Source organism: Thamnophis elegans, chromosome Z, assembly GCF_009769535.1.
Source record: "Thamnophis elegans isolate rThaEle1 chromosome Z, rThaEle1.pri, whole genome shotgun sequence".
Classification (NCBI taxonomy): Eukaryota; Metazoa; Chordata; class Lepidosauria; order Squamata; family Colubridae; genus Thamnophis; species Thamnophis elegans.
Genome location: NC_045558.1, coordinates 7,567,035 through 7,711,213, shown reverse-complemented (window position 1 = coordinate 7,711,213; position 144,179 = coordinate 7,567,035). Strand labels below are relative to the sequence as shown.

The 144,179-nt window shown below is 42.1% G+C and overlaps 2 protein-coding genes across 2 annotated transcripts in view; both read right to left on the bottom strand.

Moving 5' to 3' along the window:
- The window catches only part of LOC116520661 (sodium channel protein type 5 subunit alpha-like), a 75,992-nt gene extending 31,511 nt beyond the window's left edge, over positions 1-44,481 (bottom strand). The window contains exons 1-16 of the mRNA XM_032234943.1: positions 44,248-44,481; positions 42,743-42,873; positions 42,348-42,449; positions 37,741-37,869; positions 29,136-29,227; positions 27,495-27,704; positions 26,520-26,583; positions 24,772-24,913; positions 19,708-19,905; positions 17,211-17,360; positions 14,186-14,569; positions 10,359-10,485; positions 7,648-7,886; positions 4,077-4,289; positions 2,802-3,155; positions 1,427-1,846 (exon numbers count right to left, since the gene is read on the bottom strand). Coding sequence (XP_032090834.1) covers positions 1,427-1,846; positions 2,802-3,155; positions 4,077-4,289; positions 7,648-7,886; positions 10,359-10,485; positions 14,186-14,569; positions 17,211-17,360; positions 19,708-19,905; positions 24,772-24,913; positions 26,520-26,583; positions 27,495-27,704; positions 29,136-29,227; positions 37,741-37,869; positions 42,348-42,449; positions 42,743-42,873; positions 44,248-44,481 — 3,189 coding nt within the window. The remainder of the gene's footprint in view (positions 1-1,426; positions 1,847-2,801; positions 3,156-4,076; positions 4,290-7,647; positions 7,887-10,358; positions 10,486-14,185; positions 14,570-17,210; positions 17,361-19,707; positions 19,906-24,771; positions 24,914-26,519; positions 26,584-27,494; positions 27,705-29,135; positions 29,228-37,740; positions 37,870-42,347; positions 42,450-42,742; positions 42,874-44,247) is intronic.
- A 37,008-nt stretch (positions 44,482-81,489) lies between these two features.
- On the bottom strand, positions 81,490-143,831 carry LOC116520660 (sodium channel protein type 5 subunit alpha-like). The gene is made up of 22 exons (XM_032234942.1): positions 143,799-143,831; positions 142,746-143,027; positions 140,731-140,849; positions 139,274-139,363; positions 137,260-137,388; positions 131,285-131,376; positions 129,372-129,569; positions 113,478-113,689; positions 112,700-112,888; positions 111,473-111,874; positions 106,627-107,040; positions 103,141-103,245; positions 102,002-102,110; positions 100,288-100,442; positions 97,568-97,777; positions 96,405-96,491; positions 94,710-94,919; positions 91,101-91,157; positions 89,896-90,037; positions 88,227-88,327; positions 85,044-85,314; positions 81,490-82,646 (listed from the first exon to the last, which is right to left on the bottom strand). Exons 1-22 carry the CDS (start codon positions 143,829-143,831, stop codon positions 81,490-81,492), a joined length of 4,764 nt encoding a protein of 1,587 aa, XP_032090833.1.
- Between the last annotated feature and the right edge of the window lie 348 nt (positions 143,832-144,179).

Below are 144,179 nucleotides of genomic sequence, written 5' to 3'. Positions count from 1 at the left end.
TTAAAAATTAAAAAAATTATTAAAAAAACTACCTGTACCATTTTCCAACCAATATCCTCACACCTGAATCTTCTGTCAAAGGATGTTGCCAGAAAGGGAACCAAAAACAAACCCACAAAAAGACTTTAATTCAGAGGTGAAATCCGGCAGGTTCTGACAGATTCTGGAGAACAGGTAGTGGAAATTTTAAGTAGTTCGGAGAACCAGCAAATGCCACCTCTGGCTGGCCCCAGAGTGGGGTGGGAATGGAGATTTTGCAGTCACCTTCCTCTACCACGCCCACCAAGCCACACCATGCCCACCAAGCTACTCATACAGAACCAGTAGTTAAAAAAAGATTGAATTTCACCACTGCTTTAATCCCATAGTTGTGGCTGCATTTTTATTTTTCTAGACACTCCAGATATGTTGCAACAGCTGCTTATCCAAGAAATAAGTTTTATTTATTAAGTGTATGGGCCATCCATCTCACTATTATAGTCACCCTGGGAGGCCTGCAAAATGATTAGAGGATGGTACAGTATGTTATACGCATCTTCCTAGAATTTATTTAACAGCCTTTCTGCCGACAGACCTGAGCGGATATTGTGAAATTAAAAAAAGAGAAGGTGCAGGGAAGTAGTTATACACTTTAACACTTTTGTCAGATGCCAGATTTGCAATTTCTGACAATAATTTTGTCTTCAGGTAAGCAGCAAAGCCAGTTCGTAATGAATCAGTCCTGCCCCTCTAGTGTTTTTCAACCTTTGCAATATTAAAACATTTGGGCTTCAACTGCTGGGAATTCCCCTGGCTGGGGAATTCTGTGAGTTGAAGTCTGTACACTTCAGAGCAAAGATGGCTAATCTTTTTTGGGTCGGAGTGCCCAAAATGCAATGCGTACATGCACACGTGAGCCCCCTATAAGCGCCCTCCCCCCATGCATCTGCACACGACACCCCCACACACATGCACCCCTCCCCCCACATGCGCACATGACCCACACAGGTGCATTACCCCACACATGCGCACATGACCAGCACACGCCCTGCCCCCCCCACGCATGCGTGGCAGAGACCCAAAGATTAGCTGTCAGCGGAGGGCGGCGTGCATGTGTAGCAGAGCTGAACTGAGCCAACGGCTCGTGTGTCATCAGAGAGGGCGCTGCGTGCCACCTCTGGCACATGTGTCATATGTTAGTCATCACAGCCTTAGAGCTGCCAAGGTTGAGAAGCATTGCTCTAAGGGAAATAACTAATAAAAAATAACTTCTTCTAATCAAGCTCAGTTCTGATGATTTCATGGACCCATCACAGCTACCCTTACATGGTGAGCCACTGTCTTCTTCAGAGATGTAGTTTCAGTTTCTCCACTTAGGAATCTCCTGCAGATCTCCTAAACCTGACTTTGCAACCTGCTGAGATGACCTGAACTTCCAACTTCTAACCTGCTTTGTGCACTCTGTCTCCACAACTGGGCCCAGGTCTTCAGAGACATCACTATCACTTTCCACACGAGCCATCGGAACACAGATAAACACACTGGGATTGGAGATGAAGTCATCTTGATTGTTCTTCTCGCTCACTCGGGAGCTGCTGTGACTTTCTTTGGAATTATGGCCATCGCTTCTCAGTTCCACCTCACTTTTCTCCAAGTCACATTTTACTTTCTTGGTGGCTGCTTTCCTTTTCCACCCCAGAGCTCGGAGGAAAATGGTCAGGGTGGCCTGTTTTGCAACATGGAGCCCTCTGTGGATCCTAGCAAAGGCAATCTTCAAGTTGTTGGTCTCCCTGTCCTCTTCTGGGAGCGATTTGAGGTTATCGGTACTGAAGGAATTCAGCAGAAGGGCGATGAACAAATTGAGAACCTCAGAGGAAGGAGAAAGCAAAAAGTTAATAGATGCAACTTATTATTAGATGAAGAGGGGGGGATGGATGGATGACAGATTAGATAGATAAATAGATTAGATAGATAGATAGATAGATAGATAGATAGATAGATAGATAGATAGATAGATAGATAGATAATTATTGATAGACAATAGATGATAGATATAGACAGATGATTGATAGATTAGATAGATGGATGGATGGATGGATGGATGGATGGATGGATGGATGAGATAGATAGATAGATAGATAGATAGATGATAGATAGATAGATAGATAGATAGATAGATAGATAGATAGATAGATAGATAGATAGATAGATATGGATGGATGAATAGATAGATAGATATAGAAAAGGGATGGATGAATAGATAGATATAGAAAGGGATGGATGAATGGAGGGATGGAGGGATGGAAGAATGGATGATAGATCAGATAGACAGATAGATGATTGATTGATTGATAGATAGATAGATAGATAGATAGATAGATTTAATAGATGATAGATAGATAGGTAGGTAGGTAGGTAGGTAGGTAGGTAGGTAGATAGATAGATAGATAGATAGATAGATAGATAGATAGATAGATAGATAGATAGATAGATAGTGTTTAATAGACAATAGATGATCGATATAGACAGATGACTGATAGATAGGATAGATAGCCAGATAGTAGATAGATGATGGATGGATGGTTGGATGGATGGCTAGCTGGCTGGCTGGCTGGCTGACAGATGATAGATTAAATAGATATATATTGTTGATAGATAATAAATGATATACAAAGATGATAGATAGATAGATAGATAGATAGATAGATAGATAGATAGATAGATAGATGGATGGATGGATGGATGGATGGATGGATGGATGGATGGATGGATGGATGGACGGACAGACAGTAAAGAGAAGAAGGAAGCTCAGGGAGACTCACCACTAAATTCCCAATCACCATCACCATCACGAAGACCAGCAGGCACAGGGACCGGTCAGCCACCACCATGCAGTGCCACATGGTCTCAATCCATTCCCCACACAGGATTCGGAAGATAATGAGGAAAGAATGAAAAAAATCCTCCATGTGCCAGCGAACTTTGCAAGTGGGATCTAACTTCTTGCAGGAGAGTTTATAACTGCTCCCAAACAGTTGCATCCCAAATACAGCAAAAATAAAGACGATAATGGCCAGGACCAGAGTGAGGTTTCCCAGAGCATCCACTGAATTTAAGATGATTTTTATCAGGGTATTTAAGGTGGGCCAAGACTTTGCCAGCTTGAAGACTCTCATCTGTTGAAGACGAAAAGATCAAATCAGTTTAAAATCAGTTTTAACAATAAACAGAATAACTTGTCGGGTTCTGGGTTCAAAGGTAGCTAAGGGGAGTAAGAGGTCAAAAAAGTTGAGATAAAGAGCCCAATCATGACCCTTTCATTAAACATTCACCCCATCCCTGTCAGTGGTCCATAAACTAAAAATATTGTCCATTTACTTGTGGTAGTCCTCAACTTACAACAGTCCATTGAATGACCGTTCAGAATCACAATGGTACTGAAAAATGTGACTTATGACTGTTTTTCATAGTTATAACTGTTGCAACACCCCCACCAGAGGTGGGTTGCTGTGGGTACAGCAGTACCGGTCGTAGCCGGGAGCAGCTGAGGGCGCACCGGTACAGTGGCTTATTTGCTCGCGCCCGTGCTCTATAGCTGTTTTTATGGCAAACTGCAAAGTGCACATGCGCGCATAACATGCAGTGCCTGCATGAGCCCCAACAAGCAGCTGGTTGTCACAGGGGCGGTAGATTGCACATGCGTGCAAAGCGCACGTCCGGCGCATGGACAAACAGACCGCAATCAACATACCAGTAGTGACGGTAAGAGCAACCCACCACTGACCCCCATGGCCATGTTATCAAAATTCAGGCACTTGGCAATTGACTCATCTATATGACCGTTCCAGCGTCACCCGGTCAGGTTTTACGACCTTCTGACAAGCAAAGTCAACGGGGAAGCCAGATTCAGTTAGCGACTGGGCTACTAACTTATCAACTGCCGTGATTCACTTAAGCCGCTGAGCCAAGGAAGATCGTCAAATGGAGGAAAAACCCACTTAAGCAAATGTCTCACTTAACAACATAAATTTTGGGCATGGTTGTGGTTGTAAGTCGAGGACTACCTCCAGCTCCGAAGCCACAGAACAAACAGTTACCAGCCTCAAGGTTCTCAGGACAGAGAAGCTGCCCTTCTTCCCTCCCTTCTTTCCTTTCCGGTTCTCCTCTGTCTCGGTGGACGTGCTCAGCTCAACGATGCTGATGAGGACAATCACGCTGTCGAAGACATTGGAGCGCTGCTGGAAATAATGGTAAGGGTCCATGGCCACGATCTTCAGGATCATCTCTGCTGTGAAAATGGCGGTGAAAATCTGCCAGGTTTAGGGAAAGAAGAAATAGAAGAGCCAGTCCTGAGGAAAATGAGGGTGGCTGCTTCAGGCTTAGTAGATTTTATTCTGTCTTCATTACTTTTATAAGTAACTGAACATACCTAAAACTCCTTCTTCCTCTTCTTTTTCCCGCCACAACAACCCTGCGAGATGGTTGGGCTGAGGGAGAGAAGGTCTGGCCTACCCAATTTGCTTTCGTGCTTAAGGCAGGACTAGAACTCTCTGTCTCCTGGTGATTGACCAAAGTGATCCAGCTGGCTTTCATACTTAAGGCAGGACTAGAACTCTCAGTCTCCTGGTGATTGACCAAAAGTCACCCAGCTGGCTTTCATGCTTAAGGCAGGACTAGAACTCTCAGTCTCCTGGTGATTGGCCCAAAGTCACCCAGCTGGCTTTCATGCTTAAGGCAGGACTAGAATTCTCTATCTCCTGGTGATTGGCCCAAAGTCACCCAGCTGGCTTTCATGCTTAAGGCAGGACTAGAACTCTCTATCTCCTGGTGATTGGCCCAAAGTCACCCAGCTGGCTTTCATGCTTAAGGCAGGACTAGAACTCTCTATCTCCTGGTGATTGGCCCAAAGTCACCCAGCTGGCTTTCATGCTTAAGCAATAGCAATAGCAATAGCAGTAGACTTATATACCGCTTCATAGGCCTTTCAGGCCTCTCTAAGCGGTTTACAGAGAGTCAGCATATTGCCCCCAACAATCTGGGTCCTCATTTTACCCACCTCGGAAGGATGGAAGGCTGAGTCAACCCTGAGCCGGTGAGATTTGAACCGCTGACCTGCTGATCTAGCAGTAGCCTGCAGTGCTGCATTTAACCACTGCGCCACCTTGGCCTTGGCTCTCAGTCTCCTGGTGATTGACCAAAAGTCACCCAGCTGGCTTTCATGCTTAAGGCAGGACTAGAACTCTCAGTCTCCTGGTGATTGGCCCAAAGTCACCCAGCTGGCTTTCATGCTTAAGGCAGGACTAGAACTCTCTGTCTCCTGGTGATTGGCCCAAAGTCACCCAGCTGGCTTTCATGCTTAAGGCAGGACTAGAACTCTCTGTCTCCTGGTGATTGGCCCAAAGTCACCCAGCTGGCTTTTATGCTTAAGGCAGGACTAGAACTCTCTGTCTCCTAGTGATTGGCCCAAAGTCACCAGCTGGCTTTCATGCTTAAGGCAGGACTAGAACTCTCTTTCTCCTGGTGATTGGCCCAAAGTCACCCAGCTGGCTTTCATGCTTAAGGCAGGACTAGAACTCTCTATCTCCTGGTGATTGGCCCAAAGTCACCCAGCTGGCTTTCATGGCTAAGGCAGGACTAGAACTCTCTGTCTCCTGGTGATTGGCCCAAAGTCACCCAGCTGGCTTTCATGCTTAAGGCAGGACTAGAACTCTCTATCTCCTGGTGATTGACCAAAGTCACCTAGCTGGCTTTCATGCTTAAGGCAGGACTAGAACTCTCTGTCTCCTGGTGATTGGCCCAAAGTCACCCAGCTGGCTTTCATGCTTAAGGCAGGACTAGAACTCTCTATCTCCTGGTGATTCACCTAAAGTCCCCTATCTGGCTTTCATGCTTAAGGCAGGACTAGAACTCACCTCCACCCGGTGATTCACCTAAAGTCACCCAGCTGGCTTTCATGCTTAAGGCAGGACTAGAACTCTCTATCTCCTGGTGATTGACCAAAGTCACCCAGCTGGCTTTCATGCTTAAGGCAGGACTAGAACTCTCTGTCTCCTGGTGATTGGCCCAAAGTCACCCAGCTGGCTTTTATGCTTAAGGCAGGACTAGAACTCTCTGTCTCCTAGTGATTGGCCCAAAGTCACCAGCTGGCTTTCATGCTTAAGGCAGGACTAGAACTCTCTTTCTCCTGGTGATTGGCCCAAAGTCACCCAGCTGGCTTTCATGCTTAAGGCAGGACTAGAACTCTCTATCTCCTGGTGATTGGCCCAAAGTCACCCAGCTGGCTTTCATGGCTAAGGCAGGACTAGAACTCTCTGTCTCCTGGTGATTGGCCCAAAGTCACCCAGCTGGCTTTCATGCTTAAGGCAGGACTAGAACTCTCTATCTCCTGGTGATTGGCCCAAAGTCACCCAGCTGGCTTTCATGCTTAAGGCAGGACTAGAACTCTCTATCTCCTGGTGATTGGCCCAAAGTCACCCAGCTGGCTTTCATGGCTAAGGCAGGACTAGAACTCCCTGTCTCCTGGTGATTGGCCCAAAGTCACCCAGCTGGCTTTCATGCTTAAGGCAGGACTAGAACTCTCTATCTCCTGGTGATTGACCAAAGTCACCTAGCTGGCTTTCATGCTTAAGGCAGGACTAGAACTCTCTATCTCCTGGTGATTGGCCCAAAGTCACCCAGCTGGCTTTCATGGCTAAGGCAGGACTAGAACTCTCTGTCTCCTGGTGATTGGCCCAAAGTCACCCAGCTGGCTTTCATGCTTAAGGCAGGACTAGAACTCTCTATCTCCTGGTGATTGACCAAAGTCACCTAGCTGGCTTTCATGCTTAAGGCAGGACTAGAACTCTCTGTCTCCTGGTGATTGGCCCAAAGTCACCCAGCTGGCTTTCATGGCTAAGGCAGGACTAGAACTCCCAGTCTCCTGGGCTTCACCAGTAGAACAAACTGACTCACTCTGTCTTCCATATATTCAGCCTTCGTTTGTCACAGTCTGTTTGTGATCCATGATTGGTTGTTTTATTACTATCCATTCAAACAAAGAGAAGAGTCAACAGGAAGATTAAAAAGGTAAAGATGGCAGGTGTGACCACACAATCAAGGACTTGCCCCCCTTTTATCAATACAGGTAGTCTTCAACTTACAACAGTTTGTTTAATGACTATTCAAAGTCACAATGGCACTGAAAAAATGACTATGACCATTTTTCACAACCTTTGTAGCATCCTTGTGATCATGTGATCAAAATCCAGATGTTTGTCTGTGTCCCAAGATCATTTGATCCCCTTTTGTGACCTTCTGACAAGCGAAGTCAATGGGGCAGAGCCAGATTCACTTAACAACTTTGGCAAGAAAGGTCACAAAATGGGGCAAAACTCACCTAACACAAACGTCTCACTTAACAACAGAAATGTTGGGCTCCGTTGTGGTCGTAAGTTGAGGACTATCTGTATAGCAACATGTTTAATATTTTTAAACAAGTCCTCCCACCCTGCAACTACAACGTTGGTCAGCCGACAGTAAATTAAAATTCTCATAAATAATCAGCAAAGAATTTGCAACAAGGAAAGGAAAAATCCATAGAGATCTCCTAACACTCCAGCCAAAGGGAACAACCAAATCTTATGGATGTAAAATAGGGGTAGATTCTTTTCTGCTTCAGGATTTGCTTACCATGTTACCACATGAAAGAGCCTGTTCAAACTGAGGGGTCATTTTGTAGTGGTCCAAGGCCATGAAGAGAGTGTTCATCACAATGCAGAGGGTGATGATGAGGTCGGTAAAGGGGTCCATCACAACCACACCCACTTTCTTCTTTATTTTCTGCCACAGAGGGCAACAGTTCCAGATAAGATACTTGCGGGCCAACTTGCTCAAGAAGCGAGGCCATTTTCGATTTGATTCTTCAAGCTCTAAAGAAGGAGGAAGAGGAGGAGGAGGAGGAGGAGGAGGGAGAAGAAGAAGGAGAAGAAGAAGAAGAAGAGGAGGAAGAGAAAGAAGATAGAAAGGAGGAGGAGGAAGAAAATAGAAAGAGGGAGGAGGAGGAGAAAGAGGATGAAGAAGAAGAAGAAGAAGAGGAGGAGGAGGAGGAGGAGGAGGGAGAGGAGGAGGAGGAAGAGGAGGAAGAAGAAAATAGAAAGGAGGAGGAGGAGGAAGAAGAAGAGGAAGGAGAAGGAACAGAGGAGGAGGAGGAAGAGGAGGAAGAAGAAAATAGAAAGGAGGAAGAGGAGGAGAGGAGGAAGAAGATAGAAAGAGGGAGGAGGAAGGAAGGAGGAGGAAGAAGAAGAGGAGGAGGAGGAGGAAGAGGAAGAAGATAGAAAGAAGGAGAAGGAGGAGAAGAAGAGGAAAAGGTGGAAGAAGAAGATAGAAGGGAGGAGGAGGAGAAGGAGAAGGACATAGAAAGAGGGAGGAGAAGGGAAGGAAGAGGAGAAGGAGGAGGAAGAAGAAGAAGAGGAGGAGGAGGAGGAGGAGAGGAGGAGGAAGAGGAGGAAGAGGAGGAAGAGGAAAATAGAAAGGAGGAGGAGGAGGAAGAAGAGGAAGAAGAAGATAGAAAGAGGGAGGAGGAAGGAAGGAGGAAGAAGAAAATAGAAAGGAGGAGGAAGAGGAAGAAGAGGAGGAAGAAGAAGATAGAAAGAAGGAGGAGGAAGAGAAGAAGAGGAAAAGGTGGAAGAAGAAGATAGAAGGGAGGAGGAGGAGAAGAAGGAGGACATAGAAAGAGGGGGAAGAGAAGGAGGAGGAGGAAGAAGAGGAGGAAGAAGAAGATAGAAAGGAGGAGGAGGAGAGGAAGAAGAAGAAGATAGAAGGGAGGAGGAGAAGGGGAGGAGGAGAAGGGGAGGAGGAGAAGGAGGAAGAAATTTTTACTGACCTAGGCATTTTACTTTTTCGTACGGAACAACCTTTTAACTTTGGTTGAGAATGTACCAATTGTATTCCTTTTTTTTTACTTCTCTGCAGCTCATTCCCTGAAAAGATCCAATGATCTCTGATGAAATTCTGACATTAGATAAAACATGTTTTACTTCAATAATTGAAGGAGTTTTGGATGGTTAGGAATCAAGCTGTTTTATTTTTCAGCTGCTGTTTTTTATGTTTAAAAAAACACTTTTGATTGCAAATCCCACACAATAGAAAATTTCACAATTTTCAAATAACGGACCATGAATAATACAGCTGCCCAGAATCACCTCACGGGAGAGATGGGTGGCATAAAAGTATAATAAATAAAACAAACAAATAAACAAAAATAACAGATTCCCCAAATCTACAATTCTTACTGGAAAGGAATTGCTACAGTAATAATCTTACTTTCTATAAATTATGGTAGCCCAGTGGTGAGAGTGCAATACTGCAGGCTACTTCTGCTGCCTGCCGGCTGCCTGGAATTTGGCAGTTCAAGTCTCACCAGGCTCAAGGTTGACTCAGCCTTCCATCCTTTTGAGGTGGCTAAAATGAGGACCCAGATTGTTGGGGGCAATAGGCTGACTCTGTATAAACCGCTTAGAGAGGGCTATAAATCAGTGTTTAAGTCTAAGTGCTACTGCTAAGTGCTATTGCTACTTATGCAGCCACTCCTTGACAGCCATTCATTGAGTCACAAAGATTCAACAGCCATGAAAAAAGCGACTTAGGACTGATCCTTGCATTTATGACCATTGTAACACATCCATGGTCTCATGATCAAAATTTGGGTGCTTGTCAAACTGGCATGTATTTTCCCAGAGTCATGTGATCACCATTTATTATCTTCCCAGCTGGATTCTGACCAGCTAAGTCCTTGGGGGAAACTGGATTCACTTAAAGACTGCATGATTCACTTAACAATGATGGCAAAAAGGTCGTGTATTGGGCAGGACTCACTTAACCTTAGGGGACCTGAGGTTAAAATGTATGAAAAACAGTTGCTGGAACTGGTTAGTTTAATGAAAAGAAGGACTAGGGGAGACATGATAGCAGTCTTCCAATATCTCAGGGGTTGCCACAAAGAAGAGGGAGTCAAACTATTCTCCAAGGCACCTGAGGGCAGGACAAGAAGCAACGGATGGAAACTAATCAAGGAGAAAAGCAACATGGAACTGAGGAGAAATTTCCTGACAGTGAGAACAATTAATCAGTGGAACAACTTGCCACCAGAAGTTGTGGTTGCTCCATCACTGGAAGTTTTGAAAAAGATGTTGGATAACCATTTGTCTGGAACGGTATAAGGTTTCCTGCCTAAGCAGGGGGTTGGACTAGAAGACCTCCAAGGTCTCTTCCAACTCTGATATGATATGATATGTATATACAGTATATCGATATATGATATATGGCATACGACGTATGATATATGACATATGATATCCATCTCCTTGCTTAGCAACAAAAGTTCTACAAAAGAAAGCTTCTACCTTCAAGGACGCTGGTGATAATGCTGACCGCACTCGCTGTCCGTTGCCTCTGAAGTGGCTGGTTGTAATAATCAACGGACAGTCGATGAACTTGAACCATCTTGTTAGCTTCATCATACAAAGACATCTGCAGAAAGATACATACAATTGATTTAGTTATAAATATTCCTCCTCTTTGGACAAATACGACAACTTATATAGCAGACGTCAAAGGACTCTTAAAACTGAAATATGAGTTCTATACACGTAGTCTTCAACTTACAACTGGTCACTTAGTCACTGTTTGAAGTTACAATGAAGATACTTACAACCTGGTTCCAGACTTCTGATGATGCCATGTTTGCATGCATGCATGCGCACACACACACAAACACACAGTCACATAACGGCATTTCTGGTGCATACCGTGTTTCCCTGAAAATAAGACAGGGTCTTATTTTCTTTTGACCCCCGAAATAAGCGCATAGCCTTATTTTCAGGGAGGGCTTATTATTTTGGAGGTGCAGGAGGGGGTAAGCATAGTCACCTCATGGCTATTGCTGTGTTGCAATATTTTCAGGGGAGGGCTTATTTTAGCGCATGCACTCAAAAGCCCGATTAGGCTTATCATCTGGGGAGGCTTATTTTCAGGGAAACAGGGTAGCAAATGGGTCAACTTTTCATCTGTTTCTGGCTAAAAAAGAAGATTTTAGAATATAATGACTCGCTTAACATTGTGTTCCTTTTCAAATTGTTCTGAAGAAGTGGGCGATTAAAGCAACTTTAATTTAACCCCAATTCTGTATGTATGTATGTATGTGTGTGTGTGTGTGTACATACACACACACACACATACACACACATATATGTGTGTGTTCTGACCACCCCTTCTCTGTCCAGGAATGAAAGCCAACACAGACGTACAAAAGAATGTTTTAATTAGTCCAAGCTCTTGTTGGCTGCAAGCCCAAATAAACAAAGGTAATAGCTCTGGCAGAAAGTCCTATAACTCACAAAACACTGCAAACCCGGCTTCTCTTATCAAGCCACTTATCCAAGTTAGCTTCTCTCGGTTTGTGAATACGAACAAGACCCAGAATGACAACGTTGACTTCTGCCACCAGGGCGTGGCATCATCAGTCTCTTTTATCTGCAGGAGGGGATCTTGATCAGCATCAGCTGTTCGTAATCACCTCCTGTAGTTACTCCTTTGTTCTTTACGCTGAGTAGCCCTCCGTCTGCATGCATCCTGATACAACTCCCAAATGTTTTCATGAACATTCCTTTTGATCCAGTGCTCTGCCGCCACCTGGTGGCCAACCAGTCTCTCCTGCTCGGAGTCGATACCCGGTCCAGGGTCCTCGACCTCCTCCAAGGCCAACTCATAAGCCCCCTCGCTATCGGAGTCTGGCGACAGCTCTAACAGTTCCTGCCGGGCCACAACATGTGTGTGTGTGTGTGTGTGTGTGTGTGTGTGTGTGTGTGTATTTTGTGTCACAACCCCGGGTATGCCCAAATATGGCAGGAAGCCTACTGCTTCCTTTCTCTGTCTATCGGCTCATCACAAGAGACCCTCCAGACAGAAAGCCATTATTTTTACTGTTGCCTTTGTTACATTTGTGTTGCATTTGTGCTGATAAGCATTTGTGCTGCCCTTTATTTATTTATCAGCATAAATGACACACACACACACACACACACACACACACTACTCTGTTGCATGCCACAGAGCATGAGGTATTATAAGAACTGTGATATTAATAAATAGATAAAGAAATAAGGGTGTTAAGACATTTCAGTATTATCATGCTGTACTATGCAGTATTATATTTCATAATATTATATTTAGCATTTCTTTTTTTTCCCTTTCAGACCATATTTCAAAATTCTTATTGCTATCTTTTTTTAGAGGGTGGTATTCTGTCTGGGAATCGCGCAGCAGGTGTCCAATTGGAGTCAGAGAACGGACACAAACTTGTAGTTTTATATAAATATTTACAGTAAATAAGAGAGTCAGGCAAACAGAAGCAGAATAACAGAATAAATGAGAGTTGGAAGGGGACCTTGGAGGTCTTCTAGTCTAACCCCCTGCTCAGGCAGGAAGCCCTATATCAGTGTTTCTCAACCTTGGCAATTTGAAGATGTCCAGATTTCAACTCCCAGAATTCCCCAGCCAGCATTCGCTGGCTGGGGAATTCTGGGAGTTGAAGTCCAGACATCTTCAAGTTGCTAAGGTTGAGAAACACTGCCTTATATCATTTCAGACTAGTGGCTGTCTAATTGATAGATTTTTGTAAACTGTGTCATATTTAATCTATACCTCCACAACCAGCTTTGCTTCTTTCTTCCCCCCAATTCCCCCAACCTAAATCCTATATTAATCAAATTGCTCTGTGCATATAATGAAAGCAGTCCTCTGACATTCAGATTAAAATAATTACATGAAACACCATTGAAACTAACAATAGTTATGCCATTTCAATGAAGTTCACACTATGACTAGCTTTTTTCAAATATGTCTTATGAATTGCATAAACTTAAAGAGGTAGCCTATAAATAAATTCATTAAATAAATATAATTCATTATAATCATATAACCCATCAATGTGGTTATTAGGAGTTAAAAATAACTCCACGTTACTCACTTACCTACTCACTCAATCAATCAAATGATTATAATATGCATGTAATCCTTGTTTTACAAGAGTTCATTTAATGATCATTCAAAGTTACAACGGCACTGGAAAAAGTGGCTGACAACCAGTTTTCACACTGTCATGCCATCAAAATTCAGATGCTTAACAACTGGTTCATATTTATGACGGTTGCAGTTTCTCCCAGGAGTCATGTGATGCCTTTTTGCAACCTTCTGACAAGCAAAATCAATGCCAAAGTCAGATTCACTTAACAACCATGTTATTAGCTTAACAGCTGTGGTGATTCGCTTAATAACTGTGGCAAGTAAAGTTGTAAAATAGGGCAAACTGTCACTTAACAACCGTCTTGGTTAGCAACAGAATTTTGGACTCAACTATCATAAGTTGTGGACTCACTTGTATAGTATGAAGTACAGTTGATATAATCTCAAAGATATGACCCCCTTTTAAGAAAAGACTAGCCGATAACTCGTCGTTGTCTGAGTATATATTTATACTGGGGAAACGTCCAGACCAAATATAATTTCTAATGTTGGAATTTCCCCCTTATCAGAGGGAGCCCCCTTGTGGAGTACTGTGAAGACATTACCATGGCAACTCCACTGTGCTGTGCAGTATAAGCCATTTTAAGGCACAACACGCTGTATCTTAACAGAACACACATCCTGAGGGATGTTAGGTTGGTTACTCCCACAGTTTTTTTTCAGAGAATAAGTCAAATGTGCACCAAGTTTGGTTGAAATTGCTCGAGGGGTTCCATAATTATTCTAGAACGCTCACAAACACACACACACTGCCAATATATATATATATATATATATATATATATATATATATATATATATATATATATATATATATATATATATATATACACACACACACACACACACATACATACATACATACATACATACACATACACACACACACACACACACACACACACACACACACACACACACACACACACATATATATATATATATATATATATATATATATATATATATATAGCCTATGTTGTCTCAAAAGACAATTGGCCTGTGTTCCCTATTTGGGATCCTTCAAAAGACATCAATGTCAAATATACAACACTGTACAGCAGTGTATGCGTAGCTACATCTGCATCATGAAGAGCCTATGAAGCATAACCTCATGTATGAATAATTGCTAATATTTTCAACTCACTTGGTTGCTCATTCTGGGGCTTTCCATAACAGGAGGGAGCAATATGCCTTCTCCTGAAAGAGGTTCCATGTTCAAAGACCTCATTCCACCAGGTCCCACCAAGGAGATCATCCCGTTGCAATCATCTCCGGCGTTCCATCTATTGGATTGCATGTAGTTAGGAGTAGCTGGATGGGATACATAGCTGGCTAGACTCTGAGTGCTTACTCTGCGTGTAGGAAAAACATAGCCACGCTCCATCTCCCCAACACTGTTGGATTCGTCATCCCCACATTCAGTCTTGGCTCCAGTCTCTTTTCCTGATAGGTGGAAATTGAAGACACTCTCATGACTTGGCCTCCGTTTTGCTGGGTTTGAAGAAGGCCCATAACCATAGCTGGAGATCTGCAGGGAACAAGGATGGGAGAAACAAAATGCAATGCAATATTGGCATACATTGGTTTCCATCAGTTATGGAAGTTCTCCAAATAAATAAATTACTGGTAAAGGAGAATATGTATAGCTCAGGGTTGAACTGAGGGCTCCTTGATGCTGTCTGAGTTTGGTTGTTTTCTTGCAGACAGCCCATTAGCACCTATGAAGTTACTTAGTAGTAAAATGCTTGCAAGAAAACAACCAAGCTCAGAGAGTAGGTACCAAGGATCCCTCAAATAAAATGATGGACTGTTAATCTACTGCCCAATGCAGCAAAAATATGAAAGTCTTGGACTTCCCTTCAATAAAGAATGTTTTTTTATGATTTATTTCTGCAACTTATTTTGGGGGCATATGTATAGAGATTCTCAATCATTCAAGTCATGGTTGCGTTGTGGTCCACCGGCAGCCTGTGGAGCTGTCAGCTGAGTCGGACAGTGAGGAGGTTGGGGAGGAAGATGGGCCAGTCCTGGAGTCTGGGGAAGGCTCTGATGAGGGCTCTGCATTGGAGGCAGAGAGGGGAACAAGGCCATCTGATAGTGATGTGCTGCCTCTGGAGTCTGGCATCAGCAAGGCAGAAGGACAGTGTGAGCCTGCTCCCGGTGTGCGCATGCACAGACTGCCAGAAGGCAAGAACAGTTAAGACAAAAGGGGTGACTCGGGAATAAGGCTTGGAGATGATTGGCTCTTCCCATAAGACGTAAAAGAGGAGAAAATTAACATGAGCCTTTGCAGAAAACAATTTGTTCATTCTGGTTGGTTCAAACTCTGAGAAACTCAGTTTGACTCTATGCTCCATTTGGCCTTGCAAAACTAATTGGCAATTCCATCTCTGGCAGAGTTTCAAAGGAGATAAAGGTGGATGCTTATCAGCCTTACCCTGAAAGACTGTGGCAGACTTCTGTCGGACTCTTCACAGGCTATTTGTGAATCATTACGGGCTGTGAATGACCATAATTCACAGCCGTTTAATAAAAGAGGGTTTTTGGGACTAAGCGTGTGATTTATGCTTTATCATGAGGTCAGAGTTGTCCCAAAGTTGCTTTTCCAATAATCAATGGACTTTCTTAGGTTTTTTTTTTTTCTTTGAAAGCATTTCACTTCTTATCCAAATGAGCCTTCCGATCTTCAGTTGAACTGAAGAAGCTTTTTGGGTGAGAAGCAAAAACGTTTTCAAGGAAAAAAAAACTGAGAAAGTTCCGTTGCTTTTTAAAAAGCACTTTTGGGACAACCGTGGTCTGGATGATTAAGAATCTCCATAGATGGAAGGAAGGAGAGAAGAAAGAGAAGAAAGGGGGGTAGGAAGGAGGGAGGGAAGGAGGGAGGGAAGGAAGGAGGGAAGGAAGGAGGGAAGGAAGGAGAGAAGAAAGGAGGGAAGGAAGGAGGGAATGTAGGAGAGAAGGAAGGGGGGAAGGAAGGAGGAAAGGAAGGGGGAAAGGAAGGAGAGAAGGAGAAAAGAAAGGAGGGAAGGAAGGAAGGAGGGAAGGAAGGAGGGAAGGAGGGAAGGAGAAGGAGGGAGGGAAGGAAGGGGAGTAGGAGAGAAGAAGCGAGGGAAGGAAAGAGGGAGGGAGGGAAGAAGAAGTAGGACCGTTGTAAGATGAGATGGATCTATGGGATGTTAAAAAAGCAATCTTCAAGTATATTGTCAACAGTAGGGAAAAATTGTTATAAATACATATTATTAATAACAGTTATGAGATCATATAATTGTCAATGTATATATGAAATTGATAAAATTAAAATAATAATAATAAAAAAAAGAATCTCCATAGATGTTTTCAAAGAAAAAAACCCCAAAGAAATCCTGTTGCCATTTAGGATTACTTTGCGGACCCAGGGTTGGGGAATATATATATATATATATATATATATATATATATATATATATATATATATATATATATATATATATATATATATATATATATATATATATATATATATATATTACAAAAAAGAAATATTAAATTGCACAGTATGGACTGCTTTTCTATGTCACTTCTTGAAGGTAAATTTACTTAAAAAACGTCAGTACAAGTGTTTTTAATCAGCAACTGGTGATTTGCATATTGGAGTCAAGTTTTCTCAATTGGTACATTTTATTTTCACAGCTTAAGCTTCCAGTTTTGCAAGAGCCTTTTTTCAAAAGTTAAAAGGAAGGAGAGTATTACAGGTAGTCCTCAAATTACAACCATAATTGAGCTGAAAATTTCTGTTGAAACAGTTGTTAAGGGAGTTTTGCCCTGTTTTACAACCTTCTTTGCCACTATTTAGTGAATCACTGCAGTTGTTAAGTTAGTAAAATGGTTGTTAAGTGAATCAGACTTCCCCACTGATTTTGCTCGTCAGAATGTCACAAAAGGGGTGTGATACACAAACACAAACCTACACACAAGCCCATGACGCTGCAACCATCATGAATATGAACCAGTTGCCACACATCTCAATTTTGATCATGTGACCATGGGGATGCTGCGATGGTCGTAAGTGTGAATTATAGTCATAAGTCACTTTTTTCAGTGGCGTTTTAACTACGAACATTCACTAAATGAACTGTTGTAAGTCGAGGACTATCTGTACTGTATATAAGCAAAACATAACACTAATGTACTGTTTTCCGATGACTATCATTTGAGGCTGGCCCCGAATCTTCCATGCTTAGTTTCTTCTTTCGGTTGCTTCGTTCTTTGTCTTCCTTAGATGTTGGAGACACTTCGAAGGAGCTAACAGACATGCTATCATTTTCTCTGGCATTTAATACCTGGATTGTAGAAAGAGTGAAAGAGAACTATAAAACTCTATTTTCACATACATGTTTTTAAAAATATCACTATTTAAAAGGACAGCTTCCCAGATGCTAGTTTACCTTGTTTGCCAAAAACAGGTGTCTCCAACCTTGGTAACTTTAGGAGTTGCGGGCTTCAAGTCTTAAAGTTCAAGTCCACAAGTCTTAAAGCTGCCAAGGTTGGAGACTCCTAGTCTAAAAGACTCCCAAAGTAATTGCGATCTTTTCTCAACTGTAATATTTTTTAATATTCTCCTGTTAAAAATATCTCTGGTATATCATTGCAAATCCAAACAAGATAGCCTTCAAAAGCATAACAGAACAATAGTTCTCCATCACCTCCCCTAGCATTGACTCCAAAAATATTTATTTGAAATTTCTCTCCAATCTTTCATGCAGGACATTCAAAGTCACACACATAATGTTCCCTCCTTCCTTGCTAATATGAGCCATTTCCTTCTTCCTTTTCTCCTGGCACACATAGATATGGTATATGTTCTTGGTCTCACTTCCTTGTGAGGTGAGGTAGTTAGGTAGGCTCTAGGCTTTGCTATCTCTCTATATACATATATGGCTCTGTGTGTGTGTGTGTGTGTGTGTGTGTGTGTGTGTGTGTGTGTATGTTCCAGCATAACTCTGGAGCGCCTCAAGCAATTTCAACCAAACCTGATACACAGATGACTTTCTCTCTGGAAAAAATCCTGTGGGGGTAACTAACCTAACACCCATCGGCTGTGTGGTCTGTTAAGATACAGCCTGTTGTGCCTTAAAATGGCTTCTACTGTACTGCTGTAAAATGAATTCTACTGTACAGCGCAGTGGAGTTGCCATGGTAACAGCTTCACAGTACTCCACAAGGGGGCTCCCTCTGGTAAAGGGGAAATTCCAACATTAGAAATTATGTTTGATCCGGACATTTCCCCCCTATAAATAAATACCCAGGCAACGCCAGATTATCGGCTAGTTTCTTATAAACAAATATCTTTTCTGTTGTAGTCACCAAACTTGCTTTAAGTAGTCAAGCCAGATGGTCTGATAAAAGTGTAATCATAGGAATCATGGCAGTTCAGTGGGCAGAATGCAGTATTGCAGGCTAACTTTGCATTCCCACAGCCTGGAGTTCGATCCTGACCAGCTCAAGGTTGACTCAGCCTCCCATCCTTCCGAGGTCGGTAAAATGAGGAGCCAGATTGTTGGGAGCAATAGGCTGACTCTGTAAAGTGCTTGGAGAGAGCTGAAAAGCACTGTGAAGCAGAGTACAAATCTAAGAGCTATTGCTATCATTGCTATACAAGCCCAGGGGGGCAGTGGTGGGATTCAGCCAGTTTGCACCTGTTCAGGAGAACCAGTTGTTAACTTTCTAAGCAGCTCAGAGAACCGGTTGTTGGAAGAAATCTCCTTTTGTTTTTTTCCCCACTTTACAGGACTAATCCTGTAAGGAAGGTAGGAAGGAAACATTCTGGTGTTGTTTCTAGCCTCATCTTTATTGCCCAGCTTACAAAAACTGCCTCTCCGGTTAACCCTTATTACACTGTAACAGCTAAGGCCCATTGACATGAGAGACATTGAGTTGGCCATGCCCACACAGTCACATGACCACTGAGCAACGCCTACCCAGCTGGTCATTAGGGCAGAGATACGTAAAGATAAAGGTAAAAGTTCCCTTTGCACATATGTGCTAGTGGTTCCTGATTCTAAGGGGGCAGTGCTCATCTCCGTTTCAAAGCCGAAGGCCAGCATAAAGACGTCTCTGTGGTCATGTGGCTGGCATGGCTAAACGCCGAAGGCACATGGAATGCTGTTACTTTCCCACCAAAGGTGATTCCTATTTTTCTACTTGCATTTTTAATGTGCTTTCAAACTGCCACGTTGGCAGAAGCTGGGACAAGTAATGGGAACTCACTCCATTACACAGCACTAGGCATTCGAACTGCTGAACTGCCTACATTTCTGATCAACAAGACCAGCATCTTAGCCAGTGAGCCACTGAGTCCCTTTAGGGCAGAGAACCAATTGTTAAATTATTTGAATCCCACCAATTGGTTGGTGAGCCTGCAAGGAGCGGGGTGGGGTAAGATCATTGGAAAAAAATGTCAACATGGCAGCCATGAACATACAGTTGAAGCCCCTCCCTATTTCCTGAAATGTATTTATATATGATGAAATATGTAAAAATGGGAGGGGCTTCAATTACACACTTGTAACTGACATCTTAGCTTTTTTTTGGACTTCCTCTGCCCAGGTTTATCCTTTCTGCAACAAGCGGAGGTTTGCACAATGTTCTTTTAGTCGTTTTAATGAAAGCAGCCAGACTTATAGACACCTTTTGTTCTTCTTTTAGCATTTCCATGGCTTCCTGTAATTTTTCCGCTTTGGCCTTTGTTTCAGCAATGGTGGCCTTGCTCTGTTCTTCATAAGCCATGGTGACCACAGCTAAGATTAGATTGACCAGATAAAACGAGCCCAGAAAAATGACCAGCACGAAAAACAGCATGTAGATCTTCCCAGATGCTCTCAGTGTCTGAAATTAGAAGAGTAGATTAACCAATTGTGAGAAGCTTTATATCACAATATATTATTCTTTACACTGTTTCCATCGTCCCTTAATACATTAACAGAATCCACAATGGTTGAGCATCAGCATTTCCACTAGATTACTGACAGTCAAGCTGAAAGAAGCAGGATGAGAAAATGGGGGGTGGGGAATCCTTTACCCAAACTTCCTCAAACACCTAAATACGTTATCCACACCTAATCCACATATCAAAGGATAAGGTCTTCAAGCACAATAGAGTTAATTAAATTAGTTCTTGAAGAAGAACTCCATGTTTACAAGAATAAACATCACACACACACACGGACATGACCTTCAAGTGTCACCCTAGAATTAGCATGTAGGGACTTCCATACCATGATAAACTCCCCCATAAATGTCTGTTGCCGTACCCCATTTCTCTACAGCTGCCCCTAAAGGCAAACTGTTTGCTTTTAGGAATAAATATTTCTTCTTTCCTTATAGCTCTGGATCTCATTTTTATTTATTTTTGTGCAACCCCAGCTCGAGTTGGAACCCCAAATAATTCTTCTGACACAATCTTTGATTAGCATTTACAGAATTACTGAATTACAGAGTTGGAGCAGTGGGGGGGGGGTTCAAAAATTGTTCAAACCTACTCTGTGGGTGTGGCCTTCTTTGTGGGAGTGGCTTGCCACCCATGTGACCAGATGGGAGTGGCTTGCCGCCATGTGACCGGATATGAAGATGCCGACGACACTTGTCAGAACCACCTTAAATTACCTGACACACAGCACTGGCATGCATAGGAATATGATGTAAACTTGTTTTTTAAAAGGAATCTTTGGTTTGCGTTAAAACAACTTCAACACACGCAATGTTCTGATTGCACCACAAACGCAGTAGTCATCCTTACCTTTCACAGAGGCACTGAGTTTTATAAATATGAGCATGATAGTGTAGAATAATCATATCCAAGGACCAGTGGTGGGTTTCAAAAAATTTTGGAACCTCTTCTGTAAGTGTGGCCTGTTTTCTGGGTCCACTGGTGGAACCTCTTCTAACCAGTTCGGTAGATTTGACGAACCGGTTCTACCGAATAGGTGCGAAGTGGTAGGAACCCACCTCTGAGTTGGAGATAACCTTGGAGGTCTTCTAGTCCAATCACCTGCTCAAGCAGGAGACTCTTATACCATTGCAGACAAATGGGCACCAAATATTTTCTTTAAAACCTCCCAAGAAGGAGCAGAGCACCCACAATTTCTGGAGGCAAGCAGTTCCATTGATTAGTTGTTCTCACTGACAGGAACTTTCTCCTTAATTCTAGGTTGTTTTTTTTCTCTTTCCAGCTCTTACTTCTTTCCCTGCCCTCGGATGTTTCAACTTCAACCATTCCCTCCCAGCTGCTCCTATTCTAGAGCTGTGTGGTACCCATCAGTGGAAACTTACACTCTGCTAAGGGGTGTAATCATTTTGATAAATGTGCAATCAAGATTTACAGTGGATTGAGAAATCAGCAGTATGGGAATCTTTTTTAAAAAAATATTGGTGATTAAATGTTATAATTAATATCTTGAAGTAACAAGGGCTGGAGACATTAATAAAGTTTTAGCTCCTTTATTAAATCAGAATAGGATGCCCCAAAGATTAGCTCCATAGGCCTTGCTGTGTTGCCCCACCATTGTGGTGTTGTGGGCTTACTGAGCACCAAGGAATACAGTGTTACAGGAATACAGAAATTCCAGGAATACAGATAATATTCTCTGTAGGATCCTTATCAGAAGTGGGTTGCTAATCTTTTTACTACCAGTTCAGGTGGGTTCCCACTCACACTCCTTATCCTATAGGCGCAAAGGTCATCCTGGGTACTCAGCTAAAGCAAGCAAGCAAGCAATTATATTTGTACATCTCTCTCTCTGAGGGAGATAGGCAAGTATTATATTTTGATCAACAAATACTGGGTAGCAGAGATATTGGAAGATGCTAAAGGCAGAGGTTGATTCTACTCAATCAGAACTGAGCTGGAAGGGACCGTGGAGGTCTTTTAGTCCAACTGAAGCAGTAGGCTCTATACCATTTCAGACAACTGGTTCTCCGGCCTTTAATAACCTCCAGTGATGGAACACCTACAACTTCTGGAGGCAAGCTGCCTAGATAACTTTCAACCAATCACAGGAGATGGTGAGTTCTAATCCTGCCTTAGGCATAAAAGTCAGCTGGGTGACTTTGGTCCAATCACTCTGTCTCAACCCAACCCAACCCATTTCACAGGGTTGGGAAAATAGAAGGGAGAAGGAGATATCTTCACCTCCTGGACTTGTTTATAAAAAAATAATAAAGCTGATATATAAATAAAATGGCTATTTGTTACAGCTTTGTACCCCTGTCTAGTGAAGGACATCCAGCAGGTGAGAAATGGCTGGGCCTATTTATTAATGTCCTGTTCCTTAAATGGAAAGTTAAGTCCACCCATCTCTTTCATGACACTCCAAATCTTAGGCAGAGTCTAACAGTAGGATTGACCCAAGCTGTCCCACATCTTGACCAACTTGAGGTGCTCCAAATGAGGGGTACCAAAACTGTGCAATGAACATCAGAATATGAACAGCTTGCCTCCAGAAGTTGTGAATGACCCAACACTGGAAGTCTTTAAGAAGATGTTGGATAGCCATTTGTCTGGAACGGTATAAGGTTTCCTGCCTAGGCAGGGGGGTTGGACTAGAAGGTTCCACCACAAAACCGTGCTCGACTAAACCGCGCCCGAATAAACTGCGTCGCTGACGTCATCAACAGGGCGACAACAGCGCGGAGACAGAAGCACGCTGTAAACCCTAAACCTAAAATTAACCCCTAAACCTAAACCTAACCCCCCTAAACCTAATCCTAAACCTAACCCTAACCCTAAACCTAACCCTTAACCTAACCCTAACCCTAACCCTTAACCTAACCCTAAACCTAATCCTAACCCTAACCCTAACCCTAACCCTAACCCTAACCCTAACCCTAACCCTAACCCTAACCCTAACCCTAACCCTAACCCTAACCCTAACCCTAACCCTTAACCTAACCCTAAAGCTAACCCTAAAGCTAACCCTAAACCTAACCCTTACCTTAAGTTGAATCGGCTTGCTTTCAAAGCGCTATTTAAAGCGCCCTTCTTTCTCCGCGCTGGCTGTTGTCGCCCTGTTGATGATGTCAGCGACGCGGTTTAATCGGGTGCGGCTTAGTCGAGCGCGGTTTTGATGGGTCACAGGACTAGAAGACCTCCAAGGTCCCTTCCAACTCACTATTGTATTGCATTGTATATATGTAGAATCAGAGTTGATATTCAGCTGGTTCGGACTGCTCTATGCCATCATATTTAGGCATGTTTTTGAGGCTGGGCACATGCGCGGAAGGTTCATGCACGAACAAAGCACATGCGTGGAAGGTGTGTGCACAGGGAACCAGTGGTAATAAAATGTGTAGAATCTTTGCTCAACATTCTTTCTAAAACTCCAAAATAAGAGGAACTGGGCAAAAATGCAAGTTGTGGAAACCAAGCATTCTTTCCATTAAATTTTTCATGGTATTTCCCACAATTACACATTGCCTACATGCCTAGCTACTTATCAAGCTGCAGGGATCCCCCTAATCTTTGAGAGATTCCCAAGCATTGATCCAGTGACCCCATGTAGTCTAATCTATTTATCATTCTCAGGGTGAGCTCAGACGAGGGGAAAAGAGTTTTCCGCTCATGGAGTGAACCTACCAGCACTTCAGGCTGCGGGAGGCCATCATAATTAAAAATACTCCCCTGTGCTAACAATATTCATGCTGCCTTCCTTTACTTTAGGATGCTTGGGCGACCAGAGATGGGGTGTAAACATTTTATTAAATCAGTAAATAAACTCTGCAATCAGGTCAAAAGAGAACATACACCAGCAGCCAAGTAGGGAACTAAGCAATAGATTTCATCCAATAGAATAGATTTGTGCACGGAGAGAGCTTTCTTTGAGTAAATGCCTGTGCAGATTCTCAATCATCCAAGTCATGGTTGTCCCAAAGGTGTTTTTTCCAACAGGCAACTTAACTTTCCTGTATTCCCCTACCCCTCTGAAAACAGGTATTTCAAACACTCCCAAAAAAAGTTTTACACCCATTTGCACTCTGATTCAGGTGACTCTGAGGATACAGATACCGTATTTTTGCAGGGTATAAGACACACTGGAGTATAAGACACACCGGAGTATAAGACACACCAAAGTTTTGAAGAGGCAAATGTAAAAAAAAAGGTTTTTTAATGTCCTGGTTGTTTTTTTTTCAAAAAAGGGGCATGGATAGCCTTTAGGAGGCTTATAGAGTGGTCTTGGGGGCTGCGGGAGGCAAAATTGAGCAAAAAAAAAGGCAATTTTTTTCGCTCATTTCTGCCCTCCCCAGCCCCCAGGAGCACTCTGAAAGCCTCCTAAAGGCTATGCATGGCCATTTTGGTGAAGGGGGTGGGGTTTCGGGAGGCAAAAATTGCTGTATTCAGTGTATAAGACACACCCAGATTTTCAGCCTCTTTTTGGCAGGAAAAAGGTGCGTCTTATATTAAAAAATATACGGTAATCCCTCAAGTGGCCTTAACGACTCTCAGCGGGGCAAACGGACCAGAGGACTGCAAAGAAAATGAATCCTTCTATTTTCTACCAGAACTAAAGAAGCTTCTTGAATGAGGGGAAGTGAAACCTTTCCAAGGGGAAAAACAAAAAAGAAATTCCAATTTGGAAAAGCCCATTTGCGACTTTGCATGAGTAAAAGCAACTTTAGCAAGCTGCAGAGAAATTTTAAAAAGAGCTATATACACACACACACACGCGCACACACACACACACAGACACACACAGAGACCTGTTGGTAGAGGCGTTCCCAGTAGTCTTGCGTCATGAGGCGGAACAAGGACAAGAAAGCCCAGCCAAAAGTATCAAAGCTGGTGAAGCCAAAATCAGGATTATCTCCGACTTTCAGGCATGCGTATTGTGGTGGGCAGGTCCTAAAAAAGACAATGTTCTCATTTAAAGTAGAGTCCGGGTAGTCCTCGATTCATGACCATAATTGGGACCAGCCACTGTATCTCTAAGACAGGGTTGTCAAACTAAAGGCCCGCGGGCCAGATCCAGCCCTTGGGATGCTTAAATCTGCACCGCGGGGCTGGCCTGGAAATATCACTGTCCCATGGTGCTTCTGCCGACCAAAACGGGGCACAGGGGGGGGGGCACCTGCAGCCTCCACGCAGACCGTTTTTGGCTGGCAGAGTACTGCTGGAGGCCGTCCTCATGCCCTGCTTTGTGTCTGTTCCATCTCTCCCCCTCCCTGCCCCCCCGCTGGCCCCCAAAGAAATCCGGTTTGACATCCCTGATCTAAGTGATGTGGCGATTAAGAGATTCCTCTACTTGTAACAATGGCAATTCTGACAACCCCAATTGCTGTTGTTGAGTGAATCCCATATGGTCGTTAGGTGAGGACCTACATCAGGGGTGTCAAAATGGTGGCCTGCAGGCCAGATGCGTCACGCGCAGGGCATGCCTCACCCCCAGGCTCCGCGAAGGAGGAAAATGTCATGAAACGTCACATAACGGCAAGTTTGGCACCTGTGACATACAGGGATCCAAACTATTGATGGAATATGCCTGCAGTTCAATCCCCACGCACCCCATTGAAGTTAGGGGGCTGGCCTAAGTGTAAAGTGACATCCGTTAAGGGGGAGGAAAACCCTGCTAGCTGAACTTCTTAAGTGAAAATAATGTATTTTGCTCTAAATGTTTTTTTATATTCTTGTTTATGTGTTTGTAGGCCATAGGATACTGTGAAACTCTCCATCTGTTCAAGTTTTGATTTGCTAGATTTGACTTTTGTCTTTAAGTAAGAGTTTCGGCTTTGGGGCCTATGGGGGAAGATGTTTCTCTTACAACATTTAGAATTAGAGACTCCTATGTAGGAGTGGAATGTAGTTTGTTTGGAAAATTAAAACTTGTCTCATGTAGGTTTTTAAGGTTTATTTTTTTCCTGGTGCTCCTGTCTACTGAAAAGGACATTTTTATTTGTCCTTTCTTGGTATTTTATTTTTTCATTGTTAACTACTCTCAGTTCATGGTTCAACTGCAGAATCCAAATTTGATGAGTACAGGTAGTCCTCGATTTACAACCATTCATTTAGTGACAAATCGAACTTACGACAGCACCGAAAATTTTTCATTCTTGTAACCATTGTAGCATCCCCATGGTCATGTGATCAAAATTCAGCCGCTTTGCAACTGGCATGTATTTATGACGGTTGTCGTGTCCCGGAATCACGTGATCCCCTTTTGCAAACTTTTGACAAGCAAAGTCAACAGGGCACTTACAACGGGGTGACTCACTTAACAAAGGTTGCAAGAAAGGGTCATAAAATGGGGCATAACTCACTTAACAGCTGTCTTGCTCATCAATGAAAATTTTGCACTCTATTGCGGTCGTAAGTCGGGGACTGCCTGTGGTCACAGCAGGAACAATAGGGGGAAAAATATCCAGATTCTTATCCTGTTGAAATGCAGCCATCCTGAGCTTTCAAATCAAGGGAGAAATTTTCAAATATGCAAATAATAGCTAGACCCACTTACCCTCCATCTGAGCCATTGCGACACAACAAATAGTCTTCAGTGCCCTTTTTCAGTTGGTAGTTTTCTGCAAAATCAGAAAGACCAGCTCTATAAATAATGGAACAGCTCCTCAGGCCCATGGTTTTCGATCATCAAAATATTAGGATGTCCTGCAAACAAATCATCCCTGTTTCCCCAAATTTTCTTCCATTCCATCTCTCCAGATTCTTCTGAAACATCTTTCTCTTAATATTCAGTCAAAAATACATCTTTATCCCCCCCCCTGCCTTTCTGGATATGTTGTTTTTAAATACAAAATTGCTAATATGCATTTATGCAGGAAAGTAGTTTTCAGCAGCATATCCTGAATGAAGCCACATTTTGTGTGTGTGTGTGTGTGTGTGTGTGTGTGTGTGTATGTATATATATGTATGTATGTATGTATGTATGTGTGTGTGTGTGTGTGTGTTCGTTCTGGAACATCTGGAGCAATTTTAACCAAACATGATACACAGATGACTTACTCTCTAGAAAAAAATACTGTGGGAGTAAGAGACCCCTAAAGCCCCTCGGGACGTGTGTTCTGTTAAGATGCAGCCTGTTGTGCCTTAAAATGGCTGCTACTGTACTGCCGTAAAATGGCTTCTACTGTACAGTGTTGTGGAGTTGCCATGGTAACGGCTTCACAGTACTCCACAAGGGGACTCCCTCTCGTAAGGGGGAAAATCCTACATTAGAAATTATGTTTGGTCTGGACATTTTTTCCCCTATAAATAAATACCTGAGCAACTACGGATTATCAGCTAGTTTTAAATAAAAAAGATCAAGACAATCTCCCTACATCCTGAGGTTTTTTTAAGTCCCAAATATGAGATTGAATTCTTACTGCCTCATTCTGGGATATATATCTTTTCCCCCATTTTCCATACATAGCGCATAGAGGAGGCCCAAATATACGATGTCTTAATCGTCCTGGCAGGAGCTTAGGTATCTTACCTTTATTGTTGATGAAAGTATCATAGGAAATATTACTTATGCTCTGATTGATAAATTCCGTATAGTTCCTGACACATTTCTGTTTCAGGTGCCCCTTGAAGAGTTGGAGGCCAATGAGGGCAAAGACACTCAAACAGAAAACAGTCAAGATCATCACGTCTGTGAGTTTCTTCACCGACTGGATCAAAGCTCCAACAATAACCTTCAGACCTGCAGGGAGGTACAAGAATGAAAGAAATGTCAAGATCATAAGAACTGGGGGAACATCAGCGCTAGTGATATTACCTAGTTTGGGTAATGGAAACAAGAAAGCAACAAGGATCCCTGGAAAACCTTTAATCTCAACACAAAAAAGATGCGGAGACTCTAGAAAAAGCGCAGTGAAGAGAAACAAACAGAGGGCTAGAGGCTAAAGATACGAATGGTTGCAGCAATTGGGTATGTCTAGTTTCCATGATGGCAAACCTATGGCACGCGTGCCAGAGGTGGCATGCAAAGCCCTCTCTGCTGGCATGCACGCCATCGCCACAGGTCAGATCTCTGTGGCATTTCTTTCATGAGCTGATGTTTCCCTGCAAATGACAAAAACAGAAGCTCACAAAAAAAATATATCTTACCTCTTGCCACACTGACAGTGTTGGGATGCCCTGCCAGCTGGCCTTCGGGTCTCTGCTGTGCATGTGTACATGTCCATGACCTTTCCATTTGGGCATGTGCATGCACGCAGTTTGGGCACTCGGTATCTAAAAGGTTTGCCATCACTGGTCTAGTTTAATGAAAAGAAGGACTAGGCATGATGTGATAGCAATCTTCCAATAGCTCTGGAGCTGCCACAAAGAAGAGGAGGTCAACCTTTTCTCCAAAGCACCTGAGGGCAGGACAAGAAGCAATGGGGGGGGAAACTAATCAAAGGTAGACCCCCCCCCCACCTAGAATTAAGAAGAAATTTCCTGATAGTGAGAGCAATTAATTATCTTCAGACCTTATGGGCCCTCCAACACTGGAGGTTTTTAAGAAGAGATTAGGTAACCGTTTGTCTGAAATGGTATAGCTTATAATGCTTGAGCAAAGGGTTCGACTAGAAGACCTCCAAGTGTTGCAGAAAATGACAGGCTTTAGACTTCTCAGGATACAGGAAAGGTTTATTTGGCAGCCAGGTTCAGAAAGCTAGCCCGTGGCTAGCATTGCAAGTTCTGAACAGCCTTCATTATTGAAGCACGCGTCCTTATACATTCTCAAAAGGCAGAATAACACGGAGACACTTAACTCATTTCTTAGTGGTTACCTTGAGGAGAAAGCCTTATAAGGAGATGAGGGTCTTCTCCTTTTGTTACAGGTATGGCTTACGTGTTATTAACGAACTTTATCTGAACCTTGTGGTTTGGACTTTTGACATAGGGACTTTGGCCGGAACATCTTGTGGTTAGGCACTTGCTTCCCGTTCTATTGCAAGCTGCAACTCTGCCTATGTGGCTTTTTAATATAGAAGTAAAGGGCCCCCGAGAGGCTGTCCAGCCTGACCCAGTAGGTTTCACACTTAATGTCCAAATCTCACTTTACGTCCTTCTTTACAAGGTCCCTCCCAACTCTGTTGTTTTGTTATTCTTATCACCATGAGAAATTATTCCAAAAAATTCATACCTGGGACAATGGAAATTGTTTTCAATGCTCTCAACACTCGAAACATCCGAAGGACAGAGACATTTCCCAGTTCAATAAACTCTCCTATATACCTGTAACATCAACATACAGCAAATGTCAGTGTTAGGCCCTGCTCCAGATCCGGGAGAGAGGGTTGATTCTGTTTAAACTCCCATTAAGCATCACCAATCAGTGGGAAGAAACAGCTATCAGGAATTGATCAGAGTACCAACCTCTGTCTAGTCCAGCAACAATATTATTATTATTATGGTCTTCTCAAACATAGAAGTGGTGTGGTGGCCTAGAGGCGGAGCTCTCGCCTCACAATCAGGAGGCTGTGAGTTCGATCCTAGGTAGAGGCAACTATTTCTCTGAGAATATATCTGCTGAACAAAAATCCACATTGGTGACAGGAAGGGCATCTGGCCATGAAAACACTTTGCTAGCTCCATTCAGTTTCCCAGACTTCAGCCCGCAAGGCATTATGGGGTCCTTAAATGAAGATGATGGTATTACACACATAACGCCAGAGAGAGAGCCGAGGTGGCACAGTGGTTAAATGCAGCACTGCAGGCTACTTCAGCTGACTGCAGTTCTGCAGTTCAGCGGCTCAAATCCCACCGGCTCAGGACTGACTCAGCTTTCCATCCTTCCGAGGTGGGTAAAATGAGGACCCGGATTGTTGTTGGGGGCGATATGCTGACTCTGTAAACCGCTTAGAGAGGGCTGAAAGCCCTATGAAGCGGTATATAAGTCTAACTGCTATTGCTATTGCTATGTTCAGACTGGATTTGGCGTTTTTGTCACCTTGTTAAGTTCTTCACAAAGATCTGGGATAAACAGATGCTGTAATTTAATAATATTAAAGGTATCATTGTAGAATGTAAACTGTTTCATTTAAAGCTGCCTATTGCAATTATTATGATTTAAGGTTTTAAGGTTTTATTTGGTTTGTATGCCGCCCTATTCCCGGACGACTCAGGGCAGCTAATCGGAAGGGGAGGGGGGTACAAAATAAAAATAAAAAGACAAACAATTTAAAATACACCAACAGTCATAACCTCAGATGGGGCTGGAAAATTCAACAGCCCCAGGCCTGCCGGAACAGCCAGGTCTTAGTTGCTTTGCAGAAGGCTGGAAGGGTGGTAAGGGTCCGAATCTCAATGGGGAGATCGTTCCAGAGGGCCAGAGCAACCACAGAGAAGACCCTCCCCTGGGGAGTTGCCAGCTGACATTGGCCGGCAGATGGAATTTGGAGGAGGCCTAGTCTGTGGGATCTAATAGGTCTTTGGGAGGTAATTGGCAGGAGGCGGTCTCTCGAGTAACCAGGTCCGATACCATGTAGGGCTTTAAAAATAACGACTAGCACCTTGAAGCGTGTCCAGAGACCAATGGGCAGCCAGTGCAGCTCACGGAGGATAGGTGTAACGTGAGTGTGCCGAGGTGCACACACAATCACTTGCGCGGCTGCATTCTGGACAAGCTGAAGTCTTCGAACACTCTTCATGGGCAGCCCCATGTAGAGCGCATTACAGTAGTCCAGTCTTGAGGTGACGAGGGCGTGAGTGATTATCCGAAGGGCCTCCCGGTCCAGGTAGGGTCACAATTGGTGCACCAGCGAACCTGGGCAAAGGCCCCCCTGGTCACAGCCGAAAGATGATGTTCTAGAGTCAGCTGTGGATCCAGGAGGACTCCCAAATTGCGAACCCTCTCTGAGGGGTGTATAATTTCACCCCCCAGGCTGAGAGATGGAATAGCTGGACCATCTTTGGGAGGGAGCATCAATAGCCACTCGGTCTTGTCGGGATTGAGTGCAAGCTTGTTCGTTCCCATCCAGACCCTAACAACCTCCAGGCACTGGCACATCACTTCTACCACTTCACTGAGTTGGCATGGGGCGGACAGATACAACTGTGCATCATCCGCATATTGATGATATTTAATCCCGTGCCAACGTATGATCTCATCCAGCGGCTTCATGTAGATGTTAAATAGGAGGGGGGACAGGACTGAACCCTGTGGCACCCCATAATTGAGGGGCCTAGGGGTCGACCTCTGGCCTCCGACCTGTCAGAGAGGTAGGAGGAGAACCACCGAAGAACGGTGCCTCCCACTCCCACCTCCTGCAACCGTCGCAGAAGGATACCCTGGTCGATGGTATCGAAGGCCACTGAGAGGCCAAGAAGCATAAGGATAGAGGAGTGACCCCTATCCCTGGCTCCCCAGAGATCATCGATCAGCGCGACCAAAGCAGTTTCCATGCTGTAACCAGGCCTGAAACCGGACTGAAAGGAATCCAGATAATCGGTTTCATCCAAGGACCGTCAGAGTTGAAAGGCCACCACTTTCTTGACAACCTTTCCAACAAAGGGGAGGTTGGAGACTGGACGATAGTTACTCAAAATGGCTGGATCCAGAGAAGGTTTCTTCAGGAGGGGTCTCCCCACCGTATCCTTTAAGAGATGCGGGAAGGACCCCTCCCGGAGAGAGGTGTTAACTATTGTCTGGATCCAGCCACGTGTCACTTCCCTGCTGGTCGAGACCAGCCAGGAGGGACACGGGTCCAGTATACAGATGGAGGCACTCACCACTCCCATGGCCTTGTCCACTTCCTCAGGAGTGACAAGTTGAAACTCGCTCCATAAAATTCACTCAAGACCTTCCCCCAGTACCTCGGCTGGTACCGTGCAATTGGAGTCCAGACTGTCCGAATCCGAGCGACTTTATCCATTAGAAACTGGACAAATTCCTCAGCTCTACCTTGTAAAGGGTCGTCTGCATCCCTCCCTTTCAAGAGGGAGCGGGCTATTCTAAACAAGGCAGCTGGGCGCAATTCAGCGGATGCAATAAAAGCGGCAAAATGCGCACATTTCGCCACCCGTATTGCCACGAGATAGGTCCTGATAAAGGCTCTCATCAGTGCTCGGTCTGACTCGGAATTACTGGCCCTCCAGCGGCACTCTAGGCGTCTCTTTTGGCGTTTCATCTCCCGGAGTTCCTCGGTGAACCAAGGAGCTCTCCTGGATCCACTACCTCGGAGAGGCCGTAAAGGCACAATCCGGTTAAGGGCCCCTGCCGCCGCTGTATTCCAGGCCGCGACTAAGGACTCTACCGGATTGTGGACGAGAATGTCAGGTATTTCTCCAAGCCCCATCTGAAATCCCATAGGGTCCATCAGGGGCCTGGGGCGGAACCACTTAATCGGTTCCTCCTCCCTACAGTGGGGGATTGGTCTCCGAAAGTCAAGCCTCAGTAGGAAGTGATCAGACCATGACAAGGGCAAGATCTTAATGCCCCTCAAATCTAGATCACGCCTCCACTGCTCCGAGAAGAATACGAGGTCAAGTGTGTGCCCCGCTGAGTGAGTTGGACCCTGGATTACTTGGTCAAGTCCATGGCTGTCATGGAAGCCATGAACTCCTGCACCCCATCAGAGTGTCCACGAGCGAAGGCAAGTTGAAATTCCCCAGCACCATAAGCCTGGGGAACTCTACCGCCAGCTCGGCTACTGACTTGAGGAGCGAGGGGAGGGCTGTTGCAACGCTGTTGGGAGGAAGGTACGTTAGCAACAGGCCCACTTGACCCTGAAGGTCCAACTTCACCAACAAGGACTCACAGCCGACAAGCTCCGGAGCAGGGATCCTACGAGGAACTAATGATCCTCGGATGATGACAGCCACTCCCCCACCCCTTTTCTGCGATCGCAGCTGATGAAGCACCTGAAACCCTTCTGGGCACATTTCAGAGAGGGGGGACTCCTCCCTCCAGGCCCAGCCAGGTTTCAGTAATACATGCCAGGTCTGCCCCCTCGTCTAATATTAGGTCCCGGATGAGGGGAGCTTTGTGAACCACAGACCTGGCATTTAGCAACAACAGCCTGAGACCAGGGCCCTGACAATTATCAAATGCACTTGCAGCCTGTCTTGCCACGAGGCTACTTTAGTAGCAAAAAATGGTTATTGAAGCATTCTGGGCTGGCGTTTTTGCAAAATAAATAAGTGCAAAATAAATTCAAATTCAAAACAAATATGCAAATCAATGCAAAAATTAGATACAAGTGGAAAATCTGACAACTGGGGATTAATTGCTCATGGAGAAATTTAAGCCTCTTTCTCAGAGGTGCCCACAGGAGAAGGTTGAAGAACATCAAAATGACAGTCCCGACCATGCAAAAAAAAAAAAAACGCCCCTTTTTCTATGTATCATGAAAATGTTCACCTGATTGTAGTCACTTTCTGGACTTTTTTTAACCCCTCTCTGTAGAAACACGCTCATACACACATACACGTAACGGCAGTTTAGAGGGTTAATTAATATTCCCCAGCAATTCCCTTCACTAAAAACCCAGAACTGTCCCAATTAAGTCCAGCCAAAAGCAGGTCAATGCTAGTCCAGAGAGCAATAGCCAAGGAGTCCACAGGGCACTTGAAAGTTTCCCAAACAGGATAAATTCACCAGGCGAAATTAAACCCACAACATAAGAGGCAAGAAAAGTCTATTCACAAACCATGATACAAAGTCAAGACAGAGGGTTAATCAAGGCAGGGATCCCAACAAACAAGAAAAATGTAGCTAGGAAATCAACGCATTGTCTCCATCTGACTGCTGTGCTAAACAGCCAATTTCTGGTGCAGCCTATTAAAGAGGCTGCCTCCTCGTGAGTGACCGGGATGACCTTCGCTGCTCCTGCCTTTTCTCTGCCCTACTTGGTGGCGCAGTGGTTAAAAAAGCAGTATTGCAGGCTAATTCTGCCAATTGCTAGCAGCTCGATCCTGACTGGCTCAAGGTTGACTCAGTCTTCCATCCTCCTGAGGTCAGCAAAATGAGGATCTAGATTGTTGGGGGCAATAGGCTGACTCTGTAAACCACTTAGAGAGGCATGTAAAGGCACTTATGAAGTGGTATATAAGTCTAAGTGTTAACTGATGGTGCTGTGTGTTCTCAGGCCAGGTGCAGAAGGCAGTTCGTCCTTCTCGTCACTAACCAGCCACAGGTGTCTGCTTTCCCCACCTGAAGCCTCAGCTGTGCTGCTGCAGTTGTGGTTCAGCCAAATTCCTCTCAGCCAGCTGGTTGACCAACTCCCCTCCAAAATTGTCTGGGAGTGGTTCATCCTCCTCCAAATTGACACCTGGAGAGGTATCAGGGGAAGCTTCCGCGGGAGTCATCTCACACACACTCAGGGTCTCCCTACTTTTGAATCAGAGGTGGGATTCAGCAGGTTCTGGAGAACCGGTAGCGGAAATTTTGAGTAGTTCGGAGAACCGGTAAATACCACCTCTGGCTGGCCCCGCCCCTATTTATTTTCTGTCCCCTAGTCCCAGCTGATTGGGAGGAAATGGGGATTTTACAGTAGCCTTCCCCTGCCACGCCCACCAAGCCACGCCCACCAAGCCACACTCACAGAACCAGTAGTAAAAACATTTGAATCCCACCACTGTTCTGAATCTTGGCAGAGTTCCTCCCCGTCTTTCAAACAGGATTATTCTCTGTACAACAAGACATAGGCACGGCCTCATGAGGCCTGTAATTGCCTCTTTGGTTTCCTTTCAGAAGGGTTTATGGGCTTAAAATGTGACGCTTCTTATCAGAGAATTCAAAATATTGATCCTTTTTTCTCCCTTGACATAAAAATTCAGGCTTGGGAACATTTCCATAGTGTGTGGGTGGTGGTGATGGTGGGGTATCTTAGTAGCCAGGCTCTTGAAAACTTGGAAAGTTGCCAGAATGGATGACAATTTCATTGTCATATTTTAGTGGCTTGTAGATCTTGGCCCCTTAAAGATGAGTGGACGTCAACTCCCAGAATTTCCCAGCCAGAAGTAGAGAATAAATGGAACCATATTTACAGATTGGTCATCTTGGATTACAAGGACACGATAAATCCTATGGCACATGTGCCAGAAGTGGCATGCAGAGCCATCTCTCTGGCACGCCAGCCATCGCCCGTTGTTCTTCTGGGTTCATGTGTGCCAACCAACTGGTCTTCACATGCATGAGGGTGGAAAAGCCACCTCCTGGTGCGTATGTGTGCATTGGGAAGCTGAGCTTCCAGTTTCTGGTGCATACATGCATGCCAGCCAGCTGGTTGTCGTGCTTGTGGGAGCACCAGTCCCCTGGTGTGCATGCATGCTCCAGGAAGCTGAGCTTCCGGTTTACAGCATGCGCATGCATGCTGGCCAGCTGGTCCTCATGGATGCATGCATGCCAGAAACCATTAAGACCAAGTGACCAGCATGCATATGCATACCGTAAACTGGAAGCTCAGCTTCCCAGCATGCACATGTGCGCTGGGAAACTGTTCTTCCAGTTTCCAGCGCTCTCATGCATGTGCACTCTGGAGCTGCTCTTCCGGTTTCTGGTGTTCCCCTGCGCATGCGCTCCTGTTTTGGCCCTCAACACTAACACTGCTAGAGACAGTCCTCACAACTATTTGTTTAGTGAGTCTTTGAAGTTACAACAGCACTAAATTGATTCACTTACCTATTGCAGCGATTTGCTTAATAACTATGGGAAGAAAAGACCATAAACTTGGGGGCAATTCACTTAACAATTGTGTTGCTTAGCAATTGAAATTATAGTGCCAACTGTGGTCATAAATCAAGAATGGCCTCCTAATGGATAAACCCACTCATGCATTATGAAAACTTCCACCTAATTCCGCAAAACAAGTGTGTGTGTGTGTGTGTGTGTGTGTATGTGTGTGTGTGTGTGTTCACATATACACACAGACACATACATACATACATACATACATACATAAAAACATTTATTTACCTATTTATCTATTAACTTAAATTACAATATTTTTCCAATAGCAGTAGAAAGATTGATACTACAAGTCATTCATCTTTGTTTTTTTGTTTTTCAGCCAAGAAGATGTATATGTTTGACGAAGTTTCAGAACACAAAAACTCATTAATTTTTCAAGTCAGTCTCTTTGAATCTGCTTTTCGACAACCATGCTAGGACTACAAGCCCCATCTTCCCATACTAACCTTCATGCAAAGCATTTAATGGCACTATGTTATTATAACTGCACCGAGCAATAGCTCCTGTGATTGGGGAAAAATTGATAGATTTAACTCAATACTTTTTTACACAGAATTACAATCATGCAGCATTAAGAATTTTCCTGGCTAATTGTTTGACCAACCAAATTGTTAATTTTGTGGTTATAATATTTTTTTCAGTAGCGCTGTTATTATACTGATAATGGTACCTCATTACCCATCATTAATTGGTTCTGGGAGGTGTAATGGGTACCAAAAAACAGTGAGTACCAAATGAATTTTTCCCACAAGGAAAAATGTAAAGAGTCAGCAAGCAACCACCCCTGACAAGTTTTAGCTTGTGCATTGAGTACCAAACAAACAATGAATACTGGGACAAAATGTTCATGTCAAAATGCGTGGAGTACCAAATTGGTACTGTAATGGCAAAAACAGGGTCTGCCTTTCTACTTACGTAAGAATAGGAGACAATGCCTTTTTCCAGAATAGAAAGGTTTATTATTGAATGCATTCAAGAGACCAGTAGATTTGCACCTAACTGATCTGACTTAGGTACATTTTGACAGAGGTTTTATACCTTTGAAATGGTTATTACAAATCATATAGACGTCATATAGGCGTGCACTAATACAGGTCATAACTTCTCACCTAAGTCAGCACAAAGTTATTTCGGGTAGAATTACAAATATTTAAGGAAAATTACAATACCGGATTCCCAAACCACAATAGGGAAGTAAAGTGAAACTAAAAGAGAAGTGAATCTTGGTTACTCATGCAGAAAAAGGAAAATGTCAGAATGCCACCCAGATATATTGCTAAAAATATGGTTAACCTATAGCTTGTTTACAAGGTGAACTTTGCCTTTCCATGAGCTGTGCCTCTTATGACTAAGATACTGTGGTTAAGTTTCCCCTACTTGCGAAAAGCTGGCTTCCTGTGTTTCAAGCAGAAAGAAGTATGTTCCTTGTTCTTGTTCTTTAGGTGAAAGAGCATAAGCAGAGTTTTTGATTTTTGGGTTTTAGAATTAAACAAGTAGCCTGATTAAGTATTTTAGGGGTTCAATGGTGGACCCCATGCTGTTTCAGTACTCAAAGTTGTTGAGTACCAAGGTCATCATTACTTTGTTTTGTATTTTTTTCTCTGTTTTATTCTACCATCTTTATAACGTACTGTGTTTCCCCCAAAATAAGACAGGGTCTTATTTTCTTTTGACCCCCCCTGAAATAAGCGCTTGGCCTTATTCTCAGGGAGGTCTTATTATTTGTTAGGTGCAGGAGGCGGCGAGCGTGATCATCTCATGGCTGTTGCTGTGTTGCAATATTTTCTGGCAGGGCTTATTTTCAGGGAGGGCTTATTTTTAGTGCATACACTCAAAAGCCCGATTGGGCTTGTTATCCAGGGAGGTGTTATTTTCAGGGAAACAGGATAGGAAGGGAATATAAGCTGCTCAGATACTAGTATCTGGACTGGAAGAATAAGGAAGAGCCATGGAACAAACGAACAATAAATAAATAAATACTGCCAACTCTTGGGAAAAAACTAAGGAGACCCGCTCCTTAATTATAGATTGTTCAAAGGAGAAGGGTGACACTTACGCCATCACGATGACGCTGAAGTCCAGCCAGTTCCATGGGTCCCGGAGGAAGGTGAATTCATTCAAGCAGAACCCTCTTGCCAGAATCTTGATCAGACATTCAAAAGTATAAATTCCAGTGAAGGTATACCTGATTAGAGGAAAAACAGGTCAACACAAGGCAGGGTCAGCACTTTTTCAGATCTTGGATGCCAGTGTATTAGTCTGCCCCTTCCTCTAAGAAAACTTTGGGTGAGAATGCCAGATCCCGTGTAGAGATATTGGAGGAATTCGCCTGAGAACCTCACATTTACGGCTATAGGTAGTCCTCACCAATGTTCCCTCTAATTTTTTTTCCGTGTGAGCGAAAAAGTATAGTGTTTGAGCGGCATATTTTCATGCCTGAGCACCTGAATTTTTTTCACAGATGTCACCTAAGACAACAACAAAATCAGTATTATTTGAAACTCAAAGTTATGTTTATTCAAGGTACCCTTAAGATCCCCCCCACCTTAAGATTCCCCTTCTATTAAATCTATTTTGCATCATTTGTACTAACACCACATTTGTTTCTAACTTCCAAGTCCAGTTTAAGATACACTGCTAGCATTAGGCTTTAACATATAAACAGCTTGGGATCATGCTATTTGAAGGGCCTCTCCTTCAGCTAGCTTGATAGATGGCTATAGATAGTCCACCAAATTTTAAGCTGAACAAGTGTAGGTCCTGTCGTCTGGTTTCTGATAGATCAGAGAGAGATGGGCAAGCAGGTGGCCTATAACTAAGTTTTTGTTAACTTTAAAAAGATGTTACATCAGACTACAATACAAGTAATTAAATGAAGACTAAAATAAGTGTTTTGGCATATTGAGCTTTTTATATTTCTTTCTTATATTGCTTCCTTAGTTGAGAACTTGCTCCTCAGCTTACTTATGCATTAACTGTTTGTTTGGACTATTTTGATTTTGTTGTTGTCTTAGGTGACATCTGTGAAAAAAATTCAGGTGCTCAGGCATGAAAATATGCCGCTCAAACACTATACTTTTCCGCTCACACTGAAAAAAAATTAGAGGGAACATTGCCTTTGACACCATAAGCGAGGGTCGGAGGGACACACGAGTCCCTCTGCTTTCATCCGCAAAAGCTTTTTGCAAAGAAAACCAAAACCTGTAGGGTCACATCATGGTCCCTTCAGCTTCGGCAAGCTTTGGCTCAAGGCTGGAGAGGAGACAGCTCTGTTGATCATCGAAATCTAAGTAAAATAAGAGACCCAGTTGGGCAGGATGGGGGGTGGATACATAGAGGTACACCCATGTTACACCTATCCTCCGCGAGCTGCACTGGCTTCCTATCGGTCTCCGGACTCGCTTCAAGGTGCTAGTCGTTACTTTTAAAGCCCTACATGGTATCGGACCTGGCTACCCGAGAGACCGCCTCCCTCCATTTACCTCCCAATGACCAATAAGATCACACAGGTTGGGCCTCCTCCACGTGCCGTCGACCGGACAATGCCAGTTGGTGGCTCCCCGAGGGAGGGCCTTCTCTGTAGCTGCACCGGCCTTGTGGAACGAGCTTCCTGCTGAGATCCGGACCCTCACCACTCTCCCAGCCTTCCGTAAAGCGACCAAAACCTGGTTGTTCCGGCAGGCCTGGGGCTGTTGAGTATTCCAGCCCCATTTGATGTAATGGATGCTCTGTTGATTTTAATTTTGTAATTTTAAATGTTTTAAATGTTTTTATTGTTGTTTTATTTGCTGTGAGCCGCCCAGAGTCCCTAGGGAGTGGGCGGCATACAAATACCATTAAAGTTTGAAAGTTTGAAAGTGGAGTATGAGATATCTCAATAAGTCAAGGGAAGCCGTGGGTGGTCAGAAGCACTAGGCTGAGTTACCTTGTGCTCTTAATGACTCACACATTCAATTAGCGAATATGTGGGCAAAAGCAGGGAGTGATTACATTCAAGTTATGTGATTCACTCCCACAAACCCTTGGATTACGAATGTAATAGCCAGGCTCGATTACATTCGTAACTTGAGGATTACCTGTACTTATATTTCTGTTGTCTCACCAGGTTCAAGGTTGACTCAGCTTCCCATCCTTCTGATAAAATAAGGACCCATATTGTTGTGGGCAAGAGGCTGACTCTAAACCACTTAGAGAGGGCTGGAAAGCACTGTGAAGCGGTATATAAGTCTAAGTGCTGTTGGTATTTGTCTCGCAACAGATATCTCTCCAGGAAGTAGTAGAAAACTTTGAGTTAGTTCAGCTACATATCAGTTCTGATGTAAGATATAAGATTTTTGCTGATAAAACCTGAACCGGGAGGCCCTCACAACAGTCACTCGCGCCCTTGTGACCTCTAGACTGGACTACTGCAACGTGCTCTACATGGGGCAGCCCTTGAAGAGCATTCGGCGACTTCAGCTTGTCCAGAATGCAGCCGCGCGAGCGATCGTGGGTGCACCTTGGTTCACCCACGTAATACCTATCCTCCGCGAGCTGCACTGGCTGCCTATTGGTCTCCGGATACGCTTCAAGGCGCTAGTCGTCACTTATAAAGCCCTTCATGGTATTGGACCTGGGTACTTGAGAGACCGCCTGCTGCCAATTACCTCCACTAGACCGATTAGATCCCACAGACTAGGCCTCCTCCGAATTCCATCCGCCGGCCAGTGTCGACTGGCGACTACCTGGAGGAGAGCCTTCTCTGTGGCTGCTCCGACCCTCTGGAATGAACTCCCCGTGGAGATTCGCACCCTCACCACCCTCCAGGCCTTCCGCAAAGCCCTTAAAACCTGGCTGTTCCGACAGGCCTGGGGCTAAAGAACCGTTGCCCCTATCTCGAATGGTATGATTGTTGCGTGTTTTAAATTATGTATTGTTTTGTGTTGTTGTTAATTTGTCTGTATCCCCCTTCCCTGGTTTGAGTTGTGAGCCGCCCTGAGTCCCCCTTTGGGGGAAAAGGGCAGCATACAAATGAAATAAACAACAACAAACAAACAACAACAACAAAATCAGAGCCTCCATTGTTTTACTGTTACTGTTGTTGTTTTTTCCAAATGGAAATTTATCTCATCTCCATTTCTTCATCAGCTTATACATTCAGCAAGAGCATGTGTGCATTTTCTAGCACACCTCCCAAGCACATTTTCACACAATCTTCCTAGTGTGTATGTTTTTACTAATTAATATTGATTTCTTTATGATTACAAATGTAATGGAGTTTATTAATTATGGTTGTATGTTGTGACACTCATAAAGGACATCATCACTTGACTGACCTGATTGTGTGGTCTTTATTTGTGGCAGTCGTTAAGCAAAGCCATTGCTCATTCTGGGGTAAGCATTGCCAGAAACTACTGGTAAATACTGGTTTTCAGGAAAAAAAGCATAATAGCAATAGCAGTAAGATTTTTATACTGCTTCACAGTGCTTTACAGCCCTCTCTAAGCGGTTTACAGAGTCAGCCTATTTGCCTTCAACAATCTGGGTTCTCATTTTACCCACCTCGGAAGGATGGAAGGCTGAGCCAACCTTGAGCTGGTCAGGATTGAACTTCTGACAGTCAGCAGAATTAGCCTGCAATACTACGTTCTAACCACTGCATCAACATGGTTCCTTGTAGCCGTAGTCACATGACAGGGCACTTCAAACAAATGTAGGCTGGTTGCCAAATGCCCAAAAGTCACCTGGCTGTGGGGGAGTGAAACTAGGTCATAAGTACCTTTGCAGGGGGGTCAGTCATAACTTTGAATGATTGCTAAGTGATAATTGGTCGTAAATCAAGGACTATCTGTAATGTGTTGAGTTTATTATTTTGAAATCACCACACAACTTTTGAAAAATGCAGGTGTTGGTCTGCAAATATTGTTTGGTATGCCCAAAGAGTTGAAAGTTGTGGTTTTACTATAGGCAAATAAATATATAGGAAAAATGAATTCAAAATATTGAGTGATAGTCCTCTCTCTCACACACATATACACATACACGATTTCTATATAAAGACACATTAATTTAAAACAAACTAAGACAAGAGGTCTCTCTGTCTGTTGTTACTCTATAATCATTCTTAAAGTTTACAGAACATTTGGAGGTGGATATATATTTTTATATTTTTTTAAAGAGGGACCTGGTGGCTCAGCAACTAAGACACAGAGCTTGTCGATCAGAAAGGTCGGCAGTTTGGCGGTTCAAATCCCTAGCGCCGCATAACAGAGTGAGCTCCCGTTATTTGTCCCAGCTCCTACCAATCTAGCAGTTCAAAAGCATGTAAAAATGCAAGTAGAAAAATAGGGACCACCTTTGGTGGGAAGGAAAAAGCGTTCCGTGCACCTTCAGCATTTAGTCATACCAGCCACATGACCACAGAGATGTCTTCGGACAGCGCTGGCTCTTTGGCTTTGAAATGGAGATGAGCACCGCCCCTAATGACGTCATGCTGTCCACATGATCATGGAAATGTATTCAGACAGCACTGGCTCAATTGCCTTGACACAGTGGTGAGCAGCGCCCCCTAGTGTCTGCAACAACTAGCAAGGTAAAATCTGCAGAGACTTTACTTTTTTCACCCTTTTTTAATGCAATAATGCATTGCAATGAAAATGGAACAATATTGATAAAACTACTTACTCAACGTATTTGCTTGAAGAGTTCTCTTTGCTGTTTGTCTGTGATGAATCCGAAAGAGCCATGAAAACGCAATTCGTTAAAATAGTGACCATGATAAACCAAGTAAACAATGTGAATTACAGGAGTTCAGGAAAATGATGTTTTAGGAACATGACACTAGTCCTCCCTGTCCATTAGCTCACAAATACTGTCCACATTAAATTGTTGCTTCCGATTCCCAATTTATTTAAAAGAGATGAAAATTATTAACACCGAACTAGCCCGGGGAGAAATTATTTAATCTCTAAACACCAAGCATTTCCTTGCATTTCTCCTGGAGAACAGAGGGACTTCCTCGTGAAATAAAATAAAAAGCCAGAGTGAAAACAGAAGGGTGAGTGGAGAGGAAGCAATTATGTAAAGGATATGAATGAACTAAAACTTTAATTGTCATCCGCCTGATTCGGTGGAAAGGACTGAAGATGTACAAAGCATTTGTGGCAGTAAATCGAAAGATTGTTTTTCCTTTGTTCAAGACCATAAATGTCTGCAGAAGAAAAAAAAAGATATTAACTGGAAAGATTCTCATAAAACCCAATTGCTCCCCAAGAACAGGCAGTCCTCAACTTACGACCACATGAACCAGTAGCAAAGATTAGAGCATTTCATGCCTGAATGGAACGTCTGCAAGAAAACAACCAAGCTCAGAGAGCACCAAGAACTCCTCATAGAAATGGTTTCCCACTTCATAGTGTAGCAATGTTCCTGATGTCCTAGTCCAATCTGAGCCTTCCTAGTGGTCTCCCATCCAAAACCTCTTGAGAATTGACCCTGGTTAACTTTTTGAGGCCAATAAAGTTTGGATAGATGCTGCCTCGATACGATTTCAAGCAAGCATTTGAAAAAACTAATCTCATTCTCTCTAAAAGCCCATTGCAATAGATGTCTGTTGTTTTTTTTATTGAAAATTTTAGAAAAAAAAACTTTTACAAATGTTTACACACACACCCGCCCTCCCCACCCGAACCCCACCCCCCCAACCTTCCCCCCGCCCCCGACTTCCCAGAACCAATACAGGGTATAAATCTTTAACAAAGATGTTCTAAAATAAACTTCAAAAAAGTTAGTATCATCTTTCATTTGAGCTTTAACTCTTTGCTAGGCTAACTCTAAATAGATTATATCATTCCTTGTTTCTTCAGTCATAAACTATCTGGAATTTCTTAGTCCCATATTTATTTTGAGTATAGTCAATCCATCTTCTCCTCTCCAGTTTTTATCTCTCATTTGAGTGGTCCTTGAGATATGCTGATATTTTAGCCATCTCTGCTAAGTTTGTTACGTTTAATGTCCATTCTTGAATAGTAGCAGGGGTGGGTTTCAGGCGGTTCGCGGCGGTCCCCGTGAACCGGTTGGTCGGCAAACCTGGAAGTAAGTAATTTCTGGGAACGCCGAAGGGTCCACCCGCCCGCCTGCGTTTCTTACCCGGTTTTGACGAGTTCTGCGCTTACACGCATGTGCAGGACGCATACAGCGCCTGCGCGATCCTCCAGGAGCAGCTGGAGCATCGCACAGACGCTAGTACGCATGCATGAACTGGTTGGAACAGGGCAAGAAACCCACCCTTGAATAGTAGGCAAATCTTCCTTCTTCCAGTATTGCGCCACCAACAGTCTTGCTGCTGTTATTAAATGCAAAGTCAAGTTAATCTCTATAACTGTACAATCAGTAATTATACCTAACAAGAATAACTGAGAGGTGAACTTTATCCTTTTTTTTTAGAGAACATTTTGCATAACCCACCATATTTTTATCCAAAATGCTTTTACCTTTTTACAAGTCCACCACATATGATAGTATGGATGCCTGTTTTTTTCTTGCGACACTAATTATACCATTGGCTCACAATAAGCTACTATACCTTGTGATCATGATAGTAGGGGTCAAGATCTTCCAAGGGTTCTGCAGTAAGTTCCACAGGGGGGTTTCCATAAAGGGCAGGGACTTTTTTGCAAGCCTGGAGATCCAGCTGGGGCCTCAGCTTCTCTGCGGGTGGCAAGTCTTTCTTGTCCATGATACGTTTCTTGATGGTGGCCAAGGATTCAGGAGTGAATCGGTGAAAGTTTTCTGCACCCAGCAATGCCCCAGTAGCCATTTTTGCATCGTTCTTGTTATGGAACAGAATGATAACCTAAAAATATTGGGCAGGTTAGCTACTCAGACGCCACATGCTCTTTGACTGACATAATGAAGAAGCAGAGTAAGAAAGTAAGGAAGCCAATCCACACTGTAAATATATGGGCCCAGCAAAGATTATGCTACCTGAAACTCCTAAGGAAACAACAACTGAATGAAAAACTGCTGGTGACCTTTTACTGCTGCACCATAGAGAGTATTTTAACTTACTGCATCTGTGTCTGGTTTGTCAATTGCACAATGACAAAACATACAACACTCCAGAGCAGTGTTTCTCAACCTTGGCAACTTGAAGATGTCTGGACTTCAACTCCCAGAATTCCCCAGCCAGCGAATGCTGGCTGGGGAATTCTGGGAGTTGAAGTCCAGACATCGTTGCCAAGGTTGAGAAACACTGCTCCAGAGGATCAACATCAGCGCCCAGAGGATCTTGGGTTGCCCTCTCCCCTCCTTGGAAGAGCTTTATAGCTCCCGCTGCCTTAAGAAAGTTCAAAGTATTCTTAAAGATCCAGCTCAACCTTCTTCTTTTTTTTTTTTGAACTATTACCATCTGGCAGACGGTACAGGACTATAAAAACAAGGACAAATAGGTTGAATAGGGCAGTAACTATATTGAATTCTGTGGTGTAGCGCAATATCGGGTTTTCAATTTCAATTATATAGAAAGTAAAGGATGTATGCTTGCGTTTTTAATTTTATAGTTATAATGTACAATGAAGACAGCATTTAATTTCGTTGGACCATGTGCAATGACAATAAAGTAAAGTAAGTAAACTATATAATGAAATAGGACTACAATACAGATAATCCTTGACCTAAAACCACAATTGAGCCCAGATATTCCAGTGCTAAGCAAGACAGCTGTCATCCATGCCCCATTTTATGGCCTTTTGCCATGGTTGTTAAGTGAATCTCTACAGTTGTTAAGTGAACCATGCAATACTTAAACAAATCTGGCTCGCCCCATTGACTTTGGTTGTCTGAACTCCCTAGGAAGGTTGCAAGTGACAATTTCAGGGACACAAGGATGCTGCAACTACCATAAACACAAGCCAGTTGCCCAGCCCCTGAAATCTGACGACTGTGGAGACACAGTACTTTAACAGCCATAAGTGTGAGAACTGGTCATAAGTCACTTTTTAAATTGCAGTCCTTAAATGGATGGTTTCTGATTAGGGGTGAGGCTGCCAGCATTACTGCCAGTTTGCTCTGCTTGCCATTTTGCACTAACGCATGTGGACAGTTGCTAAAATATTGCTCTGACCATGTGCAGAACATTTAAAAAGTAGCAAAAGACATGCCAGCAATGGCATGGGCAATCAAGGAACCAGTTTGGGGACATGGGCAGCCACCCGTGCCTAGTGGTTTGTTGACCCAGTTGCAAAATCCACTACTGTTTCGCCTGAACCAGTATGAACTGGTAGCAACCCATCTCTGTTTCTGATTTCTGATTGGCTGGGATGGAAAGTTCTGGAGTAAAGATGCCATTTTTTTAAAGACAGATAGTTCTTGACTTATGACCACAATTGAGCCTAAATTTCATGTTGCTAAGTGAGACCTTTCTTGCAACAGTTGTTAAGTAAATCACTGCAGTTGTTAAGTTAGTAACATGGTTGCAAAGTGAATCAGGCTTCCCCATCGACTGTGCTTGTCAGGAGGTCGTAAAAGGGGATCGCATGACCCCAGGACACTGCCACCATCATAAATATGAGCCAGTTGCCTAAATTTTGACCACGGAGAAAGCGACGCTGCAACAATCATAAGGTTGAAAAACAGTCACGTCAATTTTTCAGTGCCTTGTAACTTCAAATGGTCACTAAACAAAGGTTATAAGTCGAGGACTACCAAACAGTGACAGAAAAATATTTGGGAAATATGATTCCATGAGCCTCACACATAACTCATTGAATTATCCCCTTTCAACGTGTTATGCAGAGCACAGGAGTCAAAAACAACAAACCAAAAATAATAAAGTTACGATATCAGAAATAAGCAAATTTAACCAAATCTAGTTTGCACCAACTTTCTCTCCACACCTTCCCACCTTAGCTTTACATCATGCTTCAGTTTATACAGTGGTTTTTCTGGAATTCTTGGTGATCTCTAAGCTTGGCTGTTTTCTTGCAGATGTTCCATTACCCAACTAGGTAGTATCATCAAGATAAGTGAGTGTTGGCTTTGTTGCCTATTCATGCCCTGATAATGCTACCTATTTCAGTACTGAAAAGTCTACAGGCAAAAAAACCAAGACCAGAGACCACCAGAGACTTCACAGCTGAACCCTGAGCTACCTATATTCCCTTCTATTTATTTTTATTCTCTACATTTCACTTTTCAAGACCTCCTCACGTTCACCCAATCATGTTTTTCTTTCTGTCCATACCAATTGGATTCATTCACTCTTCAAATACCTTATTTTTCGGAGTATAAGACGCACCTTTCCACCACCACGCCCAAAAAAGAGGGTGAAAATCTGGGTGCGTCTTATACAGCATTTTTGGCCTACTAAAACCCCCGCCCCCTTTGCAAAAATGGACGTGCAGAGGGTTTGGGAGACTTGCAAAGTGCTCCTGAGGGCTGGGGAGGGCTGTATTTGCTCGTTTTTTGCCCCCCAGCCCCCAAGAGCCCTCTACAAGCCTCCCAAAGCCTCTGCATGCCCTTCTTTATTACTTGTGAGAAACAGGCCTTTTTTGCTCATTTCTCCCCCCCCAATCCCCCAGGAGCACTTTACAAGCCTCCCAAAGCTCTGCTTTTAATTTCCCACACACTCATCTTAAGCAACCTATTTTCATCGGTGTCCACTTCCTCCGAAGTTTCTCCTGACATATCCAACTCTCATTTGAGCCTTCCAGTCTACCTACCATTGCTTGGTATAAACTCTCAGAGGTCAGCCGGATAGTCATCCAGTTAAGAATTTTTATGTCCCGCCCAATTAAAGACATTCTGGGCAGGTTACAATAAATTAAAATTTTAGACACAGCAATAAAAGGTTCGAGGGCCATGATAGCGAACTTATGGCACACATGCTAGAAGTGGCACGCAGAGCCATCACCCATTGCTCTCCCAAGTTCTGGTGTGCTGGCCAGCTAGTCTGGCACACATGCACGGGAGTACCGGAAACCGGAAGAGCAGCTGTCCAGTGCACATGTGCACAGGGAAGATCATCTTCCAGTTTTCCATGCATGCATGCACACCCTGTCAGGCCTGCAGCCGGTTCCTTTTGGGATCTTTGGCCTGCCACACTAATATTCTATTCTACTATGCTGTTTCATGAGTGGAGAATTGGGAGGGGGGATTGTATGAAGTTAGATGATATGTAGCCATAACAACATTCTTTCTAGAAAGCCAAGGTCATCCTTTGTCTCTACACCTAATCGGAACTGGATGGGTGGAAGTTGCCAGCGTGGAAGTGGAAGATTGGGCCATGTGATGGACTTGTGGGTGGGGACAAGATCTTGAACTTTCAACTGGGTGGGGAAAACTGGTGAAGCTTTCAGATTCAGGTTTCCACAGATGTGCCAGCATGACTATCTTAATAAATTGGAACTTTGAGGAATCCTTTGCCTTGGACTCTGATTTAATTTTGGATCCTACTTGAAACCCTGACACCCTGACATACTGGCCAGCTGGTCTTCATGCATGCATGCATGCCAGAAATCAGAAGACGAGGTGGCTGTTGTGCGTCTCCCCGTTTTGGCACTCAGTGCCGAAAAGGTTCACCAACACTGCTCTAGGACAACTCGCTGTGGCCAACTTGCCACTGGACCAGAGTTGCACTAAAGAAATGGTGGCATGGAATCATTAAAGCAAGGTTGCCAAAGGAGGAACAAAATACATTGTGAATTACAAAAATTAAAATATTTCAAAAATTATTTTAAATAATTGAATTATGAGTTGTCCCATTCTGGCAACAAAACAAACCAGAATTGTAGAACACAATTGTAAAAATAAGTCATCATTTGTAAAGGTCTTTTAAAACCATGGGATTTGGGCAAGGAGTCCTTTACGGTCTCTGAGAGTTAAAGTGTTCCAAAGTTAAGATACTAATCTTGGATTATTTTTTTATTTTTTTAATCATTCATTTGCACAGCCTTTATAAATCATCAGCTTAGATGCCATTTTCACATGCACATCAAATAAGACACTACTCCTTAAGCAAATTACATCCATATTTCAACATTTCTCCAGATACACTGTCTAAACCTGCAGTCCCTCAAGGCAGGCAGAAACCTTTTCAACATAGTACTGACAACGTCCTGGGTGTAAGTCAGTCCATTGCATGCACTTCCTTTTTGGTGGGAGGTAGGCAGTCTCACGGACTCACAATTTCAGCTTGTATAGAATAACATACGATATTTAGGGAACGTTTGGCAGCATGCCTGACATGCATGCAAAATGCAACAGTGTTATTCTGCAGGAAATGCAGCAGGTATAACTGAAAACCTAGCCTCTCCATAGCCTTTTACTTAATGGGTGGCAGCTATTTATTTTCTCGATTGCAGGATTTGTTTCCTTTGGACTGTATTTCTACTCATAATTTTTTTTCCCCCAAATGAAGAATGCAACTGACGTGGATGTATTATCTTCCAAATGCAAGCCATAAACCTCGTTCAAGATTTACTGCTGTTTTTATTGCTCAAGATAAATGGGTTGATGGGACAAGGGTAATTTGAAAAGCTAGGTTTGAATTATGCATGGCTTGATATCACTCTTAACATCAGGCAACAAGGGAATACTGTAATTGCTCAAGGCTTCCCTTTGCCAAACTGGAGACACCCATCAGTTAGTAGCTGTGATGATCTGACCAAATTATGCCTAATAATCAAGCCATCTGGACAAAGGTTTGTTTTGCTCTGGACGTCCCTCTTGGTGTCCATGCACTGATAGAGAAGATATATCTGTAGGATTTTAGCATGAGCTTGTTGGCCCTCAACTTGCAACCACAACTGGGATCAGAATTTCCAGTTGCCAAGCACCCATTTTTTTAAAAAATAAGTTTTTATTCAATACACATTAAAAACATTGGACACGGAGCAAATTTTGATCACATGGTCATGGGTGTGCTGCAAGGGTTGTAAGTACAGGGACCAGTTGTGACTCACTTTTTTTTTAATGCCAACATTGGCCAAATAAATGGTTGTAAGTCAAGGATTACCGGGAAAATCGTAATGTCACCTATTTGAGATTACTGATAGGGATTTTCCTACTTAATATTACACAGATAGGAAAATATCTACTGCAATTGGCTGAAACCCTATTTTCCACAGAAGTAAATAAACGCACAAGGCAGTGGTGGGTTACGACCTGTATGCCCCGGTATAGGCGTACCGGTGCCTGCCGGGAGCACCAGGTACCATTCTGGTATGGTGTTCCAGAGGGCCCGCCTGTCTGCCCACTCGTGCTCCTTACCAATATTTGAGGTTTTTGGGGCTTCCGCACACACAAACGGAGTGTACGGTGCTTGCACAACGCTTCACTGAGCAGCTGGAGCGTCACAGAGCATTGTGGATGGTAAGTATGCATGCGCCCACTGCGCACGTGTGCACATGCACTGCATGTGTTCATGGGGTGGATGGCCCGGTTCTGTTGCACCGTACCAATTACAACGGAATCCGGACCCCACCACTGGCACAAGGAGACACAAAGTACAGAAGGATGTTGTTCAGAGCATCTCCCATCTCCACCCCTGTTCCCAACACAGGTAAATCCTCGATTCACAACCACAATCGAACCCAAATTTTCTGCTGCTAAGTGAAACATTTGTGAAGTGAGCTTTGCCCCACTTTACGATTTTTCTGGCCATAGTTGTTAATAAGACTGAGTGGCTTTGGATGTTGCCCCCGAAGGACTGCTTGGACAGTCCACCCTTAACCCTGGGGGGTGAAAATTTACGCCCCTCAGAGAGGGCTCGCAATTTGGGAGTCCTCCTGGATTCGCAGCTGAAATTGGAACATCATCTGTCGGCTGTGACCAGGGGGGCCTTTGCCCAAGTTCACCTGGTGCACCAATTGCGGCTCTATTTGGATCGGGAGGCACTTCTAACGGTCACTCATGGCCTTGTCACCTCGAGGCTGGATTACTGTAATGCGCTCTACATGGGGCTACCCTTGAAAAGCGTTCGGAGACTGCAATTAGTTCAAAATGCGGCTGCGTGAGCAATATTGGGTGTGCCAAGGTACACCCACGTTACACCTGTCCTCCCTGAGCTGCACTGGCTACCAATTGGTCTCCAGATTCAATGCAAGGTGTTGGTTATCACCTTTAAAGCCCTACATGGCTTAGGGCCAGAGTACCTTCAAGACCGCCTGCTGCCACATACCTCCCAGCGGCCAGTAAGATCCCACAGATTGGGCCTCCTCCAGATGCCGTCAGCCAAACAGTGTCGGCTGGCGGGCCCCCGGAGGAGAGCCTTCTCTGTGGCTGCTCCGACTCTCTGGAACCAGCTAACCCCGGAGATCCGGACCATACCCACTCTCTTGGCCTTCAAGAAAGCTGTAAAAACTTGGCTGTTCCGGCAGGCCACTGTTGAGGTCCAGCCCCGATTAGAATGAATGCATGAGGGTGTTTGCTATTTTTAAACTGTTTTCTTTTATCTTTTGTGTTTTTTCTTACATTTTTTGTAAGCCGCCCGGAGTCCTTCGGGATTGGGTGGCATATAAATATATTTAATAAAATAAATAATAAATAAATAAATAAATAAATAAATAAATAAATAAATAAATAAATAAATAAATAAATCTGAATCACTGCAAGTTAGTAATCCAATGGTTAAGTGAACCTGGCTTCCTCGCTTGTCAAAAAAAAGGTCCCCAGAGGAGATCAAATGACTCCAGGACACTGCAACCGTCATACATGTGAATCAGTTGCCACTTTTTTATGTGCCGTTGGAACCTCCAGCAGCCACTAAGTGAACTGTTGTAAGTCGAGGACTACCTGTACCTGAAAGGTCCCCCTTTACAGATGGTTTTTAGGAGAGCCATTAAAATATTGGTTGTCCATCAGACTTTGAAGACTGGAAAGTTGTGACCCTTGGTCCCTCTGGCGCTGAAAAGTCTCTTTTTGCTTAGTTTACTTGATGTCTTTATTAATGGTCCCAGTGCAATATAGATGTTGATTATGATAGGATGCGGGGAAGAACCAGAATAGCCAGGATTATAAGCAGGGATGGGATTCAAAAATCTCAGCAAGGGGTTCTCTGCCCATTGGGCATGTCCATGTGGCCTAGTCAACCTCCTGCACAAAAGGGGGGGCATTTTCACCTTCCCCAGGCTCCAGAGGCTTTCCTCGAGCCTCTGGGAGGGCGAAAACTACCTTCCTCGGTCTCCAGCGACCCTGCACTTACCTTGCATCCAAAACGGGCTGTGTTGAGACTCCTGGGAGGGGGTGGGGGTGGGAGACAGGGGTGAGTTCCGGTAGTCACTACTGCTGGTTCGTTCGTGGGCATGCCATACATGTGTATGCTTGATGCATGGTGCGCATGCATGGGCAATGCAATAAAAACTGCTCTGCGCATATGCAGGAGCAAAAAACAAGATGGCGGCATTTATGGCCCCGCCAGGAAAACCGGTTTGGGGGCGTGGCAGGCCTGGGTTGCTGCCAATTCCAGTGACCCAGACCGCCAAACCACTACCGATTAGGTCGAACTGGTCCAAACCGGTAGGAACCCACCACTGAGGGAGGGGAGGGGGAGACCAGCCAAAGGTAGGATTTGGAGATACTCTGAACCAGCCATAACGTTAGCTATGGGTTCTCCTGAACCTGCGTGAACTCATAGCAGCCCACCCGTGATTATGAGAAAACTGACTCCCATTTATGATGGTTGCAGGTTCCTGGAGTCATGTGACCCCCTTTTGCAACCTTCTGACAAGCAAAGTCACTGGGGAAGCCAGATTCGCTTAATAACCTGGTTACTAATTTAAGAACTGCACTTAAGAAGTTGGCAAGACAAGTTGTAAAATGGAGCAAACCTCACTTAACAAATTTCTTACTTAGCAACATAAAGTTTGGGCTCAATAGTAGTCATAAGTTGAGGACTACCTGTAATTCTTGACGTAGCCATTTGTTTAGTAACCAGTCCTCACATTTATTTCAATTTCAATTTAATAAAATTTGTTTGCCGCCCACTCCCTTGGGACTCTGGACGGCTTACAGACAGATAAAAAAGCATTTAAAAATTAAAAGTAAAAAAAATACAGTTGTTAAAATTACACACCATCCATTCAGTCTAAGTGGGGCTGGACATTGATCAACAGCCCCAGGCCTGCCGGAACAGCCAGGTCTTAGTGGCTTTACAGAAGGCCGGGAGAGTAGTAAGGGTCCAGATCTCTATGGGTAGATCGTTCCACAGGGCCGGCGCAGCTACAGAGAAGCCCCCCCCCCCCGGGGAGCCACCAGCCGGCATTGTCCGGTTGACGGCACCCAGAGGAGGCCCAACCTGTGAGATCTTGTTGGTTGTTGAGAGGTATGTGGCAGGAGGTGGTCTCTCAGGTAGCCAGGTCCTAAACCATGTAGGGCTTTAAAAGTAATGACTAGCACCTTGAAGCGCGTTCAGAGACCAATAGGGAGCCAGTGCAGCTCGCGGAGGATGGGTGTAACATGGGTGTATCTAGGTACACCCAGTATCGCTCGCGCAGCTGCATTCTGGACCAACTGCAGTCTTCAAACACTCTTCAGGGGCAGCCCCATGTAGAGCGTGTTATAGTAATCCAGTCTTGAGGTGACGAGGGCATGAGTGACCATTATGACTGTCACAGTATTGCTATGGCCACATAATTATGGGTGCTTGCTTGGCAGGCTGCAGTAAATTACAGGGTGTTGTAACATTCTGGACTCATGTGATTGTCATTTGTGTCCTTCCCAGATGACTTCTGACCAATAAAGACAATGGGGGAAGCCAGATTAGCTCAGCAACCGCATAATTCACATAGCAACTGCAATCATTCACTTAACAACCATAGCAAAAGGGTTGTAAAATCAGGTGCAACTAACTTAGCAACCACCCAATTATGGTCATAAGTTGAAAGCTACCTATAGGAAGTTACATGAAAATAGAGTCTCCACACATTTTATATTCCTACCAAACCAATGGTTAGGTAGATTGTTTGCTCAGCTTAATGTGAAAACAGGACAGCTAGAGTTATCAATAAAATCATATGAAACAGATACAAGTCAAAAGCAGATTGATTTTTTTATCCTTACTTACAGCCCTAAAACCAGTTAACTAAAAGAAGTGAATACAACACACAGCAATAAACACCCTTACAATATCAAAAAGCTAAAGCAGCTGATACTGTATTGAAGAGATTGTCTTGCTAAAAAACCATCACAAAAAGACCCTCAAAAGTAGTTTAGATATTTTTTTTCTGAAAAGTTAAATATGGTATGAAACTTCAAACTTAGGACTGATACAATGCCTTGGTAAGTCCACATTTGAAATATTTCATCCAGTTTTGGTCACCATGATATTAAAAAAATGTTGATACTTTAGAAAAAGTGCAGAGAAGAGCAACAAAGATGATTAGTAGGGGGGCTGAGGCAAAAACATAACAAGAACAGTGGCAGGAATTGGGTATGTCTAGTTTAATGAAAAGAAGGACTTAGGGTGACATGATAGCAGTATTCCAGTATTTGAGGGGCTGCCACAAAGAAGAGGGAGTCAAGCTGTTCTCCAAAGCACAAGAAGCAATGGGTGGAAATTAATCAAAGAGTGACACAATCTGGAACTAAGGAGAAATGTCCTAAGAGCGAGAACAATTAACCAGTGGAACAATTTTTCTCCAGAAATTGTGGGTGCTCCATCACTGGAAGCTTTTAAGAAGAGATTGAAAAACCATTTGTCTGAAATGGTATAGGATTTCTGCCTGAGCAGAAAGCTGGACTAAGAGACTTCTGTTACTCTATTAATTTCAATCAGAGTCCTACAACAGATTTAAATTGTTAGGAAACGTGAACTCTCTCTGTGAGAGACAGAAAACAGATATAAGTTTGTCACTTAAGCATAATGATATCACTCTGTTATCTCCAAGGCCTCCATCAATGAAATCTAATGCTAAATTACAAGGAACTCAACTGAGCCACCCAGTTCCTTCATCTTCATCTAAAAGATATTTCCTCTGTAAACAGGTAATAAAATAAGCGTCTGTCATCCTATAAAGTCAGCATTAAAGATAAAATTTTATGCATTCTCAGCAATTTTTGCTGGTTAACACTTGCTAGAATATTTATTGTCTTCATTCATGGCTGTACAGGACAGTCAATGTTGATAAACAAGCAATAAATAAACGTTCAGCACCATGGAGAGCACCCATCAATTTGACTAACTTTAATACAAATGTGCTGAATATATGGATTTGTGAGGTCCTTTTCCCACCATAGCCAACAATGAGTGTTCTTTTTATACATCAACAACACCCATATTATTCAAAATAATTTCATGGGTTGAAGACTGGGCACTTTCTAGTTCACAAAATATATGCCGATTACCCTGTCACATTGGCAATGGGAGAGATATTACTGAGGTTGATGGGCACCAAATTTCAGATTTTCTTTGTTACAGGGTGGTGCTGGAATGGGGAACTCCAATCAGTGGGTACATTTTTTTACTTTACATTTTCAAAAACCATCTGCCAGCTTTTGACAAGAGGTTACTTTGGAAGATTCTGTCCAATCAAAGGTCTGGATTTAGGTCAAATGATATTAATTAACAAGGAACTTACAATTGTCGTGAAATTTGAAGTATTTCATTAATCAATTCAGTGTGCAGAACTGAGTCCATTGTAGCATATTAATTGTTGACCTTCAAGCTATAAATATTTTGACCTTCAAGCTATAAATATTTTAGTGCCACCGAATGTCAGCAAAATCAACCATCATTTTTTTCTGCCTTTCTCTTACTTCCATATTATAGAAGTCCCTTATTCTTCTATAAATATTTATTTTTAAATTGTGGTTGAAGTGTTTTTAGATCATCAGATTTATATTTTTTATCAACAATCTCCATCATATAACTCTCACCCCCCCCCCCCAAAAAAAGAGCTACAATCAAATCTTATACTCGGATTTCACTGCAGGTTTTATATAGCCCTGCATTATTATAAAGACATACATAAGCTAAAAGGGGTAAAATAAGTTTCCAAAAGGAAGAGAAAAGTAATAGTATAAAATCATTTCCCATTAACTTTTTTAGAGTGTGTACTCCAACAAGTAGTTTGATTACTAGAACATTTTGAGTCAAAATACCTATAGGATTATTTTTTTCAGACTATTAAACTTGAGTCACATAAATATTGTTTAGTTTCCCCACAAAACTGTGCACTAGAGAATGTGTATAAATTTAAACACATCAAGAGCTTACCTATGACATTGACAAGTTACAAATAACTTTCAATTGCCAGTAAGAGGTATCATCAAAAAAAGATAGCAAAATCTCCATTCAGAAAGTTGAATGACATTCAAAGAAAGAAAAAAATGCCAGAAACTTAATTTCCCAAGCAGTCCCATGAAGTTAACCTGTGGTCTTTTTGTAATTGCAATTGCAAAATTGTTTAGTTTGCTAATAATATTAGTACTATATCAAGATGATAAGGAAAAAAATTACAATTACTTGTAATTAGGAAAACTGATCAATTCAGAATGACCATATATACAATGTCATTCTATAAATCTCCACTGTGTTATGTTGGGACATCTATATATTTTTATTTTGGGGAAGAATTAACATTTATCCTCATTCTTGCTAGGAAGAGTAGAGATGTAATCACCCAATTAAATATTTTTATTTCATTGGGTGATTACTCAACAATATTTTAACATTGTTAACAGCCTAAAAGTGCAAATGAATGGTGATAATGTGAGATTATTCCAGATTGTTTGGATCAACTAATTTATTCACCCATTTCTTGACTGAAAGTGTCAGTCAAAGAGATTCCTCTCAATGTTTTTGGGTTTTGCTTGTTATTCTTCATCTCTGTTCATTTAAAATCAATAGAAATCAAAGGCATCACAAACAAAACATTTTTCACTCCTCTGCTGCCCCAATACATCATTTATATAACCAATACATCATTTTCTTTTCTTTTTTCAATTTTGGGAGTGGGCCTTTTCCAACTCTTCTTCTTCTCCTCCTCCTTCTCCTTTTCCTTCTTCTTCTTCTTCTTCCTCCTCCTCCTCTTCCACTTCCTCTTCTTCTTCCTCTCCTTCTCCTTCTTCTTCTTTCAGTGAATGCATCTGACACATTAGTTTAACATCTGAGAAATCCACCTTTAATAGCTTCAAGGTGGATTTTTCAATAGTTAAACTAACGTGTCAGATGCATTCACTGAAAGAAGGAGAAGGAGAAGGAGAGGAAGAAGAAGAGGAAGAGGAAGAAGAAAGAGAAGAAGTCACCACTGTTAAATATCAGCATTCTGCCTTGGGAGAAATAAAAAGAGCAGGGAAGTTATAAACCACAAATGAGACTTACTTGCTCTTCCTGGATTTCTAAAAAGAAGTTTCTAGGTTGACTTCGTTACATCCAAAAAGAAAGTCAACTCCTCCAAGTGGCTCCCCCAACAAAGAGAAGGGGTGTGGGAGAGAATAGCCCTATTCATTTTAAAAAAATAATCATTTCCCTTATTCTCTCTGTGATGTTTCCTTGGCTCAGCACAGCAAGTGTTAGTTTAGAACCGAGGTGTGTACGAGAAAGGGCAGGGCAACTTGGGAGAGAGAAAAGGTTGCGTCTCCCTGTGTGTGTGTGTGTGTGTGTGTGTGTGTGTGTGTGTTTGTCTACAATCTCAAAGTGAAATGGCTAATGTGGTTTTGCGTAACCTCTTGGGGGAAGCTGTAACGTGAGCGAACAGCTTTGGAGAACTTCCCACTCTCTCTGTCCTCCCCAGCTGTGCCTTCCAGATGCCATTTGCATCATCCCCAGCCAACAGGAACAAGAATGAGAAGGGACAGGATTCTCTTGTGCAGAGAGCAAGTTTCACATCGTGTCCTTCTCTCCAAAGATTGGACTTTGGAGGTCACAGGATATTGTCGTAGCTGTGACTTTTTCTAAGCTGAAGGGATTCAGGAGGACGCTTAAATGCTCCCCTGCTTCACCATTCCAAATAAACTTTTTTCTGCAGCTGTTGTCTGTTTTATTAACCGCTTCTTAAAGTGCAAATATTGGAAAGTCCCACTTGCTTGTGCCTAAAATTCTCTCAGACCACCAAATTTATTTATTTATTTGTTTACTAGTTTGTTTGAATTTTTTCTTGCCTTATTACTTTACATAGTCATACCAGCCACATGACCACAGAAAGTGCTGGCTTTTAAGCTTTGAAATGGAGATGAGCACTGCCCTCTAGAGTCAGGAACGACTAGCACACATGTGTGAGGGGAACTGTTACCTTTACCTTTATTATTTTACAAGAAATTCAAGGTGGCAAACATGAATATTTCTTCCTCTCCCCACCCGCCCATTTTCTCTACAACAAAAACCCTGTGAGGTAAATTGAGCTGAGAAGGAAGGGCTGGCCCAAAGTCAGTCTCTCTCTCTCACTCACACACGCACACACACACACACACACACACACACTTTTCACGCCTAAGATACAACTAGAACTCATGGCCTCCTGCTATATTGTCCAAAGTCACCCAACCAGCTTTTAGATGGGACTGGAATTCACATCTCCTGGTAACTGGCAAAGTCACCCAGCCGGCTTCCATGATTTAGGCAGGAGTAGAACTCATAGCCTCCTGGTGTCTAGACAAATACCTTAACCACTAGACTAAACTGGCCCTCTTTATTCATGAACATATTCTAAATTCATACAAAACCCAGGAAATAGGGAAAACAGGCTGTGCTGGCCTATGGCTTGCTACAGAAACTGGCAGGGGAGAAAGTTATGCAAACCAAAATTTGCTCTAGTGTTGTTTACTATTATAAATAATTTTTAGAAGTTGTGCTGACGGGTGGCTGAGAAACCCAGAAGGGTGGTCAAGCCCTCTTTAAGGCTGGGATGCAAGACCTGAAAACACTCTGGCCTATAAACATGGGAAATTGGGCTACACTGAGGAAAGTGGGTTAGCCCAGGTAATGTGTCAATCCTGCTTGATAGAGCACATTATGCTGTGGTGCTATGCTATAGCCATTGAGTCACAAAGACAATAGGGACTAGTATTCCAGGGCTAAGCAAGTTGTTAATCAAATTGCATGTGATTTCACAACCCATTTTGCCAAGGTTTTACGGAAATCCCTGCAATTGTTAAATGAATCATGTAGTCATCATTTAAGCAAACACAGCTTCTGACTTTGTGGGAGCCAACTGGGAAGGTTGAAAATGACAATCAACGTGACTCCAGAAGCAGGGGTGGCATTCAGCTAGGACCAGTTTGGGCAACTCCAGGACTAGGGGTCTCCATGCAGGATGCCAGATATGTGCAGGGCACTTACGGAGCCTCTGGGAGGGTGAAAAACAGGCCTCCTGGAAGTTCCAGAAGCCTGGAAATGGGCCTGTTTCTAGCCTCCGGAGGGCCTCCAGAGCCTAGGGGAGGCCGTTTTGGCCCTCCCAGAGGCTCAAGTAAAGCCTCCAGAGCCTGGGGAGGGTGAAGGAGGCTGGGTGGGCCATGCCTACCTAGCAACGGGGCAGAGGAAATTTTTGAATTCCACCCTGTCCAGGAGGCTGCATAGTAGAGGTGGGTTCCTACCAGTTCGCACCTATTCGGTAGAACCGGTTCGTCAAATCTACCGAACCGGTTAGAAGAGGTTCCACCAGTGGACCCGGAAAGCAGGCCACACCTACAGAAGAGATTCCAAACATTTTTTGAAACCCACCACTGGTCCTTGGAGATGATTATTCTACACTATCAGGCTCATATTTATAAAACTCAGTGCCTCTGTGAAAGGTAAGGATGACTACTGCATTTGTGGTGCAATCAGAACATTGCGTGTGTTGAAGTTCTTTTAACGCAAACCAACGATGCCTTTTAAAAAACAAGTTTACATCCTATTCTTATGCATGCCAGTGCTGTGTGTGAGGGAATTTAAGGTGGTTCTGACAAGTGTCGTCGGCATCTTCATATCCGGTCACATGGGCGGCAAGCCACTCCCATCTGGTCACATGGGCGGCAAGCCACTCCCACAAAGGAGGCCACACCCACAGAGTAGGTTTGAACAATTTTTGAAACCCACCACTGCTGCATAGGTCATAAGTTCATGCCCGTTGCCAAGTGTCTGAATTCCGGTCACATGACCATGGAAACATTGCAATGATTGAAAGTGCAAGGACTGGTTGTAAGTCACTTTTTTTCAGTACCCCTTTTCCACTGCCTTTGTAACGTCAAATGGCCACATGGTTGTTACGGATTCAGTCTGAAAGAGGAGCAACACACCCAAAGGAACAAGATTTATTGCAACGATTTTTGTGTTTTCTGCTTCTGTTCTCCAAAGCACCTGAAGGCAGAAAAGAAGCAATGGATGGCAACTAACCAAGTAGGGAACCAACTCCGAACCAAGGAGAAAATTTCCAAACAGGGCAATCGTCACTTATAAAGCCCTTCATGGTATTGGACCTGGGTACTTGAGAGACCGCCTGCTGCCAATCACCTCCAATAGACCGATCAGATCCCACAGATTAGGCCTCCTCCGAATTCCAACCGCCGGCCAATGCCGACTGGCGACTACCCGGAGGAGAGCCTTCTCTGTGGCTGCTCCGACCCTCTGGAACGAACTCCCCATGGAGATTCGAACCCTCACCACCCTCCAGGCCTTCCGCAAAGCCCTTAAAACCTGGCTATTCCGGCAGGCCTGGGGCTAAAGAGCTTCTGCCCCCCACTTCTCGAATGGTATGGTTGTTGTGTGTTTTAAATTCTGTATTGTTTGTTTGTCTTTTTTATCCCCTGTTTGTACCTCCTTTCCCTTGACTGAGTTGTGAGCCGCCCTGAGTCCCCTTCGGGGAAAAGGGCGGCATATAAATGAAATAAATCCTAATCCTAATCCTAATTAACCAGTGGAAGGATGTCAGAATTTGTGGAATCTACATTTGTTGGGAAAGATAATATAGTCAGGCGCAGCCGGTGGTTGGAACTACCTATTCATCTGAACCGGTCTGAACCGGCAACAGCTCACCTCTGGTTACTGGTATGTTTCAGGGTGCAATTCAGTGGTGGGTTCCGGATCCCGTTGCAACTGGTACAGTGCAATGGGTCCCGGGGTCCCCCACATGCATGCGCGCAGCACACATGCACAGTGGGCACATGCATCCTTACTGCCGCAAAGCCTCCAAATGCTATCCAATCTCTTCTTTAAAACTTCCAATGTTGGATCAAACCCAACTTCTAGTGGCAAGTTGTTCCACAGATTAATTATTCTCACCATTAGGAAATTTCTTCTTAGTAATGGGTTGCTTTTCTCCTTCATTATTTTCCATCTGATTACTTGCCATTCCATCACTCTACTGAACAGCTAATTCCAACAACACTGTCAAATTATTTAGTAAGACTGTATTACTATTATTCTTCTCATCCTTCCTAATACTTACCTCTTTCCTAGTACCTATCTCTTCCCACTTATGACTATAACCATGTTGTTTCTATCTTTACCATTTATATTGTTTTATTTGTTTCCTATTATGATTTGATTGTTTAGTAGTAACCTATGACTATCACTGTTGTATCTTATGATTCTTGATTAATGTATTTTTTTTCTTTTTATGAACACTGAGACCGTATGCATCAGACAAATTCCTTGTATGTCCAATCACACTTGCCAATAAAGAATTCTATTCTATTCTATTCTACTCTACTCTACTCCTATTCCATTCCATTCCATTCCATTCCATTCTATTCTATTCTATTCTATTCTATCAGTGGCTTCTTGTCCTGCTTTCAGGTGCTTTGGAGAATAGATTGACACCCCTCTTCTCTGTGATAGAAGACTCACCATTCATGTCTCTTCCTCTACCCAGAATAAAACTGATACTATTAGAGTTACCATATTAAAATAGGATAGAGTTGGAAAGCACTTTGGAGGTCTTCTAGTCCAACCCCCTGCTTAGGCAGGAAACCCTGCACCACTACAGACAGATGGTTATCCAAAATCTTCTTTAAAATTTCCAGGGTTTGAGCATTCACAACTTCTGGAGGCAAGTTGTTCCACTGATTAATTGTTCTCACTGTCGGGAAAGTTCTCCTTAGCTCTAAATTCTCTCCATGATTATGTTACACCCATTGCTTCTTGTCCTGCCCTCAGGTGCTTTGGAGAACAGCTTGACTGTGGCATCCCCTGAGATATTGGAAGACTGCTATCATGTCTCCCCTAGTCCTTCTTTTCATTAAACTAGACATACCCAGTTCCTGCAACCGTTCTTCATATATTTTACCTTCCAGTCCCCTAATCATCTTTGTTGCTCTTCTCTGCACCCTTTCTAGAGTCTCAACATCTGTTTTAACATCACGTATTACATGAAATTATCTTTCAGTACAAATAGGAGAACTCTGAGTCAGAATGCCTTCTGGTAAATATATTTATTTTCTTCTTCAATCCAGAGAAAACATCATTGGTAAGCTGTAGTAATACCTCCGGTCTAAGTGATACACTTTGCATAAAGAGCAAACATGTGCAAATGATGTAAATCACAACAGAAATTCACAAAAAGGCATAACAGGAACACCCATTAAAACTGGTTTTCCCTATACTTTGATATTTAAATTACATTTCAGTGTGTTTATATTCTATTCTGTCCAGTCATCCAATTAAAAAAAATGTTTTAGAAGTATTATTTGGCAGCCAACAAATTTATGATAGTTGCATTATCCTGGGGTTATCTAATCCAGTGTTTCTCAACCTTGGCAACTTGAAGATGTCCGGACTTCAACTCCCAGAATTCCCCAGCCAGCGAATGCTGGCTGGGGAATTCTGGGAGTTGAAGTCCGGACATCTTCAAGTTGCCAAGGTTGAGAAACACTGATCTAATCAGTACCTGCAACTTTCCCAGCCAGGTCCCAACAAGCAAAGATACTAGGAAAGTTGGATTTGCTTAATGACCCTGTGATTCACTTAACAAATGAAGTGATTCATTTAACAACTATGGCAAAATATGAGCCAGTTGTGTGCAGCAGCTGCCCAAAAAATCAACACAGTTCTAGGCTGCATAAACAGAGGGATAGAATCAAGATTACATGAAGTGTTAATATCACTTTATAAGGCCTTGGTAAGGCCACCCTTGGAATACTGCATTCAGTTTTGGTCGCCACGATGTAGAAAAGATGTGGAGACTCTAGAAAGAGTGCAGAGAAGAGCAACAAAGAGGATTAGGGGACTGGAGACTAAAACATATGAAGAACGGTTGCAGGAACTGGGTAGGTCTAGTTTAATAGAAAGAAGGACTAGGTGACATGATAACGGTGTTCTGATATCTCAAGATATCAGAAACACAAAGAAGAGGGAGTCAAGCTATTCTCCAAAGCACCTGAGGGCAGGACAAGAAGCAATGGGTGGAAAACTCATCAAGGAGAAATCTAACATAAAATGTAGGAGAAATTTCTTGACAGTGAGAACAATCAGTGGAACAACTTGCCTCCATAAGTTGTGAATGCTCCAACACTGGAAGTTTTTAAGAAGATGTTGGATGTACCTTTGCCTGAAGTGATGTAGGGGTTCCTGCCTAAGCAGGGGGTTGGACTAGAAGACCTCCAAGGTCCCTTCTAACTCTGCTATTCTATTCTATTCTATTCTAAAAAGTTTGTGAAATTGTAAAGTCACAACTCACTCATCAACCGCCTTGTTAGGCATAGGAAATTTCAATAAAGGAGAATATTTGTAGCTTAGGGTTGACCTGAGGGGTCCTTAGTGCTCTGTGAATTGCTTGTTTTCTTGCAGACATTTCATTCCCAAGCTAGGTAACATCATCAGTGCTAGTAAGGAGTGCTGTGGGATGTCAGTTTATAATCTGGTGTCTTGCCTGTTTGTGTGGGTGGGCCGTAGAGATTCTTTGATTGAGTTGTTTGCTGATGGCTCTTTGGCAGTTTCTTGATTGGGGAATTGCTTACTTGGTTGTTGGTCTGAAGTTAACTTTAGAATTAATCTATGATAATCTGGGTGCTGATTACTGGTGGAGAGATTCTGGAGTATTTTTCTTCTCTTTTGGGCTGTTGCAGTCCTTACTTTGTATGTTGTACGTGACTCCTGTTTATTTCTTCTTGAGTTGCTGGGAAATTCTCACCCCATTTGTGGTCATAAGTCAGGGATATATGGAGAGAGGGTTGGATGGATGGATGGACGGATACATATCATAACTTCTACAAGGGACCCATTATACAGTACATCAATGGTGGGTTTCAAAAAAAATTCGAATCTACTCTGTGGGTGTGGCCTCCTTTGTGGGAGTGGCTTGCCGGCCATGTGACCTAGTGGAAGTGGCTTGCCAGCCATGTACTTTCTTTCTTTCTCTCTCTCTCTTTCTCTCTCTCTCTTTCCTTCCTTTTGTCTCTCTGTCCCTTTTTCCTTTTTTTCTTTCATCTCTCTCTCACTTTTTCTTTCTTTCTTTCTTTCTTTCTTTCTTTCTTTCTTTATTTCTTCCTTTCTTTCTCTTTCTCTCTCTGTGTGAGTCTGTGTGTGTGTGTGTGTGCGTGTGTGCATGTGTGTGTGTGTGTGTCAGTGGTGGGTTTCAAAAAAATTTGGAACCTCTTCTGTAGGTGTGGTCTGCTTTCTGGTGGAACCACTTCTAACCGGTTCGGTAGATTTTACGAACCAGTAGGAACCCACCATAAAGCCCTTCATGGTAGTGGATCTGGGTACTTGAGAGACCGCCTACTGCCAATTACCGCCACTCGACCTATTACATCCCATCGATTAGGCCTCCTCCGAGTCCCATCTGCCGGTCAATGTCGACTGGCAACTACACGGAGGAGAGCCTTCTCGGTGGCAGCTCCGACCCTCTGGAACGATCTCCACGTGGAGATTTGTACCCTCACCACCCTCCAGACCTTCCGCACAGCCCTCAAAACCTGGCTATCCCGTCAGGCCTGGGGCTAAAGACTGTAACCCGCCTGAATGGTATGAATGTTGTGTTTTTTAATGATGTACTGTCCTACGTGTTAAATGTTTGTTTCCCCCCCCCCCGCTTTTCAAGTTGTAAGCCGCCCTGAGTCCCCCCAGGGAAAAGGGCAGCATATAAATAAACTTCAAACTCAAACTCAAAAACTCACCTCTGAAGTATGTATCAGAATGAAACATTACCCCCATTACTTTTCAAGATTTTTCTGTATTAGCATTCTACCACTTTAATATTTGACCTGAGGCGAACTGACATTTTCTGTACATCTGTCTCTCCAGCCCCCAGCCCCACCCCGGGAAACCCCACTCACTTCTGTAACATGATCAGGAAGTTTTCCATAGAGCCGAATGCAAGAAAATGACACTTAAAAGGCTGAGCATTACCCTTAATGCTGGGTATGGCACAGATAGCAGCTTTAAGCAAAATGGACAGCGTAAATGATAATGGACCCATGGCAGGGGAATGGATTCATAAAGATGAGACAACCTAAGTATGCAGTTATTACTTGCAAGGGACAGGACTCATTAAAGCTAATGTATTTACAGCAAAGACTTCTGAAGAAAAGCACGGAGATCTACTAAAGTCTCTGGAGCAGTTTTGACAAGGTTTGATTTCCATGCAAAACTATTGCTCGAAGAAAACAAAACCCACCAATAAGCACTTTAGCAATTCAATTTAGTCCCAAAGTCCATCAAAACCAACATGGTTTTTCGGTTCACCAACAAAAGGGCGACCGACAAAAGCGCGCCCAACGAAACCGCGGTGACAAAACAGCGAGTTCTAAACCGCGCTGACGAATGAGCGCTGAAGCACGCCGACAACAGCGCGCCGACAGAAGCACGCTCTAAACCTAACCCTAGCCCTAACCCTAAACCTGACCCTAACCCTGACCCTAACTTAAATTGTGCTTCTGTGGGCGCGTTGATGACGTCGCGGTTTTAGCGCCATGGTTTTGTCGGCGCGGTTTTGTCGTGCGCGCATTTGTCGGGTCACGGGTTTTTCAAGCAATTGCCATACAGCTGTTTCTGAGGACAATTGGACACAAAGGAAAAAGTATTTCTGTTGTTCAATTAGGAGAAGAGCCCCAAGGAGGAGGAATTGAACGCAGGGGTGAACTGCTACTGGTTCGCCCAGGTTCAGAAGAACCCGAGATAATGTTATGGCCGGTTCAGAGAACCTCCAAATCCCACCCCTGGCTGCCCCTCCCCTCATTCCCAGCCCCTCCCCTCCTGGCTGGCCCCTCCCAGGAGTCTCCACGTGGCCTGTTTTGGATGCAAGGTAAGTGCAGGGCTTGTGTGGAGAGGGGGGGGGGGGAAATAGGCCTCCCAGAAGTTCCGGAAGGCCAGAAATGGGCCAGTTTCCACCCTCCGGGGAAGCAATTTGCACCCCTCCCAGAGGCTCAAGGAAAGCCTCCGGAGCCTGGGGATGGCGAAAACGCTCCTTCCCACTTGGTGCAGGAGGCCGACTAGGCCATGCCCACCATGGCCACGCCCACCCAGCAACCAGGCAGAGTACCCGTTGCTGAAATTTTTGAACCCACCTCTGATTGAATATCCTCCATAACCAGCATTGCCATCTGTTTCAAATTGGAGATCCATGAATTTGACCCCTAATAAAAGCACTGGGAGATCTAAACCACAGATGTCTTCTGCAATATAGGCATAATTCAGTAGTAGATATCATGGGTTCAATTTCTAGTGTCTGTAGTGATACAGGATAGGCTCTGCCTGGCTCAATAGGAAGTGACTTTGGGAAGGCTGTAATTGTAAGGTTTTGGGTGATTCCAGCTGCACCGTTACCAGGTTCACGATCTTCACAATGGAGAAAGGCCCCACATATTTTGGACCAAGTTTCCAAGTCTGAAGATACTTAGTGGACAAGAATCCTGCTGGATCACTGCTTAAGTAGGAGCCAGCAATATGCTTCAGGTGCCCAAAATAATAGTCCTATGCTGCATCAACACAGGGATAGTATCAAGATCCTGGGAAATGATAGTATTGCTTTATGAAGGTAGTCCTCGACTTATGGCCACAATTGAGCCCAAAATTTATGTTGTTAATAGAAACATTTATTAAGTGAGTTTGACTCATTTTGTGACTTTTCCTACCACAGTTGTTAAATGAAGCATTGCATTTGTTAAGTTAGTAATATGATTGTTAAATGAATCTGGATACTCTAGAAATTTCCTGGCGGAACAATTAACCAGTGGAACAACTTGCCTCCAGAAGTTGTAAATGTTGCAACACTGGAGGTTTTTAGCAAGTGATTGGATAACCAATTTTCTGAAATGGTATAGGGCAGTGAGGGCTAACCTATTGGTCACTGTGTGCTGAAAGTACACACGTACACACAACAGCCCCCCCCATGCACCCCTCCACCCATTCATGCAACCGACTCCCCGCACCCCATTTTGGGCCTAACAAGCCTCCCTGCAGCCTCCTGGGACCAAAACAGGCCATTGGGGGCGTGCCATACTCCCTACACTTATCCCACCAATGCACATGTGCACATGTTGCCCACATGCGCCATCCTCCTCACGAATGCGCAGCAGAGATCCAAAAATTAGCTGCCCAGTGGGAGGCATGTGTGCATGTGATGGAGCTGAGCTGGCACGATAGCTTGTGTGCCTGCAGAGAAGGCTCTGTGTGCCCCCTGTGGCACATGTGCCATAGATTTGCCATCACAGGTATAGGGTTTCCTGCCTGAGTAGGGGGTTGGACTAGAAGACCTCCAAGGTCCCTTCCAACTCCGTTATTCTATTCCTATGGACTTTGCTTGTCAGATGGTCACAAAAGGGGATCACAACCCTCCCCCCCCCCCCCGGACACTGCAACCATCATAAATAGGAGCCTGTTGCCAAGCATCTGAATTTTGACCATGGAGATGCTACAAAGGTCATGTGAAAAACGGTGCTAAGCCACTTTTTTTCAGTGCTGTTGTAAGTTTGAACGGGCACTAAATGAACTATTATAAATCGAGGACTATTTGTAATGCACTATTGAGGTCCCATTTGGAACACTCTATCCAGTCACCACAATGTTAAAAAAGATGTTGAGACCCTAGAATGAGAAGCGCAACAAAGATGATCATGGGGTCAGCAGGATAAACCATACCACTAAGAGGTATTGTAGGTATTGTAAGAAAATTGGGCACCCGCCCATCTCCTAGAAGAATGGAATATTCTAGGAAACATTAAAAAGGCAGAATATTATATTATATGGAGAAACGTGTTTTTAAAGACAAAGCAGCTCCCTGCAGCTCACTTCACCCTCAGGACATGATAGGATTAGCTTCATTACCTCAACACCCAGCAAGATTCAACCAAGCCTGGGACTCAAGACAACCTACAAAGTTTCCCCTGCATGGCTTTCTGGGAGTCTGACAACTAATCAGGATACCTGCCTTTACACGGGAACAGGAAGCTCCAAGGCAGAGCCCAAGAGAGGGTATAAATCTCTCCCTTCCTCTCCCCTCTCCTTCCCTCTCTCTCTCTCTCTCACACACACACACATGTGCTCGATTGACCAGAACCCAAAAAACCCACGTGCTACTGTCCACCATTAAACCATCTTTCCAAACAGCTTCCATGTTTCCAGTGTCTTTCTTTCCATTTGGAACTAAACCCAGATCAGGGGTGGGTTCCAGATGGCACTACTGCTGGTTCACTTGTGTGCGCGCTTTGCACTGAAATATTGGCACTGAAACGGTGCCAATGGCGCAGATCGAGGAACCAGTTCAAGGGCGTGGCAGGCCTGGGTTGCTGCCAGTTCCAATGACCCAGGCCACCAAACCACTATTGGTTCGGCCGAACCGGTCCAAGCTGGTAGGAACCCACCAGTGGATTGTGAGCTTGCAGTGCTGAAATGACCTTGTTTGGAACTGTGCTGCTAAAAAGAAAAGAAAAAACCTGAAAAGCTGTCAACTATGCTGTAATCTTCTCTAATTACAGGGAAAATCCCCCCAAATCTTTTATGCATCTGCAGTTTGTTTTTCAGAGAGTAGTTTTCTGTTTCCATATATAGAAGGGGAAAACCTGGAGCTGAGCTGCCTCTACGTTTCATGGTTCCCTTCAGTGAGCTACGTCACAAAAGGCCTATATGGGGACAATGAGAAATAAATTGTATACGGCCATTAAGCAATGCTTTTACCCAGCAGAGAGCAGATATATGGGGATCCCATTTTCTTCTTTTCAACTAGAGCATGGAAAGAGAAGGGAAAATAAGAAGAGCACCCCCCCTGCCCCATATGGCCATTACCCTGGTGTCGTCTTTGGAAACTTCTGCTTCTTCACTCCTTTGGCTGTTGCATATGGGTGGCAAATCCCTTAGAGGATTCTCTGTATTGATTGGGAATGTTCTCTCTATATGTACATTATTCTTCCATTAGCTTATTGTGCTTACTGTATTCAAAATATTTTTGTAGCTGGCAAGTCGTCGTCATTGTCTCCTCCTCCTCCTCCTCTTCCTCCTCCTCTTCTTTTTCCTCTTCCTCCTCCTCCTCCTCTTCTTCTCTTCCTCTTCTTCTTCCTCTTCTACTCTTCCTCTTCTTCCTCCTCCTCCTCCTCCTTTTATTCTTCTCTTCCTCTTCTTCTTCCTCTTCTTCTTCTCTTCCTCTTCCTCTCTTCTTCTCCTCCTCCTCCTCCTTTCTATCTTCTTTCTCTTCCTCCTCCTCCACTTCTTCTTCTCCTTCCTCTTCTCCTCCTCCCTTTTATCTTCTTCCTCCTCTTCCTCTTCTCCTCCTTCCTATCTTCTTTTTCCTCTTCCTCCTCCTCCTCCTCTTCTTCTTCCTCCTCCTCCTCCTCCCTTCAATCTTCTACTTCTTCCTTCTCTTCCTCTTCTTCTCCTCCTCCTCCCTTCAATCTTCTACTTCTTCCTTCTCTTTGTCAGCTTCTGCTTTGCTGTTGCTTCAGCTGCCATTGAAACGGGGAGGGAGGGCATGGTATTTGGGTGGGGTTACTTATTGTGCTGGAGGAAGATTCTGGAGATCTTTGGATGGACGTATTACGCATGCGTGGATGTTTCCCGCCTGGGTTAACGGCACCGACATTCCATCTTCGTGATGTCTTTTGAAGTTATCTCACACCTGACACTTGAAGGACTTATGATTGGACTAGGCGTATGATGCCAGGGGGAGTGGAATGGGCTATTCTATATATCAACTGCTTTCGCCCCTAAATTAACCAAACTTTGCTATGCAACCGCTCTTTAGCCATTTTTAATTAGTAAAAGTACATTTGATTTTCTACAAATGGAGTCTCATGATCTTCTTTCCTAATTACTAAATGGAGAGGTGCTGACACTCTTCCTCTTCTCCTCCTCCTCCTCCTTCTTTCTATATTCTTCTTCATCCTCTTCTTCCTCCTTCCTCCTCTTTTTCCTCTTTTTCCTCCTCCTCTTCTTCTTCCTCCTCCTCCTTCCCTTCTCCTCCCTCTTTCTATCTTCTTCTTCTCCTCCTCCTTCTCCCTTCTATCTTCTTCCTCCTCTCCTCCTCTTCCTCTTCTTCTCCTTTCTCTTCCTCTTCTTCTTCCTCCTCCTCTTCCTCCTTCTTTAGAGCTTGAAGAATCAGATCAAAAATGGCCTCGCTTCTTGAGCAAGTTGGCCCGCAAGTATCTTATCTGGAACTGTTGCCCTCTGTGGCAGAAAATAAAGAAGAAAGTGGTTGTGGTTGTGATGGACCCATTTACCGACCTCATCATCACCCTCTGCATTGTGATGAACACTCTCTTCATGGCCTTGGACCACTACAAAATGACTCTCTAGTTGTTTCTCCTCCTCTTCCTCTCCTCCTCCTCCTCATCTCGACAATATTTATCTTCTTCTCCCCTTTCTAAGCAACTCACCTTTTCTATAGAAATATACATCTTCTATGACACAACTCTTTTTCATATGTCAAATAAAACCAAAGGTGGGAAAAAACCCAAAGTGGTTGCATTTATCAAAACTGTTCTGTAATTTTAACACTCTCAAAACATTTAAAATCATTCTGTTTCAATGAATTCATTTGGACATTATTTTCATTCCTAAGGGCCACACCTTTGGATATAAATGCTTTGAGCACAGGCTAACAAGAACTCAGGTTTCAGAGTAACAGGAAATGCAAACACAAACTCACAATAGGTAATTTGCCTACAAGAGAAATGCTTAGTACTTTAATGGCCTCATGATTCCTGGAACAATATTGGATAATTTGTTCAAAACCTATTTAAGGAGAAAGCTACATAGGTGAGGCTTTTCTTGATTAAAAACTGATAGAGCAATATATTCCAGGCATGAATAATAATCAAGAGATTTATTAATAAATATATTAAGTCAATAAATGATTTGTTATAGTTAAACATATTCCAGTAAACATGTTCAAATTCTCCAACTATCATTGGTCTATTGAGTTATGTATTAATTTCCTTTGTAGGTCCTTTGAAATACTAAGGCAGCATCCTAAAAAGCAGAGACATCACCCTGCCAACAAAAGTGCATATAGTCAAGGCTATGCTTTTCCCAGTTGCAATGGATGGATGTGAAGGTTGGACCATAAGGAAGGCTGAGCGCCAAAGAATGGAAGCCTTTTGATTTTGATTTGATTTGATTTTAATAGCATTTATAGGCCGCCCTTTTCCCTGAGGGGACTCAGGGCGGCTTACAATAACAAGGAAGGGGAGTGAAGACAAAACATAAAAAGAAATGTGCAATAACTGAAAAATACTAAAAACACAACATTCTCTCAGCATTCGGGAGGGGCGGAAGAGTTTATCCCCAGGCCTGACGGGCTAGCCAGATCTTGAGGGCTGTACGGAAGGCCTGGACTGTGGTCAGGGTACGAATCTCCACGGGGAGATTGTTCCATAGCGTCGGAGCAGCAACTGAGAAGGCTCTCCTCCGGGTAGTCGCCAGTCGGCACTGACTGGCGGATGGAATACGGAGGAGGCCCGCTCTATGCGATCTGATGGGACGCAGGGAGGTTATTGGCAGAAGGCGGTCTCTCAAATAGTCAGATCCACTACCATGGAGCGCTTTATGGGTGGTAAGTAAGACCTTGAATTGCACCCGGAGATCCACAGGCAGCCAGCGCAGCTCGCGGAGGATAGGTGTTATGTGGGCGAACCGAGGTGCGCCCACAATCACTCGCGCGGCCGCGTTCTGTACTAGCTGAAGTCTCCGGGTGCTCTTCAAGGGCAGCCCCATGTAGAGCACGTTGCAGTATTCCAGCTTAGAGATCACAAGGGCTCGAGTGACTGTCGTGAGAGCCTCCCGATTCAGGTAGGGCCGCAACTGGCGCACCAGGCGAACCTGGGCAAATGCCCCCCTGGTCACAGCCGATAGATGGTGATCAAAACTCAGCTGTGGATCCAGGAGGACTCCCAAGTTGCGGACCCTATCTGAGGGGTATAAATTTTGTCCCCCCAGCCTGATTGATGGTACGGTGGTCAAATTATTGGGAGGAAAACACAACAGCCACTCGGTCTTGTCTGGGTTGAGCACCAGTTTGTTTGCTCTCATCCAGTCTTTAACAGCTTCCAGACCCTGTTCCATCACGTCCACCGCTTCATTGAGTTGGCACGGGGCGGACAGATACAGTTGAGTATCGTCCGCATATTGGTGATACTTTATCCCGTGCCTCCGAATGATCTCGCCCAGCGGTTTCATGTATATGTTAAATAGGAGGGGGGACAAGACCGACCCCTGTGGCACCCCACATGTTAGGGGCCTCGGGGACGATCTCTGCCCACCCACCAACACCGACTGCGACCTGTCCGAGAGGTAGGAGGAGAACCACTGCAAAACAGTGCCGCCCACTCCCACCTCCCGCAGTCGTCGCAGAAGGATACCATGGTCGATGGTATCGAAAGCCGCTGAGAGGTCAAGGAGAACCAGGATGGACGCAAAGCCTCCATCCCTAGCTCTCCAGAGATCATCGGTCAATGCGACCAAAGCAGTTTCTGTGCTGTAACCTGGTCGGAAGCCGGACTGGAAGGGGTCAAGATAGTTTGCTTCCTCCAAGGTACGCTGAAGCTGGAGGGCCACCACTTTCTCAACAACCTTCCCCACATAGGGAAGGTTGGAGACTGGATGGTAGTTATTAAGAATAGCTGGATCCAGAGACGGTTTCTTCAGAAGGGGTCTCACCACCGCTGCCTTAAGCTCGGTGGGAAAATGCCCCTCCCGAAGAGATGCCACAGCAACCGCTTGGATCCAGCCTCGTGTCACCTCACTGCTGTTGGCAACCAGCCAGGAGGGACACGGGTCCAGTACACAAGTGGAGGTACTCACAGCTCGCATAGCCTTGTCCACATCCCCAGAGTTCCCCTTTGAACTCTGGTGCTGGAGAAGAAGACTCCTGCGAGTCCCTTGGACTGCAAGCCGATCAAACCGGTCAGTCCTAGAGGAGATCAACCCTGACTGCTCTTTAGAAGGCCAGATCCTGGAGATGAAACTCAAGTACTTTGGCCACCTAATGAGAAGGAAGGACTCACTGGGGAAGAGCCTCATGCTGGGAAAGATTGAGGGCAAAAGAAGAAGGGGATGACAGAGAATGAGGTGGCTGGATGAAGTCACCAAAACAGTCGGTGTGAGCTTAAATGGACTCCAGAGGATGGTAGAGGACAGGAATGCCTGGAGGAACGTTATCCATGGGGTCACAATGGGTCGGACATGACTTCGCAACTAAAAACATAAAAATATCATCGCTGGAGAAATTCAAACCATTCAAACATTTGCAGATGTTAGGTTAGGAAAATAGAAATTGTCTGTGGGTGGGCATGGGAAAAATTCAGTCATTCTGACTTTTGATGCAAGTATAACATTTTTTTTGCTTCACAACAGACTGAAAGATCAAAACCTATTCTTTTCCAGCTATGCAGTTTCCAGCTTGGACTGGAAGGCACACAGAGGTAGTCACTGACTTAGCAGCTATTCATTCAGCATTCAAAGTTACAACGGCACTGGAAAAAATGACTTACGATTGGCACTCATAGCATCCCTGGGGTCATGTGATCAAAATTCAGACATTTGGCAATCTGCATGTACAGGTAGTCCTCAACTTACGACCACCGCTGACCCCAAACTTTATGCCGTTAACTGAGAAAATTATTAAGTGAGTTTTGCTCCACTTTTCTTGTCACATTTGTTAACTGAATCACTGCAGTTGTTAAATTAGTGACACACTTGTTCAGTGAATCTGGCTCCCCCTGTTGACCTTGCTTGTCAGAAGGTTGCAAAAGGGCATCACGTGACCCCTGGACACTGCAACTGTCATAAATATGAGTCGGTTGCCAAGTGCCTGAATTTTTGCTGCAACAGTCGTGTGAAAAATAGTTTTAAGTCACTTTTTCAGTGGTGTTGTAACCTTGAACAGTCACTAAATGAACTGTTGTAAGTCAAGGACTATCCATATTTATGACTGTTGCAGAATCCTGTTGCAGAATCCTCCATCACAAATGGCCATTTGGATGGCCATTTGTGACCTTCCCAGCTGGCTTCCGAAAAGGAAAGTCAATGAGGGAAGCTGGATTCGCTGTAGCACCACATGGTTGGCTTAACAATTGCTGTGATTCTCTTAATAACTGTGGCAATAAAGGTCATACAGTCAGGCGTGACTCGCTTAACAACCACCTTGTGGCAGTGGGAGTTCTGGCCTGTACAAGTGAGGCTAAGACCAATTTAATTGTATACATGACGTACAATGTATGGAATCCTAGTGGACAACCATATAAATATGAGCCAGCCGTGTGCAGCAGCTGCCAAAAAAGCCAACACAGTTCTAGGCTGCATAAACAGAGGGATAGAATCAAGATTACGCGAAGTGTTAATATCACTTTATAAGGCCTTGGTAAGGCCACACTTGGAATACTGCATTCAGTTTTGGTCGCCACGATGTAGAAAAGATGTGGAGACTCTAGAAAGAGTGCAGAGAAGAGCAACAAAGAAGATTAGGGGATTGGAGACTAAAACATATGAAGAACGGTTGCAGGAACTGGATATGTCTAGTTTAATTAAAAGAAGGACCAGGGGAGACATGATAGCAGTCTTCCAATAGCTCAGGAGTCTCCACAAAGAAGAGGGAGTCAAACTATTTTCCAAGGCACCTGAGGGCAGAACAAGAAGTAATGGAAGGAAACTAATCAAGGAGAGAAGCAACCTAGAACTGAGGAGAAATTTCCTGACAGAATCATTAATCAGTGGAACAGAAGTTGTGAATGCCCCAACACTGGAAGTCTTTAAGAAGATGTTGGTAGCCATTTGTCTGAAACCTAGGCAGGGGATTGGACTAGAAGACCTCCAAGGTCCAACTCTGCTATTATATTGAATTTTAATGACAATAAAGGCTATACCCGTGATGGCAAACCTATGTCACGCATGCCACAGGTGGCACTCAGATTCCTATCTATGGGCACACCAGCTGTCATCCCAGCCCAACTTCACCTTACATGTAACACGCGCCTCCTGCCAACCAGCTGGTCTTCGGGTCTCTGCCGCACATGCGTGGTGGTTGGGGCATGTGCAGGGGCTGTGCACATGAATAGAGGGAGGAGCACATGTGTGGGGGTGCCTGCATTGCATTTTGGGGTTGCATGCACATGTGCGTGCCCCGTGCTCCATTTTGGACTTGGAAAGCCTTCTGCACCAACCTGGAAGCCAAAACGGAGCATGGGGTGCAGGTGGGGGCGGGTGGCATTGCATTTTGGGGTTGCGTGTGCACTCATTTCCATGCACGCATGTGCACTTTGGTTACTTGGCACCAAAAAGGTTAGCCATCACTGGGCTATAATATACTATACTATACTATACTATTCAAAAGCACATATATATGTTTAGTAAGTGAAAAACCTCACAAGGTCTTGCAAGGTCTCCCTATCAGGTTGCTAGGAGTTGACACTGAGATGATGGCACATAAGCCGCCAGTCAAATATGCAAAAACACAACTAATGGTTTTCAGGAAACCTCACAAAAGATGGCAAACAAGTCCAGAATTTGGTGAAAATAAACTGCAGATGATAAAATAGGCATCCTGGGACCATGCCAAAATGGACAGCTTGTGAATTCCTTTTTTTAAAATTGATATTTATATATCCATATGTGTTCTGACTCCCCTCGTCCCACACCAAAATATGCCGAGCCAAAGATACTTTAAGGAATTTATTGAAAGACAGACAAGCCTTGGCAGTAATCCAACTTGCCAAACTAGCCACAAAAGTTCTCCAACTTTTAGTCAATGTGTTGACTCCTGCAACGGGGCATGCACACAAGCATTCCTCTTATAGCTTGAGAGGAGCCTAATTACCACCAGCTGAGTGCAATTATCTCCTGTAACTGCGCAACTGTTCCTGACGCCTTTTAGCTCTTCGGTGCCGGGCATCCAGGAACAACTCACTGCTGACATCCGGATCACACTCCCTTGTCTCCTCCCCGCTGGTCCAAGGCTCAGGCGCCTCCTGGTGGCCAACCAGCCTCTCTGCGCCCTGCTCAGAGTCGGAACCCTATCCAGGTTCCTCCACCTCCTCCAGAGCCGACTCATGGGGCCCTTCGCTGTCGGAGTCTGGTGGCAACTCCAACGGCTCCTGCTGGGCCACAACACATATGTCTATGGAGATTCTCAGTCATCCAGGTCATGGTTGCCCCAAAGGTGCTTTTTTCTTCTGCAAAAGTCAACTGGAGTTCCTTTGTTTTTCCTTGAAGACATTTCACTTCTCATCCAAGAAGCTTCTTCGGTTCTTCGATATTCATCAAGGCAAGCAAGAACTGAAGAGGCTTCTTGGATGAGAAGTGAAACATCTTCAAGGAAAAATAAATTCCAGTTGCCTCCAGTGAACAGCACTTTTGGGATTTATTTATATAGCCCTCCTACTTATATCAAACTCCCAATTAAAACAATATCTTTAATAAAACAACATACAAGCCCTGCATAAACATTAACAAAATGAATGCAAGGGAGGCATGATAGAAATGGCTGGGTTTTCTTTGCATCGAAGATAAATTCAAACTTTTAGACAACTAGCAGAAATGTTATTAATAATAATCACAACTGGGAGAGAAAAGTTAAGAGCAAAGTTGGATGTTGGAGAGGCTTGTGTAACATGCAATTACTGTTAATGGCCACGGTGCTCATTTATTAGATTATTTAAAAATACCATTTCTGTGTCAAAACAAGGGTCCTTTTTTCATGAAACTATCTTATCTGTGAAAAGCATTTTTAGCTCTGGTATTACTAATTTTTCAGAATAGAACATAAAATATGTTTTCTGTTTTGATTTTAACAGATTAACAGAGTTGGAAGGGACCTTATAGGTCATCTAGTCTAACCCCCTGCCCAAGCAGGAGACCCTACACCATTTCCGACAGATGGCGGTCCAGTCTCTCCTTGAAAGTCTCAAGTGATGAAGCTCCCACAACTTCTGAAGGCAACTTCTGTTCCATGGGTTGATTGTTCTCACTGTCAGAAAATTCCTCGTTTCTAGGTTGAATCTCTCCTTGGTCAGTTTCCATCAATTTCTCCTTGCCTGGCCTTTGGATGCTTTGGAAAATAGCTTGACCCCCCTCCTCTCTTTGGCAGGCTCTCAAATATTGGAAGACTGCTATCCTGTCTCCCCTGGCCCTTCTCTTCACTAGCCAGGGCCGGGTACTTACAATTGTTCCTCATATGTTTTAGCCTCCAGTCCCCTAATCATCTTGTTTGCTGTCCTCTGCACTTTTTCTAGAGTCTCAACATCTTTCTTATAGTGTGGTGACCAAAACGGGATGCAGCATTCTAGGTGTGGTCTTACTAAGGCTTGATAGAGTGTTTCACTGTCAGATAAGGGTCTAATCTAGAATGCCACATTATTGGATCCAGACTTTTTTTTTTTTTACATATGGTTTGTCAAGCATGTATGAGAAAACAAGTATAAGTATGCATATAACATATAAACCTATGGGTATAAGCAAGTATGCCTATATACATAAGAAATGTATGATGATTGTAATGATGTCATCATCAGCCACAAGTTTAAATGTCCCAAAGGGGCTTTGTCCAAAAGGCGACTGGACTTTCCTGGTTATTTTTATTGAAAAGATTTTGCTTCTCATCCAAGAAGCATCTTCACTTGTCTTCAGCATTTTCAGATGCTTCTTGGATGAGAAGCGAAATCTTTTCAAGGAAAAAAAAAACCTTGAAAAAACCCAAGCAAGTTTTGGAAAAGCATCTTTGGGACAACCATGACCGAGAATTTCCATAGACACAAATTTGAATCTTTTCCAGATGTTGGAGCCTGGATCAGCTCTTTTGAGAGTTCTAAAGGGGGTTGTAGAGATTTCCATCTTAGAAACCCCACACTATTTTACCCATCAGGGCTCTTGATGAGTTACTGAGTTAAACAGAGGCAGTTCATGAGAATAGAATAGAATAGAATTCTTTATTGGCCAAGTGTGATTGGACACACAAGGAATTTCTCTTTGGTGCATATACTCTCAGTGTACATAAAAAGACAAGATACATTCATCAAGAATCATAAGGTACAACACTTAATGATATTCATAGGGTACAAATAAGCAATCAGGAAACAATCAATATAAATCGTAAGGATACAAGCAACAAAGTTATGTGGAAGAAGAGAAGCAAAGTCTGGGGGTATCCTTTTGCTTATCATGAAAATAGCAGTCCATGAAGGATTATTTAGTTTAGTCAAAAGTGCACTGGGGAAGGAAAGAAGAAGTAATACCTTTTTTAAAAAAAAATATATGTATAATTGCTGCATTTAACTGTAGCGCAAAAGACAACCCTGGCTTTGATTAATAATTGTCATAAAACACAGCATTTGAATAATGGTAGATTTTTGTATATTTTATTAACATCTGCTGCAGACTTCATTAGCTCTTCAAAAGCCCATGACTGGACACCCTTTTGATCAAGATAGGGATAATTAACTAACATGTCACAATAATATAAAGTAGCAATAGCAATAGCAGTAGACTTATATACCGCTTCATAGGCCTTTCAGGCCTCTCTAAGCGGTTTACAGAGAGTCAGCATATTGCCCCCAACAATCTGGGTCCTCATTTTACCCACCTCGGAAGGATGGAAGGCTGAGTCAACCCTGAGCCGGTGAGATTTGAACCGCTGACCTGCTGATCTAGCAGTAGCCTGCAGTGCTGCATTTAACCACTGCGCCACCTTGGCTGTACCAGTAGCTGCACCAGTAGCTGTTGCAACATCCTATATAGATCACTAAATAGCTTTGAATACAAAACGCAGCCCCTCTTGGCTACCCAAGTCCTACAAAGGAGTTAAATTGTTTACAGGATTTAGATTCTTTGCGTGCACTTTTACTGTGGAGAAAATGAAAGTTCACACACCAAAAAGGATGTGATAGCTCTTCCAGGAAGTACAAAATCATCACTAGGTGAGTTATTTCTTTCCTTAATTTAAAGCAGAGAGACAACAGATTCTTGATTGGTTTTGTACAGTTAAAAAAAATTGCACTAAGATATTGTTAGCTTTATCATGGTTCCTTTAATAAGCCATAATTGGCTAGATTGCCAGATCACAATAAGCCAGAATGAGAGTATAAAACAGAGTTGTTTCTCTTCAAAATATAGCAATAGCCCTTAGACTTATAGCCCGCTTCACAATGCTTTAGAGCCCTCTCTAAGCAGTTTACAGAGTCAGCCTATTTGCCCCCAAACAATCTGGGTCCTCAGTTTACCAACTTCAGAAGGATGGAAGGCTGAATCAACTTTGAGCCAGTCAGAATTGAACTACTGCCAATGGGAAGAGTTAGTCTGCAATTCTGTATTCTAACCACTGGGAAGGAAGGAAGGAAGGAAGGAAGGAAGGAAGGAAGGAAGGAAGGAAGGAAGGAAGGAAGGAAGGAAGGAAGCAATAGCACTTACTTATATACCACTTCACAGTGCTTTAAAACCCTAAGTGGTTTACAGAGTCAGCCTATTGCCCCCAACAATCTGGGTCCTCATTTTACTGACCTCGGAAGGATGGGAAACTGATTTAACCTTGAGTCTATCAGAATCAAACTGCTGACAGTCACCAGAATTAGTCTGCATTACTGCATTCTAATCATTGTGCCGCCACAGTTCTTATTCTGGTTTTAATCTTAATATTCTGGTTTTCCTAAAGGATGTTTCCTTTTTCACATAGTCAAACTGCATCTGGAGCATCATGAATTTCTGTTCTGGAAAATAAACTTTGGAAATGTACAAACTGCCTTTAAGTAATAATCAGAAGAAGAAAAATGAAACATTCAGAGATGAACCATTCTCTTTTCACAAAATTTCAAAATACATTTCTAACAACACACATATATTATTTCTATTCTTAGTGTATGCTCATACATTTTCATGCTGATGTAAGTAATCCTATTTCTTACGCTATGTGAATTCATGCAAGAATCATCCTATGGGTAGAAATGTGCAAGAGTGGAATTGTTTTACAAGACTATATTAATAATTATCACACAATCTTTTATATTCTATATCAATTCTTCTGCATAGGTACATTTGGAAAATTACCATTCTCTAAGAGGCTTAATAGAGAGAACAGAATAACAGGGTTGGAAGGGATCTTGGATGCCTTGTAATCCAACCCCCTACTCGAGCAGGAGACCCTATATCATTTCAGACAAATGGTTGTCCAATCTCTTCTTAAAAACTTCCAGTGTGGGAGCAACCACAACTTATGAAGGAAGGTTGCTCCACTGGTTAATTGTTCTCACTGTCAGTAAATTTCTCCTTAATTCCAGGTTGCTTCTGTCCTTGATTAGCTTCTAATTGCTTTGAATCCCTCTTCTGTGTGGCAGCCCCTCAAATATTAGAAGACTGCTATCATGTCACCCCTAATCCTTCTTCTCATTAAACTAGGAGGCATATCCAATTCCTGCAGCTGTTCTTTGTATGTTACAGCCTCCAGTCCTTTCTTTGTGTCATCCAACCATCACTGAAAGGACACAATGTCTGTCCTTTGGCATAACACAGACTCTAGAACAGTGGTTTTCAACATGGGGCCCACACCAGTGATGGGTTTGTACCTATTCGGACTGGTTTGGTCAAACCAGTAGTAGCTTGGTGGTCTACGTCACTGGAACCAGCAGCAACCCAAGCCTGCCATGCCCCTGAACTGGTTCTCCCGGCAGCGCCATAGGCGGCACCATCTTGTTTTTTTGCTTCTGTGCATGCACAGAACAAGCAGTGCGCATCAAGCACACGCGAACAGCGCAACCCTGAGCAAACCAGCAGTAGTCTCTGTTGGAACCTACCACTGGCCATGCCCCTCGGGGGGGGGGAATTTGATTTTTAACGGGGGCAATTTGAACCTTATTTAAACCAAGTTAATGGCCTTTTATATAGCAGTAGACTTATATACCGCTTCATAGGCCTTTCAGGCCTCTCTAAGCGGTTTACAGAGAGTCAGCATATTGCCCCCAACAATCTGGGTCCTCATTTTACCCACCTTGGAAGGATGGAAGGCTGAGTCAACCCTGAGCCGGTGAGATTTGAACCGCTGACCTGCTGATCTAGCAGTAGCCTGCAGTGCTGCATTTAACCACTGCGCCACCTCGGCTCTTTTAGGCTTACTCTGCATGAGTAGAGTTTACTTTTTGAGTAAAGTAAGAATTATATGTCATGGGTGGGTGGGGGGGGAAATCAGGATTTTAGAGATGCTTAGTTGGGGCATGGCCAAAAAAAGGTTGGGAACCACTGCTCTAGAAGATATTATAAATCATTAGGGCAGAAATGACATATTGTTTCCGGAATTTTCAGTCTATCACAAAGAACAAAACATCCGGAATGTAGATGGTTGGGAAACTCTGCTGCAAGGCAATCTTTAATTCCCACTGAGGATCTGTAAGAGTTTACACTAACACTAATGGAAGAGCTCCTGAGTTAACTATTTATGACAGTATTATTATTATTATCATCTGTTTCCAGGAAAACCCTGCTGTGACAAGAGAAAAATCAGTGAGAATAACATCACTTTGTATCACCCTTATGGCCAGAGGACCCCTCCTGCTGAATGTCAGGAGTGATGCTAGTCGCATTACTGTAGGATGGAGGAATGACCACCGAAGACGAGTTCTGAGAATTACTGGACTGGCTGCCTTCATTTTCACTCAGACTGAACACCGATAAGTTTTCCTCTTCTGGAATATTCTCCAAGGAGATAGTCACATAGGGTTCCTGAGGCGCTTCCTTTCCTGCGTGCTGGAGGAGATGCATCCGAAAAGCTCTTTGAATTATGACAGCAGACTCATCCTGCTTTCTCTTGGGAGTTGTCACAATTGGCTCATAGGCAATCTTCTCCGGATATTTTTCTTCTATTTGGGACTCAAACGAGTCCATTTCTCCAGATTCTCCCAGCACCCTTTTGGTAAAAGCAAACAAAATATCCAAACAGTGGATTTTACTCCCATTGACTATCGGAAGGTCCATGGACAACAACTGATGGCTATTTGGTTTCGGTATTCGTAAAGGTTCTTCCAGGGCATCTGCAAAGTTGGAGAGTGCTGAGTAAGAGATAAACTGGGTCGCTTTGGGGTCGAATTTTGCCCAGATCTCATAAAAGATTTCAAAGTCATCGTCCCCTAGTGGCTCTGTGCTCTCTTCGGTGGCAACGTTCAAATTCTCGATGATGACAGCAATGTACATGTTGACTACAATCAGAAATGAAATAATGATGTAGCTGACAAAATAGGCAATGGCCACCTTGTTGTTGACACAGGGGCTCTTCTGTGGGGTGGATTTGATGTTCGGAGCACACTTATAGTTGTCCTGGTGGAGGAGCATTGGCCCCAGAAGCTCATCCCAGCCGGCGGAGGTTGTCATCTGGAAGAGGCAGAGCATGCTGTTGCCGAACGTCTGGAAGTTGAAAATATCGTCAATCCCTTGGACCCAACTGGCGCAGGAGAAATTAGCCATGCCAAATATAGCGTAGATGAACATGATCAGGAAGAGGAGGAGCCCGATGTTGGTGAGGGCGGGGAGGGACATCAGCAGAGCAAAAAGCAGGGTGCGCAGTCCTCTCGCACCTCGGATCAGCCTCAGGAGGCGACTGATACGGACCACTCGAATGACACGCAAGATTGTCGGCGGGAAATTGAGGCGTCGCCAAAGCTGGGTTGCTGCAAGGCCTGCAAGGGGGGGGGGGGGAAATAGACTTGCAATGAATTTGACCGCCTTGAGTCACCATGTACAAATAGGAGGCAATATAAATTTTCTAAAATAAACAAACAAACAAAAAACAAACAAACTTAAAACTCTATTCTTTAACGGAAGTAATCCTTGACTTACAACAGTTTGGTTAGTGATCGTTCAAAGTTACAACGGCACTGAAATATGTGATTGTTTTTTCACAGTTACGACCTTTGCTCCATCCCCATGGTCATGTGATCGAAATTCAGATGTTTGGCAAATGGTTCATAGTTGTGACCATTGCTGTTTTCCAAGTTATGTGATCCACTTTTGCGATCTTCTGACAAAGTCAGAAGTGGGGAAGCCAAATTCACTTAACAACCGGGTTACTAATTTAACATCTGCAGTGATTTACATAACAACAAGGGCAAGAAAGGTCATAAAGTGGGGCAAAACTCACTTAACCAACGTCTGATTTAACAACAGAAATTTTGGGCTCAATTGTGATCGTAAGTCGAGGATTACCTGTACTAGCCCTCAAATTACAACCATTTGTTTAGGAACTATTCAAGTTATGACAGCGCTGAAATAGATGTCTTATGACTGTTTTTCACAGTCATTTCAGTTCCCCATGATCAAAATTGATCAAAATTCAGTCATTCTGCATGTATTTATGACCAGAGGTGGGTTGCTGCTGGTTCGGTCTGGATCGGGCAAGCCAGTAGTAGCGGCAGCGGGAGAGCGCCCAAACCGTTAGTAAAAAAATTAGAAACCCACATCTGTTTATCATGGTTGCAATGTCCTGGAGTCATGTGACCTGCTTTATGACATTCTAACAAACAAAGGCAACGGGGAAGGCAGAATCATTTTACAACCATACCGCTAAGTTAACAGCTACAGTGATTCAATTAACAATTACGGCAAGGAAGGGCAAAATTCAGTTAACAACTATCTTGCTTACAAAGAAAATGTGGGGATCAATTGGCTCTACTGGTTGTCTTGGGGATCTTGATTAATGAAGACAAATGAAGTAACAGACCGCATCTCTGTGCAGTTCGTGCTCTTTGTAGTTTTTATCTGATTTTTGTTATTACTTTTAATGCTGTCATTTCAGCATTAATGCTGTCATATTTATGGTTTTTATTGCACTGCAAGCCAGACCAGTTCACAATGGATCGTGAGATGGGCAACATATACATTTAATTAATTAATAACATAAATAAATAAATAAATAAATAAATAAATAAATAAATAAATAAATAAATAAATAAATACATACATACATACATACATACATACATAAATAAATAAAAGCACATTTTTAATGATAGGTAACGGCAGTTGGGATCTGGCCCAAGAGAGCAAATTGGTGGATTACTTTCTTAAAATGTGTTTCACACACATACGCGGTCACAGGATCCGGAGATTCATTGGTTTGCTGCTATGCCAGTTTTCTTTTTCCAAATTCTGAATTATTTCATTTTCATGCAACACTTTACAACCAATTCTTGCAACCATGCATTCCTAAGTCTGCCTTATACAGATAGTGCTTGACTTACAACAGTTCATTTAGTGACCGTTCGAAGTTACAACTGCACTGAAAAAGTTTATAACTGTTTTTCAGAGCATCGCTGCCTCCCCGAGGTCACGTGACCAAAATTCAGGGGCTTGGCAACTGACTCATATTTATGACAGTTGCTGTGTCCTGGGGTCATGTGATCACTTTTTGTGACCTTCTGACAAGCAAAGTCAATGGGGCAGCCAGATTCACTTAACAACCATGTTACTAATTTAACAACTACAAAGACTCACTTCATAACCATGGCAAAAAGGTTGTAGAATGGGACAGGACCAGTGGTGGGATTCAAATAATTTAAGAACAGGCTCTCTGCCCTAATAACAAGCTGGGTAGGCGGGGCTCAGTGGTCATATGACTGGGTGGGTGTGGCCCACTCAATGTCTCTCACATCGATGTGCTGTTATAATGTCATAAGGGTTAACTGGTGGGGCAGTTTCTGTAAGCAGGGCAATAAAGATTAGGCTAGAAATAACACCAGAATGTTTCATTCCTTACAGGATTAGCCCTGTAGAGTGGAAAAAAACAAAAGGAGATTTCCTCCAACAACTGGTTCTCTGAATTGCTTAGAAAGTTAATAACCGGGCCTCACAAATAGATGCAAACTGGCTGAATCCCACCACTGGACAGAACTCACGTAACAACTGTCTCACTAAACAACATACATTTTGTGCTAGTGGTCCTAAGTTGAGGACTACATGTACATGTGAAGTGAAAGTTTAAGAATGTAAATAAGTATACCATGCCAAATATTATCTGCTTTGTAGCTTGTTAGCATTGGCAAGCTAAGGATTTTGTAAAGGAAAAAATGTCTACTTACTAATGATGGAAAGAATGACGACCACCAAATCAAATATGTTCCAGGAGTCTTTGAAGAAATAAAGCCTCAGAGCCAACAGCTTCATTACACACTCGCCAGTGAAGAGGGCAACAAAGACAAAGTTGATCTTTTCAAGAAGTTGATCAGCAGCCACATCTTGACCTTCATATTCCACGGCCATGACCACCACGTTTAAGAAGATAAGACTGATGATGAACAGTTCGAATGCTTGCTTGTTTACGATATCAAAAAGAAATCCTTGGAACTGGTTCTGTGGAAGGGAGGGAAAGAGAGGAAGGAAAGGAAGGAAAAGAAATGGGGAGAAAGAAGGGAAGGAGAGGGAAGGAAGGAAAGAAGGAAGGAAGGGGGAAGGAAGGAAGGAAAAGAGAAGGAAGGAGAGAGGGGGGAGGAGGGAAGATGTTAGTATCAAGATTCCAAAGCAGTTCAAATAGTTACATCAAATCCTTTGATAATTATTTATCCCAACCTAGAAGTCACCAATAGAACCTAACAGAATCAGGAAGACAGAATCGGCTACATATCCTAAAGAAGTCCTGAAAGGTTTCAAGGAGATGTTTCTATTGCTGTTGCCCCAAGTTAATCAAGTTTCTTTTTGATTCCTCTATGCGGAATCAAAGAAACTGCCCAAGAGATTTGGCCAGGGCTGCTAGGGGTTCACAGGAGAACCTCTAGCTAAGATTCTGTGCAGTTTAGAGAACCCGCAAATCGCATTCAAGGGAAGGCTGGAAACGGGCTTCTTATTGGCCTATAAAAGCCCTCTAGAGCCTGGGGAGGCTGTTTTCACCCTCCCAAAGACTCGAGGAAAGCCTCCAGAGCCCGGGGAGGGCAACCCCTCCCCCCCGTGGTGCAGGAGGTCAACTAGGCCACAATCCACCCAGCAACTGGGCAGAGAATTCCTTGCTAAATTTTTTGAAGCCCACCCTGGATTTGGCTGACCAAGTTCAAAACATTTGATTGCCTCCTTCCTGCCTGTCTGCCAAGGATTATCCTGAGGGCAGTAGTGATATATTTGATTTCCTTTTTGCAGGTAATGAGGAAAATAAGTTTGTTTCTATAAGATTCACAGCAGCTCCTGGGACCAGATGATCTTTGCTCGGTGCTTCCCAAAACTTTTCTTTCCTTATTGAAAATTGCTTATCAGAAACACCCTTTTAGGCAATTTAGGTAAAACATTAACTCCACAGGAAAAAAAATAATGGTTTATCCAAAGAAAAACTTTGGGTAATTTACTCCAGTTTGGGTAATATCTGGGGTGGGATTCAGCTAGTTCATACTGGTTCAGGTGAGCCAAACGCTAATTTTATATCTGGTTTGCCAAACCGATAGTTGCTGGACTGGCTGGCCTCACCCTCCCCTCCTCTCCCCTCCCTGGAATCTCCACGTAGCCTGTTTTGGATTCCAGGTAAGCGCAGGGCCCATACGGAGGCTCTGGGAGGGCAAAAAACGGGCCTCCCGAAAGTTCTGGAAGTCCAGAAACGGACGCAGGGGGCCTTTGGAGCTGTTTTCGCCCACCCAGAGGCTCAAGGAAAGAGTCCAGAACCTGGGGAGGGCAAAAGCACCGTCTCCTCCCCCCATCTTGGTGCAGGAGACCAAATACACCCCGACTACCATGGCCACACCCACCCAGCAACTAGGCATAGAACCAGTTGCTAAAATTTTTGAATCCCACCCTTGGGACCCACCCTTAACTGAAAGCACCTGAGGGCAGGACAAGAAGCAACAGATAGAAACTAATCGAGGTGTCAACTCTCTGTCTTGACATTCCATGCAGAGCAGTAGCAGAGCCGGATCTCAGATTACAGTAGCTGGGTTGAAATGAATGAAGCTATTGGATAACATGATTTATGACAAGTTGAAGGGAGGACAGAAACACAGGCAAAGTTCAAAAGCAGATACAGAAAGCAAAAAAGATGGCTACGAATAAGAAATGCCTAATGAAGAATGCCTAATGAAGCTGTTAATAAATCACTGCTTTTTGTATTATGAAGCAGGCATCATTACGGTACTTTACACAAGGAGAGAATCAACCTAGAACTAAGGAGAAATTTCCTGACAGTCAAAATAATTAATCCATGAATCACTGAAATTTTAAAGAAGAGATTGGACAACCCTTTGTCTAAAATGGTGTAGGGTCTCCTACTTGAGTAGCGGGTTGGACTAGAAGACCTCTTAGGCCCCTTCCAACTCTGCTCTTCTGTTATTCTGAATAACATTTTTATACTTTCTGTATTAACCAGATGTAAGGAATGCAGATTGGTTGGCATTTTCCCTGTGATTCAAGATGGCAGATTTATTGCAAACTAACCTGAGCTGACTTTGGCATAGTCTTTAAAATTTTACTTTAGTTTTATAAGAATACAACTAATCACCCGGTTATTGAGAGATTATTTGAAGGTCTGATGCATCTATTGGAACTCAATTCTGATGGTTGACCTTTCCACAGTCATGTGACTGTACTTTGGATGCTTGGCAACTGGTCTGTATTTACAACTTTTTACAATCACACAGGTGCTTTTTTCAGGATGCAACTGGACTTTCTGATTTTTCCTTGAAGACATTTCGCTTCTCACCCAAGAAGCTTCTTCAGCTCTGGCTGGATGGTGGGGAATGGAAGGGTTTCATCCGGTCAGAGCTGAAGAAACTTCTTGGATGAGAAGTAAAACATCTTCAAAGAAAAAACAAGAAAGTCCAGTTGCCTCCTGAAAAAAAGCATCTTGGGGACAATGTAAAACATCATAAAATTGGGTTGGTCTTGAGTTATAATCATGATGTGTCAGCTTTATTCTGGCCGTAACTCCTGGTCTATTTGTAACACATTGAATCTTAGCAATATCACTTACAAACTGCTTCACGGTATCTAACATACTGCTTCATGTTGCTTTTACGGCCCCTTCTAAGCCGTTTACAGAGTCAGCCTATTGCCCCCAACAATCTGGTCCTCATTTAACCAACCTCAGAAGGATGGAAGGCTGAGTCAACTTTGAGTAAGTCAGGATTGAACTCCTGGCAATTGGTAGAGTTAGCCAGCAATACTGCGTTCTAACCACTGCGCCACCAGGGCTCATGCAGGAAAAAAATGTTTTATGTTTGGCTTTACTAAAATTTCTGAAAAATCTTTCCAAGTTAACAATGCAAATGCATTGCTGTTCGCAAGAGCCTTACCAGAGGTCGTGGAATAGTCTTATGTGGTTTCTTGGTACCAAGCTTTTTTAGTGCATTATAATATTTCTTTTGATCCTCTGACAAAAAGATGAGTTCTCCACCTAGGTATAAAAGAATAACAACATTGCTATTAAATTTCTAAAGTATAATTTTTATCTGCATCTATTTATCTCTGTTCAAAAGACAAGAATTGTTCAAAGCCAAACTAAACAGCTAGTACCAATAAATAGAATTTCAAAAGACAAAGCTCTTTACAACCTGAATATTTATCGTCTTAAAGATGGAGGAACGCATTCTCTTCTAAAATACACTCTTTAATTTAACTGAAAACAAGTTCCTGAATTTGGGTACGACTATCCTAGAGTTCTAAAAAGTTAGTCATAATTATGATATAATAAGAATAAAACTTTGTGGTTCTTTAAATGAAATACTTTTTTCTCGTAATCCCTTTGTGTACTTCATAAAGTCATTTTTATTCCTTTTTTGTCTTTTTTTAGAAGTCAAAGTGACTTAGAGCTACTTTTGTTACTTCTGTTGCTTGGAGCTGCTTAATTTACTTTGTGACTCTCGTGAAAAAAAGACACGGTCTAAACTAAAATATGGCTTCTGTTTGGATTTTCTAGGACATGTCATCTGATTAACTGTATGGCCTAAAAGATTAGAGAATAAATGTGCTACCTAAGCTACTAAAGAGAGTGCTGCCAGTAAGTGAACCATTGATGGTGGTTACTAAGAAACCAGGCCAAGAGCATCTCAGGACACCTATGGGCTCCAGGAGTTAAGGAAGTGACCACTAAAAGAGTCATGCCTGGGGCAGAAGGTTTTGCTTGCACAATCTATGGAAATAAGATGATCATGTCCTTTGAGGCAGTTCTAATAATCTGGCGCCTCAAAACGTCTCATTGGTTTTGCAACAAAAGGTTAACCCAACCTGTCTTTCTGCAGACTTTCTAACTAGGATTGCGCAAGTGGTAAGGCAATACAGGTAGTCCTTGACTTACAACAGTTTGTTTAGCAACCATCCGAAGTTACAACAGCACTGAAAAAAATGACTTAGGCATTCTTAGGATCACATGATCCAAATTCAGACGCTTGGCAATCAGTTCCTATTTATGATGGCTTCATTATCCTGGGGTCACGTGATTCCCCCCTTTTGTGACTTTCTGACAAGCAAAGTCAATGAGGAAGCCAGACTCACTTAACAACTGTGTTTATTAACCGCAGTGATTCACTAAGCAATTTACCAGGAAAGATCATAAAATGAGTCCAAACTCAGATAACAAACCAGGGGTGGCATGCTACCAGTAGTGGTGGAAGCGCAAGGCTCTGCTCACCCGCCCAGACGTCATCAAGGGACGTCTGTGCATGCATGCTCCCGCTGCCGAATCGGTAGTGAAGAAAATAGAATATCATGACTGTAACAAATGTGTAACTTAGCAACATGGGTTTTGGGCTTAATTGTGGTTGTAAATCAAGGACAATCTGTATATTAAATGAGAGCAAGACGGATTAGCTTTTGTGGATTATTCCCTTTCTATATGAATCTTTCCCAGGATTTTCAACAATGTCTTCCGTAAAACACAACAACGACACACTGCCATTGGATATACTTTAAACGCTTGTAACTGTTTGTCTTCATGAGTCTTGGCTGTTTATTTATGTTAGATACTTATCTTTTTTCTTTGCTGGTTAAAATTGTCGATAACCACACCAATAAAGAGGTTCAGCATGAAGAAGGATCCAAATATAATAAAAACCACAAAGTAAATGTATGAATATACGTTGTTTTCAAAACATGGCTGGGTGGAATTCTGAAATAAGAAAAAAAAAAGTTTAATATGATACAGATGATCAATATCGTTCTTCTGGATTTCAACTTCCCTTCTTCAGGATATGCAAAATGACTAGCACTGATGATGTTGCCTAGTTTGGAGCTCAGAGACCACCAAGGACCCCTCACAGGAATCGCTCTCCAGAAGAGCATTGCAAAGGAACTGCTTTCAAAACTGGCATCTGCCCTGATCTGGAAAGCTAATGCAAAACAATACCATTTGGTTTGCATTTTCCCCCGGTCTAAGGACATCTACACTTCCTGGCTCAAAAGCCTCAGTGAAATTATTTTTTCCTTGTGGAAAAGTCAATGAGCTATTTACTCTTCTTTAATTCAAGATGCTTAATTTTACAGGAAACAAGCTAGCTGCTCAGATGGAACTAAGCTCCTGTACAACGTTTAATCCTTGATGGCTGCTGAGTCAACATTCAAGCCTTTTAGGATCCTTTCCTTTGAACTTCCCATAATGCATAAGTAAAGGTTCCCCTCATACATATGTGCTAGTCATTCCCAACTCTAGGGGGCGGTGCTCCATTTCAAAGCCGAAGAGACAGCGCTGTCTGAAGACGTCTCCATGGTCATGTGGCAGGCATGACTAAGAGTCAACCAAGCCTTGGACTCAAAGACAAAGTTACCCCTGCATGGCCCCATGGGAGTCTGACAACCAATCAGAATACAAGCTCAAATTCAAAAGCCCACAGAGGGCATAAAATCCCAGGCACTCTTAGAATCTCTTTCCTTTTTGCCCAGGACCTCAAACCATATGATCCTGTTCATCATTAAACCAAATTTGAATATTCTTATTTTCTAGTACTTAATCCCAAACCTGTGCCTAAACAATGTCAGCTGATTAATGTCAATTCTTTACTGTTTTTCTTGCCACAATGTTGACCAGCTTTTAAAATCTGCTAATATTATCTCATAGCGTCTCTGATGCTCAAGCTGGAAAACTATAGTTTTAGGGACAGTATTACAAGATTGCTAACTGAAACAGGAAGATATCTGAAAAAAAGAGATATATAGCAACTTCTTTTACAGCTTACGTCACTAGCTGAATCTACCGCGGCATACATAATGTCCATCCAGCCTTTAAATGTTGCCTGGGGGAAAAAAAACAAACGGAGATATTATTAAACCAACTTATTAAACTTTTCTATGCTTTTTCTCCTTGATTTGTCTTATATAGATAGACTTTACTGTGTTCTCAAAAATCATTGCAAACTTTCCCCGGTCTGCCATTATAGGACATCTTCTGTACTTAAAACAAAATTCATTGCTTTTTTTTCTTTAGAAATATACAAAACCCTTAATAGGTGCAGATAACAAACATTCGATTTTCTTGGGCAAAACTTAGAAATATAAAACTATGGAGTTACTTTTCCCTTACTGTATTTTTATTATTCCCACACCTTATTTATTATTCTGTTACTTTAAGCATCTAATTTTCTTGCCCTATTTACTCCAAATATTAAAACTGGGCTAGAGAATTTGAATTTGAAATGAAAGATCACAGAAAATTAAGAAGCGACGACAGTATTGACTTCATTGATCCATCTGCTTCTTTTGATGATAGAAATAGAGACACAGACTCCCAAAGACTCCCCTTTCTGGGGAAGGTTGTTGAGAAGGTGGTGGCCTTCCAGCTCCAGCGGTCCTTGGAGGAAGCAAACTATCTAGACCCCTTCCAGTCAGGCTTCAGACCCGGTTACAGCACAGAAACCGCTTTGGTCGCATTGACCGATGATCTCTGGAGGGCCAGAGATGGAGGACATTCCTCCATCCTGGTTCTCCTCGACCTCTCAGCGGCTTTCGATACCATCGACCATGGTATCCTTCTGCGACGACTGCGGGAGGTGGGAGTGGGAGGCGCCGTGTTGCGGTGGTTCTCCTCCTACCTCTCGGACAGGTCGCAGTCGGTGTTAGTGGGGGGGCAGAGATCGTCCCCTAGGCCCCTAACTTATGGGGTGCCTCAGGGCTCGGTCTTATCCCCCCTACTATTCAACATCTACATGAAACCGCTGGGTGAGATCATTCGCAGGCACGGGATTAGATACCATCAATATGCGGACGATACTCAACTGTATCTGTCCGCCCCGTGCCAACTCAATGAAGCGGCAGACGTGATGAACCGCGGCCTCGAAGCTGTTATGGACTGGATGAGGGTTAACAAGCTCGTGCTCAACCCAGAAAAGACCGAGTGGCTGTTGTGTTTCCCTCCCAGAGATTCGACCAATATTCCATCACTCAGGCTGGGGGGTCAAATTCTACACCCCTCAGAGAGGGTTCGCAACTTGGGAGTCCTCCTGGACTCACAGCTATCGTTTGACCATCATTTAATGGCTGTGACCAGGGGGGCATTCGCCCAGGTTCGCCTGGTGCGCCAGTTGCGACCCTACCTGAATCGGGAGGCTCTCACAACAGTCACCCGGGCCCTTGTGACCTCTAGGCTGGAATACTGCAACGTGCTCTACATGGGGCTGCCCTTGAAGAGCATCCGGCGACTTCAGCTAGTACAGAATGCGGCCGCGCGAGTGATTGTGGGTGCACCTCGGTTCACCCGCATAACACCTATCCTCCGCGAGCTGCGCTGGCTACCTGTCGATCTCCGGATGCGCTTCAAGGTGCTATTAGTCACCCATAAAGCCCTACATGGCAGTGGATCTGGATACTTGAGAGACCGCCTTCTGCCAATTACATCCCTGCGACCAATAAGATCACATAGATTAGGCCTCCTCCGTATACCATCGGCCAGCCAGTGTCGGCTGGCAACTACAAGGAGGAGGGCCTTCTCAGTAGTAGCCCCGACCCTTTGGAACGAGCTCCCCGTAGAGATTCGCACCCTCGCCACCGTCCAGGCCTTCCGCACAGCCTTGAAGAACTGGCTCGCCCGTCAGGCCTGGGGACAAGGATAATTCCCCTCCCGAATGATGAATGTATGTTGTTTATTATTTTATTATATGTCTTATCTTAATGTCTGTATCTCCCCTTCCCCTATTTTATGTGAGCCGCCCTGAGTCCCCTCAGGGAAAAGGGCGGCCTACAAATATTAATAAATCTATAAAATCTAATCTATAATCTATTTAGTTCTCCCATCCCACCTGGTTGACAAAGGAATAATTAAGAGAATCATGCTTTCCATGATATGTAAAAGGAAAAAAAATTGCTCAAAGCAGCAAGACTCAACTCCTTTTTTATTAGGTAATGTTGTCTATATTTTTACTGCTAAAGTTAGGGGAATCAATTATGACTATTTGTTAATTTTATTTATAATGCACCTACAAGATTCATTTCTCTATTTCGCGAATACTGGGTTGACAAGGTTTATAGGTTTATTTGGCTTGTATGCCGCCCTACTCCCGAAAAACTCGGGGCGGCTAACAATAAGAAAGGGAAGGGGGTACAATAAAAACAACAATTAAAAATTCAGCAACAGTTATAACATCGGATGGGGCTGGATAATTCAAGAGCCCCAGGCCTGCCGGAACAACCAGGTCTTAGTTGCTTTGCGGAAGGCCGGAAGGGTAGTAAAGGTCTGGATCTCAATGGGGAGATCGTTCCAGAGGGCCGGAGCAGCCACAGAGAAGGCCCTCCCCCAGGGAGTCGCCAGCCGACATTGGCCGGCAGATGGAATCCGGAGGAGGCCTAGTCTGTGGGATCTAATAGGTCTTTGGGAGGTGACTGGCAGGAGGCGGTCTCTCAGGTAACCAGGTCTGATACCATGTAGGGCTTTAAAAGTAACGACTAGCGCCTTGAAGCGTGTCCAGAGACCAATGGGAAGGCAGTGCAGCTCGTGGAGGATAGGTGTAACGTGGGTGTACCGAGGTGCACCCACAATTGCTCGCGCGGCTGCATTCTGGACTAGCTGAAGTCTTCGAACACTCTTCAAGGGCAGCCCCATGTAGAGCACGTTACAGTAATCCAGTCTTGAGGTGACGAGGGACAAAGGAATAATTAAGAGAATCATGCTTTCCATGATATGTAAAAGGAAAAAAAAATTGCTCAAGGCAGCAAGACTCAACTCCTTTTTTATTAGGTAATGTTGTCTATATTTTTACTGCTAAAGTTAGGGGAATCAATTATGACTATTATTAATTTTATTTATAATGCACCTACAAGATTCATTTCTCTATTTCGTGAATACTGGGTTTAGATAACTACAGAAGCCAATCATGCTGCTACTAAACATAATCAACTAACTGTTCTACACTGCTGTGTAAACACAAATAATTGTGTTTGGACTTTGTCCAAATAGACAAGGATATTTTAATTGTCTTTTTTCCCCCCAGCCCTGTTTTTTAAAGCTCTCCTCATAGATTTTGCGCCCTAAGCAAATTTCCCCACAATTAGCTATTAATAACATATTCTGGCTGCACACATCTTACGAAAGATATTTAATATCTATATTAAATATAGCTCCAAAAGAACAACCAATCACACGACCAACTGACCACACTAGCACACAAGACATTTATAAGCTAAAGAGAACAGGACAAGAAAATCCTGCTGATGATGTTACCTAGTCTGGTAACAAAACGTTCAGAAACTAAGTTGAAACAAGCTTGGAGAGCAAACAACTATCAAAATCTAAAACACGAGCTACAAGTATTTTCTATTATTTCAAAGATATTTAATATCCATTTTATTAAACATACCACTTGGAGGAGTGCCAGGTACCCATTCCCAACATGATTAAAGTTGATGGTCATATTAATGCAACTGTTCTCATTTTCAACGTCCCAACATGAAAATTTCCCTCCAAACAGTTGCACTCCTAAGATGTTAAATGGGAGCCAAAGTACAATGCAGACAAGAAGCACATTTCCAATGGAAGGGATAGCGCCAGCCAAGGCATTCACAACAACCTGAAAGAAAGAAAGAAAGAAAGAAAGAAAGAAAGAAAGAAAGAAGGAAGGAAGGAAGGAAGGAAGGAAGGAAGGAAGGAAGGAAGGAAGGAAGGAAGGAAGAAAGAAAGAAAGAAAGAAAGATCGAGATACACAATCAATTCCCATTGCAAGGACAAATAGTAAAGGCCATCCTTGATTTACCACCTGATTGAGCCCAGAATTTATGTTGCTAAGTGAGAAATTTCTTATGTGAGTTTTGCCCCATTTTACAATTTTTCTTGCCACTATTGTTAAGTGAATCACTGCAGTTGTTAACTTAGTAACACGGCTGTTTAGTGTTAAATGAATCTGGCTTCCCTCATTGACTTTATTTGTCAGAAGATTACAAAAGGGGGATCATGTGACCTCGGGATACTGCAACTGTCATATATATGAGTCAGTTGCCAAACACCTGAATTTTGATCACATGACTATTGCAGATGCGGTTGTGAGTGTGAAAAATGGTTATGTCACTTTTTTCAGTGCTGTTGTAATATTGATCGGTCACTAAATGAACTGTTGCAAGTCGAGGACCACCTGTATTTTGAACAAATGAGTACTCTCAAAGTCCACACATCTTAAAGTTGCTAAGGTTGAGAAACTCTGTCCTGGTAGAATAGTCTCCCCATAAAGTCCAAGTGCCTCGACTCAGACAAATCTTGGTCCATCCCAAACTTTACTTGCCCGTGAATTCTAGATCAGTTGAAATTTCAAAGTGTTTTCCTTATACTTCATTAAAAACAGGAGAATCTGGGAGAAAAGCAGATGGGCCAAAAGAAAAAAAAAAAACAGAATTCATGAGTTAAAAGTTTCAAACCATGTCAGACAAGGTGGCAGGTGCTGCTATGTATCCAGAGGATGATTTCCCCCCACCCCGCAGGGCAGTAGTTTGAATAATAAATTCCTAATCTAAAAATGAAGTATGTTAGGTAAAGCAGCATTATTCAAATATATGGCTGAATTTGACTAGGGTAGCAGCAAATGTTTTTCATTAGAATCTTCCTTAGAATCTTAAATGTTCTCTAATATTCCTGCAATACTCAAAGCAGAAAGAGAAGGACCCATGGCTGAAACAATGCGTCAGTCCTATTCATCTGAAATAAAACAATATCTAGTTCCAAAATATAGGCATTACAGTATTTGAAATATAATCTTTGGAAGAGGGAGGGAGAGAAGGAAGGAGAGAAGGGGGGGGGGGAGAATGAAGGAAGGAGGGTGGGAAAGGAGGAGGGAGGGAAGGAACGAATGAGGGGGGAGGGGGAGAAGGAAGGAGTGAGGGGAGGGGAGGGAGGAAAAAAGGAAGGAAGGAAGGAGGAAAAAAGGGAGGGAGAGAAAGAAGGAGGGAGGGGGAAAGGAGGGGAGAGGAAAGGGAGGATAGAAGGAGAGGAAAGGAGAGAAAAAAGGAGGGAGGGAGGGGGGAGGAAGGAAGGAAGGGGAGCGAGGGGGGAGGAGAAGATTTAATACCTTTATTCCTTTAAATCTAGACAGTGCTCGAAGAGGTCTGAGGGCCCTCAATGTTCTTAGAGATTTTGTGGAGATATTACTGTCACACTGTCTTGTCTTTGATATACGTCTCGACATAGGCAAAGAAACCTGTGAAAAACAGGAAAAGTACAATTGAACTGCAAAAAGACAACTTGTAATTCTGGTTTACTTTCTAGAAAAACCATGCTAAGATGTTTAGCAAATATCAATTGTATGCTTGCTATGAAAGCCCTGCTCTATAGTTCCCTCACCCCCATCCCCACCCCATGTTAATGTTCTCTCCTTTTATTGCGTTCACTAGCTTAGAATCATAGAATCATACAACATCAGAGTTGGAAGGGATCTTGGAGGTCCTCTAGTCTTCGACTCAAGCAGGAGATCCTCTAACATTTCAGACAAATGATTGTCCAGTCTTTTTTCAAAAACCTCCAGTGATGGAGCAACCACAACTTTTGAAGGCAATCTGTTCTGCTGGTTGATTGTTCTTACTACTAGGAAATTTCTCCTTAGTTTTAGGCTGCTTCTCTCCTTGATTAGTTTCCATTCGTTGCTTCTTGTCCTGCTCTCAGGTGATTTGGAGAATCTTCTTTGTGGCAGCCCCTCAAATACTGGAAGACTGCTATCATGTCCCACCTAGTCCTTCTTTTCATTAAACCAGACATATCCAATTCCAGCAACTGTTCTTCCTACGGTCATAAGCCTCCAGTCCCCTAATCCTCTTTGTTGCTCTTCTCTGCACTCTTTCTAGAGTCTCCACATCTTTTTTACATTGTGGCGACCAAAACTGAATACAATATTCTAAGTGTGGATTTACCAAGGCCTTATAAAGTGGTACTAGTACTTCATGTGATTCTATCCTTCTGTTAATGCAGCCTAGGACTGTGTTGGCTGCTTTTGGCTGCTGCCGCATACTGCTGACTCATATTTAAGTGATTGTCTAATAGGACTCCAAGATCCCTCTCGCAGTTGACTGTTATTGAGCCAAGATTCACCTAATCAGTACTTGAACATTTGTTTTTGATTCCTAAGTGTAACACCTTACTTTTCTCTACATTGAACTTCATTTTGTTAGATATAGGAAATGGGAATGGTTTTTCTCAGGCTCCCTATGTGAGAAACTACTTTTCCTATTTCTACATTGCAGCAATGGGCCCAACAAGAAAATATATGGTACTCACACACACAATAAAGAAATCAAGAATACACCAGCCATCAGTAAAATATTTTGTAAAGCCATAGGCCACCCATTTGAGAAGCATCTCCAGGAAAAAGATACAGAAAAAGAATACATCGGCATACTTGAGAATTTTTTTTATGACCTTTCTTTTAGCGAGATAAATGTCTTCAAAGATCTGGAATTATAAATCAGATGTCATTTAGACTATAATAAAATCAAATATCGTATCTGCAGACCCTTCACATCCTGGACAAAATTGTTCTGACTCCTCCCCTTAGGAAGCCAAGATAAGGCATTGCATGCCAAGATAAAGTAAAATGTAAAGGTTCCACTCGCACATTTATTTATTTATTTATTTATTTATTTATTTATTTATTTATTTATTTATTTATTTATTTATTTATTTATTTATTTATTTATTTATTTATTTATTTATTTATTTAGTATGCCGCCCACTCCCGGAGGACTCCGGGCGGCTCACAAAAGACAAGGGAAAGGGGGGAAATGAGACAAAGACAACATATTAAAAACAAAACCAACATTCACAATTTCCGTGGAGGTAGATGCTTCTCAGCTCCCCCCAGCCTGCTGGAACAGCCAGGACTTGGTGGCTTTGCGGAAGGCCGGGAGGGTAGTAAGGGTCCGGATCTCAACAGGGAGCTCGTTCCAGAGGGCCAGAGCTGCAACAGAGAAGGCCCTCCCCCGGGGAGTCGCCAGCCGTCATTGGTTGGCAGATGGAATCCGGAGGAGACCCAACCTGTGCGATCTAATTGGTCTGAGAGAGGTAATCGGCAGGAGGCGGTCTCTCAGGTACCCAGGTCCGATGCCATGTAGGGCTTTATAGGTAGCAACCAGCACCTTGAAGTGGATTCGGAGACTAATAGGTAGCCAGTGCAGCTCGCGGAGGATAGGTGTAACGTGGGTATACCTTGGTGCACCCACAATCGCTCGGGCGGCTGCATTCTGGACTAATTGGAGTCTTCGAACACTCTTCAAGGGCAGCCCCATGTAGAGCGCATTACAATAATCCAGTCTTGAGGTCACAAGGGCGTGAGTGACTGTCTGAAGGGCCTCCCGATCCAGGTAGGGTCGCAATTGATGCACCAGGCGGACCTGGGCAAAGGTCCCCCTGGTCACAGCCAACAGATGGTGTTCTAGAGTCAGCTGTGGGTCCAGAAGGACTCCCAAATTGCGAACCCTCTCTGAGGTGCTAGTTGTTCCCGACTCTAGGGGGCGGTGCTCATCTCCATTTCAAAGAGCCAGCACTGTCCGAAGACGTCTCCGTGGTCATGTGGCCAGCATGACTAAACACCCGAGGCATGCAGAATGCTATTATCTTCCCACCAAAGGTGGTCCCTATTTTTCTACTTGCATTTTTACATTCTTTCGAACTGCTAGGTTGGCAGAAGCTGGGACAAGTAACGGGAGCTCACTCCATTACACGCTAGGGATTTGAATCGCCGAACTGCTGACCTGTCTGATCGACAAGCTCAGCATCTTAACCACTGAGCCACCGTGTCCCTTGTACTGTCCCTTGCATGCCAAGATAGCTAGACACAAATATCCCCCCCCTCCGCTGTCATCACTCTGCTGAACACATAATCCTTAAGTATTGCCCTATGTCTAAGTATATTTAATATTTACCCATGTAGTAGGGATTTATTGCTATGGTATTTCTCATCTTTTCATCTACCTTCTCTTATCTTAAGATTATATTACTTTGTTGTTTGTACAGTATGTACATTGAGAGCTTATGCATTGGAGACAAATTCCGTGTGTGTACAATAACACTTAGCCAAATAAAGCTGTTCTGTTCTACTCTACCCTATTCTTGTATTTTTATGATTTATATTGTTCTGTTGTTTCCTAGTGTAGGAAGCTATCACCCAGCCCTCTCCCAGAAAAATGAAATATCCTAGGAAATATTGAAAAGGCAGAATATTTATCTGGATGTGAAAAGAAAGAAACATGTTTTAAAAGTCGGAATAGCTCCCTGTAGCTTCCTGCCCATCCCCACTTTGTCAATGGCCCATTAAGAAGGCCAAGCTAGTCCACTTTACATAATAAAGAGTTCTCCTCTTCAGCTCCAGGGGGATGGCATCTAAGAACTCAACCAAACCTGGATTCAAAACGCAGCCTAGAGAGTTGCCCCTGCATAGCCCCATGGGAGTCTGACAACCAATCAGAATACAAGCTCAAGATCAAAGGCCAGAGAACTCAGCATCTCAGTCCTTTCTTCTCTTTTTCTCCACCAACACTGAAGCATGTGATCACCTTTTCTGTTCAGGGCTCAAGCCATGTGGTCCTGTCCACCAATAAACCATCTTTCCAAGCAGCCTCCATATCTCCAGTGTCTTTTTCCCCACTTGGAGCCGAACCCAGGTCATTTCTTTCATCACTAGTATAATTTGATTACTTATTAGTAACCTATGACTATCACTGTTGTATCTTTTTATTCTTGATGAATGTATTCTATATTATTTTTCTTTATGTACACTGAGAGCATATGCACCAAAGACAAATTCCTTGTATGTCCAATCACATTTGGCCAATAAAGAATTATATCCTACTCTGTTCTGTTCTGTATTCCGTATTCCAGTCTAGTCTAGTATCTGTATTATTAATATCTTATTAACAGCAGAAGGTAAAGAAAATCAGAGTTGATTCAAAGTATAGTAAACTTACCAAAGCACCACTACTCAATAATATCATGAATATAATGAAGGATTCAAACCAATTATGTTTGATAATTTTGTAGCAGGTTTTTCTAAATCTCCACCAAGTGTTGCCTGGAAATTTATCTGTATTCACTCTGCAGCATGGAAACAATTTCATGAAGACTGAAATAAAGAACATAGTAATGGTTAGTTCTTGAAAATGGATCAGGACCCAATCCATTCCTGGGGTCTTTTTTTTTTTTTTTTTGGCAGTCATAGAACATAGGTCAGTGATGGCGAACCTTTTTTGGCTTGATTGCCAAAAGCAGGGGGAGCGCAGGGGGGGTCGTGTGCAGGCGTGCCACAGCCATAAAGCTATGTGCACGACCCAGCGTACATGCACACACACACACACATTTTTAGCACACTTTTTTCACCCTCCCCAGGCTCCAGAGGCTTTTTAGGAGCCCGAGGAGGGCAAAAACAGTGTCCCCTGCCCCCCACCCGGAGGCCTTCCGGACGTTTCAGGAGCTTCCCTGAAGCCTCTGGAGCATGAAAAACCAGCCCTATGGGCAAACTAGAAGTTCAGGAACAGAGTTCCGGTTTCCTCATAGGGCCGGTTTTCGCCCTCCGGAGCCTTCAGGAAGCTTCCCTGAAAGCTCCAGAGGATAAAAAATGACCATACGAGCAAAATGGGAGTCACTTCCGGTTTGCTCGTAAGGGCGGTTTTAGCCCTCCAGAGCACTCAGGAGCTTCAGGAGGCTTCCCTGAAGGCTCCGCAGGGCAAAAAACAAGTCAATAGTATTTGGGACACATCTTTAAATGTTCAATTTCATGTTTAATGAATAAAAATAATACTAATAATAATCTGGGTGAACCACAATATTGAAATTGCCACATTTACCAAGAAGGATGACTGCCATTGATCAACATTTCAACAGATTTGCTTAACTGGACTAATTTTCTGCCAAGAAAGCTGGATAGAAAGTGTGCTCACATACTGTATAACAGCATGGTACACTGGTTTAACAGCCACAGACAAGAAACCACTACAGAGAGTGACTAATTCAGCACAAGAAGCCATCGGTTGCCCCCTAACACCACTGGATGACATTACCAGGTCTTGCTGCTTTAGCAGAGTAAGGAAGATACTCAGAGATGATTCACACCCTGACCACTGTCTATTTTCAGTTTTACCATCGGGTAGAAGACATCGAAGTATAGTCAGCTGGACAAACAGGTTTAAAAACAACTTCTACCCATAGGCTGTCAAACTCCTAAATGCAATATAGTACCACAAACAGATTAATAAGATGAATTTCACTGATGCCAGTGTAGTGTGTAATATGTATTTACCATGATATAAGATCATACACTAGATCAGAGGTCTTCAAACCTGGCAATTATAAAACTTGTGGACTTCCAGAATTCTCCAGCCATCTATGCTGTGGAAGTGTGTGCCGGCTAGAGAATTCTGGGAATTGAAGTCCACAAGTCTTAAAGTTGCCAAGTTTGGGGACCCTTGCACTAGAGTAATGTACATGTTGCACAGAATATGATGTACATATGGAAACATATGACTAGTTTTTTCTCCTAACTACTTGTATAAGGATTATTCTTTATATTATTCATGTTGTCTTGTATTTTTGTGCGGACTGCACCAGTAGAGGCCAAACCAATTTCATTGTATACATGATGTATAATAACAATAAAGGCATTGAACTTTGAACTTTGGCCTTCACCTTGTGGGAAACAGTCCTGAGGTTCCTTCTTGATCTCAGGCATGTGAAGGATAGGAGATCTCTGATCCACTGTGCTGATTTCTGAACAGCTTGTATCATAATCTGATCTCTGGATATGAGAAAAGAAAAATCAAAATTAACTTATGAGGAATTAAGGCAGCTCAACACATTATTCAGGAACATTCTATTCATGGTAGGAAAAGAAAAGGGCTGAAACTCAACATACTTTTTAACACAGCTTTGAGATCTCCAAGTAGCATGCAGAAAATTTTCTATGATACATAGGAAATTTATCCATGGATTAAGTTGTAAACCACAAGAAAAACATGATTTGAGAACTATCTGGATCTGGAGATATTCTACTTTCGGTTCTGTATGACATTATACTGCCCCAAACTGCCCATGTGCAAAATACAGAATAACAGAGTTGGAAGAAAACTTGGAAGTCATCTAGTCCAAGCAGGAGACCTTGGCATATTCCATTCCAGACAAATGGCGGCTTGATCTCTTTTTAAACCCTCCAGTGATGGAGCGCCCACAACTTCTGGAGGCAAGCTACTGAATGTACATATGTATTTCCTACTGTAACTGACATATTTATACTGTGTTTCATTATAAGGTTTTCCAACATTGAGTCATTGTTTGTACATTTCATGGGCTGCCCTGAATCATGTGTCGACAGTCAATTACATAAATAAGCAAATGAATGAGTGAAATGCAAAAAGCTTTATTCAATGTTTTCCTTGTTGCTACGATAGGACAATGTGCCCTGAACTGAGAGTATTTGGAGTTTATAGAATTAGAGTTCCTACGGGGTTTATTGTCCACTCAAATGACATACCTCTGAAGAACGGATGCTATTTGCTTGGATTTTAAATTCAAAAGCTGCTTGCCCCGACAATTGGTAGTAAAGTATCATGTGGGGGACCCCTTGTCCCACACACACAAACTCAGTTCTGCCTTTCCATGCTTACCAGAAGGGCCCACTGCATGCCAAGGGGGCGAGACAAAAAAAATCTGGAACCCTTTTTTAAGAGTAACCTAAGAATGGTAACTTCTCTGGTCAAATTTTAGAGAATGCAAAATACCAATTTCTCAGCAAGTAATGAAGATATCTCAATCATTTTTATTAGATTTACCTTGGGAACTTCCAAAGACCAAATACTTGTAGTTTCAGAAACTTGAGAAGAAAGTCTTCGATTTTGGCCTTGGCCTATTTCTCTCCTTTTTCGCAGATTGTTCTCCTAGAAAAAGACAGCCAAGAAATAGTTTGCTTCGCCGAAATATTTTGTTGTTCATGTTCCTCTAATGCTAAGAAGTTCCATCCCAATACCATAAAATGGTATTAAAAGCAGTAAAGAAATGACAAAATCTTAAACGTATAATCTGAAATATTATGAATGTAATGAACATACAAGAGTAAATTATGTCATCCACATCCTTTGGCCATGAAACATGCATTGCTTTGTATTGTATAAGCATATTAGAGCCATATTTGGATTATTCAAAAAGTCTGTTGAACTATTGGCCACGGGTCCTTCTAGCAGCCAAATCAGAGGATGAGGAGGAAGTGTGGGAATCAGGGTCAGTATCAAGGCAACCTGAGAACTCCGAGGGGGAAGAGGGAATGGATCTGTCAGAGATAGAAACAGAGGCAGAGCCTGGATCGTCCATCAGCCATCAGATGGACAGTCAACAGTCCCCACATCTGGAGGTGGCTGATCAGGAAGAGGAGGAACAGGGGGTCCAGTGCCTGACACACAGATGTACAGAATGCAGAGGAGAGTAGTGGAAATCTATGGGCAGGTCCTTGGGACGGAAGAGCCACTGCTGCTAGTGAAGCCCTGCCCTAGCTCTGGGGGTAAAAGGCAGGGGCGGAGATGAATAGGTGAAGTAGACAACTATTCATCTCCTTGCCAACCAGCCACTGATAGCATGCACTTCCAAATCCTGTCTGGAAATTATCAGATTTCTTCTTGGTATCTGCAGCGACTTCTGAGAGGGGAAGGCAGGGAGGGAGGGAGGAGGGGGGAGAGAGAGGGAGACAGGAAGGGAGGGAGAGAGAGAGAAAGAGGGAGGCAGGGAGGGAGGGAGGAAGGGAGAGAGGGAGGGAGAGAGAGAGAGAGAGTCTGCTTGCTGCTGGAAGAAAGCAAGAGTACCTTCCAGGACTTCCATTGCAAGTGTGGGGAGAGAGAAAAAGAGACACCTTTTTCAGTTCAGGGGGAAAGGGAGTGAGCGTCACTTTCCACAGGACTTTGTAGTCTGCTGTGAGAGAGCAACACTGGTGATCCTAATAAAGAGAACGTTTTGTTAAATACAAAGAGCTTGTCGTATTTGAGAATTGGGCCAGAACATGAACCCAAATTTTTATTCCTCCAGAGGATCATAAATACAGTTAAAAAAATAAAAAATAAAAATAAAGGAGTTCCAGCAGATTTTATTTTGCTAATTGTTGCTGACTCTAGAGGGCAGTGTGTTTCAAGGCGGTTGAGCCAATGCTGACCAAAGACATGTCCATGATTATGTGGCCAGCATGGTGTCACGGAGCGCTGTTACTTTTCCACTGAAGCAGTACCTATTTATCTATTCACATGTACATGCTTTGCAATTCCTAGGTTGGGAGGAGCTGAGACGAGGACAGGAGTTCATCCTATCGTGTGGCACTCGGATCTCGAACCAGGCTGCTGGCATTCCAGCTGAGACTCCAGACCACTTCAGATATATAGTAAAATGAGAGAAATCCCTCATCTCTTCCCAGTGTCTGTTATTCAAGTTAAAGGTAAAGGTAAAGGTTTCCCTTGCACATATGTGCTAGTCATTCCTGACTCTAGAGGGCAGTGTGCATCTCTGTTTCAAAACCAAAGAGTCAGCGCTGTCCGAAGATATCTCCATGGTCATGTGGATGGCATAATTAAACACCGAAGGTGTACGGAACACTGCTCCCTTCCCACCACAGGTGGTCCCTATTTTTCTACTTGCATTTTTACATGCTTTCAAACTGCTAGGTTGGAAGAAGCTGGGACAAGAAATGGGAGATCACTCCGTTATGTGGCACGAGGGATTTGAACTGCCAAACTGCCAACCTTTCTTATCAACAAGCTCAGCGTCTTAGCCACTGAGCCACCACGTCCTAGTTGCTATTCAAGTTACATACGGGTAATTCTCAACTTCAACCATTCTTTAGCGATCATTCCAAGTCACAACTGCATTGAAACAGGGACTTGCAGCCAGTTCTCATATTTATGACTGGTGCAATAGAGGTAATCCTCGATTTACAACAGTTCGTTTGGTGACCATTCGAAGTTACAATGGCACTGAAAAAAGGGACTTATGGCCATTTCTCACACTTAAGACCGCTGCAGCATCCCCAAGGTTATGTGATCTGCATTTGGATGTTTGACAACTAACTCACATTTATGACGGTTGCAGGGTCCCAGGGTCAAGTAACTCCCCCTTTTGCAAACTTTTGACAAGCAAAGTCCAGGGGGAAGCCAGATTCACATAACAAGCTTGTTACTAATTTAACAACTGCAGTGATTCACTTAACAGACGTGTCAAAAAAGTCATAAAATGGGGCAAAATTTCTCACTTCACAATGTAAATTTGAGGCTCAATTGTAATCATAAGTTGAAGGCTACCTATATCACATGATCAAAAATCAGATGCTCAGCAACTGGAATGTATTTATGCTGGGTGCAGCATCCTGGGGTCACATGATCCCCATAGACAATCTTCCCTGACAGTTTCCAACAAGCAAAGTCAATGGGGGAAGCCAGACTCACTTAATGACTGCATGATTCACTACAGTGAAGTGCTTAACAACTGTGGCAAACAGAGACATATAATCAGGCACGATTCACTTAACAATTGCCCTGTCTAACAGCAGAAATTTGATCCCAATTATAGTTGTAATTACAAGGCTACTTGAAATCATTATTTTTCAATTGTATTATCCTGGCAAAGAGATTTTAATACCAACTGGTTGATAACCGGGCGTTGCCTGGGTATTTATTTATAGGGGGAAAATGTCCAGACCAAACGTAATTTCTAATGTTGGATTTTCCCCCTTACCAGAGGGGGCCCCCTTGTGCAGTACTGTGAAGCTGTTGCCGTGGCAACTTCTCTGCGTTGTACAGAGAAAGCCATTTTACGGCAGTGCAGTAGAAGTCATTTTAAGGCACAACAGGCTTTATCTTAGCAGAACACTCACCCTGAGAGGTGTTAGGGGTGTCTTACCTCACAGTGTTTTTTTCCACAGAGTAAGTCATTTGTGTGCCAAGTTGAAATTGCTTGAGGTGTTCCAGAATTATGCTGGAACATACACACATGCAGTTATACGTGTGTGTGTGTGTGTGTGTGTGTGTGTGTAGAAATAAAATAGAAAATAGAGTAGAATAGAACCGAACCGAACAGAACAGACAGACAGATTAACCTGTTTCATCCCTTCAGATGCCTCCTAAAGTTAAAAACTACTAATAGAAAATTTGGTTGGTACATGACAACAAAAAAGGAAGCCGATACAGAACCACATGAAAAATAGAAAGAAATTTTCCCCAATTGTTTAATTATACTTTATAGGGGTAATCTCCCCCTTCCCCCCGCAAGTTAGGATAATGGTTTCCTACCAGGGTACAAAGGTCACTGTCCTCAACACTTAATGTCTCCAGTTCAGCCAGGGGGATAGTGGGAATCTCCGTGTAATCTGTCACGAAATCTTCCTGCTTTCTATCCCACGGAAGTTTATCCCAATTCCCGAAGGATTCCTTTCTAGCAAAGTTCTCCGAGATCTCTTTCATATGTTCAGAATCACAGGACCTTTCAATGGCAGTTGTCTCGTTCTTTTTCTTTGGGCCTGTTATCCTCAGCTTCTTCAGGAAGACATGGCAACACCAATCCCACAGAAAAAGTCTAACAAATCGCAGCCCCGTCTGAATCAGTGCTAAAGACTTTCCAGGCTCAGGTTTGTGGTCATCAGCTTCTATTTCGGAATCGCTGCTACTGAAGGAACTCAGCAGCAGAGCGATAAAGAGGTTGAGGACCTGAGTGGGAAGAAAAGCAATATTTTTTAAAATATAAAGAATAAGAGACAAGTACCGTATTTTTTGGAGTATAAGATGCTCCGAAGTATAAGATGCACCTAGCTTTTGGGGAGGAAAACAAGAAAAAAAATCTACCTCTGCCTCTCTGCAATTTGCCTCCTTGAACAAACAGCAAACAGCCTGTTTCAGTTTCAGTTTAGCCTGATTAGCACAAGGGTAAAAAAAGCTGCCTCTGCCTCCTACCAACTTGCCTCCTTGCAGCAAACATCATGTTTCAATTTCAATTTCAGCACAGCCTGATTAACACAAGCAGCTATTGTTGGTTGAATCGGCATCAGGATGATCAGCTGTTTCAGACTGCAGGGATTGCCATAGCCTATTGCCATCTATGCGTGCACCATTTTCAGCCTCTTCACGCCCCTTTTTCGGCTTCTGCGCACCTCATTTTCCACCCATTCCAGATCGCAGGGATCGGAATGGGCGGAAAATGGAGTGCATGGAGGCCGAAAACAGGGTGCACGGAGGCGGCACTAGGCAATGGGAATTCCCACAGCTTGAAATAGCTGATGGTCGGGAGGGAGATCCAACCCACACTCAGTTGCTTGTGCTAATCAAGCTGTGCTGAAGCTGAAACTTAAACAGGCTGTTTGCTGTTTGCTGCAAGGAGGCAAATTGCTGGGAGGCAGCGGCCAAAGGGTGAGGGCTGGCGGGGGGAAACGACTACATTTGACGTATAAGATGCACCCAATTTTTCATCCTCTTTTAGGGGGGGGAGTGCATCTTATACTCTGAAAAATATGGTAGTCCTCGACTTACAACCATTACTTTAGTGACCACTTGAAGACAAGTTGAAGCACTGAAAAAGGGACTTAGGACCATTTTTCATACTGATGACCATTGCAGAATCCCCATGGTCGCATGATCAAAAATAAGAGACTTGATAACTGTCTTACATTTATGACAACTGGAGTGTCCAAGAATCATATGATCCCCTTGTGAGATCTTCAAGCAAAGTCAAGTGGGAAGACAGATTCACTTTACAACTGTATTATTAACTTAGCAACTGCAGCTGACTGGCAAGAAAGGTGGTAATATGGGGCAAAACTCACCTAACAACTGTCTCGCTTAATAATGAAAATGTAGGGTTCAATTGTCGAAGACTAGCTATGTTCATACTACAATCCTATTCATGCGGCCTGGGGTAATAAGGCTTATTTCGGAATAGATAAACATAACATTACAACATCAAGCTATTTTCCACCACAGTGTAAATATTATGCTGTGAAAGAGGTCTATGAGAACACCTGTGCTCAAATACTGCCAACTCTTTAGTTTTGCTCCTGAAATAACAGGATACATTTTTTTTCACCTGCTTCTCACTGGACCATTTAACACAAGGTGAGGGAGTTAGGAAGCTCCAACCAAGTTCCATTATTAATACAATAGCAGAGTTGGAAGGGACCTTGGAAGTCTTCTAGTGCAACCCCCTGCCTAGGTAGGAAATCTTATACTGATCCAGAAAATGGCTATCCAACATCTGGAGGCAAGCTGTTCTACTGATGAATTGTTCTAACTGTCAGGAAATTTCTCCTCAGTTCTAAATTGCTTCTCTGCTTGATTAGTTTCCACCCATTGCTTCTTGTTCTACCTTCAGGTGCCTTGGAGAGTAGTTTGATTTCCTCTTTGTGGCAACCCCTGAGATATTGGAAGACTGCTATCATGTCTCCCCTAGTCCTTCTTTCTATTAAATGAGACATACCCAGTTCCTGCAACCGTTCTTCATGTTTTAGCCTCCAGTCCCCTAATCATCTGTTGCTCTCCTCTGCACTCTTTCTAGAGTCTCCACATCTTTTCTGTATCGTGACGACCAAAACTGAATGCAGTATTCCAGTTGCGGCCTTACCAAGGCATTATAAAGTGGTATTAACACTTCAAGTGATCTTGACTCTATCCCTCTGTTTATGCAGCCTAGAACTGTGTTGGCTTTTTTTGGCAGCTGCCAAAAATTATTTTATTAAAAATTATTTTATCAAAAAATATTATGTTAAGTTCTCTATTAGGAACTTATACATAGGTTTCGATCCATGCCATCATTTCCACCCACAGAATCCTCAAGGCAGCTAACTGTCAGAGGTCCAGTAAAAGCACTTGCTAAAATCTTTACTAATTTAGTGCTAAAGACCTGGCTGAAAAAGAAAGTCACGATTCCTTCTCTGAGGATGGGAAGAGTGTAAATAAAGTGTAAAGGATCAACACAGGAGATAACAGTTGTTAATTCCAGGTTTTTTCTGGCTGTGCTTGAAACCAGTGAAAATAGTATGACTTGAACAATGAAAAAAATCCATGAAGCAATGAATAGTGCAACACATTCCTAAGGTCAATAATTTAGCCCATTCCTTCAATCTTGGCAAAAGTTTGCTCAAGCAAACTAAGTTTGACTCCTGATGAGTTCCATGAAGTGAATTTAATTTTTCTAGTAGCATAATGGATTCTTTACTGTTTGTTAGAAATTCTGTTTATATAACCTTATAGAACAAACCAAATGCACAGTCACCGTGTGGTTTACTTCTTAATTGTTAGAAGGAAACAAGAAGCTTTCTATATAGAGAAAAGATATAGAGTATACCATAGATAAAACCAGGAAACTTACAAATATTGCCATCTACTGACTCCACTGCTGTAATTGTTGAATAGAATACAAGAAAACTATTCCAACATTCTGGGAAATTGTTCTCAAGATGGTCCCTTTGGCAGGCACTTCACAGCCCATTACTGGGTTGTGGCCTATTTGCAACCAGTCCGCGTCAATGGTGGACAGACATACACACATGCAGGTCAACTGGCATGAATAGTAAGTTGGCGCACAAACACATATGCATGCAGCTCCACCTGCAGTCGAGCTGCACACACACACGCATGCTGGTCCACTGCTCACATGAGTCTAGCTGCTCACACAGCCCACTGCTTGCACACCCCAGTTCCTCCCCCACCAAGTGAGCTGCCAAGCAACAAAGGTTGGTGATCGCTAACCTATGGTGCTTTACCCAAGGATAAACTAGGATGCAAACCTGTTTAACTTCCAAGATGAGCAAGAAAGCAATACATAGAAGAAAATCTATCATGAGGTCATCTCAGTGGAGAAAGTTTTTGCTTTTGTTTTTTTTTTAAAAAAAACTACAGGTAATCTTCAGCTTACAACCATTCATTTAATGATTGTTTAAACTTCCAGTGGTACTAAAAAAGTGACTTTTGACTGTTTTCCACACTTTCAATTGTTACAGCATCCCTATAGTCATATGATCAAAATTTGCATGTTTGGCAATTGGCATGTACTTATGACCTGTCCTGGGGTCGTGATCCCCTTTTGTGACCTTCTGACAAGCAAAGTCAATGGGGAAGCTAGATTCACTTTACAACTGTGTTACCAACTGAACAGCTGCGGGGATTCACTTAACAACGGTGACAAGAAAGGTTGTAAAATGGAGCACAATGCAATTAACAACTTAACAACTATCTCGCTTAACAACAGATTGTCTCAGTTGTAGTCACAAGTTGAAGACTACCTGTATTGTAAAAGGTTATCAGCTCTGATAAAAGTGCAAGTTTGAGGAAACAAATAAACAGAAAGTCTAATAAACAAATATATAAAAATTCACATTATGCATTATTCTAGAAGTAAATCATATCACTGCCTTTTTAAATAAAGTTTTTTTTATTTTTTGTTCTCTATATATACATTCACATTATTATTCTTTTTTTACATTCATAATTCTAATACATTTGTCATTCCATTTATAGAATTGTAATATTCCATTCGGGTTGTTTTGTTTACCATCCCTCGCCTATTTTGACACCACCTTCTTCTCCTCTCCTTTTCTCCCTCCCTTCTCTACTTCCTTCCTTCCTCTTTTCCCTTACCTCTCCCCTCCTCCTCTCTTCATCTTCCCCTTCCTACCCTCTCTCCTTCTCTGCTTCCATCTTCCTCTCCTCCTCACTATCTTCCTTCCTTCCTCTTCTTCTCATCTCCTCTCCTCTCTTCCTTTCTCTCCCTTCTCTCCTTTCTTCTTTCCTCTCCTTTCCCTTCCTTCTTCCCTTACCTCTCCAATCATATCACTGTTTACAGAAGAAATTACCATGTTTCTCCAAAAATAAGGCAGGGTTTTATTTTCTTTTGACCTCCGAAATAAGCACTTGGCCTTATTTTTGGGGAGGTCTTATTATTTTTGAGATTCAAGAGGTGGTGAGCGTGGTCACCTAATGGCTGCTGCTGTGTTGCAATATTTTTAGGCATGGGTCATTATTGGGGGAGGTCTTATTTTTGGGGAAACAGGGTAGATGACAGGACTTTAGAGGGGAAAGTTCTCCTCCTGATTTTGTTAACCGAGAAAGGCTCTAATTTAAATTGCCCTGACAAAAATATTTGGAAACTTACCACCAGGTTTCCTAAAACCAGGACCAGCATGAACAGAATTATGCACCGTCCTTCCCCGGCAACTTGCATGCATTCCCACATGGTGGAAATCCATTCTCCGCACAGAATTCGGAATATAATAAGGAATGAATGTAAAAAATCTTTCATGTGCCAACGCAACTGGCACGTCTCAGAACTATTATGGAAAGGACAATTCGGCACACTGTTGTTGTTGCAGATGCTAGCGTTAGCAGCAACAGCGCTGTAGTAATTCCCAAAGGCTTGCTTGCCAACCACGGCAAAAATGAATACAGTGAATATCAGAACCAGGGTGAGGTTACCCAGTGGGCCTACTGATTTCAACATTATTTTCATAAGCTTATTTAAAGCTGGCCAAAATTTTGAAAGTTTGAAGATTCTCAGCTGTTGGGGATAAGACAGGGTTGGGGAGGAAAGGAAAAAACAGAGAAAACCAGCAGTTAGATTTGAGTTTTATACTATGCACACAGTTCATCCTTTCTGATTGGGAGGTGTAATTCACCTCCTAGTTCTGGCACTGATTTGTAGCAATGGTGAGGTCCTCATAGGGCCTTAAGTTCTGCATTCCACCCCGTGACCAATGGTGCTGCAGAGAGAACAAATGTGATGGTGGAGCACTACTTACGGTGCTACATTCAGTACCAGCAGACTGATCGGGCTGACTTACTCACCTTCATTGAAGCTGCATATAATAATGCAGTGCACAACAGTCTGGTCTGGTAAAATAAATGTATCAGACTATTCATACCAAAAGGAAGTTCAAAATGCCCTTTTGTATAAACACTCACTTGTACAAGAGGATGATATTTACATCTGAAATTATATATAGTACATGTTGTCATTAATGATTCAGAGAGAATTACAAATACTTCCTGATGCCAGCAAATGCTCTCTGAATCAACCGGTAAATATGCTGCTTCATATGGTGTTTCTCTGGTGACTAGCTATTCTATCAGGCTCAAGAGAAGAGGATCCTATCAACAAGAGAGAATTGTCATTATTATATATTATTTTATCTCACCTTGTACTGTACCAAGACAAAACACAGAATATGCATCCGGCAAAAACTGGCCAAATTATTGCCAAAAATAAGACACTTCATTACTCAAATTTAGCATTCTAATTTGTTTCCTTTAAAAAGTAGCAGTTCGTTCACAGGATGGACATAAAAGATTTATACTTGACTGAATCAAAAGGGTTCTTTATTACCGTTCTGAAAATTGGCGACCGCATTTTCAGGAACAGGTTTATTATGCTTATAATAACCACAGTGAAGTCAAACACATTCCAGGAGCACTGAAAATAGTAATATGGATCCAGGGCAATCATCTTGAGGACCATTTCTGCTGTAAAAATGGCAGTGAATACCTGCAAAAAATACATCAGAACTATGAAAGACTGATGGCTCCAGATTTGTTATTGCAGAAGGCAAAGTCTCTTTATTATTAGATTTTTATCCCCCTTTATTAGTTCATAAGTAATTCAAGATGGTGAACATCCTCTGATTTTCCCAATAATAACAAACTTGTGAGGTGAGTTTTGCTGAGAGACATTGACTGGATCTGGCTTTCATGCGTCATGTGGGACTAGAACTTCCTGTTTCTTGGTGATTGACCCAAAGTCACCCAGATGGCTTTCATGCCTATGGAAGGATTATAACTGTACTATTTCCTTTTTTCATCTCACTGCCATTCCAGGGGCACGTAATGGGTAGGCATTAAAGGCATTAAAAAATCAAGATGGCAATTATTAAAACCATCTTGAGTTTTTTTGACTGCTCCTGAAGATGCCTGGCCACTTCATTATGCAACTGACTGAGTTCAGAGATCTGAGTAGAAGAAAATGAATAATTTAATGCATAATTAATATGTATAACATTTAGAGTACCAAGCTTTGAAAAAAGAACGTTTTCCCAGAAAACATAATTATTGCCTGGCATGCACCTTAATAAGAAATTGAATTCACTTACATTATTTCCTTCAGTAACCTGTTCTGATGATAATGAAAGATTTTCCAATGCCATCAGCATGGTATTTGCTATAATGCACAGTGTAATAAATAGTTCCATTAAAGGATTTATCATTATTTTCTTCAATATATTCTTTATCTGCAACCACAGCGAACAGCACTGCCAAATCAGATGCTTTTTGAGAGTTTCTTTCAGGCTGGGAGGAAATTCAAATTTGGATTCTTCCCATTCTGAAGACCAAGAGGAACATAATTATGAGTTATTAGATTAGAAAATGCAGAATAACTATTTCTGTTTAACTTTCCAGGTAATCACTGACACTAATACACATGCTTAACCTGAAAGTGCATCTAAACTAACAAAGAGAGCCGAGATGGCGCAGTGGTTATGGTGCAGTACTGCAGGTCACTTCAGCTGACTGTTATCTGCAGTTCAACAGTTCTAATCTCACCGGCTCAAGGTTGACTCAGCCTTCCATCCGAGGTAGGTGAAATGAGGACCCAAACTGTGGGGGCGATATGCTGACTCTGTAACCGCTTAGAGAGGGCTGAAAGCCCTATTAAGCGGTATATAAGTCTAACTGCTATTGCTATAAATGTATATGATGCATCTTTTCATAAAGTTCTTAGCAGAAAAGGTGCTGCTCTGTAACACCTTCTGATTCTTGACTGCACAGGTTGTCCTCAATTTATTATCACTAAGTGGCTCTTCAATGTTACAACAAAACAACATTTATGATCTGGTTTTGGAGTTCCAACATCTGCTCTGGGGTCATGTGACATTTTGGGCACTCAGCCGCATATATAGGATTTTGCAGTCCTCCACAGTCATGTGTCCACAATTATGTCCATGTTTACTTTCAGTTTCTGGTCGCCACCCCATTGTAAACATATAATGGTAATCGTGTTCACAACTGTTTCCTTAATAACCACCACAAAGAAATCATAACGTCAGATCTGGTCACACGGACCATAAATGTGGGTTCAATTAAGTACCACCTGTAGACTATAAACTTGATCACAGTTTATCAACTGTGACCCTTTTTAGAGGTATGGACCAACTCCCAGAATTCCTCAGCCAGCTGGCCAGCCAACTCTGGGAGTACAAGTCCACATCTTTTAAAAGGGCCAAGCCTGAGATGGAATCAGAATCACACATAAAGTGTCAATATTCCGACTGACAAACCCAACCAAAGCAAGCATGGTCGAGACATTCTAATCTCTGAATCTGAATCACTCTACTCTCTAGCATTACTGCAAGAGCTATGTGGGCACCAGCATCACTGTGAGCGTCCTGCAGGGGCTAATGGCCCCATTTGTATCACTTTCACAGCCCTATTCATGTGTGCACATGTGTGTGTAAAAGGCACCTGCCCCTCCCTCCCTCCAGGCCACTAACCCAGAAAGATTGGAGAACTCTGTTGTAGAAGTATATGATATAGTGTGCTGACTCTAGGATTAGGACTTGGAATAGTGCACTGGATCTAAGTCATGGGAGATTAAGATCAGACCAAAAAGGTGCTTTGTCACACATATTTCAATTTAGCATTCTAATGACCACCAATCTGCACATTTTCAATCTGCTTGTAAAGCTTCATGGATGTGATCCTTGTAATAACTATTGCTTCAGTTAGAGCAATGGTTCTCAACCTGTGGGTCAGAACCACTTTGGGGTTCGAACGACCCTTTCACAGGGGTCTCCTAAGACCATCAGAAAACACATATTTTTGATGAACTTAGGAACCAAGACACCAATTTTATGGTTGGGGGTCACCACAACATGAGGAATTGTATTAAAGGATCGTGGCATTGGGAAGGTTGAGAACCACTGAGTTAGAGACAATATAATTGTGTTCCTCCTTGAATTCTGGGCTTTTTTAGCTGAATTAGAGGGGAGGACTAGGGGATATTAACCACAGTATGGTTTAAAAAAAAATCAAGGTTGCAATACACATGAAAACAATGATACAACAGTATCATTATAGTTGCCATCTTGGCTTTTTTGATCCCATTCTGGGGAAGACCCTTCTAACTTTTGTAAATAATACAACACAAATTTAAATGAGTTTTGGATCATGAAAACTTAATTGGCTGTAATATAATAATGGTACTGAAGCTGTTTTGCTGTAAAAAAAAAATAGGAGTCAAATTTTCCAAATTATTGACATTTATTTGAAAACATGTCAATAGTGAAAGCTAAAAGTTCAGAAACAAAAATATAGTATGAAAAGAAGATAATCTTTGTAGCTCAGAGTTAAAGTATTGGGGTCTTTGATGTTTTTGAGCTTGGCTGTTATTGTTTTTCCAGATGTTTCATTACCAAACAAATAACCAAACATTGCCATTCATGTCATTACTTTTTTGGTAATGAAATATCTGCAAAAAACAACAACAACCAAGCTCGGACAAACCAAAGACCCCATAAAAATGTGGTGGAATTGTCTTACAGGTTTTTTTAAATGGGGTGGAATTATTTTTACAGTAATACTGGGAAAGATTGAGGGCAAAAGGAGAAGGGGACGGCAGAGAATGAGGAGGCTGGATGCAGTCACCGAAGCAGTAGGTGTGAGGTTAAATGGACTCCGGGGGATGATAGAGGACAGGAAGGCCTGGAGTAGTGGTGGGTTGCAGGCGGTACGCACCAGTACAAGTGTACCAGAGCCTGGCAGGAGCAGCAGGTACCGTTCCGGTACAGTGCTCCAGAGGGCCCACCTGTCTTTAAACTCTTTGGCGCTTCTGCGCACAGCACGTACAGCGTCTGTGCGACGCTCTGCCAAGCAGCTAGAGGCGTTGCTGGATGGTAAGATGCATGTGCGTGCTACACACGTTCATGTGGAGAAAACGCCGGGGCCCGTTGCAACCGTACTGACCCACCACTGGCCTGGAGGAACATTGTCCATGGGGTCATGATGGGTCGGACATGACTTTGCAACTAACAACAATTTTATTTGAACAAATATTTTAAAAGGACTGAAGAGGATTTCTACAGATGGCTTTTGCTGTGGAGCTAATACTTTTCACCTTTTCATTTTCAACAGAGAATGAAAGGGAAGGGAAAGGGAAAAAGGGGCTGAACTATTTTCACATTTTACCAAGCAATTAAAATAATTAATAATACTACCCAATATATTTTTGAAAATTGATTTGTTTTGTTTTCACTCACCCATTGTTTTGCTAATCACATTGGCAGCACTTGTTAATTTCTGCCTTTGAAATGGATCACCAAGCATTTCAAGCGGTAGTTGATAGGACATCACCATCTCCTTCTGTGGAAGAAAAAACACCCCACTCTTTACTGAATAAAGTGAATGTTTGAACTATTAATGTACCCTTTATTGAAACATCTCTTATTGGGTGAGTGCAGGAAAATAATTTCCTGGAAAAGATCTTAGGTTAAGATCCTCTTGAATAGGATACAGTTTAAAGTCTTATTCAAAATATTTGATAAACATTTGCTTAAAGGTAAAGTTAAAGGTTCCCCTAGCACATATGTGCTAGTCATTCCCAACTCCAGGGGTGTGTGCTCATCTCTGTTTAAAAGCCAAAGAGCTAGCACTGTCCGAAGACATCTCCATGGTCTTGTGGCTAACATGACTAAATGCCAAAGGCGCATGGAACACTGTTACCTTCCCATCAAAGGTGGTCCTTGTTTTTCTACTTGCATTTTTACATGCTTTCAAACTGCTAGGTTGGCAAAAGCTGGGACAAGAAACGGGAACTCACTCCATTATGCGGTGCTAGGGATTCGAAACACCGAACTGCTGACTTTTCTAAATGACAAGCTCAGCGTATTAGCCACTGAGCCACCACGTCCCTTAAACATTTGCTTAGAGGTATATTAATTGCCTGTAACTGTTAGAGGTATCACATTATTCCAGGTGTTTTGTAATGCAGAACTAAAGATCTTCGCCCCAGGTAGTCCTTGACTTACAACCATTCATTTACTGACAGACCATTTTTCACATTTATGACCATTGCAGCATCTCCGTGGTCTTGTGATCAAAATTCAGACTCTTGGCAACTGGCATGTATTTGTGACAGTTGCAGTGTTCCAAGATCACTTGATCACCTTTTGTAATCTTCCCACAAGGAAAGCCAATAGGGGAACCAGATCCACTTAACAACTGTGTTACTACATTAATAACTGCAGTGATTCACCTAACAACTGTGACAAGGAAGGTCATAAAATGGGGCAGAAGTCACTTAACAACTATCTCGCTTAGCAACAAAAATTTTGAGCTCAATTGTGGTCATAAAATGAGGACTAGCTGTATTCTGAAAATGAGAGAGAAGGCTAAAAGATCTTCCACAATATTCTTTATATTTTTCAATTACTTAAAAATGAGATTGGAGAATGCCATACATCTTTCAATACTGACCCCTAGCTGTCAAGAGAAGAACTAAGAACTAGAACTACGGAGAAATTTTCCGGAAGTTCTGGGTACTCTGTCACAAGTTTTCCAGAAGAGACTGGACAGCCATTTGTCTGAAATTGTATAGGGCCATGATGGCAAACCTATGGCATAGGTCTTACCTATTTTATCTCTCTCTCTCTCTCTCTCTCTCTCTCTCTCTCTCTGTGTGTGTGTGTGTGTGTTGCATTTGGCATACAAAGGCAACATAAAAAAATGGCTTTCTTCCTGGATGGCTCTTAGGGTGAGTCGAAGGACAGAAAATGGAAGCAGTATGCTCCCTCCCATATTTTGGCATACCAGGGGTTGTGACATAATACATACATACATACATACATACATACATACATACATACATACACACACACACACACACACACAGAGTCTTGTATATATACATACATACATACACACACACAAATATATATGTTTGTGTGGGTGTGTGTGTTATCAGCTAGTTCATAATAAAAATAAGTATGTAACTATAGAAATAGCAACTTTCATGCATACTTCTGAATTCATTGTTTGCTTATTTTGATGAAATGAATTGGGGGGGGGGAATCAGTGGTGTCCATAGTGTGGTCAAAAGAGGAAGGATGGAAGTTATAGCATCATGATTGAAGCCCACCTATCAGGTAGAAACAACCAAGCATATGTGGGCAGAGTTCAAACTAACTACTTTATTATGTTCTGCCTGTAATACAAGAATCTCCCCAATCTAGCAGCTCTCCTTTGGGAACAATTACAGTAGATAAGACTCTAAACCATTCAGGGAAGGCTAGTCCTGGCCCCTCTTAACGTTGTGCAGTGTTAGATCTCTCCATCCTACCAGGCTGGGTGAATCTCAATATTAGCCCTACACATATAATACTATGACCAGCATCCTGCCTCTTTTGATCTATCCTAAAGATATTGTTGGAAAAAAATGCACATTAATCATGAAACACATTTAGAAAAAGTAATTCTACATTGTTAAGTTAAAAACCAGAGATAGAAAGTAAAACTGTAGTTGGAATAAATTTGTAGGTGCAATTAGATAAACTATTTTTCAAGGTTGTTGGTTTTTTAATTTGACTTATAGATTTATAAATCTATGAAATGAAACTATAGCACTTTGTTGGTTGCCCCTTAAAAGCTTTATATACAATACAATAATACAATACAATAGCAGAGTTGGAAGGGACCTTGGATGTCTTCTAGTCCAATCCCTTGCCTAGGCAGGAAACCCTATACCGTTCCAGTGTGTGTGTGTTATTAGTTTCCATCCGTTGCTTCTTGTTCTACCCTCAGGTGCCTTGGAGAATAGTTTGACTCCCTCAGGGCAGCCCCTGAGATATTGGAAGACTCCTATCATGTCTCCCCTGGTCCTTCTTTTCATTAAACTAGATATACCCAGTTCCTGCAACCATTCTTCATATGTTTTAGTCTCCAGTCCCCTAATCATCTTTGTTGCTCTTCTCTGCACTCTTTCTAGAGTCTCCACCTAGGTCATTAAATTTCTATTTAATAAGATTGATATATCTTGCACTCTGTTTATAATGGTTAAACTGCTTAAACTTACAAGTTCCTTTTGATTTTTATCAGGTGGTGAATAAAACATTGTTTCGTCTTCTCCATAGGTTTTTGATTTTGTGTTTTTGCATTTCTTCTTTCTCTTAAATGTTTTTTTCCTTTTTTTATTTTCAGATTCTTCACTTGATACTTCCAAGTTTTCATTTGATAATGCCAGACTTTGTGAAACTAGTTCCTGAAACATACATATATATATATATGTTTAAAGTATGCATTGCAAGAGTAGTAGTAGCAGCAGCGATAAGTAAAAGAATACTGATCTTGTAAAAGCTAATATGCAATGAAAGAAATAAACATAGACATCGATGCCCCAGCAGATATCAATATCTGAATGATCTTGGAAGGCAAGCAGGGTCAATACATGTCAATACTTGATTAGGAAAAAATACCACACATGAATGACACGAGGGGGGGAGGGGAGGGAGAGAGATGATTGCTGGATTGAAGATTGATTACATAGACGCACACATGATAGATATAGAGATAGATTATAGAGATAAAGATAAACACATACATATACACACACACACACACATACACACAGACAGACAGACAGACAGACAGATAGACAGAGGGGGGGGGTCTGCTGGATTGAAGATTGATTACACAGGGACAAGTGCACCACTCTGTTCTCCATTTGTTCATGTTTTGTTATCGTATTGATGTATTCTTGTAGTTTACTTTTTCATTGTTTATTTTATAGTTCCATTATTTTGTTTACTTTCTTTTCATTCATTCCTTTTAATTGCTGTAAGTCAATTAGCCCACAGCGAGATAGGTGGCAAATAAATTTAGCATGTACATAGACATACATACATGTTTGTGTGTGCATGCGTGTCACACACCCATACACAGAGTTTCCATCAGCATGATATTAATATTAGAGGTAGTCCTTCATTTACCACAGTTTATGTAGTGACCATTTGAAGCCACAACACTGAAATAGTGACATTACTGTTTTTTACACTTATGACATTGCAGTATCCACATAGTTATGTGCTTGACAACTCACTAATATTTATGATGTTTGCAGTGTCCTGGGGGTGGGGAGGCTTATGCAATAACCTTTTGTGACCTTCTGACAAGCAAAGTAAATGGAGAGGTCAGATTTACTTAACAACCATGTTATTAATTTAACAGCAATGATTCACTTAACAAGAAAGTTTGTAAAATAGGACAAAACTCACTTAAAAATGCCTCACTTAGCAAGATAAATTTTGAGCTCCGTTTTGGTCATAAGTCAAGGACTACCTGTAAATATACACAGACACACAGTCTCATGCTGTGTGAGCATGACACTAATATTATTTACATTACTTCTTCCACTTTAAAATATTAAGACAGAAACTATTGATTAGTAGAGTATACATTTTTAATAATTTTGCCATAGTCACTACCAGATTAATTGATTCTAATTTCCACATCTGCCTTTCAACAGATTTTGAGCAATTTATTATTTTTTTCCTGATATGTTGCATTAAAGAGGTTTTAAAGGGAGAATTGCAAATCACTATAAATAGCTTCTTAACTTTTGATATTCTTCATTTGTTTTGATGTTTGCATTTAGTACATATGGAGTCTTTGTGATGAAAAATACTCTGAAATGTATAGCTGTCTATTCTGTAGTATAAACTTTTACAATTTCCACCCAAAAGTCGTGCATACACTTATTTACAGCATGTTTTTTCATCAAAATGTTTGGGTACTTATTTTATATAGTCTTTGATTTTATTTAGTTTTGATTGTATGTTACTACTTTTTCCCAAATTCTGTATTCTTATATTACAATAATAATGTCTATTAATTTAATAAATGTATGTAGCTGCCCATCACTCATAAAGACTATGAGCAGCATCCAAACTTAAAAACACAAAATAACAGAGTTAAAAATACAAAGTAACCAAAACCATATGGAGAATATTTTTTTAATCAAGAACATGGAAACCATCTATTAATGATGCATTGTCTTCCTATTTTCATGGCTGCAATAGATTCTTTCAGTAATACAGCTAGTCCGCAACTTACAATCACAACTGAGCCCAAAATTTCTGTTGCTAAGTGGGACATTTGTTAAGTGAGTTTTGCTCCATTTTATAACTTTCCTTGTCACAGTACTTAAGTGAATCGCTGCAGTTGATAAGTTAGATCACCTGGTCCTGGCCTGGGAAGGGCAAAAATCTCTCCCCCCCCCCCCCCGGTGGTGCAGGAGGCTGAGTAGGCCATGCCCACCATGCCCACCCCCACCCACCCAGGAAGAGAACTGGTTGCTAATATTTTTCAATCCCACCCCTGCCTAAATGTTATTTACAAACCTTTTGTTCCTTCAGCACTTTTTTTGCTTCTTGAAGTAACATCTCTCTTGCCTTTGTCTGTGCTTGAGTCGCTTTATTTTGCTCTTCATATGCCATTGAAACAACAGCCAGGATTAAATTGAAAAGATAGAATGAACACAGAAAGATGACAATAAAAAAAAATATGCTATAGGATTTCCCAGATGTTCTGATAACCTGTAAATACAAAATCAGAGAACCCCGGTTTCTTTGAGATCCCAAAGCAAATACATTAAATCAAGATTTCTTGCCAACATGCACATTTTGTGAACGTTTCAAAGAAATAAATTTGTTAATTCGATGTTGTAAAGATCATATTGTGCCTTATGGTCAAATTAATGAATTGTGGCACTTAATTGAGGGTGAAGATTCGTTCTCTGAGCTTGTGAGTTGGTTTCCGAACATTTCGTTACCAAGCTACGTAACATCTTCAGCTGAGTTTATGGAAAGATGTTACCTAGTGAGGTACAAATGAGATGGGTTTTGTAATTTGTTAGCAATCATAGATACTTTGTATATTAACTTTATATTTTTAACGGTTATTTTGTGTTTCGATTTGACTTATTCTCTCTGTCTTAAAAGGGATGTTCAGGCTCATTACAGACAGGAATTTAGAAATAAATTTAGGAATAAATACTTTTAACATTCCTAAATTGAAAAGATAAACAGGCTGGAGATGATTTCCAGTTAAGAAAAAGTTTTTTAGTACAAATTGGGGTCTGATTTATCCCTTTCGTGAACGCTAAACAACCTTTTTCCTTGCAATTTATGCCCCCTCTGATTTCAGATCTCATTTAAATCAACAGATGTGATATTCTGCGATGCAAATATATAACATGTTTGATTATTTGTAACTGATTTCCTATGCAAAGAAGAGATTACTTTTATCCTGTCCAATCAACTTTCCTCTTGGATTTTTTCTTCGTTATGCTAATTGTAAAAGGTGTTGCAAGCTAAAGATTGGGGTTCCTTCTTTGAATGAGAGGAACCCCTTTTGTCTGAATATTCTGATAAATTATAATAAAATGATCTTCCTGTCTTGGTTTGTCTCATTGGAAAATATGCAGGCTAAGGCACAAGCCTGAAAAAGCCATATTTGGCCTTAACTAATCTGGTAACAATACATTTGGAAACCAACTCAGAAGTTTTGAGAACGAACTTTTCCCCTCATCCTACACCTGAGCTGCAGATATTTGCCACTATTCCATAGAAAAATGTGATCATGTTTTTTATACTGTTGATAGGAGACCAATGACAATAATTTAATGCAACCCACTGTCAGGTCTGGAAGCCACCTTTTCCAGTGGGCCTTCAGGCCTGCCACATTTTATGCTGTGGGAAAATGGGTGGGGGATTATATGGAATATGGGAGATATATAGTCTAAATAACATTCCTTTCTCAGAGAGTCAAGGACATCTTACCCTGCACCTGAAGCGGCGTGACTGGGAGGCATCTCCAGTTGGGACGGTGCCTGATTGAGCCATGTGACAGACACAGGGGTGCTGGGCAGGGGCTTGGACTTTCATTTGGAGGGTTTTCCCAGATATGCCATCTCTAATAAAATGGAACTTTGTGGAACTTCAAGCCTCTGAGTCTTTTTTCGTTGGGGGTGTTACTTGGAACCCTGATACCCACGGCATTCAAATAGGGTGTGTAGCAACTGCATGCTCCCATAAAATAACGTCTCCTTCACTCTGTTTTGCACATTTTTTACCTTTAGTTGTCTGGAAAGTTTACCTGTCTATAGAGACGTTCCCAGCTGTCCTGTGTCATCAATCGAAATAATGATAGAAAGGCCCACCCCAAGTGATCAAAACTGGTATATCCAAAATCAGGATTCTCTTTAATCTTCACACAAACGCTGTTCAAGGGGCATTCTGTTCTACTAATAATACACCAAACATTACATTAGCGTTAGTTTCATATTAAAAATGGATTTTTGCTATAAATGTTTTTATCACAGTACAGATAATCCTTGAGGGCCACACAGCATGGACTTTGTAATAGCTGAAACATGCTTTTGACATGAACTTTCTTGTATGAGTTTATTTTTTTCAGATGCTAATAATTTGTCATGAGCCTTAACCTTCAAGAAAATTCTCCCTTTTAGAAACCAGGACTGGCAGGAAAGTATTCAATATATTGTAGATAATAGTTTCATTTTCACCTGTTCTTGAGCATCCATGAACAAAGAAAATAGTCACGTCAACCTTGGGTAACATTGAGAATGTAACTTACCTATACCCATTCTGATGTTTTCCTTTGCAAATGTTTCTTAGACTTTTATTTAGAATACAACACTTTTTTCTATTGCTATGCTCACATATAATTGGATGCTTTAATTCTTGTGTTGCAACTGGACAGAAGACTATTTCTAAACAAATCAGCTTTTGTTTTGAAGTTCTTTGTTGTGCTAACTATAAATGTAAAAGTAAACTATTTTTCCTCCTTTTCATAGGGAGACTCGACTTTATCAGAGTACTGTAATAAATTGCTTTAAATCATCTTCTGACTCAGTTGCTTACTGGAAAAGATAAACTAAGGCAGAACCTAGAGCCAGATTTGGCCATCATCCTTGACCTATGATTATAATTGAGCCTGGAATTACAATTAGAAATCACACTGGCTGTTAAGCATTTAATAAGTGCTGTCATTTTGCAGCACTTATTAAATGAATCAGCATGGTTGTTAAACAAATCCATTGTCCATAAAGGGTGATTTTTTTTGTCGGAAACTGTAAATAAATGCCAGTTTTGAGGAAAAAAACATTATAAATTATGGTCACATAACTGGGAAATTGCAATCGACTGTAAATATGGGCCAGTTACCGACTGCCATGCAATTCTATGACCCCGGAAGGAGATGAGGGGAGTAGCAGTGGAACTCCAAATCCAGATGTAAGTAGCCCCGGGGAGATCTGTCATAAATTCAAATGTCACTAAGTGATTGGCTAAAAATTGAGAACAACCTATTATAATTTTGAATGGTCATTTTTTTTACCTACTCAATGTTCTTTTATTCCAAAAAGGGAAAGGCCAGCGCTGTAAATGCTTTGATATAAATTCTGTTTTTTCTTGAAACTTACAGGACTGTATGTCATAGTTTTATAGCATTAAACCTCTGGCAGAGTAAGACTCTTTTACGAGATATCACTAGCATTCCATAGCCTTTTGCAGGAATATTGCATGTGTCTCCTTCAAATTTACTCCCAAAAGTTAAAAAATAGAGAACCAATTTGGTTTAGTGGTTAAGGAAGCAGGTTAGAAAAAGGGAGATGGTGAGTTCTAGTCCTTCCTTCGCCATGAAAGTCAGCTGTGTGACTTTGGGGCAGTCATTCTTTCAGCCCAACCCACCTCATAGGGTGGTGGTTGTGGAGAAAACAGGAAAAGGAAGATCTGTTGGATATATTTGCTGCCTTAAGTTATTTGTAAAAATAATAAAGGATACAAATAAATAAATAGCCTTTGCCTTCTCCTTAGAATAACAGTGTTGGAAGGGACCTTGAAGGTCTTCTAGTTCAACCCCCTGCTTAGGCAGGAAACCTATACCACTTCAAATTCAGACAAATGGCTATCCAACATCTTCTTAAAACCTTCTGGTGTTGGGGCATTCACAACTTCTGGAGGCAAGGTGTTCCACTGATTAATTGTTCTAACTGTCCGGAAATTTCGCCTCAGTTCGCCCCAGTTCTTAGTTACTTCTCTCCTTGATTAGTTTCCATCCATTGCTTCTTGTCCTGCCTTCAGGTGCTTTGGAGAATAGTTTGACTCCCTCTTCTTTGTGGCAGCCCCTGAGATATTGGAAGACTGCTATCATGTCTCCTTCTTTTCATTAAACTAGACATACCCAGTTCCTGCTTATACAGTGGTAACTTAGTCCTCATTGTTAATCGGTTCTGGGAGGTGCAAAGAGTACCAAAAATGATGAGTACCATACTTTTTTTTTGCAATAAGTAATAATATATGGAATCACAAGACAGCTGACACAGACAAGTTCAAGCTTGTGTGTTGGGCACCAAACAAACAATGAGCATGAGGACAAAATCTTCATGTCAAAATGCATTGAGTACCAAATTTGATGAGTTTCAAAGTAGTTAACTACCAAGGTACCCCTGTATTCATCATTTTTCCTTCAATTATCACAAGACAATCACTTAAATTTCCTATTCTGCTTGAAGACAAGGACTAGTCCAGTTCAATTTTCTATCTGAAACAATAGATAAGTGGCTGCCCTTCAAGAACCCAATTGCAAGCATATTCTTGTACCTGAGGAGAAGGGAACTATTTATGGCGCCATGACAGACTGATCTTTCAATTCTTTAACAGCCTCTCAGGCACTTGAAGCATTGATCTCCTTTGGCCTCATGGCCACACTGGCTCATAGTGAGCATATTATCCTTACCTCAAAGTTTAAAAGGCCCAGCATTTTAAGAGTATTCCTCCCTCCCCCCCTCTCTTTTTTTAAAAAGATTATATAGAATCTTGACTACCTCCATTACTGTAGTCTCAATTATTCTGAAAACAATTCTATTTTACAGTTAAAATGTTTTGAGGAAAAAAAAATATATACTTAGCATTTGGGCTGAATCCACATAGCAAAGAAGTACTATTGAAATAGTCACCATAATTTTCTGGGGAGAAAAAAAGGAATTATTTAAAATATAATCCTACCCTGATATGCATGGTTAAAACCATCCATTGGATAACCTCTGTATAAAGAATAATTTATTAGTCTGCAAATTAGCGCTGGTGTAACTTTTTAAAATAAAATCCTTATTTCAGAATCGAGGATAGGGTGGATAGGTAGGATGAGAAAGGACCACATAACAGGAAATCCTCCAAATAATATAACTGGAGGCATTTCTGAAGAAGCAGAATATATATCTGATGTATTTCAACAGACTGTTCCTCTCAAAAGAAAGAAAAAATATTTATTGTAAATTCACAAATAAAATGGCAACCTAACTTTTGCAGGAAATAGGAACATGCAGTAAAAAGAGCTATAACTTCCCCTTATCTGTGGTTTATTTGTTGGATAACTTTACCTTACATGTGCTCAGTCTCACTTCCAGAAGTGTTTCATAAAGAAAAATACTATAATTTGGAGCAATGTACTAAGGCAACATAAGATACATGAGGGAACCTGAACAGATTACGTTAAGTCTTCTCTGGCACTTCATATATGAAATCAATTTTTAAAAAATATGGCCAGTGAGTGAAAAGTTCAATGGTTTTATCAACTTGAAACAACATTTTCTGTTGTTTTAGAAATATAGAAATACAGGCAGACTACCCAATACAGTTATATGTTGTAATAGTCATAAAATAGGTAAGTCATATAACCAACAGTATTTTAAAACTTTTTTTTCGCAATCATTAAGCAAATCACTATGGTTGTTAAGCGAATCCACAGTTAAGCAAACATATGGTTTTAAACAAAACAATAGTTTTGCCCCAAACTGAAAATGCTGATTTTCGGCAAATAAAATTCAGTCATGTGACCATGGAGGAGGATTGAAACTTCCAATCGAGATCCTAAGCCCCCTTTTTCAGGTTGGTTGTAATTTTGAAGTCGCTAAGCAACAAGTCATAAGTCAAGGACTACCCACAAAGGCTTCCTTCAGGAGTTTCCATTGTTCTTGGAATTAGGGAAAACCACATTTACAATCTTGAGAATGCTTTCACAAAATCAGGTGTGTGAATGGAGAGGCCAAAAAACCTGGGACAGTAGTCACAACCACCTGATTTAAGACCTTTTTTTATACACAAGTGTAACATTGTTAAGGCAAAGGTTCCCCTCGTACATATGTGCTAGTCGTTCCTGACTCTAGGGGGTAGTGCTCATCTCCATTTCAAAGCTGAAGAGCCAGCACTATCCGAAGATGTCTCTGTGGTCATGTGGCCGGCATGACTAAATGCCAAAAGCGCACGGAACACTGTTACCTTCCCACCAAAGATGGTGCCTATTTTTCTCTACTTGCATTTTTTATGTGATTTCGAAATGCTAGGTTGGCAGAAGCTGGGACAAATAACGGGAGCTCACTTCTTTGCACGGCACTAGGGATACAAACTGCCGAACTACTGACATTTCTGATTGACAAGCTCAGCATCTTAGCCATTGAGCCACTGCGTCCCTTGTAACATTATTACATATACCAAAAAAAAAGTGGTGTTGCAGCTGACATCTTGACTTTCTTTTATGTCCTCCATGGAACAAAAAAAAGTGGCATAGTGTCTTCGCCCAAGCACAAATCATAGATCTGTAGACTTGAACTACACTTTTCTCTAATTCCAGGGCATAGTTCTTTACTTTGCTTTGTTTTGGGGGACAGGGGGATGGAGTTGGCAGGGCAAATACTTAATCCTTGAAATACAGCCACCTTCTTACTTTCACTCTCTTTAATGAAAATCTAGCTGTTAAGCAAATCTTGTGGCCGTAAGTCTAATTCCACTTTCACAAATGGACACTTTTTTCCCACGATAATGTAAAATTTTGGGAAACAGTGCTTTGAGACAAACTCCTAATCCCAAACAGAAATAAATACACACAAAAAAACCTTGTAGAGGTAGTCTTTGACTTACAACCATTTGCTTAATGACTGTTCAAAGTTACTGAACTTATGACTATTTTTCACACATGACCATTGCAGCATCCTCATGGTCACATGATTTACATTCCGATGTTTGATTCACATTTATGACAGTTGCAGTGTCCCAGGGTCGTGTGATCTGCCTTCTGACAATCAAAGTCACTGGGGAAGCCAGATTCACTTAACAACCGTGTTACTATTTGAACAACTGCAGTGATTCGCTTAACAAATGAGGCAAGAAAAGTAAAATGGGGCAAAACTCACAACAAATTTCTCATTTACCAACATAAATTTTGAGCTCAGTTCTGGTTATAAAATGAGGACTACCTGTATTTCATTTTATGAAAAGCACAACTTCGTGGAAATTTTATGGATCATGATATGGAGATAAACAAACTACAAAATATGTGTGAATAATGATCATAAGATTTTATTTCTATGTAAGGAAAAACTCCCAAATGATAAGATCTGTACAAGATTAGAATAAGGTCTATTATGGGTTCTCCATCTCTCATACAGTTATGACCTGGGAAAAAGGTATGTAGAGTGAGAAAAATAATCAAGGCTGCCTTGACAACACCACAGTTCTATGATTTAATGGTTTTATATTTCTCAATTTGCAGCTCATTTAGTTAACTAAAGTGTTCAGCACATGGTTCACAAATAAATGGTGTTACTACAGTTGACGTGTTTCCCCGAAAATAAGACAGGATCTTATTTTCTTTTGACTGCCAAAATAAGCTCTTGGCCTTACTTTTGGGGAGGTCTTATTATTTTTGAGATGCAGGAGGGGGTAAGCATAGTCATCTCATGGCTACTGCTGTGTTGCAATATTTTCGGGGAGGGTTTATTTTCGGGGGAGGGCTTATTTTAGCACAAGCACTCAAAAGCCCGACTGGGCTTATTATCTGGGGAAGTCTCATTTTTGGGGAAACAGGGTATTAACATAATAAATGGTTTAAAACAGGTATGACATAAAGCTTTCCAAGAGAGGGAACTTATACATTACCTTTATCCTTTAATAAACAATGAGTTTTGTTGAGGTTTTCAGTAAGATCCGAACAGGGAACACAATTATATCTTAGGTTACCCATGAAGAGCTGAAGACCAACCAATGCAAACACGGCCAAGAAGAAAACCGTCAGCAGCATCACATTTGCAAGTTTTTTCACTGACTGAAGAAGGGAGGATATAATGACTTTCAAACCTACGGCAGAGGAAGCATCAACGTTATTATGTTTCTGAGTTCTATAATCTCCCGGGATTTGAAACGGACTTCTAACATTATGCAACCATTATTAAAAAGGCACAACAAAGAATGTTCTTCCTGAACATTCCTGAACTCAGAAAGTTCAGGTTGTCCCAGGAATTGTTGATACAATTCTACCGAGGAATTACTGAGTCCGTCATTTGTACTTCTAGAACTTTCTGTACAGCACCAAACAAGACTTCAATGTAGTTAGGATTGCAGAAAAGACAAGTGTGATCAGCCTGCCTTCCATTGAGGATCTAAATAACGTAAGGGTCAGAAAGAGGGCTGTGAGAATATCTATACACCCCTCACACCCTGGACTTAATCTATTTCAACTTCTCCCCTATAGAGCAGGCGTGTCAAACTCAATTTCATTGAAGCCTGAATCAGAGTCGTGTTTGACCTCAGGGGCCGAGATGGGCATAGCCAGGGTGGGCATGAGAATGGCCAGCTTGATGTCACTCATGTTGCAGGCGCCTGTGGTGGCACAGTGCTCTGCCAGTGTAAACAGGTTCCTGAGCTCCGTTTTCAGCTATGATGGCCTCCTGCAACCCTCTGCAAGTGAAACCCATCGTCCTCCAGAGCTCCGTTTTCACTGGCAGAGGCATCGTGGGCCAGTCTGTTGCTGTTTCCAGGTTGGCCCTGTGGGCTAGACTTAAGTACCCCGTACACCGGATCCAGCCCAATGGCCTTGAGTTTGACACCCCCGCTATAGAACATTGCATTCCAAACCAACTAAACACAAAGGCAGTTTTTTGTGCCCATTCGCCCCATCATTCTGCTCAACACCTAATTCCCACAGTGCTGTCTTATGTTTAAGTATATTTACCCGTGTAGTATGGCTGCATTATTATTATCTTTCTCCTCTCTTCCACTACCTTCTCTTACCGTTGTTGTTGTTGTTGTTGTTATTATACTATGATTATTATTTCTTTGTTGTTTTGCATGTGTATACTGAGAGCTTATTTCTTGTATTTCTATCACACTTGGCTAATAAATCTGTTCTGTTCTGTTCTACTCTATTCTACCCTACCCTATCCCACTCTATTTCTACTCTACTCTGTTCATGAAGCTGCATAGACAACGTGTGTGTGTGTGTGTGTGTGTGTGTACAATAAATATAAATAAATAAATAAACTATCTGCTTTTGAAAGTGAATTTAAACTTATAACCATGAGATTTGCTTAACATCTGGATGAAAAATCAGGTCCATTTATGTGGTGCCTCAACTTACAACCATAACAACCTACAACTAAATTCCCAATTGTGGTTGTAAATCGAAGACTACCTATATATTAATATTCTTAGGATTCAGATTTGAGTTAGCTCTGTTTAACTTTCTGGTGCCTCTTTAAAATCCATTTAAACATGACATATTATGAACATATTCTGAATTCACACTAATTCTTTTTTATGCCATAATAAGAGCTCCCTGATTAGTATTACCAAGGTTTGAAATTGGGGATTAAATTCCAGGTTTCTTAGAACAACAGAAATATTATCAGATAGAAATGCAACAGGTTAGCTCTCTGTTAAACTGGACCAGTTTATTTTTCAGTAAGACTGCTTTATGATTATTTTGATATATGTTCCTATAATGTAGTCTTTAAATCCTTAACAGTCAGTTTGTAAATTTTATATATTAGCAATAAAAATTGCTACATACTTACCTGGGATTACAGAAACTGCCTTTAAAGTTCTCAGAATCCTGAAAATTCGGAGAGCTGAAATGCTGCCAAATTTTTGATTGAAAGCTACATATCTGCATAAAGATACCATAATATTATAATATAATATTTTGCAGAGTTACTGTGAGTTGAATAGCATAGAAATGTAATAAAATATGATGGCTGGCTGCAAAGTCCGCCAGATGATTAGACTGGATTTGGCATATTTATCCACCTATTAAATCCTTCCCAAAGACCTGAGATAGGCAGATGTTTTCTGGTGATATGTGCATTCCTGTCAACATCATCATATCGGCTACTGAAATGTGTGGATTTGGACCACAAAGATAACAAACTAATTTCCAAACGTCCTTAATGCAATTGTTTTGGTAGCAGAACCTAGGAATAGCTTGGGCAGCTGATGTTAGTCCAAGCAGACAGGGTTTGGTTGGGTCAATGTATAAAAATACTCAGGACAGAAAAGCTGCAAATGTTACTACTAAATGAGATGGCAAATTGTAACTCTTTGTTGTATCATATAGTTTAAGATAAAGGTTCCCCCCTTGCACATATGTGCAAGTCATTCCCGACTCTAGGAGGCGGTGCTCATCTCCGTTTTAAAGCCAAAGAGCCAACACTGTCCGAAGATGTCTCGGTGGTCATTTAGACGGCATGACTAAACACCGAAGGTGCATGGAACATTCCCACCAATGGTAGTCCCTACTTTTCTACCTGCATTCTTACATGCTTTCGAACTGCTAGGTTGGCAGAAACTGGGACAAGTAATGGGAGCTCACTCCATTACGCACCACTGGGGATTCAAACCGCTGACCTTTCTGGTCGACAAGTTTAGCGTCTTAGCTACTGAGCCACCACATCCCTCATATAGTTTAGAGAGCCAATTTGGTCTATTGGTTAAAACACCAGGCTAGAAACTGAGAAACTGAATTCTAGTCTCTCTTTAGGCATGGAAACTGGCTGGGTGATTTGGACCAATCATTAGGAAACTGAGAGTTTTAGTTTCACCGTAGGCATGAAAGCCATTTGGATGACTTTGGGTCAATCTGCAAGGGACTGAGTTTTAATCCTACTTTAGGCATAATAGCTAGCTGGATGACTTTGGGCCAGTCCCTCTCTCTTGGCCCAATCTACCTCATAGGATTGTTGTGGGTAAAAAAAGGAAGAGGAAAGTATTTGGATATATTCATTGCCTTGAGTTGTTTAATATTAGGCAAATCTATTAACTTCTAAGCCACAGGATCTAAAGGTGGGATATAAATAATAAACAAGTAAATGTAAGTAGAATGCTCCAGAATGCGACTTCTGGCTGCTCCAGGAAGGAAAGTGATTGAAGACTTTGTAAGTAAGTCACTATAAAGAAGTCATTACAATATAAATAATGTTGATGGATAATTAACCTGTGAAATTCAATACACAGGATGGGGTAGTAGATATTAATTTGGTTGGTTTTAAAAGAGAATGGGTCTATCAAAGTCTCTCAGCCTTGAACATTCAAATACAGGCAGTCCTCAACTTACAACAGTTCATTTGTGATGTTTCAAAGTTACAATGGCATTGGAAAAAGTGACTTATGACCATTTTTCACTCTGCAACATCCCCTAGTCACATGATCAAAATTCAGACATTTGGCAATTAGTTCACATTTTTGACAGTTGCAATGTCCTGGGGTCATGTGATCATTTTCTGTGACCTTCTGAGAAGCAAAGTCAAGGGAGAAGCCAGGTTCACTTAACAACTGCCACTAACTTAATAACTGTAGTGATTCACTTAACCGCTGGGGCAAGAAAGGTATTGGTATTGGTATTTTATTGGTATTTTATTATTTGTATGCCGCCCTTCTCCGGGAGGACTCAAGGAGGCGAACAATTCAAACGGGAAAAAAGGGGGAACATAAAAGACAAAATACAAATAATAAAAGTGGACAACAGTCGCACAACCATACATGTCGAGAGGGGAGGGAACTCATCCCCCCAGGCCTGCTGGCAAAGCCAGGTTTTGACGGCTTTTCGTCAAATGGTTGTAAAATGAGGCAAAATTCACTTAACAACTGTCTCCCTTAACAACAGAAATTTTAGATTTAATTGTGGTTGTAAGTCTAGGATTACCTATATTATCCAGCTGGGGACAGCATCTATCCATATACCTAGTTGCAAGAGAGCAATGGTAGAAAAATGGTAGGTCTCCTGGTCCTGCTTATTAATACCTCAAAGGCCTCTCATTGGCCATTGTGGTAAACATTTATTTGATTTAGAAGCTGCTACCCTCAAAATGCTCAGTGTTGGACTAAGATGGGGCATAGCCAGATTCAGTAGACTTCTTACATTCTTAGGGACAACAATCTGATTTTTTTCTGCAAGTAGTATATAAAGGCACCATTTCATCCATGTTATTTATTGGGATATAGAATAAAGAACATAAAATAATAGAATTGGAGGCCTAGTCCACTCCCCTGCTCACCCAGAAGACTCTATAGTTTAATGAAAAGAAGGAGTAGAGGTGACATGATTGCAGTCTTCCAATATCTCAGGGACTGCCATAAAGAAGGGGGAGTCAAACTATTCCTCAAAGCACCTGAGGGCAGAACAAGAAGCAACGGGTGGAAACTAATGAAGGAGAGAAGCAACTTAGAACTGAGGAGAAATTTCCTGACAGTTAGAACAATTAATCAGTGGAACAGAAGTTGCCTGCAGAAGTTGTGAATGCCCCAACCCTGGAAGTCTTTAAGAAGATGTTGGATAGCCATTTCTCTGAAATGGTACTATAGGGTTTCCTGCCTGAGCAAGAAGTTGGACTAGAAGACCTCCAAGGTCCCTTCCAACTCTGTTATTCTATTCTATTCCTAGGATATTGCTGGGTGAAGATGGAGAGCATAAAGTTTACCTCAGATTATTTTGGTTCATTGTTTTAAGGCTCTACCACCATATACCTCCTACTTCAAACCTTCTTCAACATCTTTAAACATGTATTTCCACCTCTATATTTTGATGGTTCACATTCCTGGCCAACACTCCCTCTTGCAGGCCAATGAGAAGGCACAACAAAGGCTCCCAAATGGTGCCCTGTCTCTGTTCTTCCTTCCCTGGTTTGCTTATGCAGCCTCGGAAAAAGGGACATAAAATCCTACCAGTCATTAAACAAGAGTGCTACAAGGAGTGGCAAACTCATGTGACTTATTAAGGGAGAAATAAATTCTGGTAGCTGTGAGTCAGAACAAGAAGGAAATGTCTCTCCCAGAGCTACAGGGGAAATGCTGCAAAACACACTTCATTTTGTTTCTCGGTATAGTTGAGAATATCAACCCAGCTTCCCAAGAGACAGAGCAAAAAGCTATGAAATCTATTACACATGCGTAGCTTCTGCTAAGCACTGCACAATGTTTTGCTGAGTATTTTCCGGAAGCAAATATTAATTTCGACTGTTATAACCCTCTCTGAGCATCATGTTTTTTCCAGGTTCTTCTACAAATTCATTGCATCAAATCTAGTTATGAATAGGGAGTAGCCCACTTTTGTTATTATTTATTAGATTTTTATCTCTTTTATTTTTTTTGTAAATAATTCAAGGCAACAAACAGACCTGATTCTCTTTCCTCCTATTTTCCCCACAACAGTCCTGTGAGGTGTGTGGGGCTGAGAGATAGGGATAAGCCCAAAGTAATCCAGCCGGATTTCATGCCTAAAGCAGGGCACTGAATTTCTACTCCAGCACCTTAATCACTAGACCAAACTGGCTTTTCATTCCCATTTCCCCAGCTATACGTCACCATTCATTAATAAATCTCAATGGCTCTCTGAGTCACTTTTGTTTCTGTGTACAGATAGTCCAGGAGTTACAACTAAGGGTGGGATTCAGCCTGTTCGGACCGGTTCGGATAGACAAGTTGTTCTGATTTTGCGCTGTCGGAGAACCAGTAAAATCGAACACCAGCTAGCCCCTCCCTACCCTGCCCTATATATTACCTTCCCTTCACCATGTTGTCCAGGCCATCCAGCTAATCTCCATGCCTTGCCTGCTCTGCTCGGCAAAAGTACGCATGCCGCCCATTCGCCCTTTGCCTCAGGTCGGGGCCCAGGAACACACCATTTCCTGGCTCCAGACTTGCCCCGGAGCCACTGCCCACTCGCCGCCTGCCTCGGCCGGGTCGGGGAATGCTTCACTCCCCAGCTCTAGCCTTGCCCTGGAACCACCACTCGCACACAAACACACCGGCCTCAAACTACCACCACCCAGGGCCAAAGCAATTTATTCAGCCTGCGGCCCCCACACTAAGCCAAATGGCTACCTTGGGGTGTGGTGTGGGTGCAGGAGGGCCAAAGAGGTTTGAGAACAGACTGGATGGTTCTTCTTACTTGAAAGAAGTCCCATAAGAAAGCTCTGCAGTGCAGATATTGCAGCCACTTCTGTCTCTTGCCGAGCCTTGGTTGCTCGCCAAGTTGCTCCATATGCTCTCCAGGTTGGCAGCTGCTTTTCTTGCTGGGAGAGAGTGTCTCTTGTGCAATTTAGCAGCTGTGAGCTGCCACTTTCCTTTAAGTCCCATCCAAAAAGCACTGTGGTACAGAGAACCAGCATTCAACATGGCTGCTGCTTCTCTCTCCTAAGTGCTTTCTGGATGGGACTTAGAGAAAAGTGGTGGCTTACAGCTGTTAAATTGCATAAGAGACGCTCTCTGTCATCCTTCTCTTTTCTACTTCCCCTTCCTCTCCTTCTCCTCTCTCCTCTTTCCACTCCTCCTTTCTCCCCCTCCTCTCCTAACCCTCTCTTCTTCCCTTACCTCTCTCCTCTCTTCCACACTGTTCATCTCATTCACATGGTGTATTTCAGCCATTGAGCCAGCTCCATTTTATGCTGATGGTATTTGTAATTTCCGTGACCCGTCAAAACCGCGGTCCACAAAAGCGCGCTCGACGAAAGCGCACATTTGACGTCATTACAGCGCGACGAAAAAAATTTAAAATTGAAATAAAAATAAAATTAAAGCAAGCCGATTCACATAAAGGTAAGGGTTAGGTTTAGGGTTAGGGTTAGGGTTAGGTTAAGGGTTAGGGTTAGGTTTAGAGCGTTAGGGTTACGTTTAGCGTTAGGTTAAGGGTTAGCGTTAGGTTTAGCGTTAGGTTAAGGGTTAGGTTTAGGGTTAGGGTTAGATTTAGGGTTAGGTTAAGGGTTAGGGTTAGGGTTAGGTGTAGGGTTACGTTTGGGGGGGGTTAGGGTAAGGTTTTCGCTTTATTTTTACATTTATCGATCACAGCGCGATGTTTTCGTCGCGCTGTGATGACGTCACGTACGCGCTTTCGTCGAGCGCGATTTTGTCCTCCGCGGTTTTGTGGTGGAACCGTAATTTCATTTCAATAAGCATCTTTAATTTTAACATATATCCTTCATCTGTCTGTCTGTCTGTCTGTCTGTCTGTCTGTATGTATGTATGTATGTATGTATGTATGTTGTATTTGTGCTGATAAATAAATAAAGGGAGACTAGTATTTAGCTCAAGCTATTTAGCTCTCATCAGCTAGCCATACCCTTACTGGGAATCGAACCTGTGCTGTATTTACATACATACATACATACATACATACATACATACATACAACTTATTTTTGGCCGAAATGTGGACCTGGTTACAATTTTTAGCTATACAGAGGAGCTGAAGAAGTTAGTTAGTCTTATTATGACTATGTTCTTATTTCATACCATTAATATGTGTCTTTTGCCTTTGTACAGTTTTGCCTTCACAAATAAAATCCAGAGACAGAAAGATTTAAGAGCACTTGTGAGATAAGCAACCCTAAATTGAATTAATAAACCAAATAAGTACTTATTTCCAGAAAGGTAGGATGATTGCTACAAGCTTAAAAACCCCTTAGATCAGAAACTCCCTCTCATTAAAAGCTAATGATAGTTTGAGCTTATCTCTCTATCTCTACAGGAGTTTCAACCAGCAAAGAAACACCCAAACTTACGTCATAATTAAAACAAAGAAATCCAAGACATTCCAAGGATCTCGCAGGTAAGTGAATTCATTACAAACAAATCCTCTTGCTACCACTTTGATTACAAACTCCGCTGTATAAAGGCTGGTGAAAATAATTCTGAAAAGGAAAGCAGCAAAGAAGGAAAAGCCATTAGAAACAGAAACGAGAGGATATTTAGTTTGCAGTACTGACTATCTCGATGTTAGTGATGGAAGCAGAAGTGGGTGCTTTTTGAGTAACTGTTTTCAATAACAAGGGGCATCTCTGATTAATGTGCGCTCAGGTTTGCAAACTGGTAAGTGAATCCCACCGCTGGCCGTACCAAAATAAAACCCAAAGAAAAGGAAAACCTCTATGACAGTGATTCCCAAGATATGATCTCAGGACCCCAAGATCACTTCAGGAGGTCTGCAAAGAGAAATAAATATTTGATATTTTTTTTCAGAATAACAGAATAACTTGGAGATCTTCTAGTCAAACCCTCTGCTCAATCAGGAAACTATACCACTATATACAAATAGTTGTCCAGTCTCTTCTTACAAACCTCCAGTATTGGATCATTCACAACTTCTGGAGGCAAATTGTTCTACCTAGGGACCCTCAATCCTTTTAAAGAATCCTGAAACCCAAATGTTTGAGAGTCACTGCTGAATGATAACGTTGCAAAGGAAGATAGTGTCAAATTTCTCATTATTGGTGTTCTTTAACCTGGAGCACATTGCTGAGTGAAAATAAGCCCCACTAATGAGATCTGAGTCTCATTTTGCAATACAATTAATTAAATTTGTAGATAATACATAAAATCTGATAAAGATAAAACAAAGTCCAAAAGTAGTTAGAAAAAAAACTGAAGACGCTACTTGGGTGAGAAGCAAAATGTTTTTAAAAAAAACCAAGTCCAGCTGCCTTTTGAAAAACACATTTGGGATAACTATGACCTGGATGATTGAGAATCTCTATAGACAGAAAGAGACGTGCTCAATTCACTTATTAGGAAATAGCTAAAGGGCTAGTAGAGCATCAGAGTCATTTTATCACTGGGATAAATGTATATAAATTACATTAATAAGGGTATATTAATTACATTAATAAAAACCAAGGGTCTAGGGTGATCAAAGACCATGACTGCAGAACCAGAGGTGGGCTACTGGAGGTTCGCACGGGTTCGGGAAATCTTCTAGCTAGGATTCTGCCCAGTTGGCAAACGCCCCAAATGCCACTCATTGGCTCCGCCCACCACTCCCTCCCCTCCCAGAAGTCTCCACGTGGGCTGTTCATTATGCAAGGTAAGTGCAGGGTTCATGCAGAGGCTCGGGTAGGGCAAAAAATGGGTCTACCAGAGGTTCCAAAAGTCCAGAAATGGGCTTGTTTCCATCCTCTGGAGCCCGAGGGAAGCAGTTTTTGCCCCCCCCCCCCGGAAGGCTCAAGGAAAACCTCTAGAACCTGGCGAGGGCAACCTCCCCCTGCCGTGGTGCAGGAGCTGACTAGACCATGCCCACCATGGCCACACCACCCAGCAATGGCATAGCAAACCTGTTGCTCGAACCTTTGAAGCCCACCCTTGTGCAAAACCAGATCCCAAGTTCTTTTTAATATGTGTACATGCATAGTGCATGTAAGTGAAGTATGGAGCTTTGTTTCTCCAAGTCCTGATGGCAATTTGACTTTTATGACTCACCTCCTGGATACAGGTCAAAATCCATCAACAAGGAAAAGAATTAAAATAACTTCTTGAAGATATTTAATATAGAATCAGGTAGAACATAAGAAGGGCTGCAGAAGCTCTGATTAGAAAAAAATCTGGCAAAAGTTCGGTCAGCTCACTGGAAACATATTAAGGCTAGTACCTGCTATGCTTGAATTCTCAGCTTCAGAGTTTGGACTGATTCCCTGAACTGTTTTGGCTTTAGCACTGCTGCTTGTGTTGTGTAGCTCTGTCAAGTCCATTAGATCCATTAATTGTTGCTTGTGGGGAAAATATGAAAGTTTAGAATATACTTACTCAGTAGTGTTGCCATCAGTTGGAGGATTGTTTAAAGCCATAAAAACACAGTTGACAAGAACAACACATGTTATAAATGCAATAAATATAGTGAATAACGTTAAGGAAATTATCTTCCTTTGAAGAAGGAAAAATGCATTTGTATGTTCAATTTATGGTTAATATGGTAAAAAGTGATTCTTTTTCAATTGTATTCTTAAATTAAAGGGAGCATTTCAAAAAATAGGATAATGCAATTGTTCTACTCAGTTTTCCGGTTATGACCCTCACTCCTCATTTACATTGACTCAAGCAGGGTCAATTGACCCAATATTCAATCTCAAAATGGTTTCGTTATAAATCCAACCCACCTAATTTTGATCATCATGAGAGAACTGAGGAACCCAAGTGTTTGGATTTTGTTTGGGGTGAATAGAACATGTGAATACAATCAAAAATGATATAAAGTTGCTGGGATCACAAAAGATCTATTCCAAATTTAATAAAACCCAATTATTGCCATGACTGTTGCTGACTACAGTAGTATGGTGTATTAAGCGACTAGTTCTGTCCTTATTACAGCTAGGTATATATAATCTCCCTATACTGAAATAGTTGGGTCTGAGCATATGGAATCCATATATACAACTATACAACTATAGACAGTCCTCAACTTACAACCATTCATTTAGTGACTGTTAAGGTTAAGATCCTCATTAATAGGATACAGCTTGGTTATTGTTAGAGGTATCAAATTGCTACAGGCTTTTCGTCATGCAGAAATGAAGGTTGAATACAAAGGCCCTCAGTATAGGTAGTCCTTAACTACCAGTGAAGTTACAATAACCCTGAAAAAAAGTGACTTATGATTGTTTTTCACACTTAATAAACATTCCATGGTTATGTGATCAAAATGACAACTGGCTCATTATGTATGTTGGCTGCAGTATCTCAGGGTCCTATAATCGCCTTTTACAATCATCTGACAAGCGAAGTCAATGGGGAAGTCAGGTTCACAACAACCATGATAACAACTACAATAATCCACTTAATGACTATGGCAAAAAAGGTTGTAATATGAGGCAAAGCTTACTTAACAACTATCTCACAACAATTTTGGGCTCAATTGCAGTCATAAGTTGAAAATTACTTGTACAGTGTTTGGTAGAAAAGCAAGAAAGTAAGAGGCCTCCTGTATGAGACTCATTTCTCTCTAGGCTAAAAGGACAGTATATAAAAAAGAAAGAAAATACAATTGTCTTCATATATCATGCTAAATTCAAACCAATAAACAATATTTTGGCATATCATAAATGTCTTATTCACATAAAAAGATGGGATAGTGGCTAGATTTCCATGATACACTGAATTATAAACTATATGAATCCAGCCTAGATTGGTATACATGTAAAAAGAGCTAACCTTCATATTTACTAACAATCACTGAGTGAATCCCCATTTTCACATTAGAAGGATATACATGTATTAAAATTTTTATGGCTAGTCTCCTTAGTGGGTGGAAAGGACTAAATAAAAATAAAGATTTGGAGGCCGTAAATCGAAAGATTCTGCTTCGGGATGATAGCACCATAAAAGTCTGTAAAATATAGATAAATTATTTGTAAGTAACGCTGTTTAGAAGAGGTTTTTAAGAGCATATTAAATATTATTTATTTAAATGATGTAACAACCAAACTCTCATCTTAAAGCCCTTGTGTTGGACTAGAGCTCCCAGAATTGCCAAGTCTAAACAGATCTTAAGGATATCAGAGTAGGAAGATTGAAATACTTCCACCAATATAAATTCAGTGCAGTTTTGTACATTTTGACATGGAGAAATACTACATACCAATCTTAGCAACTACAGAATTGTGTCTCTTATACAAAAAGTCAGCAAGTCCTATCCTATCATGGCAATAATGAGACATATAAAAAAATCAGAAAATCTTGATGCTTACATTAGGTGGAAAAACTAGCCAATTTTGAGGTTTTATGATTCCTCATAGCAGATACCAGCTTTGGACTTTACAATTTAGATCAATTTATAACCCTTTTCTTCTATAGGCAGTCCTTGACTTACAACCATTCATTTAATGAACATTTCAATTACAATGTGGCCATTTTTCACATTTATGTTCATCAAAGCATCCCCATGGTCATATAATCAAAATCCAAACATTTGGCATGTATTTATGACTGTCACAAAGACTCGGAGTCATGCGATCCGCTTTTGCAACCTTCTGACAAGCAGACTCAATGAGAAAGACAGATTCACTTAACAACCATGTGACCAAGTCAGCAAATACATTAATAACTGCAGTGATTCATTTAACAACTGTTGTAAGAACGGTCATAAAATGGGGCAAAACTCACTTAATAACTGTCTTGCTTAGGAATGGAAATTTTGGATTCAGTTGTGGTCATAAGTCAAGGACTACTTGTATACCACTTTTCTGACTACAATGTTTGTGCACTTTCCAAGTGGCTGTTTTTCTGCAGATCAACATCAGGAAATCCAGTTCTTGATTTTCAAACTCATAATTTTGTTTCTTTAAATGGGAAAGGGCAGAATATATACCGTTGGAAGCAACATTATGATGTGATATTACCATGTAATTGAAAGAAGACTGCAGGAGGACTATATTTTAGCACAGTTTGGAAACAAAAATTACTGGGAATATTGTGGAGGAGCAGAGTTAAGGCTGTATAAGCAATAATGCACTTTTGAACAGTAATAGGTTTTAGTACATCCCAATTAATCTTTGTAGTTTTCTAGGTTTAGGCGTTTATCATTTAATTGCCTGTCCTGGTTCATTTAAAGTCTAAACCTCCAATTCCCCCCCCCCCCCCCAAAGCTTCTTCAACATTTTCTTTTTCTGTAAGAAGCACACTTTCACAACCCCAGAATGTTTTTTTCTAGAATCTCAGTTTGAAGGAAATCCACAATCTTTCCCATTTTTGTCTGACAATTTTGAAATTCAGAGAAGACTACATCAATTTGGGCTCACATTCTTTCCCTAAACTGATGCATAAGAGACTCTGGAAGACAGTATCTCAGCCTCTGAGCTGTCATAGGTTCTGGATTAATAAAAATCCCCTCAATTTTTTTTCATTAAATTAAAATAAAATACAATGTTTTTTCTTCACACATCTTGGTTTCCTTTTTATCTGTGAAATCTAGATATTATCACAGGTTCTAATCTACAGATTAGATCAAATGTATCTCTGACAGCAACTATCTACCAACAGTTAATTCCAGAGTCAATAAAGTACATATTTTCTACTTGAAACTCAGACACATATTTCATAATTCAACTATTTAGGACTACCATTCATGAACACTAACCCATTTTATGTTTCAGCTCTTTTTTTAAAAGGAAAAAAACTCTACTTTTGAGTGCCTCAACATTCTACTGTAGCTTACTTACTTTAATCTCATAAAAGCATTTTATACCAAAAATAAGATATATTAAAAGAAACACAAATGTATGACCTCATGATCCCTGTAATAGGCGTCAACATCTTCCAACGGTTCTCCGATGAGCCAAGGAGGAGGCTTCCCATAAAGAATAGGCAGCTTTTTTAAAACTTTCAGATCGAGCTGTGGTTGAATATTTTCTTCTTCTGTTTCATTATTGTCCTTTTCCGAGGCTTTGGAGCGATTGGCTTTCTTCTCGGCAATTCTCTTTCTAACTGCATCCAAAGATTCAGGGGTGAATCGGAGGAAATTATGGGCCGTTGAAAAAGAAAAATTTGGCATCCTTCTGCCCTGGGACTGCAAAAGGAGACAAACAAATTTTATGATTGCAAGAGAAATACAACTGATAATTATAGTCATATCATACAAGATGGATTTGTATATCAAGCCATCAGCAAAATTAGACATACAGCAAATAACATTTGGTTATTTAATTTTATCATAAAGGCATGAAAGCTATTTACTTTGAAAATTTACAATCTATCTTTGCACTATGTACTTGGTTAATTTGATTAACTTACATTAGTTAACTTAAATCTAATTTAAGGGACAAAATAGACTGCTCCATTCTTCCAAAAACAAAGTAAAAGACATAATTAAGATGTCAGATTTTAGCTGTAAAGCCATTGTTAAGAGAAAACCAAAAATTTTGCTCATTCATGAGTTAAGTCAAATACTGGTTTAAATGGACCATAAGAATCAAATATGGTCAGCCCCTTAATTATGAGGGCCAAACTAAACACTAGCTTTGCATTTAGACAGGTGTTTCTTGAACCTATTCACATATATCACAGGCAACCAGTTTTGTGTAGAGGTGCTAGCCTAGAGACCAGGAGATTGTGAGTGTTAGTTCCACATTAGACATGAAAGCCAGCTGGATGACATTGGGCCAATCATCAGAAGACTGAATTCTAGTCAAGCTTTAGGAATGAAAGGTGATGACTTTCGTCCAATCTCTCTCACTCTCAGCCCAACCCCCATCACAGGGTTGTTATTGTGGGGGAAATAGGAAGGAGTGTTAGATACGTTCATCACCTCTATGTGGAATAAAAATCTAAAAACACCTACATTAAAGACAATAGTTCTCAACTCCTCTGTCATATTGGTTGGGATTCACAAAAGAATATGTAGCCATGGAGCTGGCTAGTGCCATGAAAGTTCCCCCCACCTGTTAACTAATTTTAATGTTGCATTTTAACCACTATTGCCCTATTTTTAAATTTTTATATTCAACTTTTTGTTTTTAACATTTTATTTTTACAATGTCCAGGATCCCTCTGTAAGGGAGATGGACAATTTCCAAATGTCTGAGGCAGGTTTTACCCAAAGAAACTTCAGGAATGCTTCCATGAAGTTTTCCTGCAATGAGACATAAATCTTCTATTTTTTAGATATATGATTGATGATAGATAGATAGATCGATAGATCGATAGATAGATAGAGAGATAA

Bases quoted from the DNA above. Each gene is read 5' to 3' on its own strand.
- LOC116520660 (XM_032234942.1), bottom strand. From the start codon at position 143,831: ATGACAGAGGAGTTGAGAACTATTGTCTTTAAT. The intron at 112,889-113,477 runs GTTACTGAAGGA...TGGAGCCATCAG, and splicing joins TTTCATTATCATCAGAACAG to TCTTTCATAGTTCTGATGTA. The intron at 82,647-85,043 runs GTAAGTAGACAT...CCCCCCTTGCAG, and splicing joins CGTCATTCTTTCCATCATTA to GCCTTGCAGCAACCCAGCTT.